Source organism: Callorhinchus milii, unplaced genomic scaffold (genome assembly GCF_018977255.1).
Source record: "Callorhinchus milii isolate IMCB2004 unplaced genomic scaffold, IMCB_Cmil_1.0 Scaffold1, whole genome shotgun sequence".
NCBI classification, from domain to species: Eukaryota; Metazoa; Chordata; class Chondrichthyes; order Chimaeriformes; family Callorhinchidae; genus Callorhinchus; species Callorhinchus milii.
The window spans coordinates 74691591-74835769 of NW_024704742.1; the positions used below are offsets into that span (position 1 = coordinate 74691591).

Below are 144179 nucleotides of genomic sequence, written 5' to 3' on the forward strand. Positions count from 1 at the left end.
CTGCCTTCCCTCACCTCCGTAACATCGCCCGACTCCGTCACTACCTCACCCCTCAGGACGCTGAAACTCTTGTTCATCCTTCATCACCTCCAGGCTCGACTATGTGAACGTCCTGCTTGTCGGCCTTCCAACTCCTCCCTCCACAGGCTGCAGATAATACAGAACTCTGCAGCCCGTGTCCTCTCCCGCACCAAACTCCGTGACCCCATCTCCCCCACTCTCGCTCGACTCCATTGGCTCCCTATCCTTCAGAGGATCCAGTTCAAGATCCTAGTCCTCACATACAAAGCCCTCCATGGCCTCACCCTACCTCTGCGACCTCCTAACCCCCTACCAACCCGCCCACTCCCTCCGCTCAGCCGGCTCTGGCCTGCTCCACATCCCCCGACCGCCCCGCCCCATCATTGGCGGGAGAGCCTTCAGCCACTCTGCCCCCAACCTCTGGAATTCCATCCCCCAGTCACTCCGCCTCACCCTCTCCTTAGCCTCCTTCAAGTCCCGCCTCAAGCCCCTCCTCTTCGACCATGCCATCGGTCACTCCCCCTTCCCCTCCCCTCCATTCTCCCCCCCACCCCCAGCTCGGTTCTGAAATGCTGTACTCTGTCCAACGCCTTGGGACGTCCTCCCAACGTGAAAGGCGCTATACAAATGTAATCTTGTTGCTGTTGCTCCATCATTTGATTGCTCCTCGTTGACTTTCTGCCAGGCAAGCAAGGTACAACCCTTCAGATTTTTATCAATATTCAGACAATTGTGTATGGAAACAAGGTACACACAAGAATATTGTATATCCACATTAAAACAAATACCCACAATAGTATCTGTAAGAAATAAAAATAAATCTCTTCTTGTCCCATCCCTAAGACCCGCTCCTCACACTCCATTCAGCTTCGCACATCATCAAGATATCTCTACTATATGTATTTGTAGACAACCGCAGCAGCCAATATGCACACAGCAGTTGTCCCACAAACAGCCGTGAAAGTGAATGGTCAGTTTTATTTGGGGGATTGGGACATCCTCCCGAGTGAAAGGTGCTGTGCTAATGGAATTTGTTGTTGTTGATTGCTGGCCAGGACACCAGGAGAAATTTCCTTCTCTTTTCAAACAGAGTCATGGGATATTTCTGTTAAATGATTGTTGTGTTTGCCTACAAAAAAAATCACTACAGTTGATTTTTTTTGTGTTGGCAGCAGTTCAAATGCAACAACACAGGCCAGCTGTTTGCAATGCTACTTTTAGCTGCAGGAACCAGATTTTCAACCCAAATTGTTTAAGGTCAGAAAGGAGTGTACCCCACAGCAGATAAGCAACTGAGATATCTCGGGGGACAGCTTGTCTCTGTGTGAAAATGATATCACACATGACATTTTCCCCCAATATATTGTAATACCGACGTGTGTAAGATTAAAGCATCCCCTGGAGGTGTTTGCTGTTGCAAATCTAACAGCTAAAGTAAAAAAAAACCTTTACAGTGCAGGAATATAGTCACACCTACACAATCTTCAGCTGCTTCACAAACTAGGTGTGCATTGTGTGCAGGTTTCTAAACTCTTAGGAATGCAAAGTCACACCAGACCGGTCAGGGAGCTTTTCCTTTGTGCATACCTACATACCAGGTCAAATCTCCATAGAAACCTGCACCGAAACCTCTCAAGGACTCAACTCAACTTAACTCTGGTACACGCAGGAGCCTCGGGAGGAAACGTCGCTGTGCCTCGTTCTTCAGCAACACACTCGCAACTCAAGTTGAAATCGTTGTAGAAACGACGAAAGGCGCTCTCGGTAAAAGCGAGACCTGCGCTTTCTTTGCGGTTTCACACCGGTTTGGTTTGCAGTTGGTAAGTCCCCCCGACTGCGGAGTTTCGGTGTAACCTGACACCCTCTTCCTCTCGCCCAGTGCTCAACACGCACGATGCACTAGTTGAGAGGAGTGAGCGTGTGGAGTGGACTCGCCGGCTCTGTGCTCGGGGAGTGTGTGAGACCTGTGCAGCTTTGTGAAGGGGATCCGGTGAGCGTGAGGGGCTGACACGGTGAGGGTGAGGGGCTGTGAGGGTGAGGGGCTGGCAGTGTGAGGGGCTGGCAGGGTGAGGGTGAGGGGCTGACAGGGTGAGGGTGAGGGGCTGGCAGGGTGAGGGTGAGGGGCTGGCAGGGTGAGGGTGAGGGGCTGGCAGGGTGAGGGTGAGGGGCTGGCAGGGTGAGGGTGTGGGGCTGGCAGGGTGAGGGTGTGGGGCTGGCAGGGTGAGGGGCAGGGGCTGGCAGGGTGAGGGTGTGGGGCTGGCAGGGTGAGGGGCAGGGGCTGGCAGGGTGAGGGTGTGGGGCTGGCAGGGTGAGGGGCAGGGGCTGACAGGGTGAGGGGCAGGGGCTGGCAGGGTGAGGGTGAGGGGCTGGCCGGGTGAGGGGCAGGGGCTGGCAGGGTGAGGGTCAGGGGCTGGCAGTGTGAGGGGCAGGGGCTGGCAGTGTGAGGGGCAGGGGCTGGCAGGGTGAGGGGCAGGGGCTGGCAGGGTGAGGGGCAGGGGCTGGCAGGGTGAGGGGCAGGGGCTGGCAGGGTGAGGGGCAGGGGCTGGCAGGGTGAGGGGCAGGGGCTGGCAGTGTGAGGGTGAGGGGCTGACAGGGTGAGGGTGAGGGGCTGGCAGGGTGAGGGGCTGGCAGTGTGAGGGTGAGGGGCTGGCAGTGTGAGGGTGAGGGGCTGGCAGGGTGAGGGTGAGGGGCTGGCAGGGTGAGGGGCTGGCAGGTGAGGGTGAGGGGCTGGCAGTGTGAGGGTGAGGGGCTGGCAGGGTGAGGGTGAGGGGCTGGCAGGGTGAGGGTGAGGGGCTGACAGGGTGAGGGTGAGGGGCTGGCAGGGTGAGGGTGAGGGGCTGGCAGTGTGAGGGTGAGGGGCTGGCAGGGTGAGGGTGAGGGGCTGGCAGTGTGAGGGTGAGGGGCTGGCAGGGTGAGGGGCAGGGGCTGGCAGGGTGAGGGTGAGGGGCTGGCAGGGTGAGGGTGAGGGGCTGGCAGTGTGAGGGTGAGGGGCTGGCAGTGTGAGGGGCAGGGGCTGGCAGGGTGAGGGTGAGGGGCTGGCAGGGTGAGGGTGAGGGGCTGGCAGTGTGAGGGGCAGGGGCTGGCAGGGTGAGGGTGAGGGGCTGACAGGGTGAGGGGCAGGGGCTGGCAGTGTGAGGGGCAGGGGCTGGCAGTGTGAGGGGCTGGGGCTGGCAGTGTGAGGGGCAGGGGCTGGCAGTGTGAGGGGCAGGGGCTGGCCGGGTGAGGGGCAGGGGCTGGCAGTGTGAGGGGCAGGGGCTGGCAGTGTGAGGGGCAGGGGCTGGCAGGGGGTGCAGGCGGCATGCGGACCCCGCCGGTGATGATCCTGGGGCTGGTGCTGTCCCCCGCCGGGTTCGTGCTGATCCTGGTCTCCACGGTGGCTCCCGCCTGGAGAGACGTGAGCAACATCCCCACCGACGCTCTGGACACGGTGCTGCACCAGGGGCTGTGGGAGATCTGCCGGGAAAAGGAGTCCGTCAGAGAAACCACCTGCGGTGTGGCGGACGTGGCCTATTTTCAGCACCAGGTGCTGGGGCTGTCCAGGGGGCTGATGATCGCGGGGCTGGTGGTCACGGCGCTGGGGGTCCTGCTCTCCTCGCTGGGGGTCCGCTGCTGGACCCAGCACCCCAACCTGGCGGTGTCCGGGGCGGGGGGTGTGGTGCTGGGGGTCGGGGGGGTGCTGACCCTGGTCGCCGTGTCCTGGTACACGGACAAGCTCCAGGCGCTGCCCAACTCCGCGGCCGGACAGTCCCTCAGTGTGGGCTACAGCATCGTCCTGGGCTTCATCGGCGGCTGCCTGGAGATCCTGGGGGGGCTCTCCCTGGCCTTCAGCTTCGGGAAGCTGTGCGAACAGCAGAGGGCGAAGGCCAAACCGTACGTTCAGAAGAAGAAGGAAGCGCAACGCCCCGCGAAGCTCTACCCGCGGGGGATCTCCAACCCCGTCCAGGTGGTGGATATCCCCGCGGAGTCCGCCCCCTCCGCCCCCTGGGACGCGGATCTATAGGGACCAAGAGGATCGATCGGCTGCTCGCGGGGCGACGGTGATCGATACCCCCCCCATTCAATACGTACTTATTGGGAATCGATGCAACGTCTGAATCGTGCACAGAAACCTGCGATTCGCAGTGACCGACTCGCAAATAACTCTTTGTATGTTTTTTTTTCGCTCTCTGCTCGTCTGGAGCCTGGGAAGAGGGGGGTGGGGGGTGGGGGGGGGACCGTGTGGGTTGAAGTCATCGAGGACTGAAATCGTTGCAGGAATGCAATGCAATGCAATGAAATGAAATGAAATGAGATGAAAATAACCTCCTCTGAGAGGGGGAGAGAGAGAGAGAGAGAGAGATCGCCTGGAGAGAAATATTTGACTGTCAAAACTTTTGAAAACTTTCGATTCATAACTTCTGCATTTGCTAAAGTGAAACCGAAGTACAGCATTGATAACTATTGGGCTCAGCCATTCTACCATAACAACTGTTTGTGTTAATATAGCAACTTACACATCAGGAGGGGGTGTCAGAGTGGCTGGACACCCAGCTGGGGAGGGGGAGGGGTTGGGGGGTGGGGAGGGGGTGGGGGTGGGGGGGGAAGCTGAAGTGCAAGAGATAGTTCAGCAGATTTTGAAGGCTGGGAACTGGGAAGGAAGGATTTGGAGATGGAGTTGTGGAGAGTTCAAACCTCACCAATGAAGGGCAGATCTGATGTGGGAACTATTTCACCAGTTCTGGCCAGGCTCCGCCGGCTCTCCATCACCGATCCCATCAACTTCATGATCCTCACACTCGTGTTCAAATCCCTTCACTCTCTGGCACCTCCCTACCTCTCCGACCTCCTCACTCCCCAATCCGCCACTCGGTGCCTGCTCTCGACTGGCACCGGCCTCCCGCTCATCCCTTGCATCCTTCGCTCCACCATTGTAGATCGCGCATTCAGCCACTACGCCCCAAAACTTTGGAACACTCTCCCTCAATCTCTCCGCCTTTCCCCCTCTCTCCCCTTTTCCAAGTCCCGCCTGAAAACCTTCCTTTTCGATCATGCTTACAGTCACCGCCCCCCAATCCCCCACACCCCCACCCCCATCCCCGGCTCAGAGTCAGGCTCCGCCACTGTTAAGCGCTATGAGACGCTACCCGGCGTGGAGGGCACTGTATAAGTGCGAGCTGCTGTTGACGGTGTTTGCTAAGCAGAGGGTTGGAGCCCAGGGTTTGGGTTTTGGGGAAGGTGTGGGGTGGAATATTGCTGTGATGGAATGCTGAACAGTGACATTGTATCTTGTGAATGTTTTTAAGATGTTTTTACATGAAACATTATTCAAATAATCTTAAATTACTCAATACATATGGAAAATGATTGCTGCTAATCAAAGTATATATATATCTACAATAAGTAACTGGTGTACTATTTGCCCTTTGTTTTGTGATGTGAACTGTAAAAGACCTATTTTTTAAAAAATGACAGCTTTCACAGAAATCTTGTTAATGTTAGATTATTTGGGGATCAGATGCCATTAAACTGTAATTAATACATTTGTTGTAACTTTGATGTTGTAATTTATATAGTGCCCTTTAAATGGGGGAACTCTTAACAGTGGCAGAACTTGACAGGTTGGAGCCCTCACTTGGTGGATGGCAGATATCAGGAACTCCCTACGAGCTTCCTGGTGAGTAACACAGCTCAGTATGAAATGAGCATTGCCAACATCTTCCTGACCACATCTCTGACACACATCCCTTCCCATCGAGTTGGAGCAGCAGATGAATTCCAAGGCCTGGATATATGAACATGTGTTCACACATTCAGATTCCAGGTAACACCTTCCATTCCAGCATTGTCATCCCAAACCTCAGTTTCCTCATCAATTATTTGACAGACACCTGGCTTCAACATTGTGAGAGAATCTTCACAGGTCAGCTTGTGATGTGCCAGCTATCTTGATGTTCTCGAGGTCCAAGTCCAATGCCGTGTAGCATTCTTACTCAGTACCAGTTGCTTAATCCAGGTCCTCATGTGAGGGGCCTTCTCAAATAGACATGGCCGCTGTGAAGACAACTGTCTCCAGGGAGTTCAAAAACAGATCAGTTTAGCCAGTATAGCAGCTGTTAGCACTGTTTACTACAAATCCACCTCACTGCTTGATCCTGGATTTCACAGATCACAAGATCATAAGATTTGTGTGGATGAATAAGGCCCTTCAGTCCATCCAATCTCAGCTCTCCAAAACACGTATACTACTGGACCCATCATCAAGCCATACTAAATTAGTTCAATGTCCTGGCCTCAATGACCTTCCTTGCTAACCTGTTCCAGCCATTAAGTACACTGTGTACAAAAAGACTGATATCTATTCTGAAGTTGCAATTTGCAATTCTAAATCTATGTTTTCTTGTCCTAAGGTTTTGATACATCCTAAAATATTGATCTGGCTTTACTTTTTTAATTCCATTTAAAATGTTATGCATTTCTATCAGAGTGTCTGAGTTGCCTTATCTCAAGACTGACGACTCCTAGCTTTTCTAATCAACGTTCATAGCTCATACTCTTAACACTGGGAATCATCCTCGTTGTCATGCTCTGTATTGCCTTTAGGGTCTGGTCACCCAGTTGGTAGCCATCTCGCTTCTGAATCAGAATGTTGTGGATTCAAGCCCCATGTCAGGACTTGGAATCACATAGTCTAAGGTGACAGTCCAATGAAGTGCTGGGATTGTGTGTTACATCATTGGAGGTGCTGTCCATTGAATGAAATATTAAACCGTGGCCTCATCTGCCTGTTCAGGTGGATGTTAAGGATCCGATGGCACTATTCAAAAAGATAAGGGAATTTCTCCTGGTGTTCTGGCCCAAAATCCCCCAAATAAAATTGATCACTCACACCATTACTGTTTGTGGGACATTGCGTAAATTGGCTGCCACGTTCACCCACAAAGCATAGTCATTACACTTCACAGGATACAACCAAGAGAGGATCTGAAGCAAAGGGTCGAGTGTTTCTCTGTGAAAAGCGGCAGTGAGAGTGGGATTCATGAGAGTGATACAGAGAGAGCGGGAAAGAGATGGAGTGAGAAGTAAAAATACAATGGCATGATAGAATCTAACTGTAGAAAAAGATAAAAATAGAGTAATTGCTGTTTGTCCCCATCAGTTTGCAAAAAAATACTTGGATATATTTGTTTGTTTTCACCACTAAGTTACTAGGTTCCACTACTCGCTTCCCTATTTGGTGCTGAACTGGTTCCAAGGTTACGTGCTTGGAAATGGAATATCGGAATTGAGTCAACGCTCTGTGGTGGTCCCACTCTGTTTGTGAAATATTGACATCTTTTGATAGCCTGGCTCAGTTGGTAGCACTCTCGCCACTGAGTCAGAACATTGGGTTTTGGAACACCCAGAGTCCATGCTGACACTCTGATCAATGTTTATAATTGTGTGTGCTGCATTGACAGAAGTGGTGTCCTTTGGATGAGGCGTTAAACCAAAATATGGTCTGTCTGTTCAGGTGGATGTTAAGTATCCCACACTACTGAAAAAGAGAAGGGAGTTTCTCCTGGTGTCCTGACCAACAATCCCCCAAATAAAATTGATCACTTCCTTCATGGCAGTTTGTGGGACATTGCCGTACACAAGGTGGCTACCCTGTTCACCCATAAAATACACACAGCTACATCACTTTATACTATATACTGCGAAAAGCTTTGAGACATCTCGACAACAATAAGGTGCAATATTAAATGCAATAATTCTTATATTATTATCATTGCAATTCTTAGGCGCTCCAAAACATAGAAACAAGTCAAAACATCTGGCACTTTTGAAGTGACATTTGCTGTGGTTGTCCTGGAGACCATATAAAAGCATTTTGTGATTCCCCTCTCCCCCATCAGCCCCCAAGAATGGCAAGATAAAAGTTGTATTAGATAGTTCTAACAGTACTGTAAATCGGCCACTGGAGGATGCTGCAATACAACAACAAACATTTCTGTTCTACCGTCATATAGAATTCTGTATCTGTGACCCATCAGAATACTCAAAGGTTTGACTTCTCACATGCAGGATAAGAAAATCTGAATCAAATGTTGTAATTGATGGTCTGACAACTCCACAATGAAATGTCGCAGATCATTATTCTTCGCATCATTTACATCAGATATACCATAGCCAGATGCACGATAGTTGGGGATGATTTTCCTCTGAGCAAATAAAATGCAGTTCCTTTGCACAAAGGAAACGTATATATAAACATGAAGAATAAAAAAGGAAGGAGCAGGAAAAGATCAACCAAGTCTCCTCCCAGAACTATGCCCATTCCTTCTACCACCCACATTTCTTTCGCAATGCTGCCCTTTCAGTCCCGTTGAGGATCAGAGAATTATGGAATTATACAGCACAGAATGAAGCAATTTGACCCATCATATCTGTGCAGGCTCTTTGAAGCTATCCAAATCAATCCCATTCCCCAGCGCTCTCCCCAGAGCTCTACAAACTTGTCCTCCACAAATAATTATCTACTTCTCTCTTAAAAGTTGTTATCGAATCAGCTTCCGCCACCCTTTCAGGCAATGCATTCCAGATCCGAACAACTCGCTGTGTGAAAAAAATTCTCCTCACCTCACCTCTGTTTCTCTTAGCAACTATTTTAAATCGATGTCCGTGGGTTACTGACCCACCCACCAGTGGAAATAGTTTCTCCTTGTTCAACCTATCGAATCCCCTCATCATTTTGAAAAATTCTATTAAGTCTCCTCTTAACCTTCTCTGCTCCAAGGAGAATAATCCCAGCTTCTCTAGTCTCTCCTGATAACTGAAGTCCCTCATTCCTGGTACCATCCTGGTAAATCTCCTTTGCGCCCTCTCCAATGCCTTGACATCCTTCCTAAAGTGTGGTAAATATTCTTGTAAAATTTCTCCCCAACTTATAAAGGTAAATGAGCAAATTTGCTTTGCGCAACTTTGCAACACAATGTGTTTGAGTAACCATTGAGGCCTGTTCATATTTATAACTCCATTTTTCGGAGCCTATTTACCAATACCTTACTCTGATGTCTTGGTGAAATGTTTTGAATACAGAACTGAAGTTAAAATTTCCTGAGGGATAATTGGTCTTAAACTCATCAAATGTTCCAACTCATGAATCTGTATTTAAATTTGTTAGAATTACATTAATTTGATTATTAAGGATTGTTCTTACTGACAGGAATTTGATTTTGTCTAATTTTCATTGTAATATAGTGGTGTGTGTTTAAAAGGAAGGCTAAGCTTCATCAGGTCTGACTGAATCCAATGTTTCATCTTAGTGTCTATTATGATTATTATTATTTCACTCTAACCTCATAAAGAAGATATTACTATTGTATTAAGTGAAGCATAAAGCAATTTTAATGTGTCAGTTTATAAAGATTATGTATGAAAAGAACGACATAAGCTGAAATGCACTTTGAAACTCAATGGAAAAACAAACAATTACTGAAAGCTGTTCAGTCTGGTTACTGCTTGCACTATGAGGTTAAGATACTTACTGTCAAGACCACATTAATGCATTACAGTACCTCTGACACAATAATAACTTGCATTTTTATCATGGTCTTCATGGCGGGGTTTGATGCTGAGCTGGGGGGAATGGGGAGGTGACTGAATAGGAAGGTCTTCAGGGTGATCTGAAGACAGGAAGGGGTGGGGCAAGGCAGAGGGACTGAGGCAGAGATTTCCAGAGTTTTGGGGCATAGTGTCTGAAAACATAACCACCATTTGCGGAGGGGAGGAGACAGGGGACAAGCAGGAGGCCAGAGCCAACTGAGCAAAGTGGAGTGGGGTGTATACAAGGTGGCCTTCATATGACTGATGATGGCTGAGAGGGAAGAGGCAGTAATAAGATCAAAGGAGTGTAAGATGGGGGCAGCAGGAGAAGCCCTGATGGAAAGTGATGCAGAAGGCTTGGGGGAGGGGGAGGTGCTCGGGGACATGAAGGAGGAAGTCAGCCAAGCAGATGTTGTTTGTCTTTGAGAAGAAGTCCAGGACCTCTTTAAGATCACAAGAGAAGTCCAAATGAAGAAATACTTCAGCCCATTTGATTTCATCTTTCCAGAATACCCACAGGACTATTCTCCAATCACAGCATTACATTTTGTTAAAATGAATCTAATATTCTGGCCTCAATCACCCTTCCTGGTAACTGTTCCAATAGTTAATTATCTTCTTTATTAGCAGGACAATAAACTATTGTTTATTTTGTTGATCCCACTAAAATATTGTATACCTCGATATCATATACCGCGTCTTTTCCAATCATGACCTAAAGGATCTTCTGAAAATGTCTGATGGTGGCATTTACCTTGTATTTTTTTCTTTCTCCCCTGTATCTATTCATGGTGCAGGCTCTTTCACTGTGTATCAACAACAACAACAACAGATTGCATTTATATAGAGCCTTTCATGTCAGGAGGATGTCCCAAGGAGCTGGCCAGTCAATGGTCTGCACCCGATCTGCGGGCAGAGAGAGGACCATAGAACAAGCCAGTACCAACCAAGCAGAGGGAGCAGACAGCTTGGTGGGGTTTTAGGAGGTCATAGAAGTAGAGCTGAGCAAGCCCATGGATAGCTTTACAGGTGTGGACAGCATTTTAAACTTGATCCTCTGGGGATGGGGAACCAGTGATGCCAGGTGAGGATGGGGTGATTGGCTCACAGATCTTAATGCAGGAAAGGACATGAATAATCTGCATAATCTTCATAATAGAGTTCCGAATAATCTGCAGGTGTAGAGGGAAGGGTTGGGAGTTTGCATAGTCAAACCAATCACCCAGCTCCGATCTCAAGATATGCTTTAAACCCAAGCTGTTCTGTAACTTTCTTCCTTAGGCTGACATTTTGATGTGAGGCAGATGATTTTTCTCCACACTTTAATCCCACTCTTATCACACAGCTGCAGTCTGCTCACCAACACAGTCTCCTAATCTCGATAGGCCAAGACAAGGAGGGGAATCTCACTCTGAAAATCACACTGCAACTATAGTATTCACAAACTGAAAGTTGCCATTAATGCAATGATTCTGTTTTGTAAATATTCACATCCTCCCGATGTGAAAGGTGCTATACAAATGTGATTTTGTATTATAGTGTATTTGCATTTTTGACCCCACTGTGAAACTGTGCTTTAAGCAAGGTTTTGACATTAATATAATAACAACAACAACAACAATTTGCATTTATATAGTGCCCTTCACGTGGGATAGTGTCCCGGAATACTTCACAAGAGTTTGACAATGAGCCAAGTGGAGCGGGAGGGGGGAATGTGACCATAAACACTATCAAAAAAGGTCTTTAGGCAGGATTTGAATGTAGGGAGGGAGGGAGTAAGGCAGAGGGATTGAGGGAGAGATTTCCAGAGTTTCGGTGCAAAGTGGCTGAAGGCATGGCAACCAATGGTGGAATAGAGGGCATGAGGGACAAATAGGAGGCCGGAGCCAACTTGTGCTCCTATTTACCACTATGAAGTATGTTTTTGCAACAGTTAGAAACCAAGCCAAGATATTTCCCATGGTGATGAATGTCCAGATTGATACTTTGTGAAATAGAATTTAAAAAGGTTTCACAAGCCGTGAATGGGAAGCATGTTCTCATCATTTATATATGTGGTTATTTTCAGTTCAAGGGCATGAGTCAAAGCATAGACCGATATATTTCTGTAGCTCTGAACAGGAAAAGATGCACTTATATTATCTGCTGCAACATTAAATAAAGGAAACTATAACGGAATCATCAACCCTCTGGAGACAGAAATCCTTTCCTTTGCTGCTGTGGAGCAGTTTCTTTCCTGCTACGTCCTAAGTTGCGTTTGATCCCAATGCTTGGCCTCGGTTCTCGTTCGCTTCATTCTCACAGTCTGATTGTAACAGCTGTACATTATCAAGGGATTCAGGCACTTTCCATGACGAATGAATGAAAACAAGCAACTGAACTTTTGACTTGGAAACTTTGCTTTTCGAATGGAAAATTCTGAACAGTCAGATTTATTGTGGAGGTGACTGTTTACAACAACAATAATTTACATTTATGTAGTGCCATTCACATCTCAAAGCACTTCACACAGCTGACTGGGAGTCCCAGCCAGGGGAGAGGGGAGGAGTGGGGGAGGGGGTTGAAAATGATGCCAAAAAGATAGGAGTTTACAAAATGTTAAGCTGATCAAAACCCAGACAGGGAGAGCACTGGAGATAGCATTTGCTTGAAGCTCGTCAATATCTTACAACTGCTGTATGTACAAGAAACTTCTTACTTTCATTCGGAATCCAGTTTTCCAGAGTTCTTTTTAAGCATCAAGTTTCTAATTTTAAAGGGCTTGCATAAACAGGTGGGATATTTTGAGATTGATAAAACAAATTGTTTAGTGTTCCCTTAACATTCCAAGCCCTCAAAAGCTGATGTTAAATGAAAAATTTGCTTCAGTTTTCACAGTGGAGATAGAGGATTGATACTGCAAGTGTAAAGAAGACTCGACATGCCCCCAACAGTCAGAATTAAAACCAAAAACTAACGGTGATGTCACTTTGGGTAAATTGGTAGCATTATTTTCTCTGGACCAGAAGTGCTGTGGTTTGAGCTCTAACCTGGAGTTTGGGATGGTATTCTAGGCTGACAGACCAGTCAAGTGCTGACAGAGAGATGCTTTGTTTGCGACAATGTCCTTTGGATGAGGTCCAGGTTGACATTAAGATGTCTCTAGCTCTGTGAGGTCGGAGAGTATAAACAGTTATTTCCGATCGTGACTGGATAGCGTTTGTACCACAGCATTGCAGCAACTGGGGCTTTCAGAGTGCTTTTAGACAGCAAACAGCTTCATCTTGTGTTCCTGCCAATTCTGGGGCACATCACTAGAGTTAACTTTCAAACTCCACAAACCAGTGTTGGTGCTCATATGTACCAAGGAAGGTTCAGTCTGCATCTTAAATAGTTTTTCACAAACCTGTAGTCAAACATTTCATCACCTGAGCAGTAATGAAAGTAATTGTCACTAGACTAGGCTCTATAATAAATACTGTGAAGATTTTGAGACATCTCCAGAAGTGAAAGGCTATATCAAATGCAAGGATTATTATTTATTATTTACCACTCATTCAGCACCTTGTGGAAGCATACAATTTCCCTAGCTGTTGTCTCTAACTACTGTCAAATGCATCTTCCATTCAATTACTCTTAGAAATCACTCTGGAGTATTCTTGCAGGCCGCAGCTCTAGCCTTCTCATATCAATAGTTTATTGTTTTCATTTTCCAACTGGCATAATAACCTATTGTGTCAGACTGGTACAGCGGTAACACTCTCACCTCTGAGTCAGAAGGTTGTGGTTTCAAGGCCCACATTGGACTTGGAATCACATCGTCTAAGATGACACTTATGCAGTGCTGGGATACTGAATTCTTGGAGGTGCCATCCTTTGGATGAGACGATAATCTGAGGTCCCGTCTGCCTATTCAGGTGGACGTTAAAGATCCTGTGGCACTATTCAAAAAGGGAAGGGAGTTTCTCTTTCCTGGTGTCCTGGCCAACAATCCCCTAAATGAAATTGGTAACTCACTCCATGGCTGTTTGTGGATCACTGCTGTGCGCCACGTTTCGCTCACAAAATAAACAGTTAATCCACTTTACAGTATATTCTGTGAAGCACTTTGAGATGTCTCAATGACGTGAAGGTGCTGTATCAAATGCAAGGAATATTATTATTAAGCCTACATGCATTCTATCATTCTTCTCCATGTCTGAGTTACTAAATAAAAGCTGTGGGAAAACAAGCATCAGTCATAGAAATGAACCAGTGACCATCCTCTATGGGGAGGCGGGGGGTGGGGGCTATGAAGAGGGAAGGGCGAGAAGCAGGTTCTCCTCCAAGATTACAAGCTTGTCAAAAGAGTGGCAGAATCAAAGCAACTCACTATGGCAGGCTCGGCAGTCCAGCTCCAGAACCAAATGAGTTTACAGAATTCCAGAGCATTGATAACAGATCAGGAATTCACAGCAGGACTCGGAGGGGCAGTCAGTGGGGTGAGGAATCTTCCAACTCCGCTCTAGTTAACCCAGCAAGTCAAAATCATAGTGGGTAGGGTGGTCTTAAATGTACAAGCAGTGCCAAGCTTGCCAGAAAATGCTTTAAATGCCAAGCTATCTGCTTATCTTTCAAACTAATTTATGAACTTTGCCTCAACAGACAATTCCACATTCTAACCAACTCTGTGTATGGATTTTTTTCCTAATCTTCCCTTTATTACATTTTCCATCTATTTTTCTGGTCAGATAAGTCCGCTGCTCTCATTACGTGCGACTAGGATTAGGTTTTGGAAAAAATTGGAGAGAGCCAAATCCAAAATCAACACATTTCCATCAGACCATAAAATTTGGTGACAAGAATCTCAAAGATTATCGAATGGGAAGTGTAATGGCTGAGAGCTATTCTGCACACATTCTGTTGATTCTCGCTGATATGCTGATGTAATTCTCTGGCACAATGTAACCAAAGATGTCTCAGCACGGACCAAGATAAAACACTCATTATAAATTAGGAAACGTGGAAACCTACAACTTTTGTTTTATACTTTAGGAACCACAAAAAATGTACTTAATTAGAGAAAATGTTATGTATCATTATGTTATTATGTCCATTTAGAAGTAACCTTTTCCTTGTTATATTTTTAAACAGCATACAGATATCAATACAGTGATATGTATTTTAGGAAGATGTCTTGTTTATTTAATCTGTTCTCTTTCCCAAAATGCCTTCGCCTTGTCTCCTCTTTCAGCCTTCAAAATCCTCTTAAAAACCTAGCTCTATACAATGGATTTTGGTCAACAAACTTAAATTCTCCCTCCTCTTCTCCCTGCTCCTTACCTTTTCTATCAAATCCTCTGAGATATTCAATGTTCAGATAGATTTTACATTTTATATTTTTGTGATTCTCATTAATGGGGATATTAAACCACATATAATTGTTAATTCATTATTTAATTTATTCAGAAAAGTTTCTCAAATATCTACATTTATGCAGTATTATTCATGGTAAATCATTGCTATTTTTGCAGTAATTTACCACAAAATATGTAGGATAAATAGTCTATTAGCCAGTGTGAATTGCCCTGGAATCCTGCCCTGATGCAATGTGATGTGGATATGGGAAGTTTAAATCAGCCAACTGCTTAAACAGTATAAATGTAGGTAACTTGCTACAAACATCAAATTTACAAATGATTCTTTACAGAATGCAATAGCTATTTTTTTTAGTTTTCTCCTTTGAAAAAACTTCAACTTAGTGCAGTCAACTAAAGACAGCACTTGCATGGCTGTAAGTGAACCTGGTCATACAGTAGATTAGTACATTTACATCTGGGACATTTCTTCGACTCCATTCAAGACTGATGAAATGAATCTGTGAACTGTAAGGACCTTGTAGTTATTACATTTCGAAACTTCCTAACTGGTCCATAGCACAAACTGTGGACCAGTTAGAGATTAATTGCCTATTAATTGATATGAAATTTACAATCTCATTCAGATATACCATAAACATAACCGATGTTGCAAGAGGAAAAAACTTATAGATGGGATGGCTTCATTCAAACATTAATTATTGACACAAATAATCTTTTTGTTTACTCACTGGTGTAGGAGAAAATGTTATTTTGAAGTTGTTGTGATGGGGCATTATTAGACAGTAGAAGGTGAAAGGTTAGTGTGACATTAAAGTACATTACTATACTTTGGACTTTGGGAATGCTGAAAGCTGATACAGGGCATCTGAATTGGAAAAATGTTCAATTTCCCAGCAATTATATGCCTCATCTTGATGAGAATACACTTCTGTGGGTGCACACATGCTGAAATTCAAATAAAAAAGAAAGTGGCAATATATCTTTAATGTTTCTTCCCCACAGTTACTCATAGGCTGAAAGAACTGGACTTCTCACAGGTCCATAAGTGTCCGTGGCAGTTCCCAACACATTAAATAGTTCACAGCCTACTGCCTAAAAACATGAAGTCATACCCCTGACAAAAAAAATCGGGTTAATGTCTTTTCATAATATATTGCTGAAATGGTTGCTAAAGATCCCAGGGCACTATTTTGAGAGAGAAGGGTTTTCTCCCTGTGTCCTGGCCAACAGTTCTCCAAATTAATTGGTAATTACCTCTCCAACCTACTATCCCCCTACGTACCTGCCCATATCCTCCGTTCCTCTGGCTCCGGTCTGCTCCACGTCCCCCGCCCCAATCGCCCTACCATCGGTGGTCGGGCCTTCAGCCTCTCAGCCCCCAGGCTCTGGAACTCTATCCCCAGTGCCTTCGCCGCTTCCTCCCTCTCCTCCTTCAAATAATAATAATAATAATCCTTGCATTTGATATAGCGCTTTTCACGTCGGGAGGACGTCCCAAAGCGCTTCACAGAACACACTGTAAAGTGAATTGACTGTATATTTGTGGGCGAACGCGGCAGCCAATTGCGAACAGCAATGTCCCACAAACAGTCGTAGATTGAAAATGATCAATTTATTATTGTTTTTGGTTTTGGAGGGATTATTATTAGGCTCTGTGTGGAGTAAGGAAACTTGCCCAAGGTTTCGCCCTCTGCCTGGAATTGAACTTAGGTCTCTCGCTTGCAAAGCGAGTGCTCTAACCACTGAGCTACAGGACTCCACAAGGCCGGTCTCAAAACCTTCCTCTTTGACCGAGCCTTCAGCTCCCTTCTCGACTCTCTTCCCCCTCCTCGCTCCCTCCCTTCCCTCCCCTCACCCTGACCATTTCCCCCCTCCTCACTCCCTCCCCTCACCCTGACCATTTCCCCCCTCCTCGCTCCCTCCCTCCCCCTCCCTCCCTTTCCCCTTCCCCTCCCCCCTCACCCTGACCATTTCCCCCCTGCTCGGGTCATGACCCAACTGTGCAGCGCCTTGGGACGTCCTCCTGACGTGAAAGGCGCTTTATAAATGGAATCTTGTAGTTGTTGTAATTCCTCTTGTGCTTATTTGTTTGCAGTTGCTGTGTGCAAACTGACTTTTGTGTTTGCCTACAAGTACACTGTGCTTGACACTAATTATCTGTGAAGTGCTTTGAGTTTCAATGTTAGATTATAACAATCCTTGAATTTTCTGGCACCTTATCACATGTGGAGGACATCTCAAAGCACTTCACAAGATTTTACTATAAATTGTAGCAACTGTGTACCTGTAAACACAGCAGTTAATATCCCATAAACAAACACAAAGTGAACGACAAACTGGCCAGGACAGCGTTTTTTTAAAAAACTCCCTTCTCTGTTTGAATAGTGTTGTGGGATCGTGAACATTTACTAAAGCAGGGAGATGGGACTATGGTTTGACATCTCATCCAAAGGATGTTTTACATTCTGTATCAAATGTAAGAATTGCTTGTTATTGTATATGCTTTAATGCTACCATTTCTTTAATTAGCTATTTTCTGTGTAATTGTTAAGCTTTGATCTGTTGTATGAACATGAAACCCAATCATAATGTCTAAGGAACGCTCATGAAAAATATTCCTGTTCTCTTCTAAATTTTGCTTCTGCATAACGTTAAACCTTTCCAAAATCTGTAAGGTTATTCTATAATTGCATGTTTGTGTCCTGAACATGATGTGTGCTATCACCATCGCGTTAGTTTTGATATTGGCTGTTGTCGCTGCCACTAAAATCCATTTTCCATTCATCTGCTGCCTCCATTGGAAAACAATAGTTGTGAAGACAAGTCCTGAAAACAAATACGTCTCTTTAACTCCAACCAATATATCGAAAATATATATTTCAGGCCAGCCCTGTCAATATGAGAGTAAACATTAGGAGTGAAATAATCCAATCAGTTTTAAAATCTGTGTTTATTTTTAAATCAAAACAAGGTGATACATAATGCAAAATAATTAAAATGAATGAACACAAAGAATAAGCCAATTAAACCAGTTTGTTCAATTTTTCAATTGTTTTGATTGTATTTCAACATAGCTCATACTTGGAAATAATAATAAATTTGCATTTGATATATTACTTTATCACTTCAGCAAGGTGTTTCAAATCAAAATCCATCACAGGTATTTTGCTCTGAAGTGTTGTGACTGTAGTATTTTGTAGGCGAACACGCATAAAAGACCTTGATTTACAGCACTGTCCAACAAAAAGCAATGAAATTAATGAACAATTTTATTTGCGGGATTGTTAACGAGGACACAGGGATTAAAATTAACACAGATTTTAAGAGCTGGTTGGACACTCTTTTCAAGTTTCCCGTGGGATCTTTAAGGTCCAATTGAACAGGCAAACAGGATCTAGATTTAGCATCACAACCAAAGGATAATAATTTGGTCACTCAATCCACGACTGTTTGTGGAACACGTCTGTGCACAATTGGCTGCCGCGTTTCACCCACAAAATATACAGTCAATTCACTTTACAGTATATTCTGTGAAGCGCTTTGAGACGTTGCGAAGATGTGATTAGGGATTATATCAAATGCAAGGATTATTATAACACCTCCCACAATGTCGAGCACCCTCAGCACTGGGAGCGTCATCTTAGTCTGATGATGGGGCTTGAACCCACAACTTCTTATCCAAAGGATGGCACCTCTTACAATGCCACACTCTCCCAGTACTGCTTTCGAGTGTCACCTTGTAAGAGCAAAGCCCTGATGCAGCGCTTCAACTTGCAACCTTGTTTCAGATGTGAAAATGCGAGCAACTGAGTCAGCAGGTGTATGACTATTTATTAGGTATAATAATAATAATCCTTGCATTTGATAGCGTGCCTTATCACGTGGTTTGAGACGTCTCAAAGCGCTTCACAGAATACACTGTAAAGTGAATTGACCGTGTATTTTGTGGGTGAAATCACCCGTTGAAAGAAAAAGTTTAAAAATAACATAGTTTTAAGGTAAGCCGTGTACTTCAGAAGAACAGGCATAACCGAACTGCAATCGCAATCGTGTTTGACTCGAGCGCAAATCCCATTCACGACATTTGCCAATTCTGATGAGGGGGTGACCATCCGGAAACGTTTATCTGCTCCGGGGCTGATGTGATGATAATAATAATATAATAATAATCCTTGCATTTGATATAGCGCTTTTCACGTCGCGAGGACGTCCCAAAGCGCTTTCACAGAACACACTGTAAAGTGAATTGACTGTATATTTGTGGGCGAACGCGGCAGCCAATTGCGCACAGCAATGTCCCGCAAACAGTCGTGGATTGAAAATGACCAATTTATTATTGTTTTGGGGTTTTGGAGGGATTATTATTATGATGACTCCACTGCGAACCCAGTGCACGTCCCTCTCTGCCCACACCCACGCCCTGTGTGTGCTGTGTCGCTGTGTCTGTCCCTCCCTCTCAGCCCCACCTCCTCCTATGCGTCACAATCACCACCACGTGCTCACTGCCCCTCCTCCGCCAGGGTGAGGTGGGTGAGGTGGGTGGGGGGGGAGGTGCGCGAGCTGCGCGCGCTGCTCTCCTGGGAGCGCGCACATATCGCGATCGCCGCGGGAGCGCGCACGCCCTCTCCCCTCGGGAGCGTGCCGCTGACGCTAACGCCGCCGCGTTGCCGCAGTGACGGGGAAGATGGCGGCGCGGCGCGGGCAGCTCTCTCCCGCCGCTCTCGACTCCAACGGCGGCCCGGCCTCCGGCTCCGACAGGCCCGACTCCCCGGGATTCACGGCCGCTATCAGCAGCGCCAGCCCGTCTGGGGCGGGGGGCCCCGGGGGGGACTCGGGCCGCGAGCTGTTCGAGGCCTGCAGGAACGGCGACGTTTCCCGGGTCAAGAGACTCGTCGACTCGGGTAACGTGAACGCCAAGGACATGGCCGGCAGGAAGTCCACGCCGCTCCACTTCGCCGCAGGTTTGTGTGCCGCCTGAGGCCGGGGAGGGGCGGCGGGCGGGCGGGCGGCCATTGTGTGTGTGTGTGTCAGGCCGCGGGCGGGAGGCCCCGGCTCCGGCCTCCTGGGCTCTGTGGCCTCGGCTCAGGGAGCGGCGCCGCTGCTGCTTTAGCAGCTCCCGTTTTCACGTATGTGAATGCGCTCAAAGCTCATCTGTTTCTTCTCTCCCGTCTGTACGCACAAAATGCACCTTGTTTTTTCAGTGCTTTCATTCTCTGTGTGGTTTGTGGGCGCTGCGCTGAACTGCACGACTGGATTTTGTGCACATTTTTGCATTTTAAATATTTTTGTATGGCTAACACAATGCCATCTTTCTAATGAGCGTCAATTCACTCAAATCACGTAGACATGTTTAGGTTGAGAGCGGAATTGAAGGTTGCAGGATACAATGATCAAGTCTTTGTAGGAGAGTAAACCGCATTCTCGCCGAATGTGTACGCAGATGGTTTCCATTTAACTGCCGCTATATTATATCATTGCACCGTTTGCAGGAAGAATAAGCTCTTGTATTGAGAACTTTTGTATTGCTTTTGTATAAGCTTTTGTATTGAGAGTCAGTAGGAGAGACGCCGTGACCTGAGATACTGACTAACAAATCTAGTCTCTTAGAGGATGTAAATCTAAATGTAATGTAAATCTATGAAGATGTCTGCAATCAGGACTGACTTGAAAGAGAGAGAGAGCACAACCTGACTGACTGGAGACACTGCGAGATCCAGTGACATAATAGTCCAGACCCTGCCATATAGACAAAGCTGAATTGTGGCATGTGATCAGCCTCACGAAAAGAAATGGGTGTTTGTGTGTGGTTGCCTACACATGCAAAATATTTTTTTGTTCAGTAATGTATCTCCATTTCCATGAAGCTGAAATGATGTTTTGATCTTGGGCTACACAGAATATCTCACTGATATGATGCTAACAAGTTCTGTAATAAGAAGGTGCGAAACATAATTCCGAGAAAGAACAAAAGGAAAAGAGTGATTAGGATGAGAAATTATAAAACGAGCTAAAGATAAATCAAATGGCAGGGAATAGGGGAAGGCAAAAGCACTCTCTGAGGCAGAACTGAGAAAAGAGATTACTGAAAATAATCGAAATGGCAAAATAGATTTAGGTATAAGCAGTATTTGTGCAAATACAGTAGTTGACAGTAGAGTGAGTAGGTTATAGATATGGTTTCTAGGTGGGGACTTAACAACAATTTGCATTTATATAGTGCCCTTCACACAGGGTAGGTAGCAGCTCAGAGCTTAACTGGGGACTGACTATCACTAATAAAACTACTTAGTGATTTGGATACTCTTGGTAATGTGCTGGGCTCCTGCATGTCTCAGACATCCAGCTGACAAAATATAATAACCCTTGTGGTTGATATCGTGCCTTTTAAATTGGGAGGACAGTTCAAAGCACAGAATTTACTGTAAAGTGTGATCACTGTGTATTTTGTAGCCCTAACATATCAGATAGATTGCTTGTAGAAATGTTCCCTAAACAATCATGAAGTGAATGACCAATCTTATTTGGGGATTTGTTGGCCAGGACATCAGGAGAAACTCCTTTTTCTTTTTGAATAGTGCCATTAGATCTATAACATCCTCCGGAACAGGTAGATGTTTCAACCAAAGGACAACACTTTCAACAATGAGGCAGATGCCCAGAAATTTATTGGAGTGTCAGCCTGGACTTTTTAAGAGTTCAAAGTCTTGACTTGCAATCTGTGACTCAGAGGCACGAGTGCTACTAATTGAGCCGGGTTCCCAGAATTTCTGAAAACTCTTCCACTTTGGACAGGCTACATGAAGCAGGCCGATGTTTGCTCAACAGGGCAGAGGGGTCACAAGGTCATAGATATCAGGTGGAGTGAGGCCATAGAGGCATTTGAAAGAATAAGAATTTTGAATTGAGGTGTGGGCTGCAGGGTTCTGGTTGGCCTACAGCTTACGTGGAAGGAGTTGGGGAGTCTGGCAACTTCTGTATTTGAGAAGGCGATCCTAGTGATTGTCTCCATAGCCTGTGGAGAGAAAGAAGTGTTAGAGACGTGAGATGTTGTGGAGGTGAGGGAAAGCAGAAACAAAATGTAATTAAGTTTTGCCAAATGTAACACTACTTTATAGTATGCCTTGAATTCTTTGAAATCAGTCTCGAGTTCAACAGTATTGTTGGAGTTGCTGTTCTTTGGATGATGCGTCAAAGATCCTATGACACCTCACCTCTTGAAAAGAAAAGTTTTTTTTCTCTGATGCTGGCCAACGGAGAGTGCATCAGAATGTTAGTTATTTACCTCATGCCTGTTTGTGGGACCTTGTTTGTAGGACTCAGCTATTGCATTTGCCTACAGCCGCTACACTTAGAAACAATTACATGTGAAGCATTCAGAAGTGTTTTGACAAAGTATTACAAAGATCCAAGTGCTCCTTGTCCTATGTTGCCCCCTTGACTGAGGTCTTTTACTTCTATGTCAAATTAGTATTGGGTGGCATAAGTGAATACATTACAGTGAAGGGACTAGCATTTATTAAACTAGACCTGGCAATATTATTGTTTGGTGATGTAAATCGATTATCAGAATTAAATAATTTGATTTAGCTATGTTTGTACATATATAATTTCACATATTCATTGTTCTAAGTTGTAAAATATGGATGAAACCAATTCCCGGCCAGTAAAGCTTTAGTAATCAATTATATAGACTTTTGAGAAATTGGATAATAACAGATAAGATAGACTTGATTCCCAAACTGCTGGGATGGGGAAGTGTTATGTATGGAATGCAGCAGACCTGCGGTGAAGAGTTGAAATGAGAAGGCACATAATTAATCTGCAATTTTTATTACTTTGGAGGTCAGGGAATATTTATTCATCATTTCCCCCATGAGATAAATGATTTGCATAGGTTCTATGAATGGATAGATTGTGCAAATCTTGAGGAATAAGCTATCTTGGTGGATTAGAGCAATAGACTTCCCTTTCTTTGCTTTTTTACATTATTGCATACAGCAGCCTTTTGTAGTTTTAATATGTGGACAATATATATATTCCTTAGAAACCTGTACAGCTGTTTTAGGTTAATATGGACACTTAAATCAATATAATTCTCTAGAAGATTTGCGAAATAGAACAACTCACGATGTAATAAAGTAAAAAAAAGGAGGGTTTAAAAAATTATGTGGAGTTCAATCTTAAACTAAGTCTTTTAAAAATTACTTAATTTAATATTTTCAGGACCTATGTACATTTTTCTTTATATGGAATCACGATTTATAGTTCCTGCTATAGAACAGATTGAAATGGCGGAAACTTGGCTATATCGCTACTTTCATGACTAATTTAGTTTCATGGCATTAAAGAACACAGTACAAAGTTCCTATGCTGTGATATGAAACCTAAGAGCTTTTAGCAGAGACTGCAGAATGAGCCCTGTGCAATTTGCCTAGGCACACTTATATTTGGGTGTAAATTGCACTCCACAAGAGCAGGACTCCCAATATGATTCATTTTGTCTGAGCCACCAGTTCTGTTGCTGGATTTGCAAATTGTTGACATAACTGTGACAATTCACTGAAAATGGTGCAGTATACATAATTCCATACAGTGTATACTGCATAAACCCTATGTCATAAAATAGAATTCAAGAACTAAACAGAGGCTTGGCAATATATTTTATATATAATTTTGATAAATTATGCACTAGCTGAAAGGGTGTATTTTTTAAAGTAAAACAAAGCCTATTATTGGGATAAAAGATAAAAAATTAAGATTAATTTTCAGTAGAATACATTTATATGGTGCCTTTCACATCGTGAGGATATCCCAATGTGCTTAATTTCATTATTGCAAGCTTTTAATTATTTGCTTTTGAGTTGTTTGAGATTTTTCAATAATTAGTGTTATATTCAGAGTATAGGGCAGATTTATTTTTGGTTGCACAGTGTCTGACTTGGGGAAAATCCATCACCGTGCTAAAAAGTGTCCAAACCAGTCTGAGGTCCACATATGTATAGAACAGCAACCAATAAATTACACTTATATAGCGCCCTTCATGTCGGAAAGACGTTGGACAATCAGGTTTTGGACCAGAGCTGGGAGTTGGTGTCAGAAGGGGAGGAGGGCGTTGGGAGTGGGAAGGTGGCTGAAGGTACATTAGAACAAGTTGTTGCTTCTCAACTTCGCTCCTTCCTCTCCCGCCACTTCCTTCATGAACCCCCTCTAGTCGGGTTTCCGTGCCGCCCTCAGCATAGAAACAGCCCTGGTCAAAGTGACAAATGACATTCTGTCCATCTGTGACCAGGGCTCCCTCTGCCTCCTGGTTCTCCTTCACTGTTCTGCTGCCTTCGACACCGTCGATCACTCTATCCTCATCCACGGCCTCTCCTCTCACCTCAAGCTTCACGGCTCTGTCCTTGACTGGTTCAGATCATACCTCTCACATCGCCTCCACTTCATCTCCACAAATGGTTTCTCCTCTAGCTCACGCAGCGTCTCATGCTGCGTTCCTCAGGGCTCTGTCCTTGGTCCCCTCCTCTTCAATATCTATATGCTCTCTCTTGGTGACATCATCCGCAGACATGGGGTCAACTTCCACATATATGCAGATGACGCCCAACTGTACCTCTCTGTCTCCACCCTTGGCTCCAGGACCACTGACAGAATGTCTGTCAGGCATCAAGACCTGGTTGAGAGCTAATTTTCTTCGGTTGAACGTCAACAAGACCGAGGCCCTCCTAATTGGCTCCACACCTCAGGCACTGACAGCATCACCATCCATAATAATAATAATAATCCTTGCATTTGATATAGCGCTTTTCACGTCGGGAGGACGTCCCAAAGCGCTTCACAGAACACACTGTAAAGTGAATTGACTGTATATTTGTGGGCGAACGCGGCAGCCAATTGCGCTCAGCAATGTCCCACAAACAGTCGTAGATTGAAAATGACCAATTTAATTATTGTTTTTGGTTTTTGGAGGGATTATTATTAGGCTCTGTGTGGAGTAAGGAAACTTGCCCAAGGTTTCGCGCTGACCTGCCTGGAATTGAACTCGGGTCTCTCGCTTGCAAAGCGAGTGCTCTAACCACTGAGCTACAGGACTCCACATGGTTGCACCCTCCACTTTACTAAGCCAATCCGTAACCTTGGGGTCTTGTTTGACCCACAACTATCCTTTCCAATCCACAGCTGTGCCATGATCCGCTCTGCCTTCCCCCACCTCTGCAACATCGCCCGGCTCTGCCACTGTCTCACTCCGCAGGCCACCAAAACCCTCCTACCTGCTTTCATTACATCAACAAGAACAACAACAACTTGGATTTATATAATGCCCTCCACGCCGGAAGGCGTCTCAGAGCTCAAGGCGTGACTATGCAAACTCTCTGCATGTCGGCCTCCCCAACTCCTCCCTCCATAGACTGCAGATCATCCAGAACTCTACAGCCTGTGTCCTCTCCCGCACCAGGCTCTGTGATCCTATTACCCCCATCCTCGCCCGACTCCACTGGCTTCCCATCACACAGAGGATACAGTGCAAGTTCCTGGTCCTCATCTTCAAAGCCCTCCATGGTCTTGCTACCTCTGCGACCCTAACACCCTATCATCCTGCTCGCTCCCTCCGCTCAGCGGGCTCCAGCCTGCTTTACGTTCCCCTCCTCGCTCGCCCCACTATTGGCGAGCGGGCCTTCTGCCACTCTGCCCCCACCCTCTGGAACTCTACCCCGGAGTCCCTCCGCCTCACACCCTCCCTTGCCTCCTTCAATCTCAAGACCCACCTCTTTGACCGTGCTTTTGGTCTCCCTGCTTCCCCCCACACTTCACCCTCCCCGATCCCGTCTCCCAGCTCGGGTCGAAACTCTGTCCAGCACCTTGGGACGTCCTGCCAACGTGAAAGGCGCTATACAAATGCGCATTCCATTAAATATCTGGGAAATTTCCATGTATAGATGGGATGCATTGAAATCAGTTTGATTTGCATACATGCATGGTGATGGGTTTCAATGTATGTCAAGATACCTGGCTAACCCCCAAAAATACCAGTTAGTATCCAAAATGTTGAATATCCAGTATGAAAACTAAACATTAGACATTCTGCGCTCCATGCAGAAAATTCCAGTCAATTTATTCTGCCTAACTGCAAGTAATGGTAATTAACTGCAAGATCTGAGCAATTTGTAATTTGGAGGTGTTAAGGTTACCAACTTACTGGCAAATTGTGTCTGTGTATTTTTTGGGGGGGGGTGTGGGGGGCAATATATAGAATAGGAGAAAGGTTTACTTTTGCCAAAATTTGTTTTGCTCTATTAATGAACATGATAATCTCAAAGTAGCTATAATACAAAATTCTGTTTTAAAACTATTTGTTTTACTACTCTGAAGGTGATCAGTTGAAAACAATAAAAATGAAGGGTGGAGAAGAATTGTACTGAATTTAAAAATAAAAATTAGAAAATTGTCAGGAGTATGTCTTCAGATCTCAACCCCAGCTGTTTTTTTAAAAGGCCTATTTCCTCCAGAGAAGTTTCATGCTAAATTTGCAACCACTGCACAACTGGGGGAAAAAAAGCTTTGCTTCTGTTTCTAGAACTTTTTTTTCCATTCAATCACTGTACAATGGCCAATTGCAGTCACTGAACTATCAATATGAAGGCCTGGGAACCAACATTTTGGGCTATATTTGAGGGGCCTAGTAAGGGTTGCTGTTACAATTCAAAAATTTGTTCAGAACTTTCATCATATTAAGGCATATAATTTAAATAAGCAGGATCTCATGCTAGCGGTAGCGTAAATATCTTTTAGAAGATGGACCATGGTATTTGTAAAATGGTATTACAAGCTGCTGTCACTGGACTTTTCTAATCAAATAGGTTTATTTGTACAATGGAGCAATTAAATAAACCCAGATGTAGTACACAGAGAATAATGAACTATGGACGAGGAAAGAAAGATTCAAAATTAAAAGCTTCAGCTTATTCAAAGCATGGAATTTTAAGTGTACAGTTTCTTGAAAGTGGATCAAAATGCAGGACTCATTCTATTTATGTCTCAAGTTTAGGAGCCACGTGAATTTTTTCCTAAAGATACAAACTGATGAATGGTTCTTTTACATCAGGCATTTGCTTGTGGAGTGCTATCCACTGAGCCTGGCTAGTTTAATCATGCTGTAAATTTTGCATTGCTGTGGCAGGAGTTGGTTTGATGGGGAGAATGTCTCAGTTGGTAGAAATCCAGTCACTGAGTCAGAACCTTGTGGGTTCAAGCCCCACGTTTGGACTTTGAATTCACGATCTAGGCTGTCACTCCAATGCAATGCTTGGGAAGTATTACATTGTTGGAGGAGCTGTCTTTTGGGTGAAACATTAAACCGAGGTCCTGTCTTCCTGTTCAGGTGGTTGTTAAAGATCCTATGGTACTATTTGAAAAGAGGAGAGAGTTTCTCCTATTGTTTGGTCAACAGTCCCACAGATAAAGTTGGTCATTCACTTCAAAGCTTTCGGGATATTACCGCATACAAATTGGCTGCATGTTCCCCTACAAAATACAGTCACTACACTTTACAATATATCTTGTGATGAGCTTTGAGATGTCATCCTAACTTGAAAGGTGCTTCAGAGGATGATTATTATTATATAAGTAAGCAAATATAAGAAGCAAATGTTGGCCTTTTCAATACAATACAGTAAAGTACACTCTTGGCAGTTGACCTGCTGATTATATTGGTTTGGCAACCACCAAATGATGAGACTGCATTATTGTGGATTCTAGGCTTTCTCCAGTTGCTCCCTGGAAGCAGTATTCAAAATGAATTAATTCCTGGTTTCAGAAGTACCCAGCTTGACTGATTAGGAATAATTGGAGGCTACAATTCCAGTTTTGTTGGAGGTAATGAATTCAGTTTAATGGTCCACTGGAGGGATATCATTACTTAGTTGGGAGACTGAAAAGCATTGCTACCATTAGCATTTTTAAGATGGGCAAATTGTGGTGACCATCCAATTGTTTCATCCAGGAAACACCATTCTTAGCTATTTTAGCAACTGAAGGGAACAATTTGTTTGTTTGGGAACCGAAGAGTAGGCTCTGGTCTAACAGACCAGGGCGTGATTTTATTTAGTATTATCTCTCCCCAAATCAGTGCTTTACAATTTCTTACTCTTAATCCTACTGATTTATAAATTTACAGTACAATGCAAATTCACATTTCTGCTTGTCAAGACAACAGACCAAGAAAATCTCAAAGGAGTTCAAAATATCACTTCAAGTCAAGCAATAAAACTACAGCTTAAAGAATTTTCAACAACATTAAAATGACTACTTCCAATTACCTTCAGAAGGTGCTGATATTTTATTACATAGTAAAGATTGTCCCCTAAATAGCTGTAGTTTGGTCTTATACAATTTTTGTTCACAAAATGTTTCAGTAATTGGTGCATCAATGCCTTATCTATTATTGGGGGGATTGTTTGTCACTGTCTGCTGCGGCAGGAGCTGGTGGTTGTTTGCTAAAGACGTGGTAGGTAAGAGCCGCGCTCGCCTTCCTGACAGACTGCAATAAAGGGTCTGGGTGCTGAGCCTCCCAACCACCAGCTCCTGCTGCTACCCTGGGAAAACATTCACCAGGGAGGGAGGGAAGTTAGAATGATGGAAATGATCGCGGGCCGCATAAAATCACCCGCCCGGCTGTCACCTGGACCACGCTTATGTATACATTTGAATTCCCTTTTTAAATAGATTTCAAAACATCCATTAATTAACTCCTTTGATACTCAGTTTGTGAGCTTTGCTGATCTTTCTGATTCTTTGAGGGTCAGTTGCATCTTTGCTTAGTTTCATTCATTTTTATGTGTTCTTTGATATTTGAGATACAAGGACACCTTGTTTTTATTAATGCTCTGCCTCATTCTAATGATATTTGCTGTAGATAGTCTGTATAGAGAGTTTGTGTTAAAATTAATCGCTTTGCTTTTAAGCGGTCCAGGGACTAAAAGTATAATTCCAAGTGTACTGCCCTGAAATACAGTCTGACATGGGTGAATGTTGCAACAAAATTATTGGGAGGAGGTATAGAGAGATGCATTGAAAAGGGTTACATGGGCCCTAGAGCGGAAACCCAGTGATACATTGGAAGGGGAGGAGTTTAAAAAATGCGTAAAAGGAGGGCTCATTAAACTCTGGGTCGCTCTTCATCTTTAGTGTCATCAAGGAGGTACATGCCTGACCTGGGAGGTTACCACCAGGTCAAGATTGTTTTTCTTTGTCTACTAACTTTAGATAACGCTGCTAGTGTCATAGTTATGGTGTCAGGGTTTTTCTATTTCTTAACCTTGCAACTGTTTATTGTATTATTGGACAGTATATATGAGGCATAGGTTTGTTAGGTCCAACAAAATACTGTTATGTTTTCTAAAAAGTGCTTCTCGAGTCTCTTAAATTCTGGAGAACAAGCAGATTAATGCGGAAGTCAGTTGTCTGGCAATGCGAAGGACACTGATTGATGCATCTCATTGTTACGCTGTAAGGCATTGATTGGGACGTTGTGTTGATTCTCGTATAGTGAAATTTCACATAGAGAGGGAACTTGCATGTCACAGAGAAGCCACTTAGTACGCCGTGCGCTTTACAACTGTGAAATTGTAATGAAATTGTAGTGAAATTGTAGAAAAATCTTTTATACCCAGAAATAATTTTATGTCTTTTTAAATCAAACATTAGCTGAAACATTAAAAAAAACAAGTTTGGGAAAACTCAGACTTGGCAATGCCAACTGCATCCTTATCTGGCTGGACATTCCATAGAAGCAGAGAAGCAGTAACAAGCAGTAACTTCTGCAACTTTGAAATGAATAAGACATTGTCTGACACAAACACCATCTGGAGATAAGCTTATGCCTCTAACGTCCCTGAATCCTCCCCTAACCTGAGCTCCCTTCCCTCATTATTTCTTACTCTGTGCAAGAGTTCATTCTTTTGACTGTCTTAGAGACTGTTGACTGCTCTTGAATCACCTCTTGCAATTGCAATAAATCTTACTTTGGATATATCCACGGTGTATGGTCTGTTTGTAAGACGATGGTTGGGACGAACGGGGAAAAAGTTACAACTCAACACAACAACAACAAGATTTCATTTATAGAGCGCCTTTCACGTCGGGAGGACGTCCCAAGGCGCTGGTCAGTTGGGTCTGGACCCGAGCAGTGGGGAAATGGTCAGGGTGAGGGGAGGGAAGGGAGGGAGCGAGGAGGGGTAGAGAGTCGAGAGGGGAGCTGAAGGTACACATTTAGGGGTGAGAACCTTTGCAGAACCAAATTAATCATTTATAAGATTAAAAGTAGCAGTTTTTCAATTCATGGATCTGAATTGAAATAGTCTGAATTTATTATCTGAGCAAGCTGACTGAATACATTTCCTTATTTTAGTACTAATAATCTATTTAAACTTGGAAGCTGCTTCTGGACTTTAGAGAAAAATGTACTTGTATATTTTAAATGTTTATTGAATACCCCATTCAGTGTACCATTGTTAACTGTATTACATATAACCCAAGACCCTTAAAATAGCTGAAAGTTAATTGTCTAACAATTGAGATTGAATTTAAGAACTTGACTTTTAAAGTAAAAAATTGTTTTATTTTGCAGGCTTTGGCCGAAAGGATGTTGTGGAACATCTCTTACAAAATGGTGCAAATGTTCATGCACGTGATGATGGAGGATTAATTCCACTGCACAATGCTTGCTCATTTGGACACGCCGAGGTGGTCAGTTTGTTGCTGTGTCATGGGGCAGATTCAAATGCCAGGGATAATTGGAATTATACTCCTCTCCACGAGGCAGCAATCAAAGGAAAGATTGATGTTTGCATTGGTAAGTAACTTACATTGTTTGAAAAATTCCTAACAAGAATTCAGACCGAAGATATTTTTGAGCAGTAGTCAAGCAGAGTGATATTTCAGAATTCAGAGATTGAAACTTTAGGGAAAATATCTTAGAGAAACCATGTTCTCCCATTATAAATATTCTTACTTGGTAGCAGATCTCTAAATCAGATGTCTGCCTGCCTAAAGAGCAAGTGAATTTGATGGTCAAGCTGTACTAGCTGGGTGCACAGCACTGTTAAACTTTTTATGCCTTTGGTTTGGGCTTCAGGATGGCACAAAATGCTGTCTCCTATGCAGATAAAATTAAACCACTATGACACAGCTCGCATTGAGTGTTGTGAATAGACAGACACCCAATCTCCTGGTGTACTTGGTACTTTCTAGCTGGGCCCAATGGATTAAGAGTGTGAGCAAGGACTCTACTGCGTTGCTTGTAATGCCTAATTAAGATAACCATAGTTTAGTGTGAACTTTTTATAATTGCAACTGGATACAGTTCATGCTATTTGGGACCAGCATGGATAAATAGTGTGGATAATTGGCCATCACACACTACAAATTGGCTTTTAAAAAAAGTTTAATCATTACTAGTATCCCACACTGTGCCAGGCCTTATTTTGCTCTGTCTCTTTCTTTCCCTTTTTCTCTTTTGGATCATCTGTCTTTATGACTATGTGTGCATGTGCATGCATCTGTGCATCTACCTGCTTGTTTCTTGAGTCACTCTTTGTGTCTCAGTCTCTGAGAGTCTTTCGAAATTCCTATCTCGTTATCTCCACAATATCTCTATCTCTAACCCAAAACAACACTATTAAAAATTCTGAAGCCTCATCTTCTTGACTGGTAAGAAAACCACGTTTGCTGGTTATATGTAAAGTTGGGTACAAGTTTGTGATTTTGTTGAGAGTAATGTTGAGTTTGAGCCGGCAATCTTACAACACTTTACAATCCTACAATACTTTTGCTGGATATGCAGACCACAACTTATGGAAGCCTGGTGTTCTGTTCACTCTGGTTTATCACATTCCTGTTGGTTCACAGCATATTGCAACATGTTATGTTGAAGCTCCTACCCCAAAATTTTAAAACGTTGCTTCTTGCTTTATCATAGCTACCTATATGCATGCCGACTTTCTATATCAGGCTGTGATGAGGAGTAAAGTCAAACTCAATGTAAAAAAATATATAGTTTAGTTGCGCTCGCTCCATCAAAATCACATCATTGGAATTTAATGGCGTGGAAACCAACAGCACAAGGTTGAGAGGTCTGATCAGGCAGATAAGTACAAGAGATAAGTACACACACACTTGTTTTTTTTTCTGTACTGGCTTATGTTATTCACAGCAAATGAGGAACAATATTACCTAATTTTTTTTGGTTTCCATTTTTAATTATTGGGTTTAATTTAACCGTAAAACATAAAAGCCACCCACAACTATGTTCTTTGCACTCTTTGAAACTACTTGGAGCATCCTGGTTTTATTTGTTGCATAATAATAATCCTTGCATTTCATATAGCGTTTTTCACGTCTTCTAGACGTCTCAAAGCGCTTCACAGAATATGCTGTAAGTGAATTGACCGTATATTTGTGAGTGAAACGCCGCAGCCAATTGCACACAGCAGTGTCCCACAAACAGTCGTGGATCGAAAATGACCAATTTATTATTGTTTTGGAGGGATTATTATCAGGCGTGTGGAGTAAGGAAACTTGCCCAAGGTTTTGCCCTGCCTGGAATTGAATCCAGGTGTCTCGCTTGCAAGGCGAGTGCTCTAACCACTGAGCCACAGGACTCCACATCAACTATTGTGGACTTCCAAAATAATTGAGTGGAATAATGGAGAGAACATTATTCTAGGTGGTAAGGTAGCACTGATGCTGATTTTATTTTACCACTTTCAATTTGGAAACTGTATCTGGAGGCAAATGCTAATATAAAAATGATGAATTTCCAGACTCCAAATTGGGCTCTGAGTCAGATCAGCTGTTGAACTTCAAAGGGTCTGGAAGATATGCTGTTGACTTTTGCAGGCTTTTTTTTGTAACCCTCAATCTGATCTCTGGTTTTAAAAAAAAGTAATCTGTATCTTGTTTGCTTGAAGAAAGTGGACAACTTGGTCATTTGATGCTCATCTGATTTGTCATATTTTTCTCCCAGGTGTTCTCAGTCTGTTAGAGTGATGATGAATAGAGGTTGGACATGTATGTGCTAAATGTATTGAAATGTTTGTAGGAGCAACTTGATGGTGAAGTATATTTGGAGGAGATACAGGACAACCTCATAATGTGGTTCCCTGGGTACATTTTCTCAGAGCTGCATTATGAGTGAAGTGCGACAGTATGTCTGACTTCCAGGACATCAGGTGGTTGCTAATATCACTTCCTGCATACTGGAAAAATGGTGCCACTGATCACTTCCTTTGTGACATGATACCAATGACAAGGAGATGGTGTCAGCCAAGCTTTAGTGCGTGAAGGTGGCTTGTCAGCGCAGAAACAATAACAACAAAATTACGTTTATAGAGCGCCTTTCACATCGGGAGGACGTCGCAAAGCGCTGGGTGCACTTGTCTACAGTATGCCAAGCAGCGCTTTAAAAGATGCTTGTTAGTTTCAAAATCTATGTTTGACACTATTGAGCTCCACATTTAGCCTTTAAACACTGGATCTGCTAGCAATTTAAATCTATTGTCTATTTGCACAGCTGCACAGTGATTCATTGTTGTCACCTAAAGGTTCAATGATTTGATATGTTTGTTGGACCTAAATAAAACTGAATTACTAAACCTTTGGAAATTCAAGATGCCGTATGTGATTGACTGAACGTTCAATGGCTTTACATGAAGCACTAATTTAAATCCCTCGAGTGCTTTGTAACTAATTCACTCATGACTGAAAATCGTTTCTTGGGGGAAGACATTTACTGGCTTGTTTTTTAGAGTGCTTTGCTTGCTGAGAAGATTATGTAGTGCAGCTTATGCTTTGGGGGAAACTGGTAGGAGTCTTGCTATTTAAAAAAATATTGTTAAAAAGGTTTAAATGAACATCCTTCTAGATACTAACAAAAATATATCACAATAGTGTTTGTTCAGAACAAGGGGAGTAGTTTGAAACTTTCAGCGCCTTGGGACGTCCTCCCGACGTGAAAGGCGCTCTATAAATTTAATTTTGTTGTTGTTGTAGTTTGTAATTGAGCCCATCAATGTGAGGGTTTACAGTAGTTTGAATTCACTATATGCACAGCACAACCATTCTGAGTTAACGATAGTGTGGACTGGTATTGGTTTCAACTCCTTTACATTTCTATAGTCTAACCAATCCAAATGAATACTGCCTACCATTAAGATTCACTTTTAATAGATTTGCATCATAGAGTCATAGAATTATACAGCACTGAAGGAGGCCATTCAGCCCATCGTGTCTGTGCCAGCTCTTTGAAAAGAGCTATCCAAATCAATCTCATTCCCAGCTTTCTCCCCATAGCCCTGCAAACCCAAATAATTATCAACTCTCTTAAAAGTTGTTATCGAATCGGTTTCCACCACCCTTTCAGGCAATGCATTCCAGATCCGAACAACTCGCTGTGTGAAACAATTTCTCCTCACTGTTTCTTTTAACAACTATTTTAAATCGGTGTCCTCGGGTTACCGACCCACCCACCAGAGGAAATAGTTTCTCCTTGTTCACCCTATTGAATCCCCTCATAATTTTAAAAAGTTCTATTAAGTCTCCTCTTAACCTTCTCTACTCCAAGGAGAATAATCCCACCTTCTGTAGCCTCTCCTGATAACTGAAGTCCTTCCCCATCACATCATTAAACCACCTAAAGCTGTTGTGCAACATTACCTCAGGGTTATGGAATCTGTTTTAGTTTATGTTGCAGAGAACATTCATTGGTAAACAGTAATGAAGGAAGTATGATTATGCAGGTTTTTATAAGTGCATGCTTGAAATTGCCATTTGTGTCTTTTTTGCTTGTGGATACCATATGTTTCCCACTAGCCGGATAAGATAAGATTTTGACCTTTACAAGTGTGCTGTCTGCTTGCTTAACATACTGGTGGCCAAAAGTGTTTGATGCTGAAACTCAATGTTACTTTTTAGCTCTTAGACATCCAAGCATCTCCTCTGAGCCAAATGATCACACTTAGATTGGACTGTTACATTAAAATTTAGGCACATGGGAATGTGTAAGTCCAGAAACAATAATTGTGGTCCTGTCCTAAAATGTGAAATATACAGTATGATAGTCTTACTATTCCCCATCTTTATTAACTCATCTGTTATGTATTAAATCCAAACTGTCTGGTTTGGGTAGATAAATTGTTTGAGATACTTGATATGTATACCTTTTCTACATTCTATTTTTATGAACAGAGCAAAGAATAGACGAGACATTCATATAAAATACAGCTCTCCTTAAATCTAGCTTGAAGAACTGATTTTCCTCTACTATTGGTCAAACATTTGGGCAAATGAATAGTGAGAATATCAGTTTGCTGATTTAAGTGGCTCTGGCAAAAAAATAGTAGTAGTACTTTGAGTTAATACAATAATAATCCTTGTATTTGATATAGCGCCTTATCATGTCTTCTAGATGTCTCAATGCGCTTCACAGAATATACTGTGAAGTGAATTGACTGCATATGTTGTGGGTGAAACATGGCAGTCAATTGCACACAGCAGAGTCCCCCAAACAGTCGTGGAATGAGTGACCAAATTATTATTTTTTTTGAAGGGATTATTATCCCCGGAAAAGCGATCCGCCAATTGACTAACAACTGGGCTCCTACTTACTGCTGGGTAAACAGGCGTGTGGAGTAAGGAAACTTACAAAGAGACAAAGGAAGGAGCGTCAGTCTGCTGCGACTGCATCACAAACTGGGTCATCTTCATCTGTCCCACTTGTAGTAAAACTTGTCTCTTTAGGATTGGTCTGCAAAGCCACCTAATTGCCCACCAAAGACTATGCCAATCATAAAACTCAAATTCCCTTTTTTAAAAAGCGGAGGAACAATCTTATTAGATTTTCGAGGGATTGCCTATTATTGCTCCAAAGTAAAGAGTTACTTTTCTCTTTCTCCGTTTTTTCTCGGAATGTCAGAATTGAGCCAACCCTCTGTGGCGGTCTCAGTAATCCGGTTCCTGAGCCAACCGGATCGGCAGTACTTCATGGCACTGCTGATAACAGCGCAGCCAGCCTGGCTCATCAGCAGGACTTGGAAGGGCAGACCAGTCACTGGGAGCAGGGAGTCCTTTTAACTCTGCAAGCCAAAGCCCTAATGGTTTGGGTGGTCCTAGCTGGACAAGCAATGGAAAAGCTTGCCAGACAGCAAGATCAGCAGCAAGTTATATTGGTTTAGCTGCTTAGACTCCCAACAGCACCTCAACGCACACTCTGGAGACCCCAAGCCTTGGCTCTTGCCAGCTTGTGCCTAATACTTTGCAGAATTATGTAAGCAGGATGCGTCCCTCCAAGGAGAGAGTGCACATTCCATTCCAACAATCTTATCTCTGGGATTTCCAGGCATAGGTGGAATGCATGGAAATCTCAGGCTTGGTTTGACCCGGCTGACCAAAATAAATAAAATAAATTAAAGAAAATATATATATAAAACCTGTTATCTTCATTAATTGAGGCCATTGTGCATATAAAGTCATCAAGTAATATTCACTAACCAAAATTTTCATTAGGAATTATTGTTACGATAGTACCTCTCTCTCTCCCAAAACAAAAAACAATAATAAATTGGTCATTATTATATTATATATCACTCCCTCTCTGCACCTCTGACTATCGCTCGCTCTCTCTCTCTCTCTCTCTCTCTCTCTCTCTCACACACACACTTGCTGACCCCTCTTGCTGACTTTCTAACTCGCTACCCCTAGATTCACTGACTCACTCCTTGATGAATATCTTTGACTCTCTCCCTTCCCATATTTATAACCCTATCAATGTACTTGTAAAAAATTGCTCAGTGAACACTTACTTCACATTGCTTGCTAACAGTTCTACTGGTCTGCTTAAGTCATGTGCCTGTTAATCATGGAACGGTTTTGCTGCCATTGCACTTTGAATCAGAGCTGAATTTGATTAAATTAACACACAGATGCATGATGTTTTACTTTTTTCATTTGAGGAAAAGTTTGTAAGATTAGAAAACCTACACATCAGTTATTGATGCCATCAACATTCAATATAATGTTTGAGATCCTATAGGGTTTGATTTGCTGAACTGTTAATTCAATTTTCATACAAAACCTTGCTTCCAAAACAGTATTTCTCTCTGTGTTTCTCTCACTCGCCCTGAATACCTCTTTTTTCTCATTTGGACTAGTCCTGACTTTCTTTCTCACTCACCCCCTGATTCACTTGATTGAGTGCTTACTCTTCTTTTTCATTTGCACTTATTCATTCTCAATCAATTATCAACATGTATATCAATTATACAAATAATGCGATACAGCCAATGTGCTTGGATGTTTGTTTAAATGTATAAATATGTTGAATGAAATGGAAGATTTGAGCCTTTTGGAATGTTGTTGTGAAGATGGAACATTTTTTCAGTACAAGGTAGCATAACGAAGGTATAATGAACATAGCAAAAATGAGGCCGTTTCACATGACTGTCTCTTGGTGGTTCTGGTATTGCTACCTCTCAATATCACAGTGTGTCCATGGATTTTTTTTTATTTCATCAAGGTCATATCCTGTATGATTGTTGCTTGATTCAGCTTCATAGGCTCTTGCTGTGATGTATTATTATTCATTCACAATACCTAGAAGATTCTCACCATTTAACAGCGTTTGCGACCCTGAAATGATGCACTGCTTCTGTTTTCCATGCACAGTTCTTCTGCAGCATGGAGCTGATCCCAACATTCGGAATACAGATGGGAAGACTGCTCAAGACTTAGCTGATCCTTCTGCAAAAGCTGTGCTTACAGGTAAAACTGGTTTGATGTTAACTATCTTTTTTGCTGAATTATTTATTCTTCTGTCTTTCTCCCTCACAGAAACAACAATTATACTGCTTGATTATATTACTGAATGAAATGTGCAACTATATATCCAATTGGTTATTAATTGCTATGCTGCATTTACATTTCCTTTCCAATTACTAGAGGTAGGCCAGCTTTTCCCACTAGCTGATGACTTGGTAAATTCTAAAGCATTTGTGGTGATGGTTTTAGCAATTGCTGTGACAGGAATCTGCTGCTACTGGATGCAAAATAACTTGCTTTGAGCACTCAGTACCACCTGCTTCCCTGTGCTTTGGAATAAACTGTGAAATGTCATTATAGTTGTTTCAAAAATGGATTATGGATTAGTGATCTCATCAATCATAGAACTGTTGTTAAGGTTGGTTCAATTGACCATGTCAAACAGTACTTTTGAAAACTTTTTGTTATTGTGTTAAACATTGACCTCTGTATAATGTAATTTTCAATGTACAAGCAATTAATGATCTTTGATGGTTTGTAGTGTACAGATTACTAGACATTTACAGCACAGAAGGAGACTTTTTTTTTTGGTCAGCTGGGTGTCCATCACCATGCTTAAGAGTATCCAGACAAACAGAGTTCCATGCATCCCGCCTGTGCATAGAAATTTCAGAGTTTTTTTGGAATGGAATGCACACTCTTTTGTTGGAGGGACGCATCCTGCTTACCTAAATGCAGAAAGTATTAGCTACAGGTTGGCAAGAGCCAAGGCTTGGGAACCCCAGGGTGGACGTTGGGTACTGGATGTACGAAGGTTTGTTCATTAACTTGGTCTCCAGGTAAAGCCTTCCAGCAGCTGTCGCCTTAAACCCGAATTTCCTCATCAGCTATCTGGCGGACATCGGCCTTCAGCGTGGTGGGGGGAATGTTTACACTACAGCTTGTGACATGCCAGCCACCTTGATGTTCTCAATGCTACGTTCTTGGCTTACTCAGCACGAGCTGATTAATCCAGGTCCTCATGTGAGGGGCCTTTGGCGAATAGACGTGTCCACTGTGAAGCTGACTCTGCCTCCAGGATGCTTAGTGACAGGTCAGTGTTGGCCGGAGCCCTCCCTCCCTGCAGTTGCTTCCTATGTTTCCTACAAATTCACCTCACTGCTTGATCCTGAACTTTGCAAATGGACCAGAGGAAACCCCAGGAGCTCAGAACCATAAAGGAGGACTGTTTGCACACTGGTCTTATGTGCCACAAGTATTGAGATCTTGCTGTCCTTGAAGTGCGATGAGTGCCCCTCCCTTCCACAACTTATCATCGTGGTCCTTCAGAATAGTGACCTGGCAAAGGTTGGTGTCTTCCACAACCTTGAGGTGCCGATAAGAATCAACAAGTGGACATTCGACCCATCATTTCTGCAGTTCAAGGTATTAATTCAATCCCACTATCTTAGCCTTATCCCCATACCCCTTCAAGCCTCTATCGTTCACATACATAATGTTATACTTTTTCAGCTGCTTAGAACTTCCATGTTAGTGAGTAACAGTTTCAGGGCACTATTTTCCAAAATAAACTGCTGAGGTTTTGCTCCTCCTGATGGTATCATTGGAGGTCTTGGGACCTGCTGATGTAGGTGGGCATCACAGGCAAGCAGGGCTGGCTCCTTCTGTGGTGAGAATTATTTGAATGGAAGCATACGCTGCCAGGTTAGCATTTCCATCTACTTGAATGGGCCTGTGAAATGGCGAAATACCAGTGTTTGTATTTGAGATTGGGCACGTGCAGGTTTTCTGTTCTAGCTGCTGTGCAATTTACCACATTGTACAAACAGCAATTTCCAGAGCACTAACAACAACAACAAGATTCCATTTATTGAGCGCCTTTCATGTCGGGAGGACGTCCCAAGGCGCTGTAAGCCTTACTAAGTAAGCCTTGAGCATTTCAATGTAATTCTGAGCCATTACACATTTTTTTTGCTGATCTACATATACAAATATATACTCAAATTTTTAATGTACAAGCAATTACAGTTGAATGTGAACAAGACAGGCCCTCCTGATTGGCTCGCGCCAGTGCCTCTGCACCTCAAGCTCTGGCAGCATCAACCTCCATGGTTACACACTACAACTCACCGCCAGTCAGGAACCCAGGTGTCTTGTTTGACCCTCAACTGTCTTTTCTTCCCCACATCCAAGCCATGACCCACTCTGCCTTCCCTCACCTCCGTAACATCGACCGACTCCGCCACTACTTCACCCTCAGGACGCTGAAATTCTTGTTCATGCCTTCATCACTTCCAGGCTTGACTGCGAACATCCTGCTTGTCGGCCTTCCCAACTCCTCCCTCCACAGGCTGCAGATGATCCAGAACTCTGCAGCCCGTGTCCTCTCCCGCACCAAACTCCGTGACCCCATTTCCCCCATTCTCGCCCGACTCCATTGGCTCCCTATCCTTCAGAGGATCCAGTTCAAGATCCTGGTCCTCACCTACAAAGCCCTCCGTGGCCTCTGCGACCTCCTAACCCCCTACCAACCCATCCGTTTCCTCCTTTCAGCCGGCTATGCCTGCTCCACGTCCCCTGATTCATCCGCCTCACCATTGGCAGGAGAGCCTTCAGCCACTCTGCCCCCAAACTCTGGAATTCCATCCCCCATTCACTCCGCCTCGCCCCTTCCTTAGCCTCTTTCAAGTCCCACCTCAAGACCCTCCTCTTCGACCATGCCATCGACCACCCTCCTTCCCTTTCCCTCTCTTCTCCCCCCACCTGACCCCAGCTCGGGTCTGAAATGAGGCACCCTGTCCAGCACTTTGGAACGTTCTCCCGACGTGAAAGATGCTATGCAAATGTAATCTTGTTGTTGTAGGCACGAATATTAATTCAAGCATAATTCTACATTACATTTTTATTTCTAATTTTATTAGTCTGTGACCATTGTTCATCTGGCAGCTTAGGTAGGAAATGTTGGCTGACCACTTGACTGTAGAGGGTGTTGCAGCTGAGTCTGACTTCTTCACACAAACACAGACATGCACATGGCGTGGGCGGGCGTGAGCTGGCAGTCGTGGGTGGGCGCATGCTGGCGGGCATGGGCGGGTGTGCGCTAACACAGACAGACACACACGGAACCAGCTACAGAGCCTCACACCTAGATTAATGCTGCTTTTAACACCTGGCTGGTTTTCCCATTTCAAACCCAAAGCCAATTTAGCCTCCCCATGCACCTCTGGCTGAACCCTCTGGCTGCCTTCATTTCATTTATAATGTGATGCTTTTTGTCTGGAATAGCAACTTAATCTAGTAATAAACATCTGTTAAGTAACTAAATTGATGTCAGTTTGGCTCTATTAGTAGCAATTTTCCCTCTGGATCAAAGAAGATTGATTTCCAACTTCACCAAGATTATACTACAGCTGTTGCATATTGCTTTGAGGCTAAATTGGCAATTGGATATTGACAATGAGAAGCGAGCAGGAAGCATTGAAAGGATTGTGGGAAAGTGACTGGGGGACAGAGTGTTGGAGAGAGTGGAAGTGTAAGGATGAAATGAAGTATTGAACCTAAACTGAGTTGTGGATTGATAAGCTCCACAGGCTTGATATATGGGGCAAAACGTGAAGCGTTGCCTCTGCTGCTTTTCCACAACCTCCAAAATTCTAGAGACACCTTTAAAAAAATATTTTTGTCTCAATTTTTTTCTTGCATTCTCTGCTGCTCAAATAATGGAGGCCCAGAGATGTGCCTGAAGATCTGGTACTTTTCTTCCTGGTGTTTTTCACACTTCTCTCATTAGCAGAGGTAACAAAGAATTCCCAAATTGCGAACCCTGCGCAGGTGGTCATCAAGACATCTGCGCATGTGCATGCCAGTCCATCCTGGTAGATTTTCACAACTCAGGTTTCCTTTGTGTGGAGACAACAGATGAGCTGGCTCCAAGTCAAGGAAAAGTCTATTTTGGTACTACTAGTTGCTTCCTAAGTCGTGGGACAAATTCATAATCTTAAATGTGAATGTAAAAAAGATTATGGAGAGTGAAAGAATGAATGAAAAGATAATGATAGGAGACTAAGGGATAGGTGTGTGTAATTGAATAAGGGGCAAGACCGTGACAAAAATGTGAATGGGTGAGTATGAGAGACAAAACACAAAGTTTGTGAGATTCAATCAGACATACGGAAGTAAAAGGCAGACAAAGGGAAATTAACTCAGTTCTAGGGAAAGGGGGAAATAAGTGCCATTGAATGTGACCGCGCACTTCCATACTCCCTGCTTAGTGTCCAGCACTCTCTTTACAAAACTCTGTGCCACTGTACGTGAAGGGAGTTTCAGAAATTGCAGTTGTTCAGATGGAAAAGACCAAGTAAATATGACAAATCGTGAGGGAAAACATTCAGAGACTGACAGACAAGAAAGAGGCTGTCAGTTACGCTCACCAAGCCAGTGACAGAACAAACCCACAGGTAGAGTGGATCGGGTTGGAGAGGAAGTCAGAAATGGGTAATGATGGAGAGTAAACCACAAAGGAAGTTGGTGACGATCGGAGACTCATTCCTGAAGTATACCTATGATTGCAATCAACAGATTGTTAATGGATAGGGCCTCCTCCCTACTGTCCATCCTGGGTGGGGCCAATTTACTGTTTAAACAATATTTGTCACGTGACAGCCCAGCTTCTCTCTGGATCTCACCCCAAGGCCCCACTGTTGAGATTGTTTGTGTGTGTCTCTCCTGTGTGTGTGTGTATATGTGTCTTCTCTGTCTGTGAGTGTGTCGCTGAGTCTGCGTTTCTCTCTGTCTGAGTGTCTCTGTGCCTGTGAGTATCTCTCGTGTGTCAGTGATTGTGTGTGTCTCTCTCTGTGTCCGTGAGTGTGTCTCTCTGTGAGTGTGTTTCTCTGTGAATGTGTCTCTCTGTGTCTGAATGTTTGTGTCTCTCTCTGAATCTGAGTATGCCTAGCTTTGTGTGTGTGTGTCAGAGTGTATCTCTCTCTGTGTCTGTGTGCGATGGCGGTCCCGAGAGGCAGGAGATGGTGACCTTGGGTGTTTGGCAGATCGCCAGGCTTTCAAATATAGTGCAGAGTGGAAACGGACCATTTGGTTCTTTGGGCCTGGTCTCTTTTCGAATAGTGCCCTAAGATTTTTAACATTCATCACAACTTGTAGTTCATTTGATTGTCTTATCTGAAGGATAGCACTTCTGGCAACACAGGACTTTGTCAGGCTACACTGACTATAAACCGAGTCCTGACTTGGGACCTTCTGACTCGGAATTGAGAGCGCTACGAACTGAGCCAGGTTGAACCATAGGCCCCTTCTTGCACTCCACAGTTTCAATGGTGGTTTGACTGTGTAAATAGAGCACTGCTGCTCCGACTGGTTGCCTGTCCTGGATAAGCTCTAACCTTCTCTGGTTGAATGTCAACAGAAGACTCTTCTCATCTTGGGCAATGACAGCATCAGTCCACATGGATGCACGCCCCACCTCACGGAGCGAGTTCGACTCTGGACCGTTATTTAAATCCCACATCCGTGCTCTGACCCACTCAGCTTTTCTGCATCTCCGTAATATTGCCCGCCTTTACCACAACGTTTTCTCTCATGCCACTGAGGCCAAAATCCGAGTTTATCGCCTACACATAAAGTCGGTTAATTTCATAGTAAATCCTGTGAAGTGCTTTGAGACCACCTTCCGACACGATAAGGCATTATACCAAATACAAGGATGAGGATTATTATTGTTACGTTCAAACATTTCCTCAAATAAAATTGGTCACTCACTTAATGATATTGCCATGTGTAAATTGGCTGCCAGGTTCGTCAACAAAAACACCAAGTTCCTCCACTTTATAGTGTATCTTGTGAAACATTTTGTGAAGTCCTCCAAATGGTGAAAGGCGCTATGCCAAATGTAAGGATTATTATTATTATTGAACCAAAACATTAATGTTACTTCTCTCTTCAGGTGTTAAAATGTTTCATTACCCAATAGGGTGTAACTTTTCAGTATTTTTTCTCTTCCTGTTTTTTTTCAATCAACACTAACATGATTTTTTTTTTGCAATCATGCAGGTGAATACAAGAAAGATGAACTCCTTGAAGCAGCTAGGTATGTGGTACATTTCTGCACAATGTATGATAAAAACTATGGCAGAATTGGATTTTAATGTTTGTGATGCTTGGTTTCACTGGTTATATCTGTTTTTTCAGTCCAATAGAAAAATGAACGAAGGCAATAATATGTTCTCTTTTTTCCCCATTTTTTAGTTCTAGCCTGAAAAGTGATGATCTGTAAATTACATGTGTGAGTACAGTAGAACCTCACTAATCCGATCACTCAAGGAACTGGGTAAAAGTGACCTTGGTGAGGTGACCTGATTACTGAACAGGTCGGGTGATTCAGGTCACTGATGTAATGTTAATGGCATTGGTAATGAGAAAAAGGTGATGAACATTCAACAATCATACTTTGCAATCTCATTAAAATAAAGGCATTGTCGCATTTAAAACAAAAGCTGTCATGTATTCAGTTTACCTTTTGAGAATGCATCCAAATTGTGTTCTGGCAATGCCATAGATCACAGCTAACTGTGACTGTTGCGCTTGCTGTTTTTGATTAAGTCCATTCTCTCACACAAGGACAGCTCCTTCCATGGTGGCGTGTCTACAACACTTGTCAACAGTCACTTAATCAAAACAAACAATGTTCACACAAACCATGTGCTCTGAATACAGCACTTACCAAGAATTGGCCGCAGGAGCTCAGGTTAGGCCGCGGGCGCCGGGTAAAGTAGATTTTCAGCTCGCGCCGCTTCCGCAATCCCAACACTCCCCGCGCCATGTATCCACGACCAGAGCCCAATCCATCCACAGTACCAGCGTCGAGGATACAGCGTGAGAAGCCCGAGGCCTAACGCACTCTGTACAGATTAGTAGCGGAGGAGGGTGTTTGTACTGTGTTTGAAGCAGAAGAGGGAGCTGTAGTGGCCACAATCAATGACCGTTGTCCTGAATAGTGAGATCTCTGGTTTACTGAAGCAGACAGACTATCTTTTAATATTGACAATGAAAGAGACTGAAAATGTGCGCACAATTGTGAGGTGGCTGGACTACTGAGGTGACTGCAAACCGGCTGTAGTTATGGTCACATGTTTCAGCTGTATTTGTTTTTCTGTTCATAATGCATTACTTTCACATTTCCTGATGTTTAATATACCAGCTGAGCACTAATTAGAACATTTACCATGCGATGCATGATCCTTTGTGAGACGGCTGAAGGGTTTAATGGTGATTATTTATGTGGGGGGAGAGAGAAGATTTTGAAAAGTTCCAAGACTCAGGTGTATATGGCAGTGCTCAAATTGTGTCCGGTGTTTAGAACTTTAGAACTATTGTAAGTGGAGTAGATTTGCCGATAACCCAATTTTTATACTTTATCTTCTTGCTCGCCAAATGCAAATGCAAGGAAGACGGACTGTTTTAGTATAACACAAGACTCCATGTGAAATGTGTGAAATATGAAATGAGAGGAGGTGGAAGAGAGGAGATGTAAAGCTTGGAGTAAATGCTATTTCCCCCTGTCATGCGCTTTCTGGTTTTTCTCCCCCCCCCCCCACCCTTTTTCTGGTATAAATCTTCCTAGTATTGTTTTTCACTAAGAAAACTGGCTGAAAATCTGCTTGTGGGGGAAACCACCAGTGCTGTCTGTCTTGTCAGCTTTTCAGATGCATATGGTAATAATCCAGAGGGTTTCCAACAGGGTGTGAAGGGTGCAAAATGCCACTGATGACTCGTTCCAGTACTCATATTTCTTACCCGGTGTCTCTCCAAAGTGCTGCAAGATGTTATCCTATGTGAAAGGTGCTATATGAGTGCATGATGTTAATAGTTAAGATACAAAAGCTAGGAGCTAAGGTCCATCGTACAATTCACCTTCTAGATTGAAACTCAAAATGAGCAAAAGCTAACCATCACTTCCAGAAACAGAACTGTTTCCCAAAAGCTGTGGGAAATCTGTGACCTGCTGAGTAACCCCATTGCATTTTTGTGCTTCACTGTGTAATGTGAGCATACATGGGAAAAGGGAAAAAAGGAGAGAAGTTAGTAGCTTAGTGGTTAGCGGGCTTGTCTCGCAACCGAGAGGACCCATGTTCGAATCCTAGATAGGTGAACCTTAGGCAAATTTCCTTACTCCACATGCCTCTGGTTAACTAGCAGTAAGTAGGATCCAGATTGTTAATTGATTGGCAGATTGTTTTCCGGTAGCAATAATCCCTCAAAAAATAAGGCTTAGTGATTAGGGCACCTTGTAAGCGAGAGGACCTGGGTTTGATTCTTGGGCAGGGCAAAACATTGGGCAAATTTTCCTACTCTACACAACTCTGGTTACCCACCAGTAATTAGGAGCCCGGTTGTCAGCCGATTGGCGGATCGCTTTTACAGAGGGAATAATCGCTTCAAAAATAAATAAATAATAATTTGGTCATTCAATACATGGCTGTTTTGCACAGTTGTTGTGCACAATTGGCTGCTGCTTTTAGCCCACAAATTACAAGGTCAATTTACATTACAATATATTCTGTGAAGTGCTTTGAGACATCGCAACAAAATAATAAAGTGCTATATCAAATGCATGGATTATTATTATCATAACAGCAAAAAAAACTACCAAGCCAGAAAATAAGATGCTATTTTTCCCTTAGCAGTTGTTGCTACTGTTTTGCTGTGGGTAGTTCTGGTGGAAATATTCCCTGCTAACTATTGCATTTTTCTTTGGGGGTGCAGACATCTAAATTAAAATGTTACTTTTCACTCAATTGATGTATTTGGCTGCATGTGAAGTTTGTTAACAGGTATAACTAACCAAATGGCTGCCGTGGTTTGCCCACAAAATACAGTCAATCCACTTTACAATATATTCTGTGAAGCGCTTTGAGTTATCTCAATGACGTGATCAGGCGCCACATCAAATGCAACTTATTATTAATATGTTATGATTCTGGAAGGGAAACGCAAAAATGTGGCTTATGCAGCCCGCGAACGTTTCTCAAATGGGGCATCCAGCCAAAAGGTTGGACCACCCTGACATAATTGATCTGATAATGCAATACATTTTGAGCACGTACATGTAGGACTTTTTGGATAGTTTTATCTTGAATCAACTGTTGCCAAATACCAGGAGTTGAGGCCAGGAGTTGTGCCTGTATATAAGGCAACTTTCTTCACAGTTTTGTTTTTCTTTCTGTTCTGGTACCTTTATTTAAATAGTGACATTTGATATTTAGATAATGGCAATCACAGAATCTCTGTGCATGCAGGAACTGTGCTACGTCATCCTGTTGCTTAGCAATGACATTATGTGGAAAGGAAAGTTGAGACTGACGAATATACAACTGATCCTTCAAACAAAGAGGTTCAACTGTAGTGATTCAAGCAAACGTGAAAAGCGCTATATCAAATGCAAGGATTATTATTATTAAGTTGGTACTTTTCCTTGCCATCAACCCACAACAGTTGCAGATCTGTTGTAGAAAAATGGTATTCATACCATAGAGAAATCAGTAAACTGGCACTATTAGTACAGTGCTATAGACAATTATTTGAGACAGTGAAGGTAACTGGTGCATTGATTGTAGAGCTCACATTTATGCGATAAGTGGTGTTCTGAGCTTAAGGTATATGTTGGATTAGGACAAATAGGGCTTTGTTCTCCATCGGGCATGTTTTATACATATAACAGTGAGAGATTGATTTTAACCCTGAGTGCCCAAAAAAGAATAATATTAATTTTTAAGCCCTCACCAAACGAAATGGTCAGGAATTGAATAGACACTATAGCCAGTTAAGGTCAAGGCCTCAAATTTTTCATTCTTAATTGGGAGCTGTGACTTGTGTTCTTGTGGAAGCACTGGGAGCAATATTTGGATTCTGGAAAAAATAACAGTATCATTGGCATTATTTTCCTCTTCATTCTACTTGGGTTTGTGCCTGCAACTTTCTGTTCCCACACTCACTTCTGAGTCTCCCTATTGCATTGTTTATTGGCTACGGTAAGTAGGAGCGGAGGCTCTCACAGTTCTCAGCAGCATTTTTCTGTGAGAGCTGGAATGAGCAATAGTTACAAATTTTGAGGGAAGACTATAATGGACATCAAACATGAAAGGGGAATTCTGAATCAGAAATGCAATGTGGTTAGGACTTGAATGCTGATTGGGTCAGAAGAAGGTGCTAAGATCTGATTCAAGCTGGGTGTAATATTGAATAAATCATCACAGTTAAAGAAACAAAAGCTAACAAGGAAAAAATGGCTTGCTGTCCTGACTGCTTTGCCACCGTCCTTTAAATTTCACAAAACTTGACTGTATATTTTGTGGCGAAACACGGCAGACAATTGCGCACAGCAGTGTAATAATTCCTTCAAAAAAAAATTGGTCACTCAATCCACAACTGTTTGTCGGACCCTGCTGTGCTCAATTGGCTGTTGCGTTTCGCCCACAAAATATAGTCAATTCACTTTACAGTACATTCTGTGAAGGCCTTTGAGACGTTTTGAAGTCTTGATAAGGCGTTATATCAAATTCAAGGATTATTATTTTAAACCTTAACAGATGGCTTATCAGTCTCATTTCTTTAAAATAGCTTTAAAAACTAAATTTTGTATTGCTGTTTCCGTAGTCTTTACTATCAATTTGTTTTATCTCCAGGAGTGGTAATGAAGAAAAACTCATGGCATTGCTTACTCCACTAAACGTGAACTGTCATGCAAGTGATGGAAGAAAGGTAAGAATATGCATGTTTTTCAGCTATAATTACTTAAAACTGAAATGCAAGGGAAGAAAGCAAATGCAAATCTTAATTAATGGTTGACTCGTTATTTAAATTAAAAGTTTGTTCTGCTATTTGATCAGGCTTTTAACAACATGTAGATCTATTGTAGAAAAATAGCATTCATGCCCTGGAGAAATCAGTAAACTGGCACTGTTAGTACTGTGCTTTAGGCAATTATTTGAGTAAATTGTCAAAAATGCTTTTCCTTTCTCCCTCAAAAAGAGGGATGGACTATTTCAATTTAGTAATGATTCGCTATCCTTACAATAAACATCTCTGCTACTTACAGTAAGAAGATTTACATCAAACAACATAATCCATTCTGAGCATTTTGAAAATTGATTTATCACATGACATACAAAAGTCTAAATGTCACTTCTTGAAAAAATGATGATTTGCATGAGGTTCATTTAGAGTAGTGCATTATTGACATGTCAATTTCTAAGATGAATATCCTAACCACCATTCATTGTTAGAAAAAGCTCCATCTATGATAGATGAAGATTAGGAATACAAATGAAGATCCAATCCCACTAAGTTCCATTATTGATAGTAGCATTGATGTTGGCTGTGGATACAGTACCCCAGATTGCCCTGTCTGAGGAATATGAAAAAGCAAGGGGAGAGAGAAAAGACTATTTAGCCTATCACCCTTGCTCTTTCCACAGACTGACCATTATCGGGGCCTAGCTAGGTCATGTGAGACAGTGTCCTGCAGAAATACTCCCAGATCCTAAAGCAAAACTGCAGAATGTTTAGCCATATGAATACCTTCCTACCCTTTGACCATTTATTTCACTAATCTCTATCATTACGTCCAATGATGTATTTGAGCATCTTAGTTTATACTATTCATTTAACTTCTTATTTTTTAAATTGTTGATTAAAACTACATTTTTCAAGTAAAGTCTAGGGTGAAAGGAGAGTATTGATTAATTTCTAATCTCAAGAATCTTTTCATTTTTAATTTATCCTCTGGTTCTGTGGTGACTGTCCAGTTAAATAGCCTACTTACATCTACATCATCTATGCCTACAAACCCCTCAATCATTTCTCCAATGACTAGTTGATCTCTGCTAGTTTCTAATCAGGAATTAGTACCCTCATTACTATGATCATCCTTGTCTCTTTTCCAATGCATTAAGGTCCCTTCCAACGGTTTACATGCATTATTCCAAATATAACCTGACCAGTAATCTATAAAACATTGGATTTGCATATTAATGCCCTTGAGATATACTCTCATTGATTTTGTTGGTGATGACTTCATGATGACTCAACATTTTGAGTGATTGATCAATAACTACATCCATAGTTTCCTTTTTCTTCTCCTTTTACCTAAAGCACTTAATTATAGCACATATTTGATGATTACTGTTTCAAAATAATATGTATTACTTTACAGTTATAACAAGCTTTTACACCTGAGCATATCTACTTCATTTTTCTAGTGCCCTTTGAATACATTTATTGTCATTGCATTTGGCAGATCGATAACATCAGTAAATTTTGTAACATTTGATGTAGACTCTTTCAAATTGTTAGTGATTTGTGTGAATAGCAGGGGAACCAGAACAGAAATCCGTAGAGGTCTCCTGGTGTCTTCCCTTTTTCCCTGCAGAACTTGTGAAATGAGGAGACAAAAACAAATTAAAGGTTTTTAAAAAAATGTAAATACTACTTTTTTAAAAATGTAGTTGTTCCCCTAAAATTGAAGATGTTTGCAGCAAATGTTACTACTTTTGACTGGAACTTTCTATAACGTAAGCAGATTTGAAGTTAATATTACTGCAGTTTCATTTCAAGATTACAATACATAAATTTCAGAAAATCAATCATTCATTGTGTTAGAATCTACCTGTTCTGATAACTATGGGTCAGCTTGGCTGACGTATATTTCATTTATAAAGTGCTTGCTGAATATGTTGTGTTGCTGTAATATTTTCAGTTGTATTTCATGCACATAACAAAAATTGTGCTGTGTAAGCTTGTCCGCTTTGGAGAAATAATACAAGAATTTAAACATAGTGTAATAAACAGTACAAAGTTAAATCAAACTACTTTGCACAATTTCTTTCTGCTTTGATCGATGCTGCCATTTATCTGATGAATAAACCTGGTAATATGGTTCTGAAGCTTGTATTTTCTGTCAAGTCTTTCACCATAAGTTTCGGCAGGTGGTTGCATGCCACATATTACACGATTACTTAGAGAAGATGTTTTTATTTTGTGCTAATTACTGATGTTATACATCTTTTATTTTACTATCGCGAATGTTTTTGGCAAAACCTAAGCTCAAATTTGCATATAGTCGTTCCTTTTACTAAATAAGCATTTTTTTTCATTTTTAACATTGCAGACTGCAGAACCTCACCCCATCAGTCTACGATGTAGAAATGGAAATATGGTACACTTCTTATGCATTACGGTTGTTTACTGGTATTGCAGTGTCAAATCTATCGTCTGTGACTTGTTTAATTTTATATCGAAACGTAATGGATGTGGCTACAAGAGTAAATGGCTGTTTGCATAGTTTAAGAATTGCAACTTGCCATGTTGCCAGTCCGTTTCTTCCCTTCGTTCTTTCCTTTCTACTCTTGTCTCTTTCCTCTTGCAAAATTTCTCCTGATTTCTGCCAGCAATGCTAAATTTGCAGGGAATATTGACCAATATGTTTGTAAATCAGGCTGCTACTTTAAAAAACAGTATGTTGCTGATATTGCACTGAAGTAACATGATTTCCTAACAAAATATCTTTAGATTTCTGTTATGTATAAAACATTGAATTTCAAGATTCAGGTGACTAAAGCAAAGCTATCTATGAATTCAGTAAAAATGTAAATGGATGCTCAAATAATAGTCAAACTAATACAATTCCAAATACTAAGAGAGGTAATTACTAATTGAGGCTAATTTAATGAGGCTAATTTAACAATAAGCACGTCTTTGTCTTCTGACTCCATGCTGGTGTTTGGTGAAGAGAGATGGCACAGAATCATCAAGGAGTACAGTTTTTAAAACTATCTTTCCCTGTCCACTTCCACTTTCTTTCTCTTTATATCTTTTAAATACAAATTAATAAAGAATCCTTAATAGATTGAAGTTACTAGTAATATTGTGGCCTTTCAGACTACATTGCTTTTTTTCTTTTGGTGCACTTTGCAGGTGCTTCTATAGCTTTAGGTTATCAAATAGAAGTTTAGAAATTGGGATCTAGAAGTAGCAAGGCCTCTATTTTTGTGTGCAGCACAATGTACAGTGCTGAATGGAGAACATAAAACGGTTTTCAATAAAAGTTCTCTATCTTCAATGGCAACCACTAATTGCTTTCAAAAGAGCAAACAACTTCCAGTCATAGAAATATAATTGTTAAAGCATTGGTAGTTTAGCTTTAGAAATCTTAGTGTTTGTGAATCTCTTTGTTTCTCTGTGAGAGAAACAAAGTTCAACTTTTCAATGTGTTTCAATTACCAACAATGCTCCAACCAAAAGAATGAATAAGCCATAGCCAAACCAATTAGTACTTATAGTACAAAATACTGATCTAGTATGTGAAGCATGAAGTATTCACATCTTTATTTGCTGCTTATAAATCTCCTGTGACAAAGAATCAAAAGATAGATGTGCTGTTGAAAATCAAAGGCTTATTATCTGGGTCAGAATGGTGGACTCGGTTTCCTTTATAGCCATAACCACTGCTTGCTTTTTTNCTAATCTTTGGCAACTAATCAGAATTACTGCATGGAGCCTCATTTGAGTATTGATAAAGGAATTTTAAAGGAGAGAAAAAAANGCCATATAAAATACATTGCTAAATTTGCATTTTGTTGGCTGATCTGGAACAAAATTGATAGAAGCTATGAAAAACTCCATGGGTGAGAACATATTTCCCTTGAAGAGGTGCATAAGACATATTTTCCTTGAAGAGGTGCACTCCCTGCTCCTGCAGAACATCGAGCCAGTACCAGGAATGTCTCTCGAACAGTTTAGTGAACAACTTAGCTACATTGGTGCAAATAGGTTGTCACCATCATCCAGTCTAAAGCTGTCAAATTGAGACTCTTCTTGGAGCTGTAAAGCTTTGTGAATAGTTGCTTGGAGTCTACATGCCAACCATAACTGCCAGATGTTGGAATTATAGCAAAGGAGGAAGCTAATTGGTCCTTTGAGCCTAAACTGATGCTGACTGCTCTTAATCCTAATTCCCTGCTCTGTTCCCTTAATCTTTTATATTCTTCCTAGTAAAATGTTTACGTAATACCTTTTTAAATGTGGTTTTGGTCCATGTTTCAATGGCCACTTGGGCTAATGTGTTCCATAACCTTCTGCATGGAAAAAAAAGTTTTCTTCTAACCTCCCCCTTTTAGTAACAATCTTGACCTTATGCCACCTTGCTGATTTACCAAGCAGCAGGAATAATAACTTATGATCTACCTTCACAATACCCTTCTGAATTTTGAAGCCCTCTTAATTTTCTTTGTTCAGCTGTCCTCGTAACTGCAAGTTCTTATCATTGGTAACAACAGAGTGAACCTAAGTCGTACCCTTTCCATGCCTTTCTGTAATGGGACGTCATAGTGGTTCTGCCCCCCATACCATGTACCACACTTAAGCTTGTTAATTTCTGAGCTATGTTTTCTGAATTTGCTTCAACCCCAATTACTGCATTGATCACCTGTCTGCGCACTGAACAGCAGGTACATCTTTGGAAGTTCCTGAATTACTCAGTTTGTTTTCATTTGGTACGAGACAACTATGTCCGTTTCCAAATGATTAATAAAAATGGCAAGTGATGGAAGTCCCAGTATTTTATCCAATAAATACCACCAACGAAATTTAAGAAATCCATTTGCCCTTGCTCTCTCTACCTTCTACCTTTCAACTATTCCATCAATTTACCTATATTATTAAGTATCTTTTTTGTCAACTACTTACAATAAATATGGAGTAGTTTGGAGTCCTGTAGCTCAGCGGTTAGAGCACTCACCTCGCAAGTGAGAGACCTGGATTTGATTCCCGGCAGGGCGAAACCTTGGGCAAGTTTCCTTACTCCATATGCCTGATAATAATCCTTCAAGAAAAAATAAATAAAAATAATAATTTGGTCACTCAATCCACGACTGTTTGTGGGACACTGCTGTGTGCAATTGGCTGTCAATTCACTTCACAGTATATTCTGTGGAGCGCTTTGAAATGTCTAGAAGACATGAAAAGTACTATATTAAATGTAAGGATTATTATTATATTTTATAATGTTTGTCTTTGTTATAGTTTCTGTATTCATTGTATTGTTACTTTTTCTTTGTGTTTGATCAGCCCTCTTTTTGTTTCATATTAACATCGCCCACGATTTTAACTGCCAATTTCTCCTGATGTGGATACCTTATAAAATGCTTTCTGAAGAAAATACAAACATGCAACTTCAATTACATCTCTTCCCATCAACACATCTTTGATGCCCTGAAAAATAAATGAGTAAAACTGATCCTCTTGGATCAATTCCTGATCCATTTTAAGGATTTACAAATTCCATCCCCAATTATGGTCTTGAAGTTCACCACAATTGAGATAAGACTAATTGAACTGTAATTCCATGTTTAATCCCTTTTTGAACATTTATCACCCTCTAGTCCTTTGATACAATAATCTTTTCATCTTCATTTTTTTTAAAAAAAGGATAGTGGCCAATCTCCTCAATTGTCTTTCAGTATCCTGGGCCGCTTACTATCTCTTGGTTTTACTTTTAAGCTCTTTGGCTACTTTTTTGTAGTTTGCATTGCAATCTTTAGCTGCAGTTTGTTAACTTTCATGACTTGCTCTGATTGTCCTACACCAGATTTCACCTTCCTGTGTATCAAGCAACTCTTAAGAGAAGGGAGTTTCTCTTTGTGCCCTGGCCAACAATCCCCCAAATAAAATTAATCATTCTCTTCAAGGCTGCTTTTGGGATATTGCTGTGCACAAATTAGTTGTTGAGTTCGCCAACAAAACACAGTCACCGCACTCTACATTATTATCCCGTGAAGCACTTTAGGATGTCCTCTGGGAGGTATACCAAATTGACGGAATATTATTATCTCCCATTCTTTATTATTTTAGATTGATTGCTTTGGCTCTCAAATGATCCCATCTAATTTATAATAACCGCTTACTTTATAAGTGTTTGTAACATTATAACAACCTGTGCTATTTTTAATGTTGATTACCAATCTTTTTTCATTCCATTTAGGCTTTCTAACTTCCTATTTGCTTCTCTAAATGTTTTACATTTTTCATTATTTTCTTATGTATAATCAACTATCTCTCAAATGTTACCTTTGTAAACTAATTTTTTTCTGTTTTCCCCATTTAATAATTAGACCTTTAATGTACCCATTTAGTCTTAGTAGCATACATTTAACTCGTCCCTTACCCATCTCATTTAAATATCTCCAATTTCAAGTATGCAGTTTCATTCGGTATCTTTCTAACCAGGTTATGTAGGCTAAGTCTCCTTCATCCCTTTGAAATCTGCTTTCTTGATCTATGTTTTTATCTTATCTCACCATGAATGTTGTAGGTTATGATCATTATTTTTATTCTATCCTTTTCAAGCAAACCAATGTAGTTGGTTTGATTGTTCAGCAGTAGATTAAGAATTGAGACTTTGCTTGTGAAAATAATATTTGTGCTAGATGTTGGAGGTAAGCAGGGGTAGCTAATATGAACACACAATTGCTTTGCGTAAATAGAACGCTCTAATTTTTCCAATTTACTGATGACTGTGGTGTGGTTTGCACATTATGGGTATAATTTCACGGATTCATAAATCATGCAGCTTCAACTTTGCTTTTAATCAATTACCTTTAAAATTTGCTTAATCATTGGCTAAAAGCACTGGAATGTTATGCAAGTCCTGAGACTTTAAAATGAATATTGAGCAATCCCTTCAGTAATTTGAAGAAATCAATTTCAAGCAGATCAGTTCAGCAACAGTAACTTGTATTCTTAATAAGTATTAACAAAACACGATGTGGAAGATATCACATGAAAACGACATGATATCTTCATGAATTGCTGATTATGCGTTTTTTAAGAACTTGAGTTGAATGATTTCCTTTCTGGATTTAAAAATGGTGAGGTCGAAGTTCATCAATGCATCCAATTTTCTTTAGATACTTTCCAAGCTAGTACTTCAAATACACTCTTCATTCAACTAAGAGAATGGAAACTTTTTAAAACAATTGTTGGAATATAGAAACAGGAGTCATAATAATAATAATCCTTGCATTTGATATAGCGCTTTTCACGTCTTCTAGACGTCCCAAAGCGCTTCACAGAATATACTGTAAAGTGAATTGACTGTATATTTGTGGGCGAACGCGGCAGCCAATTGCGCATAGCAATGTCGCACAAACAGTCATGGATTGAAAATGACCAATTTATTATTGTTTTGTTTTGGAGGGATTATTATTAGGCGTGTGGAGTAAGAAAACTTGCCCAAGGTTTCGCCCTCTGCCTAGAATTGAACTCAGGTCTCTCGCTTGCAAAGCGAGTGCTCTAACCACTGAGCTACAGGACTCCACAAAATGGAGTAGGCCATTCAGCCGCTTGAATGTTCCCTTGAAAGCTCTGAGACACTAACCCGCGTGGAGGGTGCTATATAAGTGTAAGTTGTTGTTGTTGTCCCGCCATTCTATAAGATCATGGCTGATCTGTACCTCAACTCTAATTACCCGCCCTTGTCTCATATCCATTGGTGCCCTGACCAAACAAATATCTATCCACCTCAGTCTTAAAAATTTGAGTGAATCCGGAATCAACAGCCTTTTGGGGAAGAGAGTTCCAGATTTTCACTACCCATTGGGGGAAAATCTGCCTCCTGTTTTCACTCCTAAATTACACTTTTGTTTGCATGAAAATTAGCCATTTCTCACTGAGATTGGTCATGCATGCTTACCCATGTTTACACACTAGATTGAAGATTCACGTAAGACCTCCACACAATGCATTAGGCTTTTATGCTCAGCCTTTATTTTTGTCCATCCCCTCTTTTATGGTCACCCTGGCTGTGAAATATTGCAAATTTGTAGTCTTTTCTTTCCTCTTCCTTGCTCCCCATTCCTTTTCCCCTACCCAACAGGAACCGTCTATCATCTAAGCCACTTTGGAGACGAGAAGAGGTCACGAGTGAGTCTACTGTACCATTCTATGCAGCTTCCTGAACGTGGTCCTTTTGTGTTATTGGTGCCAACACTTTAACATTGATGTCCGATATTCATTTTATGGGGCAGGATCACTGTTGCTATGATGTCCAGTGATTGTGTATTCCAATTGTTCATAGCAATTAACTTAAGTTTGGTTCAGATCTGTACAGTGTTTCTATCAAGAGTAGGACTATTAATGCTATCGTGCTCAATTATAAGATTAGGTATAAGACAACCAATCTTGTGCTTAATTCCTATATCCACTCCTCTCAATGCCCTTGCTTCCCTCACTTCCTGAACCATCTCCTACTCACGAAAGTCACCACGGTATATCAGTCACCTCTGCTCCCGTAAGGCACAGGTGTGTGACCCTGAATGTACCTACTTTAAATCCAACCTAACGGTCCATTGGCAGATCTGGCTGGACCTTATCAAATCTTACTGCTCCGCCCTCGCCTCATTAAACCCAGGTTCCTCTTCTCCATCACGAACCGGCTCCTCTGCCCACCCGCTCACGCCTTGCCCATCCTCACCTCCAATGCCAACTGGGAGGCAATGCTGGACTTTCTCAAAACCAAAGTTGAGGGGATCCACTCAGCGGTCTCTGCCCTTCCATCTACTACCCTCTCCATTTCTCCCCCTCACACCCTGGCCCCTACAAATCCCTCTTTCCATACCTTCGATCCTGTCTCCCACTACTCTCTCAGCATCACTATAATCTGCATGAAACCAACCACCTGCTCCCTCAACCCCATCCCTGAATGGCCTATTCCTGTTTCTATGTACCAACAATTAGTTTCTAAAAAGTTTCCATTCTCTTAGTTGAATGAAGAGTGAATTTGAAGTACTAGCTTGGAAAGTATCTAAAGAAAGTTGGATGCATTCTGTGCTACCCGCAGCACTGAAACAGCTCTGGTCAAAGTAGCAAATGACATTCTGCCCATCTGCGACCAGGGCTCCCTCTGCCTCCTTGTCCTCGTTGACCTCTCTGCTGCCTTTGATACTGTTGACCACTTTATCCTCCTCCATCGCCTCTCCTCTCACCTCACCTTCATGGTTCTGTTCTTGAATGGTTCAGATCGTACCTCTCACACCGCCTCCACTTCATCTCTACACAGTTTCTCTCTAGCCCCCGCACCATATCGTGCGGCATTCTTCAGGGCTTTGTCCTTGATTCCCTCCTCTTCAATGTCTATATTCACAAACAACAACAACAACAAAATTACATTTATAGAGCACCTTTCATGTCGGGAGTAAGTCCCAAAGCGCTGAACAGTCTAGTATTGGGGCCCGAGCATGGGGGAGGGGTGGTGTAGGGGTCAGGGAAGGCAGAGAGGTGGGAGGGAGACCAAAGGCATGGTTGAAGAGAAGGGTCTTGAGACTGGCCTTGAAGGAGGCAAGGGAGGGAGCGAGGCGAAGGGACCGTGGGATGGAGTTCCAGAGTGTGGGGGCAGAGAGGCTGAAATCCCGGCCACCGGTGGTAGAGCGGCTAGGGAGGGAGACATGGAGCAGGCCGGAGCCCGATGAACGGAGTGAGCAGGCAGGTTGGTAGGGAGTCAGCAGGTCAGAGAGGTAGGAGGGGGCAAGGCCATGGATGGCCTTAAAGGTGAGGATGAGGATCTTGAACTCGATTCTCTGAGGGATGGGGAGCCAGTGGAGTCGGGCGTGGGTGGGAGTCATGGAGTCACGGAGCCTGGTGCGTGAGAGTACACGAGCTGCAGAGTTTTGGATGATCTGCAGCTTGTGAAGGGAAGAGTTGGGAAGGCCGATGAGGAGGGAGTTCCCGTAATCGAGCCTTGATGTGACGAATGAGTGGGAGGTTGTTTCGGCAGCCTGAGGGGTGAGGCAGTGGCGGAGTCTGGCAATGTTGCGGACATCAAGTCCTAGATGAGAGCTAACTTTCTTCAGCGGGACGTCAATCTGCAAGCCCGAGGCCCTCTTGATTGGCTTCCTTCAGCGCTGCCACACCTCAGGAGCTGACAGCATCGCAATCCGTGGATGCACATTCCACCTTACTAAGCCAGTCTGGAACTTGGCATCTTGTTTGACCCTCACTTATCCTTTCCAACCCACATCTGTGCCATGACCTGCTTTGCCTTCCCCCATCTCCACAACATTGCCCGGCTGCTTCACTGTCTCACACCACAGGCCGCCAAGACCCTCATACACGCATTCATAACATCCAGGCTTGACTACGCAAACTCCCTGCTTGTCGGCCACCCCATCTCCTCCCTCTGTAGGCTGCAGAACATCCAGAACTCTGCAGCCCGTATCCTTTCCCGCATCAGGCTCCGTGACCCTATCACCCCCATCCTCGCACGACTCCACTGGCTTCCCATCACTCAAAAAATACAGTTCAAGATCCTGGTCCTCATCTTCAAAGACCTCCGGGACCTTGCTATCCCCTACTTCTGCGACTTCCTAACCCCCTACCATCCTGCTCGCTCCGCTCAGCGTGCTCCAGCCTGCTTAATGTCCCCCGCTCCACCATCAGCCACTCTGCCCCCATCATCTGGAGCTCCATCCCGCAGTCCCTCCGCTTCGCCCCCTCCCTTGTGTCCTTCAAGACCCGTCTCAAGACCCTCCTCTTCGATCGTGCTCTCGATCACCCTTCTTCCCCACCCCCCCCACCCCCACCCTCCATCATCTCCAATTCCGACCCCCAGCTCGGGTCTGAAACACTGACGGTCCAGCGCCTCGGGACGTCCTCCCGACGTGAAAGGCACGATACAAATGTAATTTTGTTATAAATGTTTGCAAGATAGTTTGGGAAAGGTTTTAGAAATATCTTCAGGGGAAATTTATCTCAACACAGAAATACCTTGTCAAAGGCATTTAAAATGTTCCCTCGAGTTCAGAACTGTGTTAAATGAGGTTTATTTTTCACAAGCATCCTGTTTGATCTATCACAACAAGCTGCATTCACTGAAAATATTTTGTGGAACAAGGAAGTCCTGAAGTTTAGTGGTTTGATGTATAATTTCAGCAGTTCTCTATGACTTCAGAATAACTGCAGAATTGACTATTTCCAGGCAGTGACTGCTTATGCAAAGGCAACAAGATGTTCCGTTTTGAATTAGTTTTACCCATTGCAATTCCTGTGGAAATCTCAAGACAGGATTATTCTCTATTTTTAGGAGGTTGTCGTTTGTAGCCAAAAAGTTTCACTGTTCTTGATGGGGAAGAGGAATTTAATTGAGCTTCTGTGAATCGTTCCTCTGATGTATATTTTTAAGATGCTTTATACAGTAAAATATCCACAACCTTAAAAGATAGGTAATCCTTAGGCAACAAAAGAGTCAAGTATTATGAAGTTTAAGGACAGTGCAGGAAATATTTTTCACATAGAATATATTCAACATCTGGAAGGAGTTAAAATAATAGTAAGCCTTGTATTTGATATCGCGCTTATCACATTGGGAGAATGTCTGAAGCGCTTCAAAAGATTTACTGTAAAGTGTAGTGACAGTGTATTTTGTAAGCAAACTAACTATTTTGGAAGATTGCTCAAGCCGTAGACATTGGACTTGAGAAACATTGTGATGCTTTAATTGAAAGCAAGAGTTGATATTCTGGAAGGATGATATCAAATGGATTGGAAAGTTATATAATAGTATCTGATGTATATCTTATAATAGTTGCCTCTATTTATTCATCTGAACTCGTGAAATGGGGAAATGTGCTAACCTAGTTGTGCTACTTTACAAAGATTTTTAATTTTGCAAAGAAGAATACTTGCTCTCGTGGTGCAGGAAGTTGACATGTTTTGTCACTTCCAGCTCGCTGCTCATGTTTTGTGATGCATAGGTAGTGCTGCTGAGATCACTTTGTAAACAAAGCTTTTTTTTGCATTGGCAGTGAGCAGGAAGTGACGTTAATTGTAACCTGATGAGCCAGAACTCTCTTTAAAGTGGGGGTTGGACTCGGAGCAGTGTTTTATATCGGGGTTGTCCGATACCAATTTCTTATATGATTGAACTCAAAAAAACTGCATGTGTTCCTTCTACTAGAAATTAGTGTTAGAGGGGGAGAAGGGGTCCTTTCCTTTCAATCTTCGACTATTATTTTCTTAGTAAAAAAACCCGCTGAGAGGAGGGAGCGGGCAGGTTGGTAGGGGGTTAGAAGGTTGCAGAGGTAGTGGGGGAGCAAGGCCGTGGAGGGCTTTGACGGTGAGGACCAGGATCTTGAACTGTATCCTCTGTGTGATGGGAAGCAGTGGAGTTGGGCAAGGATGGGGGTGATGGGGTCGCAGAACCTGGTGTGGGAGAGGACACAGGCTGCAGAGTTCTGGATGATCTGCAGCCTAAGGAGGGAGGAGTTGGGGAGGCCGATAAGCAGTGAGTTGTCGTAGTCAAGCCTAGATGTTATGAACGTGTATGAGCGTTTCGGCGACCTGCGGTGTGAGTCAGTGGAGGAGCCGGGCGATGTTGCGGAGGCGGGGGAAGGCAGAGCAAGACATGGAAAGATATGGGGTAGAAAGGATAGTTGAGAGTTAATGTACTTTACTGAAAAATGATGTGTGCAAAATTGCCCCGTTATTACTTTAGCAATTGGGTACACACGCAATTTAGCATACCGCCATACAAAAAAGTCTATAACCCGGTCCATCATCTCTTCACTGGTAAAGGGAAAGTGCTAAAATGTGAAAAGAATTTTAGGCTTTATAAATTGGGCCATTACAAGAGCAAAGGAGTGATGTTAATTTGTGGGAAAAAAAGTCAGGAGTATTGAATTCATTTTTGGAAAAGAATCCTTTTATGGAGTCATAATCACAGAGTGAATAATGGGGATTCATGATGAATCAACTAAGGCTAAGAAGTTTCAGTGAGAAGAGATTTGAAAAAATGGATTGTTTTTGCTTGAACAGATAAAATACTAGACAATCGAGTGGAGGCTTTTAAAATTGTGAATAATTTTGGTGGGTTAAATGGAGAAACTATCCCCAATCATTAATGAATCAATAGCAGGTTTATTAGAATCATACAGCACAGAAGGAGGTCACTCGGCCTATCGTGCCGACTCTTTGAAAGAGTTATCCAACTAGTCCGACTCCCCCACTCTTTCTCCATAGCCATGCAAAACATTTTTTATGAAAAGGGATTTTTTTTAACACAAAGAATTATTAAGAATATGGAAACAGAGATAAATGGCTAGTCAAGCTGGATCCACAAAAGCATCAATACGAGAATTGGATAAATGAAGAAAAAATAACTACTACCTACGTAGAAAGAGCAAGGGAATGAGGTTATAGCTTCATTCATGGAGCTGGCATTAATACAGATACAATTTGAATGGTCGCCTTCTGGCTGTAAACATTTGGTTTGATGGTGGTCATATGCAGTGAGAGGAGGCATTTAAAATATATCGTGAAACATTTCAGAATTTTATTGCTACAGTAAAATATTTGATCAATTTTAAGTTTATTTTTAAAGGTATGTTTTGTTTCAGTTCCATTTACCCCAAACCATATTACTGTGCAGATTTTCATTTTATAAGGTAGATCAATAATTTCAGCAATCCTTGGGATAAGCAGATCTTGAAAGTAAAATCTAGTTTAGGATTTATACTGTGGAGATATTACAAGTTGATGCTCTTGAGTGTGCAACATTTCAAACCCTTAGCTTTATAATTCAAAACATCAAAGGTACTGTAATATTCACCACTTAATTGTGTACTGTCTTTCTTTCCAAAGTACATTCAGCTGTATTAAACTCTTATAAAAGATAAAATTAAAGCTCAAGGTACTTTAAAAGGAGTTGACAAAGTAGCTTTACCATTTTAAATCAAGACAACTCCTACGGTACTTTGATGCTGCAACCATTGTTTGTCTGACATTCTGAGATGTGTCCTTCTTTCTCAAAATGTGCATTTTCGGGCCACAAACTGGCAAGTGTTGCTATTCTGCAGTAAGAACCACTGGTCTGTTGATATAATAGAAATAAATTGTTTACTGGATCTTCCACATTATTGAGGTTTGTAAAACATCGTAGACAAAAGGTACTTCTGCAGTTACCTTTCCATTGGTCTGGTTGCAAGCTCATTATTAAATGTGCAGATATTGGTAGTTTTGACCAGGCTTTATTTGCATGTGCATGCACTTATACTTGGCCAAGTTAATTGGAAAAAACCTTAATCTTCTGATTAAGGCATGACATCTAATTCTTGCATAAAATATTATTGAATATTTTATCCTTCAGTGACTGTAAGTAAAATGTTAGAACAAGCAATTATATAAATTTAGGCAAAGTGCACTGCAACAAATTTACCACTTGTTAACTTTCCATTTTCATACTTTCATTTCATACCATTCATTCATATCAATGAAACTAACTGCAGGTGATTTTATAAAGCTAAATGCAGGAATGCAGCACCGGAATTTAAATAATAGAATTATCCAGCATTTCAGGACATTCATGATCATTTAAAATCCTCTAAAATCCTTAATTCTAATATTCAAAACTTGAACTCTTGGAAGAAATGGCAGGGACAAATGTTGATTTATATTTTGGGTTGGTGGAAATCACTAAAATTGGCAAACATCAATATTTTTTTCCAATGTTCTCAAAAATAAATTTTCATTGCCAAACTTTTTTAAATCACTTTTTAATGATAACAACGACCAACTTCAGGAAGTCAGATTGCCACACATGTCACTTCCTATGTGTTGCGCTTGTGTCTGTACATAAGTAGGCCAGCTGCATCCATTGGCCTTTCTTGCTCTTAGTGCTCCTGCGCAGTATGTAGGAATTGATGTCTCTGATGACCTGACAACGTGGAAGGCATCCATTGTGGTCAAAATTTATAATTGAAAAATTAATTTAAAGTAATTGTTAATATCATTGTGAAAATCAGAAAAAATAATCGATTTTTATTAGGCTGATCTCTAACTTAATGGTCTAGATGCTGTTGGCGACATTCTGATGTGTTATCAAACTTTTGTAACTATCCATCATTCATATTTGACTGCTAATTAAAGTTAAATTGGAAGAGAACATCGGAATTGAGCTTACAAGAATTCAAGATTGTGCACAATTTTATGATCACGCTGTGACTAGCTGTTAGGAATTATTTCTTACTGAAAGCATGATTCTCTCTTTAAAATCAACAATGTTCCCTTTGGTCAAATATAGCTTTATTGTTGCACTCATTTGTTTTTATTTTTCGTTGTTTACCTCCAGTCTACTCCTCTTCACCTGGCAGCTGGGTATAACCGTGTCCGGATTGTTCAGCTTCTTCTCCAGCATGGTGCTGATGTACACGCTAAGGACAAAGGGTGAGTAAAGGACATTTTAACCAGTAGTGTACTTGACAACCTCCTTAGTAGTTTTATAGTTGTGATTCAAAACGGTCAAATTAAATGCAATTAATTTGCATTTACAAAGATGTTAACTTGAAGAGTATTTGGATGTGAAAATTGAGTATTTGTTACAACTATTTTATTGGTGATTGGAATGAAGGATCGAGAGAAGTAGTGTAAGTGGAATCGCTTATAAAATAAATTGTAGAAATCAATCTTGATATCTCTTGCGGTATGCTTTGCTTATTCATACCACTCGCTCCTGGATAAATGCTTCTCCAGTAAATGATATTCACCATACATCTTCCCCCAACAGCTCACTTGCAAAAGCTAATGTTCACTATGAAACTGAGCCGCACAGAATGGATCCCACTCTGTGTTTAGTTTAGTAATCTTAGATGGAGTTGCAATCACCTAAACAAAGCGCACAGTTACTATAAAGTAAATCCTTTGAGACTTTTTCCCAATATATAAAACTAGCAAATAAAGGGTTATTATTATTATTATTAGCAAATGCACATTTTAGTCAGAGTGTTCAACCAGTTCACTACAGACAAAAGGGCTTGGTACTGTGTGGGATGGAGGAGAGAATAAGGATTGGCATTGTGTGTATGGAAGAAGTTGTTGTTGTTAGCACTGTTAGCATAAGGAGAAGGGAAAGATGGAAACTGGTTATGATCTGGGAAGAGAAATTAATCCATAATGATCACAATACATGTTTTTGGTCAGTACTCAGATTGTGTTTTTTGGAGAGTTATCCTTGTTTTTATATCCTCATTAATATGATATTAAGTCTCTACTGTATTGACATCTTGCCACAAACCAATCTGTGTATGGGTTGGGTTTCTTTGAACTGATTTTATGCTGTATGCAATAAAGTGTTTGAAATTTGAGATGAAGAACATATCCTATAACCAGTGTTAATACAATAGTAAGCTTAGAAATATTATAAAGGTTAAAATGAGAAAAAGCATTTGGACCATCAACCCCACTGCTTTATTTATGAACCCTTCCAGTTTGACCTTCACCCTATCCCTAGCGCCAAGACCACCTTGGTCAAAGCTACCAATGACATTCTCTCTGTGTGACGAGGGCTCTCTATGCCTTGTTCACCTTGATTCATTCATATCACTTGCAAATTCATTCAAACCATTATTGTTATATATGAATTGATTGATTCCCCCCAAAAAAATTCACTAACCAGCGCCTTGGGACGTCTTTCCAACGTGAAAGGCGCTCTATAAATGTACTTTGTTGTTGTTGATCTTTCTACTGTCTTTGATACCGATTACCATTTCATTCTTTTCACTGCCTCTTCTCTCTGATCCACCTCCAAAGATCTGTCTTGAACTAACTCCTACCTATCCCAGCGTCTCCTTTTTATCTCTTCTAACAGTTTCTCCTCCTGCCTCCACATTGTCACTTGTGGTGTTCCTCAGGACTATATCCTTGGTCCTCTTCTTTTCACGATCTACATACTTTCACTCAGTGACAGCATCTGCAGTCAGTCACGAGGTTCAAATTCACATATATGAGAAGACTCATCTCTCTCTCTCTGCCTTTGCCTCTACCCTCGACCTCAGAACCACTGCTGTTTTGACCGATTGTTTGGCAGACATCAAGTCCTGGATGAACTCAAACTTTCTCCAGTTGAATGTCGACAAGACCAAGGCTCTCTGTGGTTCTCAGCTCAGGCGCTGACTGCATCCACCTTGCAGAGTCGGTGCAGAAACGTGGTGTCTTGTTTAACTGCTCACATCGTGTCTGTGCCGGCTCTTTGCAAAGAGCTATCCAAATCAATCCCACTCTCCCGCGCTCTCCCCATAACCCTGCAAACGTATCCTCCCCAAATAATTATCTATTTCTCTTAAAAGTTGCTATCGAATGCATTCCAGATCCAGACAACTCGCTCTGAAAAAATTTCTCCTCGCCTCCCCTCTGTTTCCTTTAACAACTATTTTAAAACTGTGTCCTCAGGTTACCGACCCACCCGCCAGTGGAAATAGTTTCTCCTTGTTCACTCTGTCGAATCCCCCATAATTTTGAAAACTTCATTAAGTCTCCTCTTAACCTTCTCTGCTCCAAGGAGAATAATCCTTCATCATAAGGTTCATCATAATTTTCTGACTTTTGTATTCTATACTCCTATTCTATACTCCTATTTATAGCATCCCATATACTTTTTTAACAGCTTTAACTACCTGTTCTGCCACCTTCAAAGATTTACTTATATGAACCCCCAGGTCTCCCTGTTCCTTCACCTCCTTTATGATTGAGTCTTGAGGTTCTCAAAGCAAACTGTCCAGTGAATCCCATTGCCCCACTCTTATCCTCATACTCCATCAAGCCTTTATCTTTCATGTACCTGTTTACTTCCATCTTGAAATCCACAATGGAAAAAAGTTCTAATTGTTCACTGTCGCAGATCTATGAGAAAAAATATTTTGTTACATGGTCCTGCTTGAAATTTTATACTTTTACCCTCTAGATTTGTTTTTGTGGTCTTAATTCCACCTCATCCACACCTTCAAAACTGAGGTTGATAGATTTTTGGTAGGTCAGGGTATTAAGGGATATGGGGCAAAAGTGGGAAATTGGAATTGAAAGGATTAGTTGGGGTACAGATCAGCCATGATTTAATTAAATGGCGGAACAGGCTCGAAAGGCTGAGGGGCCTAATCCTATTCCTATGTTCCTATGCCTCATAATTTTGAAGAAATAAATCATACTCTTTCTCCTCAGCTTTGACCTTCATCCGGGATCATTTTATATTCAAACAAATTCCTCCTCAGAGGTTGACCAGTTTATTTGCTCTGTCATCTTCATGGCTTTCTGAATTAAATATTTATTATTTTTGGCTCCTTGCGATGAAGCTCTGCTGCTCTACAAAAGCAATAAACAAAGTACTGCTGTTTGCCAAACATTTTCCCACAGAAGCATTAAGATCACTCTTGACTGCATTTTCTTTTTACCCTTAGAATAATCCAAGAAAAGTGACATACTTAAGGGTCTGTGTGTTATTACAGTAATCTCCTGCTACATGTCATCAAGAACATAAAGGTTATTTATATGGAAGGCTAAGATATTAATGGTCCACTTCTGTCACCTTACTCAGAGATGCATAGCTCTTGTCTTTATGATCTGTATCAGGTGCTAAGAATTGTCATCTGGTTAATTTACAATATGAGGACAGTTCAAGTTACCAACAATAATGCTTGAAGGAGATGTGTGAAAGATCCTAACTATGCTTTAAGCATTTGAGATCTTTATACAACAAAATGTTAAATGTTTTGGTAGACTTCATAGTACATCTGCTTTTTCTAAACGTAGTAAAAATTAAGATTTGCGTCTACATTTGGAATGTTTTTACAATTATAGTCTAAATAGCTTTGAAGTGCTCCTTCAGTGGTACATTCGACTACTTGGTGTAGACCAGATTTGTGGAGTTCCAGACTTGGGCTTAATTAAAAATCCAAATCAAGTCAGAATCGTCTACTTTGCATTACACCAGTCTGATTTTCCACATTTGAGCGAGCTGATTAAGACTTTTCACAACTGGCAGGAAGATGAAAGGCGAATTAGATGGACCTTGGTCTTTTTTTCATCTAGTATTTCTTATGTTATGTTCACAAACCTATTGTGCTTCATCTTGGTTTAGAAGGTAATTGGTGTAAATTATCACTTTGACTGGTGTGATACCAGACTGTGTGTGTGAGGGTGGGAGGGGAAGGGTCGGGATGAATTGATGGTTTCAATTTCTATCTTTGTGCCTAAGATCCCGTTTGGTGGTGATGTACAGTTTGAGGGGGTAATATGCTGATAGGAATTCTCAGATCTTTGCAACAAAGTCCATATGTTTTCAATACCTTTAGGGCACTTGCCCTTCCTTACTTTTCACCATAACCTGGGGTTGGAGGTAATAGGTGGCCTAGTATCTCCACCCCCAGGTTATAGTGAGAAGTAAGGAGAGAAAATTGGAGAAGGAAAAACACTGAAGTATCTTTGGGAAAATCAGCAAACCTATAAGAACTATGTATTTTTTCTTAGATATGAAAAGTACTTACAAATTAACCTTTTTTAATGAATATAGAGTTTGTAGGTTTTGTCATGTAATGTCCTTTAGCTAACTTCACCTTTCTGTTTTTAACTAGTGGTCTTGTGCCTCTTCATAATGCTTGCTCATATGGTCATTACGAGGTCACCGAATTGTTGCTTAAGGTAAGCTCAGTTTGCACTTACTGCTACACCTTCAATCTTGTTCCTCATTGTTTATGAAATGATTTGCTTGCTGAGATGCTGTTATGTTCAAAATATTAATATCCGGATAATATTTGCACTCCGATAAATCGGTTTTACATTATTTATTTGCCAATTATGTCAATATATTTCTGATTTCATTGTAAAAGCACACACTTAGATTGAAAAAAACACAAACTAGTTGACTCAATGTGGGTAAAAGCAATCCTTGCTTGGAGCACATGTCAATACAGTCAAGATAGTCACGGTTCAAATCCTGGTGTCCGCTAAATTCTCAGCCAGGGCTGTATTTGAGACACTATAATTTGCCTCTCTGGGTTTGGATACTAGGGTTCCTGCACCTAATCACTATCAAGAGAGCAATTCAGATTCATTCAAATTAGATTTGAAGAGACAAAAGGGATTGCTTCAGGAGATGAGAATTAATTAAGGTCTGTTCGACTACAAGCACTTGCATTTTTATAGCCCTCTTCACGCTTTATAAATGGGGGGCATCCCAGAGCGCTTGTTCAAAGTTAGAAGAAGAGAAAAGTTGAAGAAGTTCAAAGTAAATAAAAAACAGAATAGGCCAAGAAAAAGGAAAATGTAAAATAATAGCAAGAAGATCTCAGAAAGCCCAATATAGCAAGCCCAGACAATCAGGCAGGTAAGATCGATGTCAGACAGGATATCCAAACTAAAATTATTTAAATATATCATACTAGCTATACCCACCGGTTGCAGCTTTGCTTGCAACCAAAGGATCCAATATGGAATGTAGATTTACAGACAGATAAACACCCAGACAGACATTTCATCTTTATTAGTATAGATAGTTAGATGGATTATAAAATAAAATTATATACATAAGGGGTTAAACTCCAGCGGGGTTGGGGGCTAAACCCCAGCCCCAGGTGAGGCCGCAACTCGAGCCCCAGGCTTCACCTTTCTCTTTCCGAGCCAACCATCACATGCCACTGGCCTAACTCTGACATGGCGCTGCCCAGGAACAACAGGAAAACCAGACAAATGGCTGCCGTCAATGCCACTTGAAGTAACTTTCACCTCACTACCTGGCTTCATCTAAAGTGCGTGCTCGCGTACTGCATTCGTACGTGATCTGTGACGCACGATACCACAGTGTCACTGGAAGTCAGCAAGGCCACCAGGTGTAACTGCAACGTACATGTAGCTGCCATACATGTGTGATGAGATTTTTTAAAATATAGCTCATCAACGATAGGAGATCCCCCCAAAAAAATGCCCATGACACTCCCCGTGCAAAATCTTTCCGATGAAGTAAAATCATGTTTCTACGTCAATTGGTTATTGAGTTCTTAGCGGACACACAGATGCACAGACATTATGTCTTTATTCGTATAGATAACATTTGCTAGAGTGCTCTATTTTTTCGTAGGATGAGTAAAGTCCATAAACACTTTGGGAAGAATGGAAGATTGAAAGAAAAAATTTACAGAAAAAGGAAATGCAAACAGAAATTATATTTTAGATTAGAAACGTTTACTGCTGCAACTCATATTCTTGGATACGTTTATAAAAATTCCATTATAAATTGCAGCTAGCATCCACTTTGTTATTGTACAATTCTCCTAATGTTTTGTTGTTTTTGATTACGGAACAAAAGTAGTCAGTGTTTCAGTCGGCACTGTGTTGTATTAACAATCTTTGTTCATCGTAGCAGCAAAATGTCTAGGATACTATTATATTGTAATGTTTCTCCTTACTTAGCATGGAGCCTGTGTAAATGCAATGGATCTTTGGCAATTCACACCACTTCATGAGGCTGCATCTAAGAATAGAGTCGAAGTCTGTTCACTTTTATTGAGCCATGGTGCAGATCCAACTCTAGTCAACTGCCATGGTAAGAGTGCTGTGGATATGGCACCCACCCCAGAACTAAAAGAAAGACTTGCTTGTAAGTATTGAGAATATCCATGGATATTTAATCTTCAAGAATACGTAACCGAATATTTAAAATTGTAAATGAACAGAGCTGCAAGTTGTTAATGTAATGGTAGGAAGTAGGTTTATGTTCCTGATTCATTAGATTGAATTGAATCCTCTGGAGGCGGTGGGAAGTGCAGTGGCCCACAAAATCCAATCACATTGACAAATAAACATAATGGCCTACAGAACGTCATCACACCAGGATAAGTAAACTATTGTGGAGTCCTGTAACTCAGTGGTTAGAGCACTCACTTCGCAAGCAAGAGACTTGGGTTCGATTCCTGGCAGGGCGAAATGTTGTGCAAGTTTCCTTACTCCACATGCCTCCATTTACCTAGAGGCAAGTAGGTAATCGGTTGTTAGTCGATTGGCGGATTGCTTTTCTGGGGGAAATAATTCCTTCAAAAAAAATAATAAACTAGTCACTTCAATCCGTGACAGTTTGTGGGACACTGCTGTGTGTAATTGGCTGCCGCGTTTTGCCCACAAAATATACAGTCAATTCACATGATAAGGCTCAATATCAAATGGACGGATTATTATCCTATCACATTCACACAAGATTAAAATTATTTAGATTTATTTAAAAAACACGTGATTCAAGAATTTTAGACAAAGGTTAAAAAAAAAGTAACCTTATATTCTGCTTCATTGGTTATTACATCAGGCTATGATACACGAATGGCCACTATAGAAACCTTCACTGCAACAAATGTACAGCCTGTTTGTCATAAATCTGGAGGACACTTTTTATGACCTTCTAAAAATGAAATTATACATCGCAAAGCTATATGTTTTGTTACTGATTTCACGGTTTTTATGTGGGCACTTTTTCTACTCCTTACGTTGGATTAGTTTTTGTTCTTCTTTTGGCATCATTTTAAAGCGTAATCGCTTTATCTACCGTGGGCAAGGTTAGAAGTGTGTTCGGTATTCCATCCTGCAATAGTTCGATTTCACATATGGGGAATTCCCGTATGGGAACTTTTCACACAACATCACATGAATGCAAAATGTCATCAGTATGCTCTTCTGCAGTTGACAGAAGTTGGAGATTTACTCAACTTGATGCTGACACAGGATACACACTGGAAAATCACTAATGTAGTTCTAACTCATTAGTCGTATCAATAATAGGAAAGTAATAGTTAATAATCAAAGCAAAGTGAAATGCATCTGTATGAAATAATTAATGACATCCGATACAGCTTCAAGGAGCAGATCTAGTCTGATTAGCCCTATACGTTTTTTGATTGTCTGTAGAAGGCTAAACGACATAATGTGTCCAGTTTTCTTAAATCCTTTGATGTTCAAAAGTGATTTTAAAAAGCCCGCTTATTCTAAGGGAATGCCAAAATTGGAATCTTGATTGATGTCTTCACAATTTGGCAATGTTAACGTTTAGTAAATGCTGTGCTTTTTTTTAAAAAAACAGATGAGTATAAAGGTCATACTTTACTACAAGCAGCCAGAGAAGCAGATGTGGCAAAAGTGAAGAAGAGCCTTGCTTTAGAGATAATAAATTTCAAGCATCCACAAACGCATGAAACCCCACTGGTAACAAAACTGAATTCCTATGCTTATTCATTGTATGAAATACTTATTTTAAGATATAGTGCATGATTTCAGGAAAATGTAATTATAGCCATTTTTAGCTACTTCTTACAGGACAGAGTAACATTTGAAACTGTAAATGTCAGTACCCCATCCAAAAATTATTTCTCTGGTTCTGATCATAAGCTACCAGATGTGCTAGAGAGCGCACAGAGTATTTAGTTGTAATGGAAGGAACGTTCAATAATTGGGTTAGTTTTATTACCTTTTGGACGGGTATCAAAAATAAGACAGCTTTCGGGGACATCAAAAAAAACCATTTTTATCAATGTCAATATCCGTTTACAAACAGTGTACAGAAAAGAAATTAACTGCACTGTTTATTTTGTAAGTGTAAAAGGGAAATGTTTGAAAAACATTGAGGAAATATAAGGTGAGGGAATTGCATCCCATCACTTCAAAGTTCAACAAAGTATTGGTGCGAATACACTATGGTTATGGTGACTTTGTGCCATCATTAATAATATTGTACTAGTTGGTGAAAGAATACATTTTTCATTAATATCTGGGATTTATATGTGAATTCCTTTACAGCACTGTGCTGTGGCTTCTCAGCACCCTAAACGTAAACAGGTGACAGAACTGCTTTTGAGAAAAGGAGCAAATGTCAATGAAAAGAACAAAGAGTAAGTCTTTCATTTAACAATAAAATGATTTAGTAATTTAAACTATAAAATTATTTATTAGATATACAGAACAAGTCTAGTTTTATAATGTGAAAAAAAGATCAATTATTAAGTGAAGTACCATTGGGAAGGAGGGTTCAATTTATTTTCATGTGAATATGAAGTAAATGGTTATAACTTCTTGCAGTAAACATTCAAATGTCGTTCTAACAGCATCAGTTTACCTAAAGGAAGTATGGGCTAACACTAAATTTCCATTGTAAGTAAATCTTTTACCATAACCTATTGTTTTCTTGGATTCCCATGACATATTCAAGCACAAAAAAACAGAGCAGCATATGATGAATTAAAGTTCATATTGATGTATTGGTTTTGTTGATGAATAACCAATTCAGCGCCCTTCACATGACTACCCCATGTAAAGGGCGCTATATAAATGTAAGTTGTATTAATACGAATGTTGGTAAATATGCTGCAAGTGGTTTTGGTAGCAGATTTCTTGATGTTCACAAACATCACTTAAAAGAAAATTTGTATTCATTTTCAAATATTGTAATGTCTAATTTATGTTACAGTTTTCTCACACCTCTACACACAGCAGCAGAAAGAGCACACAATGATGTTGTAGAAGTTCTTCACAAACATGCAGCTAAGGTAATGTAATTTTTTTTCAAGATGTAAAATAATAGATGAACCAGCTATCTGATCTGTCATGACCAGTGCCTTGGGAGTAGTGTATACCCGCCTGGCTTAGGAACCGGACCACCAAAGGTGGGCTCGATTCTGACATTCTGTTGTCAAGCACGTGACCTTGGAGCCAGTTCAATTCCAAGGAGACCCTGCTTACCTTCCCTCCCCTGTCCCCAAAGTAGCCTGAGAGAAGCCGGCGCTGACTCTAGTCGAGGAGTACAGCCTTGGCCTAGTTTGCATTTAACTGCAGTAAGTTTTCAAATGTATCTGATGCATTAACGCCCCAAATGGTGCATCAATTCCTGAATGAGCCATAACTAGTTATTCCAAGGGCACTGGTAATGATAGACCTTGTGGGTAGGACTGGGAGAGGCAAACCAGTCCAGGATTCTTTTTGGATTTGATCTTTACATTTTGGTGTTAATCCCTAATATGGGACCTTATCAAAGGCTTTCTGGAAGTTCATGTGTACATTAACGACTGCAATATCAGTGATGTTCTCTCTTCCACAGATGAATGCTTTGGACACCCTTGGCCAAACGGCTCTGCACAGAGCATCACATGGTGGTCATCTACAGACATGTCGCCTCTTGTTAAGTTATGGAAGTGACCCCTCCATTGTCTCGCTTCAAGGTTTTACAGCAGCACAAATGGGAAATGAATCTGTTCAGCAGATACTGAATGGTAGGTGTAATGGAAGTACACACATTTCCTTATGTTACTATAATAATTAATTGAAAAGGGAAGATATTTTGGCAGTTTGCTGTAATCTTACGTTGGGACATATATTCATAAAACATAACACAGCTTACAATCAGATAATACCACCCATGAAGATGACAAGATACAGCTGAATAATTGAAGCAGACATGGAAAATGGAGGAACTGCACATCAGGTTATAATCAGGATATGAAAGAGAAAGATTAATATTTCAAAATGAACTATTTTTTATTTGATTCAGAATTACTTGCACTACAATCGAAGTAGAATTAAACAATTTTCTTTAGCATTGTTTTTGTGGATGTAGTGATGTTGAGCAGTCAAATATTGAGTTATGCTGAGCCACATAACTCAGAAACCATGACTAACATTTGTAGTCCAGGCTCAGCATCTATAGCTACAAGAAAGAAGAACCAGCAGTAGTTTTTAAAATCTTTAGGAATCAACAGATTGAAAGAAATTTAACACCATAGGTTTCTTTCTAGTTCTCTACTAGGTAATGTGTGATTTCTGTTGGATTCTACAATTATATAGATGATGACCATCTGACAACACTTATAATGCAATTTATGTTCTCCAGAAGATTGATAACCAGTCTTTAGAAAACAAATTAGAAGGGATGTTGTTATAAAGAAGAAAATATAAACTGACCAGGCCACTAATTTATCCTGTTGAATATTTTTGTTTAGAAAACGTTCCTTTACGCAACTCGGATATTGATTATCGACTTCTGGAGGCAGCAAAAGCTGGTGATCTGGAAACTGTAAAGGTATGCATTTTGTACAATTCTGAAAGTATAATCTCAATGAGATTCAGCCCAACACTGAAATGTTCATATTCAATCCAAATAAAAATTAAACATGAAATACAAACAAAGAATATTAACTGCGTAATTGGCTGCTGTGTTTTGCCCGCAAGATATATCATCAGTTCACTTCACAGTATATTCTGTGAAGCGCTTTGAGAGGTATCAACAATGTGATAAGCCGCTATATCAAATGCATGGATTATTATTATAACATTAACTTTAGTCACTGGCAGGTCATTACAATACAAAATTACATTTGTATAGCGCCTTTCACGTCTGGCAGACATCCCAAGGTGCTACTAACTTAGCACCTAATTCTCAATACTTATGTTAATAATAACCCATCAAATTTTAAATTAGTAGGAATCGTTGATTGTTAACACATCTGAATTTTTCTTTCTGTGGAAAATTAAATGGAATCCATCTTTTATTGCATCAGAATTTAATGTGAAGCAAAAATAATAATCTTTACATTTCGTATAATGCCTTTCATGTCGGGAGGACGCCTTTAAGCACTTCATGTGATATATTGTATATTTTGTGATCAATGTAAGCCATTGAAATACTCATAGAAATATTTCTGACCTTCCAAATTATAATTAGCAAAGCAATTTAGATGCGGTTTAATTACCAGGCTTGAGGATTTTTCCAGTTTATCTAGTCTAGCATATAGCTTAGGAATCGGAAAGCCCATTTCTGCACAGTTTCATCTTTAAGTATTTAATGTCCGCTGATTAGTATACAATATTTTTTCCATTGTAAGGCTCAAAATTGCAAATGATAAAATCAGTATGTTCTGGTGGCCTCTTTATCTTGCTGATGTGAAAGTAATGCTGGCATTATCTTGAGATAATGTGTGAAACACGTTTAGAAAATTATAGTGAAATGAAGCCCATCAAAATAACAGTGGGTATTGAAGATTTTAGACAAACACACTTTTAGAGCTATGGATTTATTATTAATAATAATAATCATTGCATTTGATATAACGACATTCATGTTGGCAGGATATCTTAAAACATATAAGGCGTAAGTGTTCTGATCTTGACTGGCTGGCATATAATATTTATATGGGTCTCCTTACTGACCAACAGCTCCTGTCACTGCCAGATAGTGAGTCACACTGTATGGCTGGAGGAGCCATGCCTACTGCCAGATAATGAGCCGCACGGCTGATTAATGGTAGAGGGAAGAGTGATTGATGGCGTGGGGGGAGAGAGAGAGTAGGATGGGGTGGGGGGAGAGAGAGAGAATATGATGGGGTGGGGGGAGAGAGAGAGTATGATGGGGTGGGGGGAGAGAGAGAGTAATTGAGAGGAGAGTGTGGGTGAGAGAGTGCGTAAGAGAGTGATTGAGGGAGAGCTCGTGGTTCACTGTCTCCCTTGGCCGTCGCAGAGGGGATCGAGGACAGATACCGAATGCCATGCAAGCTCACTCTTTACCTTGTGAGAAACTCCTCTACGACCTTCGTCCCCTCTCTCCACCCTACTTCTGCACCCCATGTCCCTCCACCCCATCGTGGAGTCCTGTAGCTTAATGGTTAGAGCATTTGTCTCACAAGCGAGAGGATCTGGGTTCAAATCCCAGCAGGGTGAAATGTTCGGCAAGTTTCCTTACTCCATACGCCTCTGTTTATCTAGCAGTAAGTAGGAACCTCGTTATTATTCGATTGATCAATCGCTCTTCTATAGATAATAATTCCTTTATTAAAAAAAAGAATAATTTAGTCACTCAATTTTAACTGTTTGTGGAACACTGATGTGCACAATTGGCTGCTGTGTTTTGCCCACAAAATATACAATGAATTGAGTTTACAGTGCATTCTGTGAAGCGCTTTGAGACATTTGGAAGACGTGATCAGGCACTATATCAAATGCAAGGATTATTATTATCTGCCCCACCATCACTATTTTGTCCCCACTTTCTGGAGCTCCAATCCTGGAGTCCCTCCAACCTGGTCCTCCCCTCTTTCAAGGCACATCAAGACTTAATTTTTGACTGTGCTCTCAATCACTTTTCCCTTCCCCACCCCACCTCTCAGCTCCCACCCCCAGCTCATGTGCCCAGCCAGCAGTATCAAGCTCTTTGAGGCTTCCTTCATATGTGAAAAGGTACTGTGTAAATGCTTTATTTCTGGAATGGAAACTTCTTAGTTTGGTTTGGATAGCATGGTGATGGGTTTCCGCATGTGTTAGACACCTGGCTGACCAAAAAAAATTCAGATCCAATGTAATAAGCTTTGGGAAAATAATAGTGACCTTTGTTAATTTAATTATACATTTTTCTTTCAAGCAATTGTGCACAACACAAAATGTGAATTGCAGAGACTTGGAAGGACGTCACTCTACCCCACTGCACTTTGCTGCAGGTTACAATCGAGTGGCTGTGGTAGAGTATCTACTCCATCATGGAGCTGATGTGCATGCCAAAGACAAGGGGTATGTATACATCTGCAAGTGTGGCAACTTGTACTTTCAATATTTTTACTCCTTGCTACCCATTTCCAGAGGGCAAAATAGCACCATTCTACAATCTGTTCTAAGTAACTACAGGGGATTCCACTCTTTTTGATCATCCCCATCCCCCACACTTATGAGAAAAATGATTATTTGAAAGGGCTTATTTACTAAAATGTAGAACAGTCATCCAGTTTAATTCAGATGCTTAACCAGTTTCCAGCTAAGACTAATCTTTCAATTTTTTTTAATACCCAATTTTGCTCGTAACATGTAAGGTGGTAAATAACTATCAATTGTTGTTCTTGGAGAACATTGAATTTGTATTACAATCCCCTCTGACTTGCATGTTGATATGCATCAAGACTGACACCTGTTTCAGATCCCCCTCCAAATTTGACCACAGACTGGATTGTGAACGTCTTTCAGAATACTTACCTTTTGCAGGTTTTGAATGTAGAATTTGCTAATGTGATGATTGTAATATAAAACAAGTCAATATAGTTCTTTATTTTTTTTCACTTCAAGCAGTACTAATCCTGACTTTTAGTCAGCTTGTAGATAAGTAAACAAGTACCTTCTTTAGGGATCGACCCCCTATGCTTTTTTCAAGCTCAATTTGAACTGAATTATGTGATTGTTGCACAGACCCCCTTCTCACTGAAATATTCCTCGCCTATGACATTCTCCTCGCAGTGTTTCTTTAATGCACTCCATTGGCACCTCTTTGTCAATACACTTTATCCTCCCAACTGCGAAGCTTTATATATACATAATCTATATATACACACACATCTATATATATATATACTGAGGAAGGTCTTAAAATATATATATATATATGTATAATATATGTAACAAAAGCAGAGTGTTGGAATTGATTCTGCTGAAAGTTGGAGCTTGAAACAGGTGCTTAATAGTTGAGTTTAGAAGTTAAGTTTGTATGGAGAGCAAGAGCGAATGAATAGTTGTGAGGAGAGCCAGGGTGCCTGATGTATCTTGTGCTTGTGGAGGTGAGTCTAATCGGCTGGTTTGAATCAGGTGGTAATTGAGGTGTTCCACTTTGAAACACCTCATTGGTGACTGAGCTTTCATCTAATATACCCCTAAGCTTTGAACTCCCTTCTTGTACCCTTCCATCTCCCCCTCCTTTAAATGCCACCTTAAAATGTATCTTGTCAGTGAACCTACTCCTTCCCACCTCATCCTCTTCCCTGCTCGATATTCACCCTGGCCTTGTAAACACTCCCAAGATGTTATCTTACACAAAGGACAGTATATAAATGCATGTCACTGTATTAAAAAATGTTTTTGTTTTAAACAAAACGCAGTCAAATTCATGATCATTCAAAAATGAGGAAGGCCATAAAATACTTTTTTTTTAATTCATGGAAATCTTTGTCTGAGCTTTACATCCAACAACATTGCAGTTACTGTATTTTGAGTTGGCTAGGAAACCGGAAGAAACTCCCATCTCTTTTCAAATAGTGCCATGGGATCTTTAACATCCACCTCAACAGGCAGATGGGACTTCGGATAATGTTTCATCTAAAGGACGACATCTCCAGCAATGAAACACATCCTTAGCAGTGTCAGCTTAAACTCTCTGATTCCAGGTCCCGACATGGGTTTGAACCCACAACCTTCAACTCTGGGGCAACAGTGCTGTTTTAAGATAACCAAAACCCTTTTTTTGTTTTTGTTTTAAACAAAGCAAATTAACAGAATTACCCATGGAATACGTCAGAGGGTACAATAGGGGACCACAGGCAAGTACATGATCATTCAAAATTGAGGAAGGCCTTATACAACTTTTTTATTCCATGGAAATTATTTGAGCTTTGCATCTTAGCAATTTAGCTACTGTATTTTGAATTTTAATGGTAATAGAGTAGATATTATTTGAACCTTTTTTTCTTCTCAGAGGCTTGGTGCCCTTGCATAATGCTTGCTCGTATGGACATTATGAAGTGGCAGAACTGTTGGTGAGACATGGTGCCTCAGTAAATGTGGCTGACCTGTGGAAGTTCACTCCACTTCACGAAGCAGCAGCCAAAGGCAAATATGAAATATGCAAATTACTTTTAAAGGTATGTGATGTTCAATCTGATCTACTTGTATACACTCATGAAATGTTTATATAAGTATCCAGTGCATTACATCTAAGGCTTCTGTTTTTTGGGGGTTAAACATTTAATTTTCGGGATTGAATTTTTAGCAGTTTTTGAGTTCTAAAAATTTTGAGGTTTTCGGGGCTTTCACTTTGTTGTAATGAGAAGATTCAGAATCGCTTGCGCACAGGGAGGGGAGAGAGGCATCCTCACTCACGTGCAGTGCCTCCCTCCTCTCACAAACACATCACGATTCACTTGCGCACATGGAAGGGAGAGGGGGAAGCAGACAGCAAGAGTAACACATGTGCAGCTGGTGTTACGACAGGTAAGCAATTATGGTGGTTTATTGGATAAACATCAATTTTGTTTTGTTGCATCGGGGTGTTTAATTTTTTTTATCTGTTAAAATCAAAAATCAGAAGCCAAAATTATATATTGCATCATATTGCTTCTATTGATAGTTAGCATCGGATAAATGATGCTGCTTCCAGTCAGAAATACCAATCGACTATCTCCACTACCGAGGAAAGTAATCAATATACTGAACTTTCTATGAGAACCAACTGATTCAGCATAGATGTGTCTATGCAGTTTGTATCGAGACTTGCATTTACACTCCTTTTCACTTGAAACCTGTACTATTTTATATAATCTGGACAGTACAAAGAAAATGAGCAGAATTTAGCTTTTTTTAAAAAAAGACAATCATTTGCACATAACAACAATGTCATTGGTACCTAAAGTATGACTATCAATGCACTAAACAACTAAAGATTTTTATTTAAAGAAAGATAAAATAAAGGCAAATGTTTTTATGCTGCCGTTACAATACAGACTTGGTCACGTCATGCTCACTAAGTAGATTCCTTAGACTGGCATGAAATTATACCATAAAATATATTTGCTTAAAACATAAGTCAACAAAATTTCAGCTTTCAGTTCATTTATGAGATTTACTCGTCAAACATAATTTTATGTTTTTTTGTTTTGCAATATGCATTTCGTAATTTGAGAGACTAGTGTAAATTATTAGTGCAGTGTTATGTAAAACAAAGTTGTTCTACATGAATAATATGCTTTTATTATAGTCTTAAATAAGAAACTAAATAATAGTCTTCACCTACCATAGCATGGAGCTGACCCAACCAAGAAGAACCGAGATGGGAACACACCTTTGGATCTTGTGAAAGAAGGGGACACAGACATCCAGGACTTGCTGCGTGGAGATGCAGCTCTACTGGATGCTGCTAAGAAAGGCTGTTTAGCGAGAGTCCAGAAGTTATGTACCCCAGAGAATATTAATTGTAGAGATACTCAAGGAAGGAACTCAACACCTCTCCATCTAGCAGGTGAGCAATTGTGGTTGGGCAAGTCTATATGGAGAACAAGGTTGGGAGAGGAGAGTTGAGAAACAAGGAAAGGGCTGGAGGGAGTTATGTTGGAGGTTGAAGTTGCTTATGATGAGAAGGCACTCAGTGAAAAGTGAAGACGATGTCATGAAGAAGGAGATGGGTGGTTTGGGCGATAATAAATTAACAAGATCTTGAAGTAGAGAATGGTGATGCAAGATGTGATGCTTGAAGAAAGGGAAAGAGCTGAAGGAATAAGGGGATAAACTGAGAGGTTAAAGAGATTAGAGAAGTTGCACCACCAGAGAGAATCAAAGAAAATGTTCCCAGACAGGGAGGCCTTGATGAGGCTGAGGGCTCAACTGGAAACAGCCAGGTTTCAGTGAGTCCAGAGGTTGATGTGTTTACTCAGGATGCGGTTGTGGATTGGGAGAGTTTTCTTTCAGAGGGAGCAGACATTTTGTAGAGCGATATGTGTAGATGGGACAGTGGCAGGTGGAGAGCGAGGCAGGGTGATTTAGATGAGGTAGTTTGCTCCTGTGAAGCAGAGGGCAAGTTGTGCAGTGTGAGAGAGAAATGGGGCAGCAAGGTAGTTGCTTCAGGATAGCTGGTGAGGTTTGCCACAGTGAACATGGCAGGGTTAAATAGTTGCTTAACTGGTTAGAAACTAATTTTAGCAAAAGTGGTAGTCTACCATCAACACATATGTTTCTAAGTCAGGAATTTAAAACTCAATAGAAACATTTCTAGAAGTTTAGGAAATAAAATTCTGTGAAATGCATAAAAATGGTAAAGATGCCAAAACTAGCTGAAAAATGTACATACTGTATCTTTTTGAATTAAAATATTTTGCTCAAATAGCTGGCTATAATAACCTTGAAGTGGCTGACTATCTTCTGGAGCATGGTGCAGATGTTAATGCACAGGACAAAGGAGGCCTTATTCCTCTTCATAATGCAGCTTCCTATGGGGTAAGATGAAACATTTGACCAACTTTCAGTGTGGGATTATAATTAGCGACTTAACTGAAGTGGGATTGTACTGAAATATAAATGCGAAAAATCTGCATTCTGGGTTGTCAGATGTGTTAGATCATCTTAGGACAACCTTTTTATTGTTTGCTGGGCCAAATTCAGTTCTCTTATTCAGTTCTCGCACCATTGATATCATCGTTCCTTGTTTTTGCAGAACTGGTAGAAATATAATGAATCTTTGATATTGATTTGATCATTACCATCACTAATGTAACTGTATTTAACGTGGCTTTTCTGTTTTTTCAGCATGTGGATATCGCAGCACTTCTTATTAAGTATAACACTTGTGTGAATGCTACTGATAAATGGGCCTTCACTCCATTGCATGAAGCAGCACAAAAGGGAAGGACCCAGCTCTGTGCACTGCTGCTGGCCCATGGAGCAGATCCTACTATGAAGAATCAGGAAGCCCAAACTCCTTTAGATTTGGCTACTGTAAGATTCACTTTCTAAAATTTTAATCCAATTTCTGAGAAAAATCCCATTCTACAGTTAAAATTTGTTTGAATATATTATTGATAATGTGTAACTGAAGCGAAATAAATGTAAGCATTTAACGATGTTTGTAGAAATTTACAATGCTTCATAAAAATTGATTTAATGAAAATAGCACAAAACTTAATTGTATAATTTTATAAGTGATTCGTTTTTTTCTTGATTTCAGGCTGATGATATCAGGGCCTTGTTAATTGATGCTATGCCACCAGAAGCTCTTCCTACTTGCTATAAACCCCAGGCAACTGTTGTTAGCGCAGCTGTGATCTCTCCTGCTTCAACACCATCCTGTTTGTCAGCTGCGAGCAGTATAGATAACCTGACGGGGCCACTCACAGAGTTAGCTGTTGGTGGTGCCTCAAGTGCAGCTGATGGGGCAACTGGCACTGAGAGAAAAGAAGGGGAAGGTAGGCTAATCGAAACAAGCATGATAAGTTATGTGGAAGGTCTCTTAAAATAGTCTTGTGATTGATTCCAAGAGTGCGCTTGATGATCTTGACCTTGTGCAACATGTTTTGGTGAAGTACATCAACAGGCTACTTTATAGCTTACTATAAGGTAATATTCTTTCAACAATCAACTTCCCTTTGTCAATTTAAGATTTGAATTTTGTTTGTCCCCAGTTGGAATCTCAGAAATTGTGGTTTGGTTACGCTGAATATAGTTGGTTTAAATAGCATAGACAGGTTTGGGGTGTTGGCAGATAAAAGTGTGAGATCAGAAACATTAGGATGTGAAATACATTACAATTCTGTATTGAGGTTTCTGTTATTCTAAGAACATACTTAATAAGGGGAAACCTCATTGTAGTTAACATTGGCTGGATCCAATGTTTCAGCAGCCGTGTTGCATGAAAGGGGTGAAAAAATTGTAACTTTTGGACCATCGAAATGTTACCAAATTCACTTCCTACGTGCATAGGAAGTGAACTTTGAATGCATCACATTGTGGAATATGTAGAGTACAATGTGGAGTACATTTTATGTTTATATATTGATATTGGAAAAATATGAAAAAATATGTTTCCTTCTAGTAACCACACTTGACATGAACATTAATCAATTCCTTAAAAGTCTGGGCTTGGAACACCTGCGAGATATCTTTGAAAGGGAGCAGGTGAGTGAAAATTAAAATTCTCTGATTATAGATTTTAAGAAACTGGATATGTTTTGGCTTTCTTGAATTTACCGACTTTGATAACATTTACAGATTACTTTGGATGTGCTGGCAGACATGGGTCATGAAGAGTTGAAAGAAATTGGAATAAATGCTTATGGGCATCGTCATAAATTAATCAAGGGTGTTGAACGACTACTAGGAGGACAGCAAGGTAATCACTCTTCCTGCCAGTTATTCTGTATTTAAATATGTATCCTGAGGGTAACAACATGGCTCAGATTGCGGGACTCCCACTTCTTAGTCAGAATGCTTTGAGTTCATGCTCCACATTGGAACTTTGAACACAAAGCCTCAGTTGATATTCCAGTTCACTCAACAACAAGACAACAAGATTTCATTTATAGAGCGCCTTTCACGTCGGGAGGACGTCCCAAGGCGCTGGACAGTTGGGTCGGGACCCGAGCAGGAGGGAAATGGTCAGGGTGAGGGGAGGGAGGGGAAGGAAGGGAGGAAGCGAGGAGGGGGTAGAGAGTCGAGAGGGAAGCTGAAGGCACAGTCGAAGAGAGCAGTATATTGTCAGAGATGCCATCCTTTGGATGAGATTAAGTTAAGGTTAGGTGGATGTTGAAGATTTCTTGGCACTATTTGCCAAGGGAAGAAAGTTTCTCTCAGTATCCTGACCAAAAATCTCCCAGTTTAATCAATCAATTTATGGGACAACCGCAAGATCACAATTTTGGTTTGGATGAAGCAGGCCCTTTGGCCCATCTGAACTCGTCACTCGAGAATACCTATCCTAACGTTCTCCCATTACAACATCAAACTGCTTTTTAAAAGTATTCCAATGTCCTGATCTCGACCACCTTTCCTGGCAACATCTTCCAAGTCATGAATTGCCCTCAGAGTAAAGAAAAACTTCCTAGTATCTATCCTGAAATTTCTCTTTACAGCTCTAAACCTTTTCTTTTAGTGTCATGTTACATCCTAAAGTATTGATCGGGATTTACTTTTTCAATCCCATTGAACAAATATACAACGAGGTTTCTTATGGTCCTCTCTGAGTCATCTTCTCTTAAGACTGGCTTGTCTAAAAATTGCTAATAGCTCATTCCTCTAACACTGGGGATCATCCTCGTTGCTGTACTTGGCACTGCCTCTAGGGCTTGGGCAGCTCACTTATTTCACAGTGGCAAGTACTCTAGGTGCAGCATTATAATAATAATAATCATTGCAGTTGATAAGGAGTTGTTTCAAATGCTTATTATGACTTAATTAGCTGATATCTATTATAGAATAAAATATACTGTGTGAGTAGCGTCATGCTTTTAATCCTGCCTACTTATCCAGTCAAAATGGAAATTAAATTTCAATCCGATAAATCTCGCCCTCTTAGGTACAAATCCTTACTTGACCTTTCATTGTGCCAGCCAAGGAACCATTCTGATTGACCTCTCACTGGATGACAAGGAGTATCAATCTGTGGAAGAGGAGGTACTTCAGATGAGTTAATTGTGTTCTTTTACAGGTCTTCAGTTAAACAAGTGCATTTAAAAAAAAAGCTCATATCTTGTAAAGTCTGTGTTTATTATGTCCTCTGCGTGCATCTGCAATGAGCAATGATTTATCATTATTGGGATACCTTGGGCCAATCACTGTCTGGACACAATGCACATTGATGTCTATTTGGATTGCTGGCCCTGTGGACAAGATAACTTTGGCAGTTTTGATGCTGAAAAATAGTCTACAGAGCTCTCTCCTTCATTTATCTGGAAAAGTGAGTTCTGATGTGTACGTCAGCTCTGAAGGCCAGTTGTATTGTTCCCACAGTCAAAATTGACTAGGGAGCCACAGGAGAAAAATGGGAATAAATTATATTTTTGATGAAAACAACAAGTTCAGTTTTTTTTTATTGCTTTTGTTTGTAATCGAGGATAGTAGGGTTAGCATTACAATAATAAAGCTACTTTTAAAGCCATGTCGTTCTATGACTAATATTAGTTTGTCTCAGTGTCAGTGCATTAACTGAAAATGTAAAACATGGCTCTGGAGTTGACCATAGCAGTCTATGATTAAAGTGTTAGACTTGCTCTCATCAAATCTAGCTATTGAGCCAGAAATATTAAGCAGCAAAAAAGGTCTTCCTGATGTGAAAGGCACTATGCAAATGTAATTTGTTGTTGTTGTTGATACATATTAATGTTCATTATTGTGTATTTGTTTGGCTACAGGTCTATTGAATTCCCTCTATAGCCGGCTTACTTCAAGGGGCTACCACTTATAGCTGCATCAATTGTTGCTCCTCTTGAGCTTGTGCAGCATGTATTGTTCCCAGAGATACAAACGTCCAGACAGGCCTGGACTGAACAATTTGTAAACCAGCATTTTGTTTTGCAGGCTCATACTGAGGAGCCAAAAATATCATTTTTGTTTGCTAATTATAATAGATTAATAAATAACTAAAGAGACTATTTACACAACATCACAGAATATAATTTTTTTTTGGTCAGCCGAGTGTCTGTCACATGCAGAAACCCATCACCATTTTTAAGAGTATCCAAACCAAACAGTTCCATGCATCCCACCTACACAAGGAATTTCCAGAGAAGTTTATTGGAATGGAATACACACTCTCCCTGAAGGGATGCATCCTGTTTTCCTAATTCTGGAAAGTATTAGGCACATGTTGGCAGGAGCTAAAGCTTGGGGACCGCACAGTATGTGTTGGGATACTGCTGGAGTCCAACCAGTTAAAAGCACAATGCTTGCCATTCACAGCACTGCCTGGCAAACTTTACCGCTGCTTGTCTAGGTAGGACCACCCCATCCTGTTAGGACTTTGGTTTACAGGGTTAATGGGAGCTGAGTGCGAAGTGTCCTAGCCCCAGTTCCTGATCTGCCCTTTGAAGTCCTGCCAATGAGCCAGACTGTCATCAGCAGTGCCCGAGAGTACTGCGGACCCGCTTGACTCAGAGACTGAACTACCCAGACCACTGCAGAGATTAGATTGGACACCAAAATTGGTCTCTGCACCCTAAGAAGCAGCTTGTGAACTCCTGAACCCTACAGTATGGCCTTTAATATTAACCTGGAAAATACTAAATTCATAAAATGTGACAAGAGCCTCCTTATGTTAAGTGCCATCCCTGTTAAACACAAGCTGAGACCCAAAAGCTAATGCTAAACGGTTAAACTCCCCAAATTACAGCTAAGATGACCCACATTCCTTAACACTCCAAACTAAGCCTAACCTGACCCAAATTTTCTATCCTCAAAATCTTTTAAAATGCTCTGAATCCAGTCTGGACTGCTGAATCTAATCCAGACCAAATTGAAATCTAATTTTTCTAAAAAGAAAATCTCAATGTTACTTCAACACTATTCAGTAGCGATAACCCCAAGGTAAATTACAACTCCAGCACCTGGAGGCACTGGTTACACAAGGAACCACAAGGAACTAACTTCAACTGAAGAACCAACTCTCATAAAACACTGACTTTGTGACCCCACCTAATCCACCGTCGGGGAGGTGTAAGCTTTCAACCAGTATAGCAAATAGCATCATCAAAATAAGCATCATCACAGCTTTGCTCCTGCTCTGCAGACTTCCTGCTTGTGTGGCTCCAGCTGTCTTGTTCCATCACCAATTACGAGTTTCCAGGACATAGGTTTTACACCTGCAGTTTCTACTCATACTTTGATCTCAACAAATCATTCAAATTCAGGAGACCTTTGTCCTTCAAAGGCGAAGCTTATGAACATCAAAAAGCTATTCAATTCATGGGAAGGGAGGTGAATCCCAAGACTTGATATTGTTTTTGAACACAGTCAAAATACTGTAACGACACTAGTCTGGTTCACATCTTATGGAGAAGGGAATTTCAGAGACTGACCATTTACATTAGTAGTCTGAATGAAGCCAATTGATGCCCCCCTTCAGTGTTTTTAAAATAATGAATACGATTTTTTTTTACTGGTTCCTTGTAGCATGAGGCAGTGTGTTACAGGTGTAATGTTAGTGGTCCATGACATGCTACTCTGTTATCCTCAGCAATACCATAGCACATTTTGTAGTTGTGCTCTATTGTGCGAACAGGTTATGTGCTATTATTGAAAAATGGATGCTAATGATGTGTTACTTTAGTTGCAGAGTACAATCCGTGAGCACAGAGATGGTGGGACTGCTGGTGGTGTTTTCAATAGATACAACATTATTAAGGTAAATATTTAATGTATTTGTGCATTTTAATATTAAACTTTAAAGGAGAAAAAATTATATTCCTTGTAAATGGAAAATACAAATAAAGAGCGATTAGTATATAATGAAGTTAATCATAGCGGGGTCCGAACTCGCTCTAAATAATAATCCAGCACCTGGAGGCACTAAAGTGACAAGTTTGGCAACGGAATGTCAAAATTGAGTTAACCCTCTGGTGGTCTTGGTAGTCTGGTTCCTGAGCCAAGTGGATGTTCAATAATCCAAGGCACTACTGATGATAGCCCACCCTGCTGGCTCAAGTAGGATTTGGAAGTATTCCAGAAGTGAGAATATTACCAACTAACCCTGCCTTATTGCTTGATATATAAGATATGGAGTCCTGTAGCTCAGTGGTTAGAGCACTCGCTTTGCAAGCAAGACACCTGAGTTCAATTCCAGGCAGAGGGCGAAACCTTGGGCAAGTTTCCTTACTCCACACGCCTGATAATAATCCCTCCAAAACAAAACAATAATAAAATTGGTCATTTTCAATCCACGACTGTTTGTGGGACACTGCTGTGTGCAATTGGCTGCCGCGTTTCGCCCACAAATATACGGTCAATTCACTTTACATTCTATCCTGTGAAGCACTTTGAGAAGTCAAGAAGATATGAAAAGCGCTACATCAAGTGCAAGGATTATTATTATTATAAAATGGGATTTGTGTGAAGGAGAGCCTCCAAGTGAGACTATTTGTATAGTGAGGGAGGAATGCATTTTGTTAAGGAGTGAACTTCTTGATGTGTTGCTAAATAAATTTAATTCAGTGGGTTAGGGCCGATATCCTATTGTGTAGAGGTGATACTTCAACGATTGAGAAATACCATATGTTACGTATTATTTGAGCATTTTCTGAATTTTAAATTTTATATAAGCTCCATTAGCATTTTTGTTTATGCCCATTTCTCAAACTAACTTCAAACAAAAGAATTACAAATCTACCGTCACCACAGTAGCGGTAAGGCAGCCCTTGCTTTAGTTTTAACAAACTGAGCGGTTTTATTTACACCATTGTTTTTTGCTGAATTCTTTTAAACTTTTTCAGATTCAAAAAGTAGTGAACAAGAAACTTCGGGAGCGATTTATTCATCGACAAAAAGAGGTAGCAGAAGAAAATCATAATCACCACAATGAGCGGATGCTGTTTCATGGTGAGCCAATTGAAGTTGTTTGAAAAAAATAGTCTGGATTCTGACTTGTACCTTCACTAAACTGCAGACCTCTATTGCTATTTCCTTTACTGAACTGTAGTAGAAAGCCTGACATAATAATACTTGGTTTTGATATAGCACCTTATCACATCTTTGAGACATCTCAAGTCTGGAGTCTGGAGTCCTGTAGCTCAGTGGTTAGAGCACTCACTTTGCAAGTGAGAGACCTGAGTTCAATTCCAGGCAGGGCGAAACCTTGGGCAAGTTTCCTTACTCCACACGCCTAATAATAATCCCTCCAAAAAACCAAAACAATAATTAAATTGGTCATTTTCAATCTACGACTGTTTGTGGGACATTGCTGTGCGCAATTGGCTGCCGCGTTCGCCCACAAATATACAGTCAATTCACTTTACAGTGTGTTCTGTGAAGCGCTTTGGGACGTCCTCCCGACGTGAAAAGCGCTATATCAAATGCAAGGATTATTATTATTATTATTATTATTATTATCTCAAAGAGCTTCAGTGAAAAGTGAATTGACTGTATATTTTGTGGGTGATTGATCCCATTGTGGATATATAAACAGTGCAGCTATCAGGTCATCATGCAAAATCAATGCATAGTGTTAATAAAAAGCTACAAAAATTTCTGCACAACTCTTAAATGTGATTTATTTTATTGTTGATTTGTTTCTACTATTAGGAGCTGTTTACTCTTCTTTTCATGTTTTACATTTGTCGTTTGCCCTCTGCCTTATATTCTCTTACAGAGGTTGACTGCTGCAAAGTTAATAGTGCTTCAGCGGCAGGAAGATAAAAACAAACTAAATGGAATCCTCCTTACCTTTGTCCTTGAGGGGTTTGTCACATTGTCACCTAGCACTATGATTAAGGAATCAACAGATTCTTATAATTGAGTTAGTTTGAATAAATTCAACTTTGGGATTCAAAACCCATTTAAACTCTGTAGAACTTAGCTGCTTGAGTAATTTGAATCTTAATGTATATACAATAGAGAGCCAATTATCTGCTTTAAATTGAAATGGCCGATACAAATTGATTGCAGCGCTAACCAAAAAAAATTATACCAACAGAAGTTGTACTGTCACAAAAAGAGAAGGGAGTTTCTCCTGGGTATCCTCCAGATAAAATTAGTCACTCACTCTGTGGCTGTTTGTGGGACATTGCTGTATGCAAATTGACTCCTGTATTCCTCCACAAAATAGACAGTTACACCATTTGACAGTAAATCCTGTGAACTGCCTGGATGATGAGGCGCTATAACAAATGCAAGGATTACTATTGTTATTATCTGTGTGTGTGTCATTCTATCTATATGTGTATGTGTCTCGCTGTCTGTTTGTGTGAGTTTCGCTATCTGTCTTTGTGTGCCTCGTGTCTCTGAATCAAGTTGTTGCCTGCAACTGCACACACCCGCACATACAACAGGTTATTTTTTGCTCATGTCTTGCTACTCTATGGGTGATAGCCTGGCAAATGGTAGCAATCTCGCTTTTAGGTCTAGAAGGTTGTGGGTTCAAGCCCCAGTTCAGGATTTTGAACTCGCAGTGCAGTGCTGGGGGTGTACTGAATTGATAGAGGTGCCATGTTTCGGCTGAAATGTTAAGCCAAGGTGCTTCTGGCTGTTCAGGTGGACATTAAAGATCCTATGGCATTACTCAAAAGAGAATGGAGTTTCTCCTATTAGCCAGGACAACAGTCCCTCATATAAAATTCAGTCAGAGACGGGAGAAGTTGTAATGAGGGATAAGGACATGGCAGAGTCCCTAAATGGGTACTTTGCATCTGTCTTCACCCTAAAAGACACAACAAGTCTGCCAACAATAGAGATGCACCAAGGGGAATAAGGACAGGGAACAACTTAGGGAAATTTTCATCAGTAGAGAATTGGTGCTAGGGAAACTGTTCTATCTTTGACCGTGCCTTCAGCTCCCCTCTCGACTCTCTACCCCCTCCTCACTCCCTTCCCTCCCCTCACCATTTCCCCCCAATGCTCGGGTCCTGACCCAACTGTACAGCGCCTTGGGACGTCCTCCCGACGTGAAAGGCGCTCAATAAATGGAATGTTGTTGTTGTTGTTGTTCGCGCTAAAAAGTGACAAATCCCCTGGTCCAGATGGCTTGCATCCCAGGGTTTTAAAAGAGGTAGCTTATAAGGTAGTGGAGGCCTTATGTCTGATCTTCCAAAATTCCTTGGATTTTGGAACAGTCCCCATGGATTGGAAGATCGCAAATGTCACACCACTATTTAAAAAAGGTGGAAAAGAAAAAATGGGAAACTATAGGCCAGTTAGTCTCACATCAGTGATAGGAAAAAATTTAGAATTATTGATTAAGGATGTGATAGTGCGGTATTTAGGGGAGCACAATATAATTAGGCCAAGTCAACATGGCTTTACAAAAGGGAAGTCATGTTTGACAAATCTCATAGAGTTTTTTGAGGATATTTCGAGTAAACTAGATAAGGATGAATCAGTGGAGGTGGTCTATTTGGACTTCCAGAAGGCATTCGATAAGGTGCCGCATAAAAGGTTAGTCCAAAAGATAAGGGCCCATGGAATTGGGGGGAGCATATTAACGTGGATTGGGGAATGGTTAACGGGTAGGAAACAAAGAGTAGGGATAAATGGGTCCTTTTTAGATTGGAGGTATGTGACTAGTGGAGTGCCACAAGGATCAGTCCTTGGGCCTCAGCTATTTACCATCTACATCAATGATCTTGATGAGGACATCGAAGTTAATATATCTAAATTTGCGGATGACACAAAACTAGGAGGAAGTGTCAACACAGAGGATGACATTAACAAAATGCAGCGAGACATAGATAGGTTAGGTGATTGGGCAGGTAGGTGGCAGATGAAGTATAATGTAGGGAAGTGCGAAGTCATCCACCTAGGTAGCAAAAACAGTAGAGCGGGTTATTTTTTAGAAGGGGAGAGACTGGAATGTGTTAGCGTCCAGAGGGACTTGGGTGTCTTTGGACACCAATCACAGAAAGTTAGTCTGCAGTGCAGCAGCAATTAGGAAGGCGAACGGTATGTTAGCATTCATTATGAAAGGATTAGAGTATAAGAGTAAGGAAGTCTTGCTGCAACTGTATAGGGCCCTGGTGAGACCACACCTGGAATACTGTACAATTTTGGTCTCCTTATTTAAGGAAGGATGTACTTGCCTTGGAGGGGGTGCAGCGTAGATTTACTAGGTTAGTACCAGGGATGAAGGGGATGAGTTACGAGGATAGGCTGACCAATTTGAGCCTATATTCTCTAGAATATAGAAGAATTAGAGGGGATCTTATAGAAACCTATAAGATCATCAAAGGGCATGATAGAGTAGAGAGTGGGAGATTGTTTCCCCTGGTTGGAGAAACTAAAACCAGGGGTCACAACCTTAAAATCAGAGGCCAGCCCTTTCACACTGAGTTGAGGAAGAACTTCTTCACTCAAAGGGTGGTGAATGTATGGAACTCACTACCCCAAAGGGCTGTTGACGCTCAGTCCTTGAACATATTCAAGACTGAGATAGATAGATTTCTTATTGCAAAAAGGAATTAAGGGATATGGGGATAAGGCAGGGTCAGGTTATTAGCTGGAGTTAGATTAGAAGATCATCCATGATTGAATGGCGGGGCAGGCTCGAAGGGCCGTATGGCCTACTCCTGCTCCTACATGTTATGTTAAAATTGGTCACTTACTTCATGTCTGTTTGTGAAACATTGCTGTGTGCAAATTGCCTGCTACTTTTCCTTGCAAAATACACACTCACTGCACTTTACAATAAATCCTGTTAAGTGGTTTGAGACATCCTTCTGACATAAAAGGCGCAATATAAAATGTGAGTAATGTGATTATAATGCAACCAGTGTTCTATGGTTTATATAATAATAATAATAATCCTTGCATTTGATATAGCGCTTTTCACGTCGGGAGGATGTCACAAAGCGCTTCACAGAACACACTGTAAAGTGAATTGACTGTATATATTTGTGGGCGAACGCGGCAGCCAATTGCGCACAGCAATGTCCCACAAACAGTCGTAGATTGAAAATGACCAATTTATTATTGGTTTTGGTTTTGGAGGGATTATTATTAGGCGTGTGGAGTAAGGAAACTTGCCCAAGGTTTCGCCCTGTGCCTGGAATTGAACTCAGGTCTCTCGCTTGCAAAGTGAGTGCTCTAACCACTGAGCTGTAGGACTCCACCTGCATGTAATTTCTGTGACCAGCATCATGTCCAGCACAGACATGATGGGCCGATTGGCATCCTTCTGTGCTGTATAATGCTATGATTCTTTGTAGGAGGTCTATGTGAGTATATTCTACTTGTATAATATTTTCAAAGCGACCGATTAATTGTTCCCACAAGTTTGCTTTTGGAATTAGAAGACTTTAAAATTTAATGGGTAAATGGGGCTAATTCCCCTTTATTCTCTTAAACTAACATTTTGTGTCTTTTTTAGGTTCTCCATTCATCAATGCTATTATTTATAAAGGATTTGATGAAAGACACGCATATATCGGTGGGATGTTTGGTGCAGGAATTTACTTTGCAGAAAATTCCTCGAAAAGTAATCAGTATGTGTATGGCATAGGCGGAGGTACTGGCTGCCCAACACACAAGGACAGGTCTTGCTACATATGTCACAGGTAAGCAAAAAGCTTCCTTTAGAAGCTTTGTATTGTTTCGTGCAAATAAAAGTTTGACATTAACAGATAAACCAATTACAATAGATGTTACAACTGACTTCTTTCTCAAATTCATCTAACCAGTGCACAGTCTGGTTTGATTCCTCAGCTCTCCTCCCTCACATCCAGTCCCTTACAAGACTGATTTTCTTCACCTCTACCTCATTGTCCATCTCTGACCCTGTTTCACTCCACATGCTGCTAGAACCATTACCCACACCTTTGTTGACCCCCCCCGCTTGGAGCTTTAGATGAGCTCCTCGCTGCTCTTAGCTCCACCATTGATAAACTCCCAACTTATCCAAAACTCTGTCATCAGCATTTCAGGGCAGTGTTGTGGCTGCTAAACTGTCCAGGACTTCCAAGCTAGGAATAAGAAAAAACAATCATTCTCCTGATCTTTTTCTATTTCTGACTGGAAACAAAGTACAGATACTGGACAGAGTTATTAGCTGAAGCGGAGAGTGCAAGCAGGCCACACAAATAATAATGATAATAAATGATAATAACAAATAAAAAATAATAATAAACAAATGCTTCGGGTAAATTCATCCAACAATCCCTAGCATAAGGAAAGCAGCATGTAAATTAGACATAAGTTTCAAATATTAAATTACTCCATCTGCCCGGTTGTGAGTTTTTCTTTAAATATTAAGCAATGGTTTCAAAGTACCCTAGCTTCATCATTGCTGTGTGGCTACCAGCAAAAACACCTGGAAAGTAAACAGGGTTTTCTCCAGGGAATTTCTTGTACTACGTATAAACTCGCAAGACTTCATAGTTTGCCCTAATCAGAGATAGTGTCATGAGTCTGTTTGCCACATGGAGAATTTTCTGAGGAAAACATTGTTTGCAGAGCTTTTACCATCCGTCATACTGCTTGTGCATTTTATCATAATCTTTATAATAATTGTTGCATACGATAAAGTGCCTTCAGCTCATGTTTTGTTACATTATCAAGATGTCTTGGAGCACTTCAGCGGATCTTATTATAATGTGAAGGGACTATTTGTAGGCAATTGTTATAGAATCAAATGTCTTATGTATCTCAATTTCTTGTTTAGCTATGACACAATAGTTTGCTCTTCCGTTCTTTAAATTTCTCTGGTTTCTGAGGGTTTTGTGCTGGCTGTACTGCAGAGGGAATAAGAACCACAATGCTGTAGCCCCAATCTCTAGCATAGGAGGAATCTTAAGTATTTTTATATTCTATACCCAGATTAGCATGACATATGGACTGTAAGTGTTCATCTGCAAAATACATGCTCACAATGCTTTACTAACCTTTTATATATTTGCGATCCTGTGAAGCACGTTGAAATGTCATCCTGACATGTGAAGCGCTTTATCAAATGTATCAAATTGTGACTGTCCAGATAATGTTTTTGCAAATGTTTTTAACCTTATCTATTTTAACAAAATACTGAAAAAGTTAGCTCACACGGGTTATGTTTATTTCTGTTGTAGACAAATGCTGTTCTGTAGAGTTACACTTGGAAAATCATTCCTACAATTCAGTGCAATGAAGATGGCTCATGCCCCACCAGGACATCATTCCGTGATTGGGAGACCAAGTGTAAATGGACTTGCTTATGCAGAATATGTCATCTATAGAGGAGAGCAGGTACTGAAATATACTGGAATTATACATCTGTTTAGAATGATGAGATTTATGCAATATTATGAATTGTTTACCAAACACTGATCATAATTGAAGGAACAATACGAGTTAAAATTCTCAAATCCAATCAAATAAAATGATGCTGTCTTAATCCCAGTTTAAATTGTTCTTAACGAAAGAGTGATCTTCCTGTTATGAAGATCCTTTCTATCTTATGAATAGGCACATTTAAAACAGGAAGGGTGTTGTCATGGATTAATCAGAGTCAGGAACAGCTTCTTCATTCATATCCTCAAAAGATTTGTTTTTGTTGTGGTTTTAGGTCTCAAATGTCAAGTTTCTGTGTAATATTTCAAATAATTTTTCTAGGATGGGCGGGGATGGGGGTAGGGTTCCTTGGTTCTGAGCTGGCTTCGAAGTGACGATGGCAGTCTCTGTAGTCCAGTTGCTGAGCCAAGTTTGCAGTACTCTTAACAATAAATTAACAGCCAGCCTGATTAATTGGCAGATCTTGGAGAGGCAGACCAGCCACTGGGGCAGTACTCTTCCCTCTCAGCTCCTGTTAACCCTGCAAGCCAAAGTCCTAATGGGTGTTCCTAGACATGAAGCAAGAAGTATACCAGACAGCTTCTCAATGAAAAGTTGTACAATTTTAGCTGATTAAACTCCAGCAGTACCTTTACATACACTCTGGGGTCCCAAGCCTTGGCTTCTGCCAACCTGATTTGAATACTCTGGTACTGTGCAGGACTATGTAAACAGATTGCATCCTTCCAGGAAAAGAATGTGATTCTATTCCAGATGAGGGAAAATTTCAATGTGTGGGTAACATTCGTAGAACTCTGCCTGGTTTGGATACTCTTGCATGGTGATGGATTTTCCACATGTGTCAGACACTCGGCTGACCAATATAAAGTTTAATAAGATGAAGAAGTAATATCTTAAGTTTAATACATTTAATATTTCACTATGTTTCTCCAGGCGTATCCGGAATACCTCATTACATACCAGATCATGAAACCAGAGAGTCCATCACAGCAGCTAACAACAAGCGAACAAAAGTCCTAGTCCAAGCCAAAGTCAACTTGTATCTGAGGCTGTGTGTGATGAATGACTTTCCATGTGACTGTTACAATATTTATTTATATCACTGAAACTTTAAAAAAAATGCTGGTGTTTAAGTTTATAGCTCTTTTTAAGAAACATGATAACCATTCCCTTTCAAAAAATGCTTATTAAGTGTGGATTAGAATGGATTTTCTTTATTTGCCTTGTTATTGCTGAACCTCATTTTTCATTTGTGCTGGAGCTTTTGAAGTGCTGTTGGTAACATTGTAGAACTGCTGAAAATTCCCCGCACAGCTTCTGAGCTTGATGAGGATGGTTGATCGGCCCTCACCTCTGCAGTAGATTTGAAATCCTGGACAGAGTTGTAATTGGTGTAAGCAATGATTATTTCTCACTGTCCATTATCACTAACCATTGGATCTCACTGCAGTGTTTGCTTCATAACTTGTCTGAACACATGAAAGCATACTTTACAAGGCTTAAGTGCTAATGTGGGTCAATGCATAAAATTATGTAAATCAGCAATTGAGGTACCCAGTATAATGGTGCAAAATAAATTGTTCACAACCATTCAAAACACTATTTATTTGCATGTTAATTAACATCTGAAACACAAGTTAAAAATGAGCCTGAGTCCTAATGGGGCAGATTAATTTGCATGGTTAGTGAGCTTCTTCAGCAAAGTTACTGTTTGCCTGGCTTTGTAGAATAATTTGTTTGTCCTGAAAGTAGTTTTGGGGTTTCCACTCAAATTTTGCACTTTTGTATGATAACATTTGATTTTTGATTGTACAGTTCACATGTAAAGGAAGTCTTGATACTTATCTTAAAAAAAACTCCAGTTCAGAGACTGTTGTGTATCTTCGTGTTACCTTTTTAAAACAGAGTGTCCCATTCCTCTTGCATTGATTGCAACAGCATCTTTAATGGTGTTAAAAAAGCAGTCTCAAGTTGACTAATGTAAAATATCTGATGGAATAGCAAAGCTACTTGTGAGAAAAGCTTCGCCTGAATACAAACAGATGTATTAGCTGATGATTGTCCTCTTTGAAACGGTGATATGAAATAATAGCTGACCTGGACTGTTGGACTTATTTGAGACTTGTTTCGATTTTTACGGTTCAAACATAATATAGTCAGCTAGATCCAGAAACTATTAACGGTATGAATCAAATTCTAGAATATCTGTAATAAGTTGTGAATTATTCAGGAGGTGGAGAATTCAGTTACATAAACCCTGAACTGTAGTAGTTTTTTGATGGTCCTATAACATTGTGAACTTTTAACACTAATTTTCAAAATTATATTCTGCAATCCATAAATTTCATAATAACCTCAAAGTCCTGCTAATAGTGGGGATTTAAAAGTAATGCTAAAACTATGTTCAATATTGAGGCAATTGGGAAGTCGTTACCGCAGAATGTCACGATTCATAGAAAGGTTTATTAAATATTATTTTGCCCTTCTAAAGCCCAAACTACAAGATAACTAAGAGTCCAATATATATAAAAGGAGTATTTTCCTGTTTACTTACTGAACTTGTGATGGTCAGGTGAATTTGAACTTTTGAGGAACTTTTCAGATCTTTCTGTGTGCTCTGGCTGTGTGCCCTTTGTTGCACGTGATGAGATATGTAATATGGCTACATGCACCTCCGACGTTACAGGTTATCGATTTCAAAAATACTCACTCCTTATTTATTTGTTATGAAAATACTATCCAGATTTGTATCCTCTGCTTTCATCTGGATTTTTTGCTGTTTGAATAATTTGTAGCTGCTGTAGTTGTGATAGAAACACCCATTGGAATAACATCTTACTATAAGTGAAATTAGTAAAATCTTAGGGATTTTTTTTCAGTGTTGCCATATCTTTCCCTTTTTGAATAGATAAATGTATGACCAGGTTCCATTGAGAATTCTGGCTGTGTATGTGTAAATGACATCACCTTCTTCTGTGTTGAACTAATGTGATTTGTAAATGTTGGAACACATACAGTTTTCTGATTTGGTAATTCTAGCATCACCAGTAGTTTGTAACTCTAAAATGCAAATGTTTATGCAAATACTGTCTTTGAGAGTGGAGATGTTTGGTCCTAGTTTGAAGCAGCCTGAAATTTTACATTGAATAATTCTTCCATATTTACTGCTTGTGTCTGTCTATAACAAACTGTTCTGGAAGGTTGTGTTGGTGTGAATCAACACTTGTTTCTTTTATTTTTGAAAATTGCCTAACTCAAGAAACATACACTAACCAAATCAACCAAGTCAGGAATAGCATTAACCTCAGTTTGAAACACATGCTTAATATGCAAATTTCACATAAATAGAGCTGGTCTGGAGCAGTGTAAGAAGTTAGAAATGCTAGTGCTGAAGTACCACCACACCACAAGGTCATGTGGGTATTCATGAATGTTTCCAGTAAAACTTATGGGATTTATAACTGTGCTATTCATTAATTATTCTTATGTGATTGACTATTGCTGGCAATAATTATCACAAGGACAACATTTGTGATCTCTCGTGTTTTAACGTTGAACAGATGTTAAGGGCAGAACGCCCCTCATCTTTGGGAGAATGGTTTCTCCTGTTTCTTTTATCAGCACTACCTTGTTTACAAATGAAATAAGATTTCAGTTTTACATTCTAGCCACTGGAAAGGCCTATCAATTAATTTATTTATTTTCCAGCCGTTATCAATGAAACACAAAATCTCTCCAGGCCAGAAGGAGGGCTGACCAATTGGGAAAATCAATTTTTTGGTGGGGAGAATTTAAAAATAATATAACATTACGAATTTCTACATGAGATAATGGCTGGAGAGTGAAAAAAAAGTTAAAACCCACTCTTGTAGCTAGAATCAAATAAAATCTTGTTCCTAGTATGCTGCTGACTAATTTGGGAAATGAGAAACCATCATCTTTTTACAGAATTCACTAATTCTTCCTTTGTGATGATTATTGCTGATGATACTTATCAGGTGATGATAATTATCACATTGAAGGGTTATCAACCCTACAAATTTCAGCCCTTTATTTCAGGGAAAAGCAACTAGGCCTTAAATTTCTTTTGTTAAATATTAGAAGGACTGGATTGCAAAAATAGGCTATTGGACTACGATGACACAAAACCTTTGTGTGTTAAAAGTGTTAGAGGACTTGTGTAACAACCTTCAAGCTCTTTGCTATACATAGGATTTTCTGAAAATGTCTTATTTTTATCTTGTTATCCTCGACTTTGGATCTGGAGCAGTCTGTGCAACTAACAACACTTTTACTTGAATGAGTGGATAGTGGATTTACTAAACTAGAATATATCTGCTCCATTTCAGTAGCTGGAACTGATTTTTAAAATGTTATCCCTATAAACTCCTTACAGGAAAATACTGTTAGGGTTGAATTGACTATACAAAGTTGTACACGTATTATACTAACTTTTAATCTGGAATTTCGTTATTCAAATCTTCCCTCTTCTGTTTTATTTTTTGGCCTTATGCAAGTATTTCCTCTTGGTTTGATGTTTTTCAGACGGTTATGTTTTGTAATTGAGCATACACTAATTAAATTTTTAATCTTGTAAGCAAGCCTTCCGAAAGCTTTAATCAAATTGAAAAGCATGTCTGCAGCGTAACTGAAGGGCGTGTTGAGGAATCATTGTTTTAAAAACAGAACCTGTGTACGTCATCAGAAGTAGAAATATATATCCTTACAGTTGCTTTCATAGCAATACTGCTGCAAAATAACTTTTATGACATGATGAACTTGTTTGCACATTTGTTTTGCTATTGTACTTAACTTTTCACATTGATACCGTACTTGGTATGATTTATTTATCCCTTTTTTTAATCTTGCATGGATAATCACATTTATTAGCACAAAAGAAAATTGTTTTAGCAAATGTTTTGCAGTAGTTTGTGTTAATTACAAAGATGAATAAATCTAGCAGAATTTTTAATTCCTTTAAGGAGTTGGGCTTTAGGCCATTGCAAATGTTGGACTAATATTAAATGTTGCACAAATCATTTTGGTAGTGCAATATTACCATCTGCTGGTTGAGAAATTGAACTTCAGCAGTAATTCTTGCTTTGAACTAAATACAAAGGGAAGGGAATATTATTTATATGAAGGAGTGTTATGGAGCAAGCAAATAACTTAAGCTTGTTTTCTCGATCTTTTTCACCTTCAGAATATAGTGTAGAGCTGTGGATCCAAAGTGGCCAAATTATCTTGAATTTTTGAGAACTTTCTGAAAAGATGGTTTGGGTTTGTACAGTATGAAAGTGTTCATGAAGGTGGTCCCGTGCACAGACTAGATGATATCCAGGCACCCTCTTCCCTACCCCCGAACCAACTGCACACACACATACATACACACATATACAGCTTAGTTTAAAAAAAAGCTTGCAATAATGCATTGGTTCTTTGGTAAATTCACATCTTTTCATCAACATATAATGCAAAAAGGCATTCAGTCCTCAACTAAGAGTATTCCATGCTAAAATGCTTAGTTTTAAGAGCCATTGCATTTGTTATGCTGTTTTGAATAAGCTTTCTTGTGCTTTGCACCACCAGACTAAGTTGTATTTGATCTTATTGGTATATCTTAGATTACCATTTGCAGTATGTTATGGAATGTATTGTGTATTGTACTTGATGAATCAAGTGACCTTCTGTTTTGTATTTTACTTTGTAATTATGGTATTATTTTTAATATGCACATTTGTCAATACAAGGTGCTAATGTTTTGCAGCACACTTGAAATGGGTGTTGACTAATTTAATATAGATGCCATTTACTTTTCCAGTGGCTTGAAATTGTACGTATAAACAATGGAGACTGTACATATGTATTTTAGTTTGTAAATGTATTTGGTAGTAATATCAGCGAAAATAATGTTGGAATGTGAATATGTTTGCACCAACAAGAAGGATGAGGGACTTGTAAACCCACATGGTAAAAATAACTATTTTAATTAGACTTTTGATTTTCTTTCATTTAACTCTGAAAATATTCCTAAATTCAAAGTGTACAGCTGTGTGGAAGGTTTTACTTGTAAAGATGTGCTGAGTCGTGACGTGTGTGGTACTGAAGTAACTGTTAATAAACTGCAGTGATGCCAATCTGATAAACCAGTTTTTGATTTATTTTCAGACACTCCAGTCACTGATTGAGAGTTAGACCATAAGACGTAGGAACAGAAGTAGGCCATTCGGCCCCTTGAGCCTGCCCCGCTGTTTAATAAGATCATGGCTGCGAATGAACATTCTGCCAGTTCCTGTATTACAGATGGAATCAACACGGCACCCAAAATTAAATGCAAGTCACGATGTGCATTGGAACCATAACATGACCAGGTTATAATACAGGTCTATCATCTTCGAAGCTCACATCATTCTGCATATGCCGGGTTAAACAGAACACAAGACTCAGCAGATTTGGGAGATATTGGAGAAACAAATGTTGGTAACCAATATAATCTGGTGAGGAGGAGTGGGCAGCATCACATAACTAGGGCATCACTGAACATGCTCGTGGAAGGGCTGAATTTTCTTGAAAACATGTGGAGTCATTTAGCAGAAAATGGCTGTTTTGACGCATTGATGGCTCTCTCTGCTGCCATGCGTTGGACTCATAGAATGACTGAGCATATCTCAGCTTCGCAGAAGTTAGATCTGTATTGACTGGTCATATAACTATCTATCAGCTTCATATGCTGTGGGTATGATCTTTCTCCAGGAACCCACTTCACTTTAGCTGAAATTTCTAGCTCATCTGCAAAATCATCAAGACTGAACAGCTTGAGCCTGTATCGTTGTTCATAGCTCACAAAAGGTGGAGATTTGGTGATGTAAGATGCAGCATGAGGAGAGTATAATTCAGAATGTAACAGTGCATACCCAATACCTAATAAAATGCTGGTTCTTTGATAGGTTTGATCAATCTAAGATCGAGGCTTGGGAAACTCCACTGCCTTGTGTGGTTGCTTGGTGCCATAGTCCTATTCAGCTCCCAGGCCAAGCTGTGATTGTCTGCCTCATTTCCTACTTGATGGATGGTATTCGTGCTTGATGGACCTGCGCTGGAGTATCTGAGTGTGACTGAACTGATTCAACCCCACATCCCCTGTAAACTAGTAATATCACTTTAAAGTTTGTCTACCGGAGTTTCAAACCTTGCATGTTTAGAAGGAATTGTATTTAATGATACAATCAGTAAAATGTATTGACATATTAAGCTAAATTTAAAAAATCTGCAACTGCAGAGCATGACATTTGCAGGACAGTTGAGTCCTTTTGAAATGAAAAGCTACATTTCCTAGCACAACAATTTCTTTTATACATTTTCTAATCATAAGAAATCATAACCTACATAGATTAACGGATAGCTTTAGATTTATCCATAATCCTTTGTTGGGATTGTGAAGCCAATTGTTGGAATCATCTTTAAATTGACTAAATCCTCAGGAGTTTCAGAAGAAATGACTCACGGAATCAAACATTTTTACAGAAAGCATCAAATTACTTGAATGGTATTGCAATAAGCTCAATTAGCAAAAGCTTTGCTTTATGGAAAACTAACATAAAATGTAATCGATGGTCCTTTTGATCCTCTGTGTACAAGTATGGAAAATACTGTGAAAATCACAAGCTGATGAGGTAGAGTGATTACAACAGCAACAAAATTACATTTGTAAAGCGCCCTTCACATCAGGAGGACGTCCCAAGGTGCTGGACAGACAGAGTTATGGACCAGAGCTGAGGGTTGGGGTGGTGGAAGAAGGGGAAGCAGGGAGATCCAAAGCATGGTTGAAGAGGAGGGTTTTGAGATGGGTCTTGAAGGTGGCAAGGGAGGGCGTGAGGCGGAGGGACTGCGGGATGGAGTTCCAAAGGGTGGGGGCAGAGTGGTGTAAAGGCCATCTGCAATAGTGGGGCGAGCAAGGCGGGGGGACGTGAAGCTGGCCGGAGCCTGCTGAGCAGAGGGAGTGAACAGGGTGGTAGGGGCTTAGGAGGTCGGAGAGGTAGGGAGGAGCAAGACTGCGGAGGGCTTTGAAGGCGAGGACCAGGATCTTGAACTGTGTCCTTTGTGTGATGGGAAGCCAGTGGAGTTGGGAGAGGATGGGGTGATAGGATCATGGAGCCTAGTGTGGGAGAGGACATGGGTTGCAGAGTTCTGGATGATCTGCAGCCTCTGGAGGGAGGAGTTGGGGAGGCCGACAAACAGTGAGTTTGCATAGTCGAGCCACAATGTAATGAAAGCATATACAAGGGTTTTTGTGGCCTGAGGTGTGAGACAGTGGTGGAGCCGGGCGACGTTGCGGAGGTGGGGAAAGGTAGAGCGGGTTATGGCACAGATGTGAGGTAGAAAGGATAGTTGAGGTTCAAACAAGACCCCAAGGTTCCGGACTGACACAGCAAGGATGCAACCATGGATGGTGACGCTGTTAGCACCTGAGGTGAGGAGGTGCTGACGGGAGCCAATCAGGAGAGCCTCGGTCTTGTTGAAGTTCAATTCAAGGAAGTTGTCTCTCATCCAGCACTTGATGTCTGACGACCTTCTGTCAGGACAGCAGTGGTCCTGGAGTCGAGGGTGGAGGCAGAGAGGTAGAGTTGGGTGTCATCCCCACACATGTGGAAGTTGACCCCATGGCTGCAGATGATGTCACCAAGAGGGAGCATATAGAGGATATTGAAGAGAAGGGAACCAATGACAGAGCCCTGAGGAACGCTGCACGAGATCGTCCGGGGGCTAGAGGAGAAGCCGTTTGAGGAGATGAAGTGCAGGCGGTGTGAGAGGTACGATTACCATGCGCATCTCTCCTCAGTCCATAAGACGTAGGAGCAGGAGTAGGCAATTCGGCCCCTCGAGCCTGCCCCGCCATTTAATACGATCACGGCTGATCCTCTAACCTAATTCCATTTACCCGCCATATTCCTTAATCCCTCTATCCTTTAGAAATCTATCAATCTCAGTCTTGAATATGTTCAAAGACTCAGCACCCACAGCCTTCTGGGGTAGAGAATTCCACAAATTCACTATCCTCTGAGTGAAGAAATGTTTCCTCAACTCAGTTCAAAAAGGCTGACCCTTAATCTTAAGATAATGACCCTAGTTTTAGATTCTCCAACGGGGGAAACAGTCTCACGGCATCTACCCTGAAGAATCTTATAGGTTTCTATTAGATCATCTCTAATTCTTCTATACTCTAGAGAATATAGGCCTAGTTTACACAACCTATCCTTATAGTTAATAAGCTACAGGACCCCTATAGTTAACAAAGTTAACTAATGGAGTCCTGTAGCTTAGTGGTTAGAATGCTAGCCTCACAAGCGAGAAGACCTGGATTCAATTCCCAGGCAGGGCTAAACACTGGGCAAGTTTCCTTACTCCACACATCTCTGTTTACCTAGCAGTAAGTAGGAACCCAGTTAGTTGATTGACAGATTGCTTTTCCGGGGTAATAATCGCTTCCAAAAAAAAGTTAAAAAAATATAATAATTTGGTCACTTCATCCATGCCTGTTTGTGGGACACTGCAGTGTGCAATTGGTTGTCGCGTTTCACCCACAAAACATACAATCAATTCACTGTACAGTATATTCTATGAAGTGCTTTGAAACATGTAGAAAATGTTTTAAGGCTCTATATCAAATGTAATGATTATTATTTAAGTGCTTAGATATTCATCCCTTTGTGTATGGAAGTTTTTTTAAAAATACAATGCTTTTCTTTCAGAGTACATGAATTATTCATATATGTTTCTAATAAGTCTCCAATGCTACATTTCTAAAAAAAATTTACTGATGGTGTCTAAAGATACCTGAATAATACTTAGGGTAACACCTTGCATAAGAATTCATACATTGGGCTGAAATTCTGGTAGATTGTCAGTCCTAGAATAAAATGTTGGATTCTCAAATCGTAAGTTAATCATTGAAGAAAATCACTTTCGTATCACAGTCATGCTGCGGTATATCCTATGAAACAATATTGAGACAACCTCCCAAAGTGAAAGGTGCTATATCACATGAGACAGGCTTGACTTTTGGAGCCAGTGTAGAATACTAGTAATCCATGTACTAACACTAATACTTGAATTTGATATAGCGCTTTTCACGTCGGGAGGACGTCCCAAAGCGCTTCACAGAACACACTGTAAAGTGAATTGACTGTATATTTGTGGGCGAACGCGGCAGCCAATTGCGCACAGCAATGTCCCACAAACAGTCGTAGATTGAAAATGACCAACTTTTATTATTGTTTTTGGTTTTGGAGGGATTATTATTAGGCTCTGTGTGGAGTAAGGAAACTTGCCCAAGGTTTCGCCCTGTCTGGAATTGAACTCAAGTGTCTCGCTTGCAAAGCGAGTGCTCTAACCACTGAGCTACAGGACTACACAAATTTGATACAGTGTATTTGATACAGTGCGTATATTGTCAAAAGATCCCAATGCGCTTCACAAATAATTGATGCTGTATCATTTTGTAGGTAAAATTTAGCAGCTGTTTTAAAATCTGAATTGAATCTACCCTTATTATCATCATCAGTACTTGTGATTTATTCTTAATTTTTAGGGATCCTAGACTCAAAGTAGACCTATGCACCAAAGACAACCTAAACCCTGGTTACTTTTGTATGATGACTTCCTATGTACAAGAACTAAATTCTCTATCCACTAGAGGGCGACTCTGAGTCTTATTTTTGTTTAATTTGGTAAACAAACTAAATGTGGATGTTATACAATGACAAGGCAACATTTCTGGCCCTGGATTCAAAGACTGCCAAATGCAATTTTTTTGCACCAAGCCTCAGTGACACAATGACTCAACTGCTATACAAGTCTCCCATAGGTGAGTGCAAACTGCTGATATGTCCACACCAGGCACCCAACACTGTCAAACCAAAGAGGTGGTAAACCTCACAGAATCCCAAATTCGTTGCAGAAGGAAATATTCAGTTGCACCGTGTCTGACTAGATCACCACTGTTTTGGTAGAAATTTAAGGATATTGCATCATCTCACAAAAGGTATTTTCAAAGATTTGCAAAGAATGTACAGCACGGAAACAGGCTACTCGGCCCAACCAGTCCTTGCTGGTGTTTATGCTCCACTTGAGTCTCCACCCATTCTTTACTCCCTCCCAAACCCTTCTATTCCCCTCTCCCTCTTGAATGCATCTATATTATCTGATTGAACCACTGCATCAGGCAGTGAGTTCCACAATCTCACTACCCTCTGTGTGAAGTTCCTCCTAAATTCCCTAAGATCCCCTTCTTGTTATCATATATGTGTGTCCCCTGGTGATATATTTCCCAACCATATTTTTACTTCACTAAGAAACAATTTTTAAAAAATCCAATTAATAAAACTACAAATGCAAAGCAATATACTGATCCCCATAACATACTAGATGCCAAGGACATTATTAAAGAAGCTAGTGCAATTATGACAAGTAATTGTATGCAGTGAGGATAGTATTGTGTTAAATCTGATAACATTTCCAAATAATGAGCAATAAAATATTGTATACACAAGCAATGGCAGTGCCATTAGGTTGTATTTCAATTAATGAAATTGAAGAAACAAACCACAAAAGTTAACAATCTCATTTGAGTTATTTGTGTGATCAATGTGTCTTCATTCGCCACTGAAATAAAACAGAAGTTTACCACAATACTACAACTCAATCCAGAGCGACTTATACAACAACTTGCCCTTATGTAGCGCCCTCCATGCAGGGAAGTGTCTCAGAGAACTTGACAGTGGCAGAGCCTGACTCTGAGCCAGTGGGTGGAGGGAGGAGTGGGTCACAGATAGAATGTCGTTTGTGACTTTGACAAGCGCCGCTTCTGGGCAGTGCAAAAAGGAGACTGCAGGGGCTCGAGGCAGTGAAGGGAGAGGTGTGACCAACGTTGACCTGCAACATTGCGTATTCCAGGACTTTGGCAAGGAAGAGTAGGTTGGAAATGGGATAGTAGGTTGAGAGATTAGACTTATACTCATTTAGATCACCTTGACATCGATCTGTGTAAATATTAAACATTGATTATGTCTCCCAAAGGTTTATTTTATTGCTGAATTATTTGGTATTTGCAAGAACAAAGTTTGTTCGTATGAATTCTGAGTAATGTCCTTGCTCATCTGTAGGAGTAATCAGTTGGGATTTACATTGTCGATGGCTATTGATACATTGATATTAATGGATCATAAAATGTATTATGATGTGCCTTCCTTTGATTATCTCTTGAATACTCCTGAATGATTTCCCTTAGTAACACAATGACTTGTTCTTTACAGGAACAGATGAAAGGATCAAATCTTAGTGCAGGTGTCAAATCATGCTCAATATTACAGAATTGCGAGTGCATTCAATCTACCTGGATCATAGTAGATCTGAGTGAGTTTTTGATGAGACTCATCTTCTCAGACTGTTACTGGTCGGGTTTAGATTGTATGTAGATCAACTGCCCCAGTTGGAAATGTTGATTCCACCAAATGATTCTATTTCATAATCTTAAGCAATTCTCTTGGGAGTTTTCTCACATTTAATATGTGATATGACATCCAGAAAGTGCACAAATTCATCAATATCGTCTACATCAAAACATTTTTTCAGTACCAATAAGATAAGCTCTATTGCTGTTAGACATGGATCCTGCTGCCCACATTGCCTCTTACCTCATATTACCTCCTGGAAGTATGACCCCTCTAACCTCCAGCTCGGCCCCTTTTGCTGTCACTCTCCGCACAGCCTCATAGCGGAGCTATTTACACGGAACTAATGGATCCGAATAGCATGGTGTAGCAACGCCTATTGAATATGGCCACTCAGACAAAACAACAAATTACAGTTGTATAGCACCCTTGATGTCGGAAAGATGTCCCAGGGCGCAAGCATCATCATGTAACAGATCTATTTGTTTGCAAACGCTGCCTGCCCTACAGCTGGTAACATTGTGTGCAATGCTGTGTACTTCATTATCAGCTGACTGTCAACCAAAGATACAACGATAATCCACGACTTGTAGTCAGAGAAAATTAGAAAAAATATAAAATGGAGTTAATATTTTGATTTCCTAAATTTGAAAGTATTCTCTTCACATTTGATTCATATGTCCTGATGACTTTTAGATCATAATCTAGGCTGACAACAACAACAAATTACATTTTATAGAACCTTTCACATTGAGAGGATGTCCCAAGGTGCTGGACAGTGAAGGGTTTGCATCCAAGATGGGGTTTGGAATCAAACGGGGTGGAACAGCAATGGTGGCTAGGGTTAGGAGGATGGCTGAAGGCACATTCAAAGAGGAAGGTCTTCAGACAGGTCTTGAAGGAGGCAAGGGAGTGGGGCGAGGCAAAGTGACTCTGGGATGGAGTTCCGGATGGTTAGGGCAGAAAAAACGCCTGACTGCCAATGGTGGGGCAGGCAGGGCGGGGAACATGGAGCAGGCCAGAGCCCACCAAGCAGAGGCAGCAGATAGCTTCAGATTGGTGAGTACAGTGCAGAGGAGAATGCAATATTGGTGGAGATGCCTTCCTTCAGATGAGATGTCAAACCGAGGTCCCATCTGATCATGCTCAGATGGATGTTAAAGATCCCATGACACTATTTAAAAAGAGAAGGGAGTCTTTCTGGCATTCTGGTCAACAATCCCCCAAACAAAATGAATCATTTACCTCATGGCTGTTTTGGGGACATTGCTGTGTGTCTGATGTGTTCTAGAAATAGTCAATTACACTTTATGTGTATCCTGTGAAGACGTCCTCCTGGAAGTCCTGTATCAAATGCAAATATTTATTTTATGCAATACATATTTTCAAATGTTTTACTGTTTCAGGATATTGCTTCCACCACAGGATTAAAGATAAAAAATTATGATGTGGCAGCACCAATAATTCAGTATTAGGGTAACGTATTCTCGAGTACTAGAGGATTCTTATACAACTTGGGCAGTGGTACTGAACACTTAGACATCAACCCTGGGGTTTGATCCTCTGATTCACAATTATATAAAATGAGTAGTGCAAACTGATACAATTCAAGGCCATTATTTACCACAATGTGTTTCATGATTAAATTATTATTTAAAATGCTGTGTGATATTTGCTTATTTAAAGTCACTGCATGGAATAGCAATGGATGTGCAGTAACAAATGAAAGTTGAAAAGATCTAACTTTAATTTCATATTTTACAAATAACTTTCAGGCAATAACTTTAAATAAATCAGACAGAGATGCTGACATTTCCATTGTCAAATTAGATGACTTATATACAAAATAAAACTAATGCATGATGTCTGCACCGTGCATCAACTTTTTCATCAAACATTTCAAACAGCATTTGCCTTCCCCAATTCATAAGTATGTAAAAGGAATGACGTGCGAATACTCAAGTGTGTCCTCATTGTATTGCATTACTTTCAAAGTGCTCGGCACAATGTGTGCATATTCTTCACTAGTTTTACCAGTAAGATCCTATTAGGTTAATCAAACAGTGATTTACTATATTGACAGGTCATAAAATAAGAAACGTGATTGCACATACAAATGACCCCTCCAGAGGCATTAAATCTACAGAATTCATTTTATACAAGTTGAAATCAAAATTACACAGATTGAATGCTGCCACTTTAAGGAAGAAATCCCTTAACACATAGCATTGCAACACAAAGCGATTGCCTTACATTGGGGCAGAGATTTTAAAATAATAAAAGCACTGAGTGGAGTGACTTCTATGGACCTTTAAACAAAGATATACTGATCAATTAAGTATTTCTACACTTTGAACCCACCATCCTCTGGATCCTGAAAAAAGGATTGACATTATATTTTGTTCTTTCAAAATAAAGTGAGAGCATAAAAANCATGATGTGTAAGGAACAAAAGATTGACCATTCATCAAAACTAATGATCACATCTATCCACTGACTATACAGTACAGACAAAGTCCTATTGAGAAAAAATACCTTAAAAAATTGTGCTTTAACGCCACATTGTTTTGCATTTCAAATCACCCCTCTCTGGCACAATAAGGTGCAATTTTTGCAGCTGGCTTCTCCAGTGCTGTGGTTGACTTCTCTTTGATTTTACAACGCTAGTTGGACACCACAAGGGGTGCCTATAAAGAGCTGACCTTATCCAACATGGATTACACCCAAACCATCAGCTTCTAACTCCAAATAAGCTTGTCTGCAGTTTTAGTATTGCTCTGTCAAGCAGGAACAGCACTTCACTAGTTTTGAAGAAAACCTGGCTTTGACAAGTTTATTTTCTGTATGTGAAATCTAGTGTTTCCAATACAAAGCTGGTAGAATCAGGCAAGGCCATTAGCAAATATTTATTGTAACACTTCACTGTGAATGTAATATGAGGGCTTAAAGTGGCAACCTGTTCACAAAGGAGGAATCCATGGATCAATCAGTGGCTGTAAACACTGAGGTAAATGCAATGGCTCTTCCAGCCGATTATTAAAGCTCCAAATGTTCTCTACTGTAGAACTAATAGTCAGACTTGCAGAAGAGCCTTCCAAATTATTATGCTTGAGAGATGAGGTATGAAACTCAGCAATTTTCTACATTAGTTTTCCAAGCTGAATGTTTGTTTCTTATTGCTTCTTTAATCTCGGAGTTTCAGAGTGAAAACTACTTTACTTGGAAATGAATCGTACACATTTTAAACACGTTTATTGATGCTTCTCTGTTAATAGGTTGGTGAGGTTGTGATTGGACTAGGTAAGTAACCAAGGGTGCTTGGTGTTGAATGGACTCCGACAGACATGGGGAAGCTGAAGACAAATTGAGAGGTGGGAGTTGATGAAGATTTACTTGGGTCTCTCAAGCCCCCTAACGGGCTGATAGCTTCAACAGCACACGAGGAGGTCAGGATCTGAGACTCGAACTGCAAGAGCTGTCCCATGAAGCTGAAATTGGGGGAAATGATACTTCGTCGCTGTTTGACAAACTCAAATGCTTCGTCCAATCGCACCCGCTTAGTCATCATTAAATACGCAAGGCAGATTGTGGCAGATCGTGAAATTCCAGCATGGCAGTGCACAAGGACTCTTCCATTAACTTTCTTCACAGAATCTGTAAATAAAAATAGTAAACTGTGCGTGAGATAAAGAGGGAACTCATCACAATAAGGATTGCAGTCTTAGAACATTCCTTTAATTCATATTTTCGTCTGAATTATCATCATATTTAAAACAGGTAAGAATACAAATGAATCGGGCCGGGCGTTTTGTCCAATTTACCTGGCGTCCGGGTTAACCGGTGTCCGGCAAAAGCAGATTCCACTGTGTATTAAAACATCCCATTTATTAACCTCAAACTTTTTTTTTGAAGGCATTGACTTTTGATGAGCTGCAGTTCTTGGAATTTGCCAACCTCCACTACGCCTCAAGTATGTTCTTATATTACTTTGTAATTGAAATCTGAGGGAAATGGTTCCCTCCCATAACAAAGCCTAAGGTTATACACAAATGTTAGATATTGGGAGGGGAAGAAATTCTCTTAAATCAGATGTTTGCAATGTGTTGGATTTTCTAAATATTTTTACACAAAATTGTATACAATGCTTCAGCTCCCTCTGCTGGCCACAGTTACAAGAATGGCACCAGCAAAATGACACTAAAGCAAAATCAGCATTAGCTTTATCATATTAAACATGTATTAGTAGATTCTAGAGCACATTTTACACACTGTTAACTCCAATGGAGGAGCTCACACCAGCTCCTGTGCTATACCTTCTGGGCATCTATAATTCACACTTGCCATTGCTAATATCTCCTTCTCACTAGTAAGAAAACCCAATTACAAATATAACAACAACTCGCATTGATATAACGCCTTTCAGGTGGGGCAGTGTCTTCGAGAGCTGAAATAGCTCCAAAGTACCAGTTGTTCAAGCAGTACTAAGATAACCACTTGGAAAGACGTGGGATGCTGGAATTAAGGCATTTGGTTTTTTTCTGTGGGAATATAGTACTGCAAACGTGTCTTACCTATGTATTCTATTGCTTCCATGAACCACAAACTAATGTCTGCTTTATGGTTGTCCTCCACTGGAATACATTTATACTGGTAATGATCCTCAAAATGGTTCGGACAGTCAGAGGAGACATTCAGAAGAGCTGTAATCCCCAGAGCATCTAATGTGTCTTTTTTGGATGCATGATACGCACTTCCAAGATAGAGAAAATGAAGGATTTCCACAGGGATCCCCTAATGATCAAAAATGTACAGGAATCAGTACAGCATGAGACGCAATAACAGGAAGATTATTATCTCTAAACGTGATATCAAGAGATTACATTAGAGGCAGACTGCAGCTGAATGAATACAGAGACAAATTCTGCTTCTCCTGTCTATAATCCTGGAGCCTCTGATAACAACTGGATCCTGACTGAGGCCAGGAGTTGAATATTTTCGGTATTTAATGCTTACACATCACAGTTCATCTTTACTCAATGAAAGTGCCTGCAAGCATTGACAATTGCAATCAACACTACTTTTTAAAAGAAAATCAACTTTCTTTCCTTATTTAGTTCCTCCATGCCACTCACCCTTCCTGCCCAAAAAGCCAAGCAGAAAACCTACCCGGAGTCCACTATCAATCCTACTTTTCAGCCAGATGTTGGTAGATCCCCAGGTGAGTCTGCCAGCAGCACAATATCGTCTGCGAACATTTAATTGGCAACATGTTTTGACAAAGATTTCCACACATCCAATTATTGTTTGCGAGTATTAAAAGCAGCCTCCCTGAGCTTAATCACAGGATTGTGCCTGAGCTCAGATCAGCTCAGGTCAGTATCCCGATGATAAGTTCTGAGCAGGTGTCAGCCTGCCTCAGTTGTAGCACTCTCACCTCTACTTTAAATTAAATTTTGTGAAATGCTTTGACACTTTAAGATGCTATATCAAATGCAAGGATTATTATAAGCTTGGAAAGACTGTTTTCGTGTTTGAAAATGATCATAGGAGGGATGGATTTCAGCCAACCAGAGATTTACAGCCAGATTTGTGCCAACAATTATTCAGAAAATGTGGGGGTGGGAAGGAGTTCAAAACAAATTTTAATCTTTTTCTGTAAATAAGGAACATAATTCATTTAGCAACACCACAAATTGTGACCTTCTTAGTTCTAGTGGTTTGTTACATAAAACATCTGGAAAGGCATCATTGCATTATCAAAGCTTCATGTTAAGTCACAAGACCCTAAAAACATAACTTTGAACAGGCAAACAACACTACACCTGCCAGCCAGCTGATGAGTGCAATTTCACAGCAGTTTTTTTTAAACACAAAATTAACAGAGTGCTACAGCATGGAAACTGACCATTTGGCCAAACCAGACTTGCCATGTGCTCCGAGATGCAAGTTGTTGTTGTTTATCTTCCTCTCTGGCTCCTACCCCTCTGAATCCTCTCTCACATAACCCTCTATTGCCGTCTCACTTATGGGTACATCACGTTTCCTGCTTAATAAGTTGATGCTTTCTACTTATTTATGAGACTTCAGCATTTGTCTCCAACTTTACTGTGTGAATATAGTAGGATGCGCGAATGTTATAAGAAGCTGCCTCTACCTGGTCATGAAGAGGCGTGCTGCAGAAACTCCAACTCAACTCAGGTGACTCTGGTTTGGAGGGCGAGAGAACTCCAGGTGGACATTTTGTCTTTACACAGAATTCAGGATATTCGGAAGAAAATGTTTCAAATCCTCCTGTAACAGTAAATGGGAAAAAAAACTTCTTAATGCACACCTTCTTATACACCTCTAGATAATCAATTATCCCATTTGGTATTTCACCTTTCACATCACGAGAACGTCTCAAAGTGATTCACAGGATATACTGTAAAGTGCAATGACCTTGTTCCACAAACAGCCATGAAGGGATTGACCAATTTTATTTGGAGGTGTTGTTGGTTAGGAAACCGGGAGAATCTCGCTTCTCTTTTCAAATAGTGCCATGGGATCTTTAATATCCACTTGATGGCACCTCCAACATTGCAACACACTTGAGGCTTGAACCTACAACCTTCTGACTTAAAGGTGAGGGTGCTATGACCTGGGCCAGACTGACACATCATATGCCTCCTTAATATACACATCCTTAACACAGTTTAAATACCTCCTTAATACACATCTTACTCACACACCTTTGTGAGAGAATAGGCCTTTTCCATGAACGGATTCATGTTCTCACTCTACAGAAAACGTGTGGGATGGTGAGTGATTTTTGTCTGCGTTTTACTGGATACCAGGTAGTTAAGAGGCCTATAGACCCAAAGACCCAAAGACAAATGGTCATTCAAAATTCTGCAGCTCGTGTACTGTCCCGCACCAGGCTTCAGGACCACATCAATCCCACCCTCGCTCGCCTCCACTGGCTCCCCATCCCCCAGAGGATCGATTTCAAGATCCTCATCCTCACCTACAAAGGCCATTCACGGCTTTGCTCCCTCCTACCTCTCCGACCTACTATCCCCCAACCTACCTGCCCGTACCCTCCGTTCCTCTGGCTCTGGTCTCCACATCCCCCGCCCCAACATCGGTGGTCGGCCCTTCAGCCTCTCAGCCCCGAGGCTCTGGAACTCTATCCCCCAGTGCCTTCGCCGTCTCCTCCCTTTCCTCCTTCAAGGCCAGTCTCAAGACCTTTCTCTTTGACCATGCCTTCAGCTCCCCTCTCGACTCTCTACCCCCTCCTCGCTCCCTCCCCTCACCCTGACCATTTCCCCCCTGCTCGGGTCCTGACCCAACTGTACAGCGCCTTGGGACGTCTTCCCGACGTGAAAGGCGCTCTATAAATGGAATCTTGTTGTTGTTGTTGTCCACGTGGTGTGGTTCTGATTAGTGACCAGGACTTGCTGGCAGGGGAAGTCAGAGTGTGCTCAGCTATCCTTGTCTGGGATCTACGCCCTGGCTTGTGGGATCAATATATTTCTCAGAAGCTGCACTGTACCGAGCGCTGAGGAATCATTAACACAGTAACAGTAAATAGGAACTTGGGTACTCTTCGATCCATGCTAATATATTGCCTTTAATTCCATGGGCCCTAATCTTGTGTTGCAGCCTTTTATGTGGCACCTTGTCTAATGCCTTCTGAAAATTTAAATACACTATATCTACTGGTTCCGCCTATCTAACCTGCTAGTTACATCCTCAAAGAACGCTAAAAGAATTGACACATCTGATGAGTCACTTCCTTATAATAATATAACTCATGATGAAATAAGTTTACAGTTAAATTGTAACCAATTAACCACTATTTCCATATCCATAAAGGGGCTGGTCCAGATATCAGGCTCTCTTGTATTATTAACTGTGACTGACAATAAACATTGATGTTATTTAGTTTTCAGATTGCATTTGGCCACTGAAGAGTACAAATACATGCTTCTCTGTTCCAATGTAGTGCTTTCATTTTGAACAGCTACAAGGCAGCTTACTTATTCATCTGATTTTTTTTGTATGTGAAGTGCTTTTTTCCTCTCCTGTAATAGCAATATACAATTAAACTTTGAGCTGAATAATATGCTTTTTTTCATTTTATTTCTCTATACAACTATTACATACCCTGTCACGGTTATACAGGGGCTTTCCTGTTTGTACATTGGTTTATTTTAAGCTCAAATTTTGCATTCAGAGCATTCAAATTGTGATCCTGCAAATGCAAATCTGAAGTCATAACTATGAGTTCATCCCAAGGTTCAATTATCAAAACTAAATTTTAAATAAAGGAAGTTGGGGTGGGGAAGGAAATCTAGCAACCAAGCTCATTACAATCCCGAGAACTTGTAAGCAAATTAATCAGCCAGAACTTGTTCAACCTTCAAAGTTGAATGGAAATATGACTCAATATATATGACAGATACATGGTTAAAAAGGGAGGGTCAACACATTTTAATAAGTAGGTTACAGAACATCAATAGAGGACATAGAAAGTAAGGCATAGGACAAATTGGGGAGGGCATGTGTTATTAGTCAGAGAAGATCTGATGATCATTTAAAGGACAGACATATCTTCAGAGGGAAGATGTCAGAATAAATATGGGTTTAAATCTGTGACAGGAAGCACAGGAAATATAGGAAACTAAGAACAGTGACTGACTATTATATCTGCAGGGCAGAGATTAAACCAACAAGGACTTATTTGAGCAGATTAAAAGGATTGAACAGAATGTACATACTAATGGTTGGTGACTATAATTCTACTGAAATAGGTTTTACATAAAAAGGGGGAAACTTTCAAAAGAATAATGAGAATGTGAGTACGGGAAGCCTTATAGCAGCTGGAAGAGAGAGGATCAGGGAAGAGAATCAAGACAACCTGAAGTTGTATGAAGAAGACAGAAGTTGTGAGAGTCTGTGAAAAGCTTACAAAAGTAGAGAGAAGAGAGAGTGTGAAGGGAGCTTGACAGAAAACATATGAGGCTCAAATCAAGAAGAGCCTCGGAAAAGCTAGGTTAAAAGAGGGAGAGAAAAGAAATGGGATCAGGCTGATTGTATTGTGCGCTTTCAAGCAGTGGGAAATTGCACAATGTGCAAGAAATTATGTATTGTGGCTAGGACACCCCCTCTACTATAATAGTGGGGTACGTGTGCAACAACACGGAGTGATGCCATGGTGTTCTGACAATCCTGAGGTCAAGACATTTTTGTGTTTGTGGTTCAAATTAAAAAAAGAAAAACAAAGATGTTTAATGACAGGAATTCATTTTCCTTGATTTAGAGAATATTAGAAAACCTGAAGAATAGCGAATTGTGACAATTAAAATCTAAAACCAACAAGCCTCACTATTACATCCTTCTGATGAGATATTAAACAAGGTCTCTCTGTCCAAGTGGATATCTCATGGCACTGTTCAAAAGGAGAAGGGATTGACCTGGCCAACAATCTCCCAAATAAAATTGATCATTCACTCCATGGCTGTGAGATACTGCTGAGCACAAATTTGCTGCCACATTCACCCAAAAAATACGCAGTCACTGCACTAATCCTATGAAGCACTTGTGATATCTCAATGATGTGATAAGATGCTAAATCAAATGCAAGGATTATTACTAGCTCATGAGGCATGTTGATACAATCAGATCCTATTATAACATGAAATCAGACCCTGCATTATAATGAAGTGCTGTATGCTGTAAAAATGGCACTTCTGGGCCATCAGGTCATCAACGATGTCACTTCCTTTGTGTTATACAACTGCACTTGCGAGTGATACAGTTGCTGTGTAGCACAAGCTATTAGGAGACCTTGTGGGTCTGTACACGTTGCACAGGAATCTAGACAATCTGCAGCAGAAGCCAGAAATGCACTACTATAAACAGACCTACATCATTGTATGTAACATGTAACATAATGAGGTCCGTCCTTATAAGATAAACTAATGCAAATTCGCAAGAGCATAAGAACAGGAAGCCTTGTAGGAGCTAGGGAGGGAGGATCAGGGACGACAGTCAAGACAACCTGAAGTTGTGTGAAGAAGACAGAAGCTGTGAGAGTCTATGAAAAGCTCAGCAAAGTAGGAGGAAGGCAGAGTGTGAAGGGATTAGGCAGCTTGAGTTGTGAGGCAAAGAAACTGGCAACACAGCTCAAATAAAGAAGAGCCTCAGAAAAGCTAGGTAAAAAAGGGAGAATAAAGAGGTGAATCAGGCTGAGAGAACCTCAATGAGGTACAGAGCAGCAAGACTTTGAGAGCTCTTAGTAGGTGATAGAAAGCTGGAAGAATCTGATAAAACCCCAACAAAAACAAAAGCTTAGTTTAGTTCAAGAAATGAAAATGTGAGGAAGGAGAGAGAGATGATGTAGGCAGTCTGTGACAAGCAAGGAGAATGTGTGGAGAAGTAAAGTAAGAAAAACATAGCAGGTTCATTTGATGGCTCAACTGACAAAACAAATATGTGTTGAGAAGCCAAGTCATACAGACCAGCAAACTCCCGAGTACTCCTCTCCAGATAGACAACCATCAGGAAAGATTCTGGCTTTTTTCATGCATGTTGGCAACTTTCTGAAAAATAAGCTATTCATTTAACAAATATCTGAAATTCGATGGCAAAATGGAAAATACAGTTCATACCAACTCCCCATTTGGTAAATATCACAAATCCATCCCCAATATGGAGAATTTAGCACCAATTTGGTTACTCTGGGCAAATGTTTACTGTTGGTAATTTTACAATCAAATTATTGCCAGAGGAGACATTACAGTCAGGCTGTAAGGAGGATTTAGTATGTAAGTTTAACATAGTAGTACTTTAAATAGAATTATCAATTATTCAAATTACTGGAGACAATGCTAATTAGCTTAACAGCAACAAAACATTGCATTTATATAGTGCCTTTCAGGTTGGAGGACAACCCAAGGAATTCCAGAGGGTGGGGGCAGAAAGGCTGAAAGCCCGACCGCTGATGGTGGCACGGGCAGGGTACATGGAGCAGGGCAGGTGACGTGGAGCAGGCCAGTGCCTGTCGAGGTTAAGGAGCAGACAGATTGACAAGGTAGTTTGGATGTTTTAAAAAGACGTCCGAGATCAGTGCTGTCGTAAAAAGATGTATAAAATATTTTCACAGCGCTAATAGGGACCAGTGAGAAGAAGCCAATACACAACAATATCATTATAGCAGCTTTCACTTTGGGAGGATGGCTCAAACTGCTTGACAATGCCGAGTGGTCACCCGAGCTGAGGAGCCAGGAGAGGGGAGGGGAATGATAACCAAAAGCATGGTCAAAGTATGTTCTGAGAGGGGATAGGAGATAAGATATATCAAAGTTATATAAAACACTAAAATCAGATTTCTCCTAGTTTCTTGGCCAAAATCCCCCAAACAAAATTAATCATTTCATGGGACAAACACATAGTCTGTACATTCACAACAAAACTTTGAGATGTCTCAATGATATGATAAGGGGCTATATTAAATGTCTGCCTATATTTATAAAATCACAAGACAGATTTGGATAATGAAAATTCTTTAGTCCATCTGATCTCATCCTTCCAGAATATCCACCATCCTATCAGAGCTGCTTTTTAAATGAGTCCACTGTCCTGGCCTCAACCAGCCCTGGTAGCCTGTTCCAGTCGTTAATTAGCCTCTGAGTGAAGAGATATGGGGAAATATTTACTATCAAATATTTCACATCTAAAACATTTCTCAAGAGGAAAGAATTACTTCCTGGTTCTCCATTTTGAGGACCAGGAACAATATTTCCTGGTATCTGTCCTGAAATTGTCTTTTGCATCTCTAAACCTGTGCCCTCTGGTTGTGCTGCATTAATGCATCTAAAAGTATCATTCTGGATTTACTTTCTTAATTGCATTGATAATTTTACATATCTTCATAAGGTTCCCTCAGAGACATCTCTTTTCAAAACTGAAGAGCCCCAATTTATCTACTTGTTGTTCATAGCTCATTCCTTTCACTTCAGAGGTGACTGGTCTCCATTCTGAGGACCAGCAGCTTCAAACGTTTTCAAGGTTGCATTCAGAAATGGCTAAATTACTGATCATTGCTGCTTTCTCAGCAGACCCAGTGATAATTCCATTCCAGGCGTAATGAACAAGCTCTGCAAAGCTTGTTTAGCAAAATGGGGCTGCCCAAAGTTTCCCTTGGCCATGAGTTATTATTCAGTGCCTAGTTCTACAGCAAAGCTACAGTACAACCTCAGCCATTCACTCAGGATTGATGATACAAGAACAAATAAGGTGGTGGCTTCTCCACCCACAAATGCTCAAGGTTGGAGCAGCAGTATGTGTCAAAGACTTGTAAAATATTCTATCTGTTCTTCAGCTATTTAAGTATTACTATTCAAAGAACAGCACCAAGTTTTCCTATTTTTTTTGGTGCAGGGTTCAGCTGTCTGTTGACACATGCGGCAACAGCAACAACTCACATTTATACAGCACCTTTCATGCAGGATAGCATCCCGGAGGACTTAGGAGTGCATCACCATGCTTAAGTGAATCCAAACCAAACTGAGATTTCCATGCATCCCTCCTAGATATGGATATCCCAGAGATAGATTGTTGGAATGTGCACTCTCTCCCTGGAGGGATGCATCCTGCTTACCTAATTCGATAAAGCATTAGGCGCAGGTAGGCAAGAGCTAAGGCTTGGGGTAGATGACCAGTTCATTAAGTACAAGCGCTGTTTGGAATTCAACAACAACAAATTGCATTGATATCACACCTTTCACATTGGAAGGATGTTCCAAGAAGTTGGACAGTCAAGGGTTAGCGCCCCAGCTGGGGATTGGAATCAAGAGGGCTGGCGGTTGGAGGATGAACCAAGGCACAATTAAAGACGAAGGTCTTGAGACAGGAGTTCAAGTTCAAAATAAGTGTTTTGAAAATCAATCTGGATTTTTCAGACTGTTACATTAAATATAAACACAAAAGATTGTATATTGTGCTGGTTTGACAACAACTAAGTTGACAATAAATTAAAGACCTTCACAAGTGTTGCAGTTTGAGTGGTTGATAGATCAGTTAGATAGATACCGTCCGGTATGGAGGGCGCTATATAAATGCAAGTTGTTGTTTCTGTCGTCAGTTTGAGGGGTGGAAATGAGATTGATGACAGCCTTACAAACATCCAACAACAACAACGACAAAGGACACATACTGGCGATCCACAACCCACAGCCCCAATACCCACACACTGGGACAGTTCACTAACACAGAAAGGCAGCATGTTAATACACTGACTAAATACAGCTTGAAAAGAGACAGGGGAATCCCAGAGCTCAAATAAACCCATTGTCAGTTTACAAATGATGATTTTTCACACTGCATGTCTCCCACGCCAAAAGAGGTATCTTTCCATTTTGGTTTATTTTCTGAAGAATCTCCCAAATTGTGTATATCTCCTACAAGAGCTCTGAGATGCTGTCCAGTGTGAACGGTGCTATGCAAGTTGTTGTGTATATATATATATGTGTGTATATATGAGTGTGCATATGTGTGTATATATATGGTATCATTACTAAAAGACAATTCTGCACAGACATTAGTAAACATGCCTCGGTGGCTTGTAATGTTTAAACATCAGAGTGTGGTCAGCTCCACATCCAGCCCAGGCTGTCGGCATGCTACCTGCTAATAACACACCTCTGAATTGTGATTTACTGTAATCTGATTTCTCTTTGTGTTTGTACCATTTGTGGCAGTTGTAGAGGTGTGGTTGCAGTGGCTGGTGTGTCAGGGAACTGAGCCTGGCGGGAGGCAGGGGAGGAGGGTTGTGAATGGAGCCTGTTGCCACTGAGGTTGGGACTGACAATGTGTGTGAGAGCAGCTGGTCTACATCAGCCATTCAAAGCAGAGCCACACACATCACCACCCACCGTGGCCAGGCTCCGACCTCTATCAACATCCACCCACAATTGCTCCCTCCACGCCTGACAAGGAGTTATGGCACATTATATGCTCTGCCTACCTCCCCCCATTCACAAATTGCTCAGGAGAGCAGGCAGGCTCTGGCTGGAGCACTCCTCTCCGGTTTAAACATTCCACCAAGGGGATTCACATCCCAATAAGAGGGAAGGAATGTGAAACAAGCTGCAGCATTGCTGCTCCCCTCCCAGACACCGCATAGAATCATAGATTCTTACAGCACAGAAGGAGGCCATTTGTCCCATCGTGTCTGTGCCTACTCTTTGAAAAGAGCTATCCAAATCAATCCCACTCCCCCGCGCTCTCCCCATAGCCCTGCAAACTTGTCCTTCCCAAATAATTATCTAAATTACCTCACTGGGCGCTTTCTGCTCCCACTGCCTCTTTAATTCACTCTGACATTACTCGGTTAAAAATAATATATTTTCTTTTTAAATTCGATTTCCTAAAAGTCACAAATAGATATCTTTTAAACATGACAAATCATCGTTTCATCTTTAAAGATGCCTAAAGCAGGCGGGAGATTAATTCTGGCCATATCTATGTGGATTACGGTGGGACTAACAAAGGTCACACTGTATTTGTAATCTGAATCAAATTATTTCATTTCAGCGCTCAGTAACCAGAGGAAACTTGTAGGTGAAAATGAAGTATCAACTGAATGAATTAACAACCATCAGTGGAATATTGCTAAAAAAATAAACATGTGAATTGCGAAATGATTATCCAGAAACAGATTATTAACCAGAATATTGCAAACATACGAATACTGCTAACAAAAATATCAACTGCAATGAAAGTCAAACATGGCAGGAATATCAGTTACTTGTGGTGATATTAACTCAAATACAGCATCATCAATGTCCAAATGTCATCAGAAAATGTCAAACAGAACAGCACAACTGTGACATGATCAGCAGTGACTTGATAAAACTGCAGCATCTCACCCACACCCATCTGGTTAACAATGTCAGGTTGTCTCCATCTCAGATACAGCTCCTGACTGTGTAGCTCAGCAGCTGAGGAGTGTGTTGTAGCTTCTTGTGCCCGCAACGGTAGCCGACTGCTGCCGATCAATCACACTGATAACCCGCTGATCAATGACTGATAACCTGCTGCTGATCAATGACCGATGACCTGCTGCTGATCAATGACCGATGACCTGCTGCTGATCAATGACCGATGACCTGCTGCTGATCAATGACCGATAACCTGCTGCTGATCAATCACACTGATGACCTGCTGCTGATCAATGACCGATGACCTGCTGCTGATCAATGACCGATGACCTGCTACTGATCAATGACCGATGACCTGCTGCTGATCAATGACTGATGACCTGCTGCTGATCAATCACACTGATGACCTGCTGATCAATGACTGATAACCCGCTGCTGATCAATGACTGATAACCCACTGCTGATCAATGACTGATAACCCGCTGCTGATCAATGACTGATACCCCGCTGCTGATCAATGACTGATGACCTGCTGATCAATGACTGCTAACCCGCTGCTGATCAATGACTGCTAACCCGCTGCTGATCAATGACTGATACCCCGCTGCTGATCAATGACTGCTGCCCCGCCGCTGCCCTTACCCTTGAGGAAGTGGAGGCGGGTGGGCGGGGGGTGCGCGCCTCCCCACAGGGCGCCCAGTGCGGTCCTCACTGTGCTGTCGGGGTGGACGAGCTCGAGCCGCTGACTCCTCTCGTCGTACAGGACGAGAGCGGAGTACAGACCCGCCAGCAGCCGACTCCGCGGCTCCTCGGCCGGGAGGATGTGCTGCAGACTCACTGCGCCTTTGGCTCTGCGCCTGACGATGGTGTTGCAGCGGACGTTGATGGCCCCGGCGATGTGCCGGGCGCTATAAGCCAGGAAGGACCGGCAGTCCAGCAGCAGACACTTGTGGCCATCCTCCCGCAGCAGCCGCTTCACCAGCTTACACTCAGCATCAGACACCTCCATCCTCCCCCCAACCCTCTGCTCCCAGCACTGGGCTGTCCACACACACACACACTCACTCTCTCTCTCTCTCTGATCCGCCTCTTTTTATTCACTCATCTTATGAATGAATCTGCTCCACAGCCATGTATGGCCAATGACGCGTTGTCACCGTGGGGGGTGGTGGGGGGGGGGGAGGGGGGTGGGGGGGTGTGGCAGTCAGTAATCTCCTCCACACACTACACACTACACACACACACACACACCACACACAGCACTGAATGGAAATGGGCCACCAAACGCACAGACACAAGCAGCTGCAACACGCCACGCAGGCACACGCCGTACACAAACACGCGTGCAAAACACACACGCACAATACGCAAACATGCACACGTCATACACACGCCATACACAAACGCACGTGCAAAACACACACACACGCAACGCACACGCAATACGCAAACACGCACACATCATACACACACCATACACATCATACGCAAACACACGTGCAAAACACACACACGTGCGACACACACACAATACGCAAACGCACACACATCATACACAAACGCACACACACCATACACAGACACACGTGCAAAACACACGTAACACACACCATACACAAACACACACATCATAGATACACACATGCAAAACACAACACACATCATACACAAATGCAAAACACGCACGCACACCACATGAGAGTTACAACAGATAATATATGAGTAAACATAATGTGGCTCTTCACTTTGCACTTTAATCAAAAAAATCCTGCTAGTTATTATTCGGTGTTCACAGATAGATAAAGCTGGGAATTGGGCTCTGGAGGTTGTCAGGAATTTGTGCCTCTCTCTCTGGTTATTCCTAGTGAGCACATGCTGACATGAGCAGCCTGGCTTGGCACTGCCTGGCACTCTCACTCTCAGCTCCTGTCAGCACACTCAACCAAAGAACAACACCCCTTATAATGTACCACATCCCCAGCACTGTAGTGGAGTATCGGCTCAGACTATATCAATTCCAAGTTCCAACGTTGGGCTTGGACCCAAAAGCTTTTGACTCAGAGGTGAGGGTGCTCTGTGCCAAACTGCCACAGTTGGTAGCACAAACCTGGTTAATATTATACTAAACGCATTATGTGTGAGTTGGCTGCTCAATGTATTTGCAAAACCATGTGAATGTTTTTCCATTCACAAGAGCACAAGAGAATTAGAAGAAAAAAGCCATTGGGTTCATTTGATTTCATCCTATCAGAATATACAATATTTTTTTTGCATAATCACAGCTATATCTTAAATGAATTCGACCTCTGGCCTTAACTGCTCTTCCTGGTGATCCATTCTAGCTGTGGGTGACCCTCTATGTGAAGAAATACTGCTCTGGTGTCTGTCCTAAAAAATGTCTTGCTGCCTTGGCATAAGTTCAAGGAATCTGTATAAAGAAAACCATAATTTTCTCACCAACCTATGGTGTATCCTCAAGCAGTGGGAAATTGCACAATGTGCAGGAAATGATGGTGGAGGTGTTGCACAGGTGCAGCATGCGGAAATGATGCCATGGTGATCTAACCATCCTGAGATTTTTGTTGGTCAAATTAAAAACAGGAATACAAAGATGTTTAATGACAGGAAGTCATTTTCCTTGATTAAGAAAATATTGGAAAATTGGACGGATAGCAAATTTTCCCATTTAAAATCTAAAATGAACAAGCCTCACTATTACATCCTTCAGATGAGATATTAAACAAGGTCTCTCTGTCCAGGTGAATATCTATGCTTGGAGACCTTCTGGGTCTGTGCACATTGCACAGGAAGCCAGACAATCTGCAGCAGAAGTCAGAAGTATACTATTGTACAACAGGTCTATAAACAGACCTATGTCATAATGCTGAATTGTAACATAATGAGGTCCGACCTTATAAGATAAAATAATGCAAATTCACAAGAGCACAAGAGAGGTATGGATGAAGAAAGCCCTTTGGTCTATAATTTTGTCTGAAAACCCATTTCCATTACATCATCAAACAGTTTCTGAAATGGGTGTAATGTGATGGTTTTGATAAGCTGGAATTGGTTACCAGAAGAGAAGTCTGCTGCTTCTCAACAAATTCACCCACTTTGTCAGGCAGTCAGGCAAATGTGAATTATTCTTAGGTGGTTATCACATTTAGTAACCTTAGTGATTACCGGCATTCGTGGAGTCCTGTAGCTCAGTGGTTAGAGCACTCGCTTTGCAAGCGAGAGACCTGAGTTCAATTCCAGGCAGGGCGAAACCTGGGGCAAGTTTCCTTACTCCACACGCCTAACAATAATCCCTCCAAAACCCAAAACAATAATAAATTGGGCATTTTCAATCTACGACCGTTTGTGGGACATTGCTATGCGCAATTGGCTGCCTCGTTCGCCCACAAATATACAGTCAATTCACTTTACAGTGTGTTGTGTGAAGCATTTGGGACATTTTAGTGACGTGAAAAGCGCTATATCAAATGTAAGGATTATTATTATTATTATTATCAGTAGATTTGTCTATCTGTGGAGGGGAATGAAATTTGACCTGCCATCATTGGGAAATCTACTGACAAGCAAATTTCCAGTCAAAAATGCCTGAGATGCAAAACAATGTGTGAAAAGTTTATTTGGTGAGAGCTTCACATTATTGGAAAACATTCACCCAAATCCTTTTCATTCACAACTTAGGCTTATTGACATGTCACCTTTGTGTACATAGGTTTCATGATCTGAAAATGAGCTCAATCACATTTATCTGCAGAACATTTATCCAGATCAATATTAATATGTCACTTGTATGCTTCACTTAGCCAGGTCTCTTGAATGCTATTTATCTTATATTGTTCCTTTGTGCTGCATCCTACCTATGCTACACATTCCCACTGGAGCCAGTAACTGTATTGGTTCATGCTATTCCTGGAGCTGCTGTTTCTGGTGACACATACCCAGACAAGCCTCATCCATACAGAGGAAAAGGAAAAATATTATTAGAATAAACATCCCCTTAACAATTGTTAGCACTGAGCTAAAGCCAGCTCTCGATATTTGCAAGCAGAGATCAAATTAAAGTACTTTCAAAGTATTTATCTGGGTAGACACACACTTGCCGCATCCACTTTCTCCTCAAGATTTGCTTCACCACCAAAAGGAAGCTGTTTGCTTTCCAGCTAAAATTCTCTTCTGTTATGAACTGCTTATCTGCAGCACTTCATGTTCTGCTGCTACCAGGGGTTGGAAGCCTCATCATCCATGGCCTCAGCACAGCTACAATCTTCGTTAAATTTTTTGAGCCCTAGCTTGATGTTGAGATTTTGGATACGAATGAGTAGAACAATTATTCTGGACACATTTATTTCTGAACAGTCAAGGCACCAGAAGAGTTGTTTCAAGATCTTAATGCTTTGCTTGGTGAAGGTATGTGGCAGGCTTTTGTGCCTGATCAATTCTGCTTGCAGCTTTTGACTGAGAAATGAGGATCATGAGAAATGGATTCAGTACCTTATCCATACTAACTATTGTTTTAGTCCATCAGCATATACAAATGGCACGGGCACACATAACTGATTAAGAATGAAGGAGTAATGTATTGATTCTGGTAATTTATGCACTAATTCTTAGGCTACATTATTGTGCATCACAGAGCACTTGGATATTAATAGTTAAGCCTTCACAGTTCATATAGGCCATGGAATTAACTGTGGACTTCCTCATGGGAAAGGTAGAATTATTGATGCTCTCCATTTGTTTCTCTATAACTCTGGTCTGGCTACCTCTGTGCGATAGAGCATCAGTCCCATCTTGAACATGGTTCTCTGGACAATATCTACAATATCTACCTAAGTGGAATGGCCCAGTGACAAACAAGTTATGGCAATTGGGATTTTCATATCACAAGGAGAGCGACTCTAATCACCGAGGAAACCTCTGCTAACATTCAACAGCGTTCAGCATTTATCCCTTGGAGAGCTTCCTGCTCCTCTGACATTGCTCTTCTATGAATCCTGGGTATTACATTTGGGTCTCTGGGATATATTCCCTTGAGAGTCCTGCACCTGTGTCCTCATCTCCTGTTTGTCCCAATCCTTGTCTGACAGAATGATGATGGAAAATAATCTATATTGTGTGTGCTTGTTATCCTTCAGCAGACAGCTCTGAGCTGCACATAGCTGACAGATCCCCCGATCCTATTAGTAATTAGAAACTATATTGTGACTATAAGGTGGACATTGATAGGATGTTTCCACTTTATGAGTTTAAAATTATGTGGCGTATACCTAAGATATCCAGTGGTAGATCTAAAAGTGAATTTAGGAGGAATCATTTTATACAGAGGGTGGTGAAAATGCCTCACTGTTTTTGCAACATAAATCTATTAGTTAAGAGGAAATGTGATGCACATGAGGGACAAGGGAATAGAGAGTTATAGGAGAGAAGAATAGGTGTGGTGAAGGCAAGTGTTAAGTATAAACTGGTTTGGCCAAATGGGTGTAATGTAAAATACCCCGTGGAGGGATTGTTTGTTAGTGTGCAAACTGTGGTCACAATTCCTGTAACTGAGAGAGTCCCCAGACACTGTCTGCATATATATATGATGCAGTTTACACAAGGGAGCTAGCTCTGTAAACCAAAACACTCCAGAAACATGTGCACCAATGTATATGTGTCCATGTAACAATGTATACATGTCTTTGTCCCACCCATTGGGATGGGGGTGTGGAGTCAGCAGAATGATTCATCGTCCAATAAAGAGAGCAGCCTGTCATCCTAGATAGATGATGGTGGAATAGAACTAGCCCGACAGTGTAAATGCATCCTGTACAGTTGAACTGGCTCCAAGGTGACAAGCTTGACAATGTAATGTCAGAATCGAGCAAACCTTCTGTGGTAGTCTTGGTAGTCCAGTTCCTGAGCCAGGCTGGTTCGCAGTATTCCCCAATGTCTGGATGGACCATCCAGGCTGGTTCATCAGTAGGACTTGCAGGGACATACATTGGGGGCAGGGATTCTTCCGACTCAGCTCCTGGTAACCCTGCAACAATAACAACACCAACAGCAAAATTACAGTTATACTTCGCCTTTCACATTGGGAGGACATCCCAAGGCAGTGGACTGTAGGAGTTTTGGACACGAGCTGGTGGTTGGGACCGGGGAGGGTGGAGGGCAGGGGGAAGCATGGTGATCAAAAGCACAGTCAAAGAGTAGGGTCTTGAGATGGGTCTTGAAGGAAGCTAGGGAGGGGTCGAGGCAGAGGGACTGTGGGATGGAGGGTGGGGCAGAGGGTGGGGCAGAGTGGCAGAAGGCCCACTCGCCAATGGTGGGGCGAGTGAGGCGGGGAATGTAAAGCAGGCCGGAGCCCACTGAGAGGAGGGAGTGGGCAGGATGGTAGGGGGTTAGGAGGTCGCAGAGGTAAGGGGGTGCAAGACCATGGAGGGCTTTGAAGGTGAGGACCAGGATCTTGAACTGTATCCTCTGTGTGATGGGAAGCCAGTGTAGTCGGGCGAGGATGGTGCAGGGGAGAACACAGGCTGCAGAGTTCTGGATAATCTGCAGCCTATGGAGGAAGGAGTTGGGGAGGCTGACAAGCAAGGAGTTTGCATAGTCAAGCCTCATTGTAATGAATGCATGTATGAGGGTTTTGGCGGCCTGCGGTGTGAGACAACGGCGGTGCTGGGCGATGTTGCAGAGGTGGGGCAAGGCAGTGGGGGTCATGGCACGGATGTAGGGTAGAAAGGATAGTTGAGGGTCAAACAAGATGCCAAGGTTGCGGACTGGCTCAGTGAGGTGGAGTGTGTATCCATGGATGGTGATGCTGTCAAACCTGAGGTGTGGAGGCGCTGATGAGAACTAATCAGGAGAGCCTCGGTCTTGCTGACATTCAACTGAAGAAAGTTGGCTCTCATCCAGGACTTGATGTCTGACAGACATTCTGTCAGGACAGCAGTGGTCCTGGAGTCAAGGTTGGAGCAGAGAGGTACAGTTGGGTGTCATCTGCACACGTGGAAGTTGACCCCGTTTCTGCAGATGATATCACCAAGAGGGAGCATATAGATATTGAAAAGGAGGGGACCAAGGACAGTGCCCTGAGGAACATTGCACGAGATGGTGCGGGGGCTAGAGGAGAAACTGTTTGTGGAGATGAAGTAGAGGCGGTGGGAGAGGAATGATCTGAACCATTCAAGGTCAGAGCCATCAAGGTTGAGGCGAGAGGAGAGGCGGTAGATGAAGATAGAGTGTTCAATGGTTCGAAGGCAGCAGAGAGATTAAGGAGGACGAGGAGACAGAGGCAGCCAGAATGTCATTTGTCACTTTGACCAGGGCTGTTTCTGTGCTGTGGGTGGCACGGAAACCCAATTAGAGGGGTTCGTGAAGGGAGTGGCAGGAGAGGAAGGAGCGAAGTTGGGAAGCAACAACTTGTCCCAGGACCTTGGGGAGGAAAGGGAGGTTGGAGATAGGTCAGTAGTTTAAGAGCAGTGATGGGTCCAGGGAGGGCATTTTAAGGATAGGAGTGATGATGGCCATTTTAATCGAGTGGGAACAGTACCAATGGACAGAGAGAAGTTTATGATGTCTGTGAGTAGAGGGGCAAGGAGGTGAAGCTGGGAAGTAAGGAGAGCGGTAGAGATGGGATCAAGGAAGCAGGTGGTCAGTTTCATGCAAATTATAGCAGTGGTGAGAGAGGAGTTTGGATGGATACTCTTACGTATGGTGATGGGTTTTTCCACGTGTCAGACACCCGCTGACCAAAAATGATTTCCACCATTCTGACCTCCAGAACTTATACAGATATCACATTTTGAGGCTGAAGATCTTTGTATTATCTATTTATTCATAGTTCATCCCTCTAAAGTTGGGATAAGCTTGCTGCTATGCTATACTGTAGAGTCCTGTTGCTCAGTGGTTAGAGCACTCGTCTCGCAAATGAAAGACCTGGGTTCGATACCTAGCTTGGGTAAGTTTCCTTACTCCACACGCCTGATAATAATCCCTCAAGAAAAAAAAACACAATCATAAATTAGTCACTTCAATCCACGACTGTTTGTGGGACACTGCTGTGCGCAATTGGCTGCCGAGTTTCACCCAAATAATATACAGTCAATTCACTTTGCATATATTCTGTGAAGCCCTTTGAGACGTCAAGAATACATGAAAAGCGCTGCATCAAATGCAAGGATTATTATTATTATTACTATCTCGATAGGCTGGGTGCTCCCCTTATGGTCACATTGATCAATGGTATTCAGTATTCTGGGTGTGGTCTGAACAGAACACTCTACGTAGATTTCCAATATCATGTGGTCTCCCACTATGCTTCGAAACAGTACACAAGCAACCAAACACCATTAGTTATTAGAAACATCCTCATTGAAACCACCTGATATAATTGGGGCAGCCCTTTTCCACAGTATTCGGCACATTTAACGATTATAGCTTCAATATTATATATGGTGTGTTAATATAACTGAGGCAGTACTTTTTTGATATTTCTCCCTATAAATGAAGGCCAAACATTGCCCTGTTACTCAATAGGAAACAGGGGGTGATATATCGCATATCACACAAGCAATGTAACTTCATTGCCAGTATAAACAAGCAAGAGGATGTCAGACAAGTTGCACACAAACAATACTGTCAGTCTGACACTTTCACTTCTTGGATTCCCTTCAGAAGTTACCCTGGTAATTAGGTGGCTTTGATGCTGGTTTGGTTGACACATGGTCATTTCAGCACTTATTCTTTTCACTAATCAGTGTTCATTAAAGTTAAGCCTTTCAGGTTTTGTTTGTTAAGGATGTCTTGTTTAATGTTTAGGAAATGAGGTTCAAGATCAAAGGATAAGAGCAACACAAATGTGTTTCATCTGTATTCCACTTGCATATGGGTAAAGAGATCATTAGGTTCGTCCATATTAATTTCTTAGAGAGGATTAAAATGTTTCTGTGATCTTTTTTAGCTGGAGTAAACAACAATTTTGCCTCTTATCAATGGACAAAAAGGCAGCATTGTTTGATGCCTTTTTTGACCAGGTAAGAGCACTATATTAAAATGTTTTATTCATTTCACACAAGATGAAAGTAGAATTACATTATTTAGTCTACTAAAAAGGCAGTAAAAGGCAACAAGTTGGACAAGAATAAGAGAAATCCATTGATATCAGTGAGGTCGGGTGTAGATGTGCATGACATATACTATGTTCAAACAGTGACATCTGCTTCTCAGACAGCCATGGTTTGTTCAGCTCTAGCTGTACTGTTTGGTATTCCCAGTGTTTTCCAGGTTTTGTATTTGTGGATTACCACAAATTAATGATAGTGGAGGTTGGGATCTATTTTCCAATTTCAACTACCATCATAGAAGTAATCGCCAGGTGTGGAACCAATTGTCAAACTTCCCATGCCTGTGTGGAACATATGGCATCTATTATGGTTGATGTTTCATGTCATATGTTTGGTGATACATGATTATAGTTGGACTCTACAAAGGCACTACACGTTCCGCCAACCGGAATTGTATCTTACATATGCTGTGTATCCTAAGACGTTAGGCCTCTGAATTATGAGGAAAGAAATAAAATAAAATAAAATAAATCCTAGCATGGGTTTGTCCTGGATGTGCCCTGGTCCTGGACTTTGGAGCTAGATTCAGGTGGAACATTCACAATCTTGTAGACGAACATGAGGAGCAATCTACATTTACACAATCACTGCACTTCATAGTAAATCGCCTTGGGACGTCCTCCCAACGTAAAAGGCACTATACAAATGTAATTTTGTATTTTAAATCCTTTGAAGCGCTTCAAATCATCTCAACATCTCAAAACATATTAATTAGATATTATATCAAATGCAAGGTTTATAATTGTTGAAATTTACACTTTGGTTTAAAGATGTGGAAATTCCCCCTTCATTCAAAGAAAATACCTGAGCATCACCTTTCCTTACTCCACATGAGCCTTCACCCTTCCTAATCTTCCCTCCCTTACCCCCTATTCCCTTCTCCCTCATGTATGCTGAATCAAATAAATGAATCTAAATCAAATGTAGCCTAACTCGTTTTGCATTTGTGCTCACACCATGGCTACTTTTTGTTTTGTGGTTCTCTTAATGCAATTTGTAATGACTGATTTAGAATCTTAGAAATTTGAGCTCAGGAGGCTATGCTATTGCTCGCTCCTCCGAGGGAGCTAACTAATCATTTCCCAATCTGCTGCTTTTACCCTGTACCTTTTGACATTGACTTTCAAATTTTTAATCAGATTCCCTTCTAAGTGGAAGTCTTAGCTTTGTGACAAAATATTCTGTGTTCTAGATAAACCTCTGAGTGAAATTATTTCTCATACCCTTCCTCTTTTCTATTGACTATCCTGAGGTTAAAGCCTCTTGTTACCTTTTTTTCCTTCCCCTTCCCCATTTCTTCCCCTACTATTAAATTTGGATTTTAATTTGTAGGATTTGGAAGGTTGAGGAAGCCTCATGTACTACCGTTCTAACGAAGGGTCGTAAACCCGAAATGTCGACTCACTTTCCTTTCTCCATAGGTGCTGAGTTTTCCCAGCTCTCTCTGTTTCTGTTTCAGATTACAGCATCTGCAGTATTTTGTGTTTTGTACGTACTGCTGGATACCAATTAACCTTCTGCAAACTAAACGCTACCCAGCCACATTGTGGGGTACTGCTGAACACAGACAAGACCAAAGAGTGCAATGTTGTGTTTGACATCCTCCTGTTTGTTTGTAGTGGCAAAGAATTACACTTGCCTGGGGAACTGAACACAGATATGGCAAAAGAGTGAGCCAACCCCGTTTGTTTCCACACTTCCATATCTCCATGCAGCTGGCACAACAGAGGCATTGGCTGAACTCCTGCATCTCCTGCCCTTGTGTGTATGTGCGAGACTAGCTTCCCTTCTAATGAACTACTACTAATAATAATCTTTACATTTGATATGCCATCTTTCATGTCTGGAGGACATCTCAAAGTGCTTCTCGGGATTTACTGAAAAGTATAGTGACCATTTATCTTAGAGGCGAACAAGGTGAACACAAGGCAACCAATTGGTGCACAAAAATGTCCCACATACAGCCATAAAGTGAATAATCAAATCTATTTGGGGGATTATTGCCAGGACACCATGAGAAATTCCCTTCTCTTTTTGAATAGTGCCATGCTATCATAGTGCTACCTGAATAGACAGACAGGCCTCGGTTTAACGTATCATCTGAATGATGGCACCTTCATTGGACGGTCAGCCAAGCTCAAACATCCAATGTGGGGTTTGAACCCACAACCTTCACTTGTGCGGGGTCAGTCCATGTTTGTCAGATTCATATTTTTAAACAAAAGAGGATATTGTTGATTCACTCTGTGTAATGTTCACTTAACACAAACGTTGTTGTAATAGAAGAGGCAAGTATATTAATGCTTAACTTTATACTATATGTGATGATTTGCACAGGGTGGCCAGTTACATTTTACTCTCGAATGATAAGGAAGGTTAAAGACTTTGGGAGAACTGCTGACATTCAAAAAATGGGAAAAGATAGATCAACAGGACTGGTCCTGTGCAGTCTCACATACTCATTTGCAATAGCAGTTTGATCTGTTCTAACACTGGTAATATGTTTTGCAGTCAGACCACTTCACAGCATATCCTGTGAAGCGCTTTGGGACAGCCTCCCAACGTGAAATACACTATGCCAACTGCAAGGATTATCATTAAAGATTAGTATTATTTCAGTTAAATCAAGACAGCTGGTAAATTAAAGAGCTATGTTCACATACTTCAAATGTTTAGTTTACAAAAAGGGATTAATTAGAAATGAAGAGATTGCTATGCAGCCAAAGCAAGTACACAAGGAACCATTAATTAAGAAGAGGCTATTTTGCCCCCTTACACCCATTCCTCCTGTAAGACCATGTGCCCAGATTCTAACCCATCTATACCATTTCCTGATAGATTCTAAGCAGATAGTCCTTGATCCCCTAAAACAGTTGAACAAAACTGCAGAATGTCTACCATTCACACATCTCCACTACACAAATCAGGCCAACTGCACTCCACAGATGCACAGCTCCCCCACGCTACGGCAGCACAGTAATTATCAGGCCTGGGGCTAAAGAGTAGCACAATGATTGCCAGAACTTCTATTTCCCAGCCCTGTGAAAGATTCAGGCTTCTGAGCACCTTATGTATTGAGCAGCTGGGAGCTTTGATCCCCAGCTCTCCATAGTGTTGAAGGCAAGAAACTGGAAGCAGCATTATTCTTCTGCAAACTCAAAAATAATGTTCTTTGTGAAACAAATAATGGTAAACAATGGACCCCAGAGTATGGCTGGGGTACTGCTGGAGTCTAACCAGGTAAAACCGCATAGCTTGCGATTGACATTTCTGTCTGGCAAGCTTTCCCACTGTTCGTCCAGCTAGGACCACCCTACCCATTAGGGCTTGATGACTCCCTGCCCCCAGTGACTGGTCTGTCCTTCCAGGTCCCTTTGTGAAAGGCGCTATATAAATGTAATCTTGTTGTTGTTCTGCCGATGAGCCAGGCAGGCTGTGCTGTCATCAGCAGTGCCCTGGAATACTACAGATCCATCTGGCTTAGGAACCAGACTAGAGACCATCACAGAGGGTTACTGGCTCAATTCCGACATTCCGTTGCCAGGCATTTCACCTTGGAGCCAGTTTAGCTCCAAGGAGACCCCACTTACCTCCCACCCAAGGAGGATAAAGAAGGGAAAGAAGGGAAGGGAGTTTCTCCCAGTGTCCTGGCCAACAATCGCCACATAATCTTATTTTCTTCATGGTGTTTTGTGGGACATTCTGGGCATACACGTGTAGTCCTATTCATCTACAAATATACAGTCACTACACTTTCCAGGAAGTCCTGAGATATTCAAGAACATGATAAGGCACTATTTCAAATGCAAAGAATTACTATTATAATTAATTACTGTAACAAGTTATCAAAAACAGAGGTTGAAGCTGTTCTTGATTCAATTCTGGACTGATCTAAAAANCAGCTTGTGAGAAGATAGTAGGGTGTGCATTCTGGAAGGATGAGATCAAGTGGGAGGAAGGGCCACTTCATCCAAATTTGTGATCCTGTGAGGAAATATAAAGTTCAGAACAGTTTGTTTCCCTTTCAGCTTTTGCAAATTCCTGTGTTTATCATTTGATATGTCTGGTGCATCAGCTTTGTCTCTGTAACTGTTTTAATAATGCTGGGAACAATTCTACACCTTTGTTGAAGTTAGAGCTGTAGAACAACTGAAACACGGGAGGAAGACAATGATTTACTACCATCCCAGCAGTCTGATCTGCTAGCTCCATTCTTGGCTTTTTCTGAAAGGCATTGTCTGAAAATGTTATGGATAAAAGTAGAGATCCTGATCGATCTAAATGAAGAATTGCAGAGTTAGATATAATTACAATCCCTAAATTCAAACCCATTACTTAATATGACAGCACAAATTAACTTCAACTTTTTTGGCACTTAACAGTAATTGTGCAGATCCGAGTCCCTCAACTTTGGTACATTTATTATATTACATTTCACTCTGCACCTCATAGCTACCTTCTTTAAAAGCTTTCTCGCTGCCTGGTCGGTTGAGACCAACCTACTTGTTGGAGTTTTGGCTTGCTGGGTTAACAGGAGCTGCGTGGGAGGATTCTCTGTCGCCAATAACTGTCCTGCCCTTCCAGGTCATGCTGATGAGCCAGGCTGGCTGTGCTGTCCTCAGCAGTGCCCTGGAATACTGCAGACCCGCCTGTTTCAGGAACTGGATTACCGGGTCCGCTACAGAGAGTTAACTCCATCTGACATTCTGGTGCTCAGCAAATCAGCTGCAATGAGGCGCTGCTTACTTCCCCCCATGAGAAGATAGCACTACTTTCCATTTGTTGTTATACTGTCACTATAGTATTACAGTATTCTCAGTTCTATCTCTCTTTGACAGCCAGAGGTATATCTGAAGCAGACAGAGAATTTCTTTGACCTTTGTTTTGCTCAGTTCTCTCTTCCGATCTCTCCTGACTTCTTATCTCCGATTCTTTTTCTATCCTTATCCTACACTGTACCTGTATCAAATTCTTGAATGAATCCTGGGCTGTTGGTTCAAACTCTTGTAAAATTGCTTATCTGGTTACAATGTGCACATGTGAGTAACTAAAGATTTTCACTCACATTTCATTCCAATATCACTTCTGCATCTCAGGCCTGGGATCTGGACATGTGGCTATCTGCAGTGCAGATAAATAATACTCTAATGAAATTCCTTCTCGATATTTTAGAAAATTTCTATAATGAATTAGACCTCAATATTTCCAAGATAGAGTAACTAAATATGTGTATAATATTTCATACATGCAGCAATTGAGAATTTATTGTGGTTAAGTTGACATATTTCACCTTGTAATTAATGCCCTCTGGATACTGGAATAGCTTTGTTGATATCAATCTCCTGGCTGGCACATCACAAATTGAGGTCCTAGAAAAACAAGTATAGGGAAGCTTGCCAGATACTGGCTGCAATTGAAAGCTGTACATTTTCAGCTGGTTGAACTCTAGCAGTACCCCAAGCCTTTAGGGTTCCCAAGCCTTGGCTCTTGCCAGCCTGCTCGTGTACATTCTGGGAATAGGAAAACAGGGTAGGTTCTTTGGGGAGAGGTTGGCCTGTTTTCCTAAGAGCATTTCATTCCAAATATAGGAACATTTCCATCTGGAATTCCCAGTTTGTTTGGATACTCTTAACCAAGGGAAAGGGTTTTACTATGTTTCAGACACGCAGAAGACCACAAAAATAGTGATGTGATTGATAAACATGCACACAATTGGATTTTTTGCTAATTGCCAGACATCCATTCTGTATGTTTAATGTCTCCTGTATTGACATGCATTTCCTCACATTTATTCACATTAAAACCTAATTGTCATTCCTTCCAGTGAAAATCACCTTGTGCCTCAAGACCCTCCTCTTCGACCATGCCATCGGCAACTCCCCTTCCCCTCCCCTCCCTTCCCCCCACCCGACCCCAGCTCGGGTCTGAAATGCTGTACTCTGTCTAGCGCCTTGGGATGTCCTCCCGACGTGAAAGGAGCTATACAAATGTAATCTTGTTGTTGTTGTAATGTAATTGTAATATCCTTTTATTGTGAACATGTCTGGCTATTTGCTTAACTGTCTCCGAGAGCTGATGGTATTGATATAAGGCAGCAGTAATAGGAAATGGATTGCAGCAGCTGGTGGAACTGAACGGAAGAAGCTTTTCTCCGGGTAAATGAATGACACAATGCATTTGATGCTTAGCATTTTGATCTGATAGGATCTGACAGTTACAGCTGTACCTGAAGCAGATAGAGAATCAGATTGCAAATAATGAGGTGAGCGAATACCCCTTCTCATCATATGTTTTGCATATGGAAGGAAAGAGTAATAAAATACTATAAATAAGAAACCTCACTGTGGAGTAGAGATTATCAGACTACAATGATGTGGGCTATGCAATAATAATAATCTTAAATTTGGCCTAGCTTCTGTCACATTAGGTGGATATGCTGAAGCTCTTCACGGGATATACAATTACAACAACCACAACAACAAAATTACGCTTGTATAATGCCTTTCACGTTGGGAGGACGTCCCAGTATGTAAAGTCCCAATATGCTGTAAAGTGCAATGCCTGTGTGTTTTGTGGATGATCACGGCAGCCATTTTACTCACAGGAATGTCCTACTAAGAGTCATGAAGTGAATCACCTATTTTATTTGGGGAATTGTTGGTTGGGACATTGGAAGAAGCTCCTTTCTCTTTTTAAATAGTGCCGTGGGATCTTTAGCAACCACCTGAACAGGCAGATGGGACCTCGGTTTAACGTCTCATCCAAAGGACGGCATCTCTGGCAATGCAGCATACCCCCAGCACTGCAATGGGCTGTGTGATACCAAATTCCAACATTGGGGCTCGAACCCACAATCTTCTGACCCAGAGGTGAGCGTGCTACCACTGAACCAGGCAGAACTAACATATCGAACTGAATAATGCAGCACTAACCATGTCTTCAGTGCAGTACAGACCTCACTCGTGGAGCACAAAGTTAGGACGTCTTTCAGCCCACCGTGCTTGTTCCACCAGGTCAATAGATCATGGCAGATATTGTAATTCCATTTCTGTGCCTTTCTCCATAGTCCTTAATACCCTTACTTCCTTTTCCTTCTTTTAAATCGGCCTTCACAGCCTTCTGTTTCCGAGGACTCCACATTTTAACAACCCTCAGTGTGAAGAAGCAGTTTCTGATTCCACCTCTAAGGATTTTAGTTCTAATTGTTTTGATGATGTTCCCTTTGTTTTGAATCCCTCTACAAGCCGAAAGAGGTGTTTCATAATATTAAACATTTCATTCCGTTTCCAAATGCTGTTAAATAATATTTACATATGCAAGTTCTATCAATCTGCTAATGTTTGTTTTTCCTTTCTGTTGTTTTTACTAATAGAACTACATTATAATATAATATAATTTACATTTATATAGCACCTTTCGCATTTAGGAGGAAGTCTCAAAGTTCTTAACAATCTGCGAAATGGCAATATGTTAGGAGCTCCTCTTCCCTCCTCTGGCTTGACGTGTGATAATATTTATTGTAATTGAGAGTTTGGACCTCTGAGTCTATCACTAAAAATGAAACATGTTTCTGGGATCTATGAGGTCTGAACTTACTTATGGTATTATCCTATTAAGATCATTCTGTTGTAAAATGTAAGACAGCCCAGAATTGTGGAACATTCTTAAGCTCAATTAAATTCAATCTGAATCTGGAAGTTGTTTTTCCTCAATTTTTATAAAAAGAAACAGCTTTCAAATTAAGACTGAATTTCCCATAAATGGATTGATAATAATAATAATTTAAATTCTGAAACAAAATGGTCTTAACTGACTAAAACAAGGAGGCATAGAATCATAGAATCATTGAATCTTACAACACATTGTAAATTGTGCCTGTGCCGGCTGATTGAAAACGCTACCACCTAGTCCCATACCACGGTCTTACCCCATGGCCCTGCAATTATTTTCTTTTTAAATACCTATCCAATTCCCTTTTGAAATCTACTATCGAATCTGCTTAAACCACCATCACCCTTTCAGGCAGTGCATTCCAGATCGTAATAACTCTCTGGGTAAAAAAATGTTTCCCTCGTATCCCCTCTAGTTCTTTTGCCAATTATCTTAAATCTATTATTATTATTATTATTATTATCTGTGTCCTCTGGTTACCGACCCACCCAACTCATCTACTCAATCAAACCTCTCATAATTGTGAATATCTCCATTAAATCTCCCCTCAACCTTCTCTGCTCTAAGACGAATAATCCCAGCCTATCTAGTCTCTCTACATAATTGTATTCCCTCATCCCTGGTATCATCCTTGTAATCTCCTCTGCACGCTCACCCACAATATGTACAGTTAATTCACTTTATATTCTGTGAAGCGCTTTGAGTCGTCTCAAAGACATGATATGGCGTTATATCAAATGCAAAGATTATTATTATTATCAACTGCATTACCTTCATCAATCCTCTTCATTACGTCATCAAAGAACTCAATCAAGTTAGTTAGGCACGATTCGCCTTTAACAAATCTGCGTTGGCTGTCCTTTTTTTCATGTTTTTCGAACTGAAAATCAATTTTGTTCCGGATTATGGTCTCTAGAAGTTTTCCAACAACTGAAGTTAGGATGCCGGGCCTGAAGTTACCAGGTTTATCCCTCTCCCCTTTTTTGGACAGGGGAGTAACATTAGCAACCCTCCAGACCTCTGGCACCACTTTCATATCCAAGAAGGATTGAAAGACTGTAGCCAGAGCCTCCACTATTTGCACTGTTACTTCCCTCAGCAATTTAAGATGCATCCATCCTGACCAGGTGACATATCTACATTTGAGGTAATAAAAAAAAGAACACTTTTTAAATAGAAATCCTTCAGAAAGATTTGGATTCATTAGTTCAAAAGGCATTTACTGCCAAACCGTTTAATTATTATAATTCCTCAAACAAGAGGGTGAAACATATGATTTAAAGTGTCAGGCTGGCTCAATCCAAAGCATTCTTGCCTCTGAGTCAGAAGATTGTGGGTTCAGGCCCCATGTCAGGAATGTGACTTTGTATCGTCTCAGCACTGCATTGTTAGAGGTATAGTCTCCCACCTTCCTCCCCAACATCTCCACCCTCCTATTTTCCCTCTCCTTCTGTTCCGAACGCTTCCTCATCCTAGGCGACTTCAACCTCGACTTCACCCCCTCCTGCTCTACCTCTGCTGACTTTTCCTCTATCCTCTCCTCCCTCAACCTCTCCCTCTACATCCACTCCGCCACCCAGTCCACGGTCACTCCTCGACCTGGTAATCACCCAGGGTCTCACCATCTCGGACATCACCATCACTAATGAAGCCATCTCAGACAACTACTTCATTTACCTTAACATCTCCGTCTCCATTCCCCCTACTTAACCCACTTCTATCACCTACAGCCCATAGAAAAAAATCTCCCCCCACTCCCTCTTCACTGCCCTGGAGTCATCCGAACTCCTGCCCTTCTGGGCCTCCTCTCACAATAACCCAACCTCCTGGCTTTCTCTTCTCCACAACTCCCTCTCATCCACCCTCGACTCTCTTGCTCCCCTCACCTCCCGAACTGCCTCATATTCACTGAAATCCCCCTGGTACATCAGCCATCTCCGATCCCTCAAAGGACAAGTGCGCGCTGCCGAATGCACTTGGACCAAATCAAACCCAACGGTCCATCGGTAGATCTGGCTTGACCACACTAGAACTTACCACTGTGCCCTCGCATCCTTTGACTCCAAAATAATTTTGGAGGCCAAGGACAATCTCAGGCTCCTCTTCTCCACCACGAATCACCTCCACCATCCACCTACCTGCGCCTTGCCCATCCTCTCCTCCAATTCTAACTCCGAGGAGATGTTGGACTTGCTTAAATCCAAAATCGATGGGATTCATTCAGCTACCTCTCCCTCATCTACCACTACGCCCTTGCCACCTCCCACTCCTGTCCTGACCCCAACCCATCCCTCCCTATACACCTTTGACCCTGTCTCCCTCTCGTCCCACACCTCCACCATTTCAAAAATGAATCCCACCACCTGCTCCCTCGACCCTATCCCTACCCCTCTCTACCTCCCAGCTCCACCTTCCGGTCCCTTTTTTATTCAACATTATCAACCTCTCTTTATCCACTGTCACTGTTTTCACTCCCTAAAAATGGCTGTCATCAACCCCATCCTCAAAAAACTTTTCCTGGACCCATCCCTACTCTCCAGCTATCACCCCATCTCTAACCTCAAATTCATCTCCAAGGCCCTAGAATGAGTCGTCACGTACCAGCTTTGCTCTTTCCTCTCCCACCATTTCCTCTGTGAACCCCTCCAATTGGGCTTTCTGTGATGCCCACAGCACAGAAACATCCCTGGTCAAAGTCACTAATGACATTCTGAACATTTGCGATCAGGGCTCTCTCTGCCTCCTTGTCCTCCTAGACCTCTCTGCTGCCTTTGACACTGTCGACCATATCCTCCTACAGCGCCTCTCCTCTAAACTCAACCTTTGCGGACCTGCCGTTGCCTGGTTCGAATCCTACCTCTTGTACCTTCTCTACTTTGTTGCCAGTATCCTGTGAAGCAACACTGAAATATTAATAATAGCACTAGTTTAACCATTGTACTAAAGCCGGGGGCTTCATATTGGTGTAGTTATCAACTCGAAATTGCCATGTCTCTTAATAACAATAATCCTTGCATTTAATATCGCGCCTTATCACGTCTTCGAGACATCTCAAAGTGCTTCAAGGAATATAATGTAAAGTGAATTGACTGTATTTTGTGGGTGAAACGCAGCAGCCAATTGCGCACAGCAGTGTCCTACAAACAGTCGTGGATTGAAGTAACCAATTTGTTTTGAAGCAATTATTACCCCAGGAAAAACAATCCACTAATCAAATAACAATCGGGTTCCTACTTACTTCTAGGTAAACAGATTTGGTAACATTTTCTATTGAGAAACATTGCACTTTTCACCTCATGTTAGTAATCCAAAAAATAGTTTGAAATCATGGATTGGGAGGTGTACAGTAGTCTGCCAATCTATTTATCCTGTAGGAGCACACATTCCTCCACAGTCAAATGGCTTCTCCCTCTCCCTCTACCTGTCCAAAGCCTCTGCTTAGAGTCTAAGGCAAGATTATTATGAGATAGTTCAGTGCTCCCCGACTGATGATGTGTTCTTGTAATTGTAATCCTGCTCTGGTAGTAATCCCCCACGTTCCCAGCTTTTGATTGACTGGAAAACACTGGCATATTAGGTATATTTGTCAACTGGATACTCATCACTAATTAGGACTTATGCTTGTGAATATCAGAAATTCATGGGAGATTTACAAAATGATGAATTGTAAATTCCAAGCCAAACAAATCCAACATAATGCAGATGAAATGGTCAGCATTTTAAAGGACAGACTTGTTTTGGAATTTGCCAGGCTTGGGAATCTTATAATTTAATATTTGCAAACCACAAATTGCAATTGGTGAGTCAAATCCAGTTTGTGACTATTGCAGTGAAACCCCATCGTGGGCTACACGTACATGAGAACAGCATGCAGAGGAAGTGAAGTGGAATTAGTGGAACTGTAAGATCCTATTCAATTTCCACCTTGAAATGCAGTCCTTGTTCCGCTCCATTGAAAGCCACTACATTAATTATTAACCTGGTGTCATCAGATATCTTTGCTTTAAGCATTAATCAGCAAATTTGAATCACATTTCAGTCAAAGCCTTCTCAGGTTCTCCCTACTGTAAAAAGATGTGAAGAGTACTCTGAGGAACACGATCAATATTCAGTTGTGGATGAGTAGGATGTCAAACTGTGGTGTAGATATAATGGACAGGATTTCCTCCTCATGTTCAAAATAAATCTTACATTTTACAGCACTCTCACAATATCTCAGAGATATGTTTCATTCAACCTTGTTCAAGTCAATTACAGTATAAACAACATGAATCAAGATCGATCCCACTTTCATAACACTTTTTATCTTAAACCATGAGGGAGAAGAGGGGTGTGAGAGAAAGGGGGTTAGGAGTCTGGGAGAGAGGGAATCAGGATGAATGGAGGCTTGTGTAGAGTATGAATGCCACCACAGACCAGTTGAGCTGAATGTCCTGTTTCTCCCCTTTAACAATCTATATAATTCCATGAAAAACACTTTCTGTTTAGATTTATCCTCTGTTGCCTGTTTTATTGGGGTGGGAGGTGAGCAATTCATTCCCTTGACAGTCCTCTTTTTCAAGCATCAAACAAATTCCGTTTAAAATAATTTATGGACTCCGCCACAAGCAATGGACTGTGGCTGAGAATAACCAATCTCTGTGTAAAGACATCATTTTCTAACCTTTCTTTCAATTCATGTTTAGAGCCGTGTGGTGCCTCTTAGGCCCTACATCAAGCTCAAGATTTTTTTTCGTTTAACTTTTTTTGTCAGTGATGATCTGTTGAATAGGGCTGAATTAGCCTGCTCCTCAGCCCAAATACTTGCTGTTAATAATTGGCCCAGAAGCTTTGGGCCTAACAACAACAACAACGTGCACTTATATAGTGCCCTCCATGCAGGGTAGCGTCTCAGAGTACTTAGCAATGGTGGAGCCTGACTCCAAGTTGGGTGGGGTGAGGGGGAGGAGGTCACGGTTGAAAAGGAAGGTTTTC

General features: G+C 41.1%; 3 protein-coding genes across 4 annotated transcripts; 2 read left to right on the forward strand and 1 right to left on the reverse strand.

Moving 5' to 3' along the window:
• The first annotated feature begins 3276 nt into the window (after positions 1-3276).
• LOC103177657 (claudin-23-like) lies at positions 3277-4175 on the forward strand. Its single transcript, XM_007891917.2, has one exon. The coding sequence runs from the start codon at positions 3320-3322 to the stop codon at positions 4019-4021; it is 702 nt and encodes a 233-aa protein (XP_007890108.2). The 5' UTR covers positions 3277-3319; the 3' UTR covers positions 4022-4175.
• A 15433-nt stretch (positions 4176-19608) lies between these two features.
• LOC103177658 (poly [ADP-ribose] polymerase tankyrase-1) lies at positions 19609-101181 on the forward strand. The gene is made up of 28 exons (XM_042344781.1): positions 19609-19885; positions 30547-30771; positions 37638-37733; positions 43794-43830; positions 48425-48500; positions 50908-50955; positions 63913-64007; positions 68183-68249; positions 70017-70203; positions 71671-71792; positions 72384-72475; positions 73051-73129; positions 73678-73849; positions 74576-74655; positions 76987-77132; positions 79075-79240; positions 80394-80613; positions 81475-81584; positions 81894-82082; positions 82312-82549; positions 83176-83258; positions 83352-83472; positions 84655-84752; positions 87403-87477; positions 88562-88667; positions 93145-93331; positions 94838-94994; positions 95973-101181. The coding sequence occupies exons 1-28, from the start codon at positions 19609-19611 to the stop codon at positions 96057-96059; spliced, it is 3636 nt and encodes a 1211-aa protein (XP_042200715.1). The 3' UTR covers positions 96060-101181.
• A 9487-nt stretch (positions 101182-110668) lies between these two features.
• dusp4 (dual specificity phosphatase 4) lies at positions 110669-130429 on the reverse strand. 2 transcript variants are annotated; one of them, XM_042337846.1, is made up of 5 exons: positions 130422-130429; positions 123055-123422; positions 113643-113779; positions 112060-112279; positions 110669-111142 (listed from the first exon to the last, which is right to left on the reverse strand). In XM_042337846.1, exons 1-5 carry the CDS (start codon positions 130427-130429, stop codon positions 110757-110759), a joined length of 1119 nt encoding a protein of 372 aa, XP_042193780.1. In that variant the 3' UTR covers positions 110669-110756. The 2 variants fall into 2 exon arrangements, with proteins under 2 accessions (XP_042193780.1, XP_007890110.1); XM_007891919.2 differs by lacking the exon at positions 130422-130429 and having other exon boundaries at positions 123055-123438.
• Positions 130430-144179: the final 13750 nt, after the last annotated feature.

Coding starts and splice junctions, on each gene's coding strand:
- LOC103177657 (XM_007891917.2), top strand. CDS start 3,320: ATGCGGACCCCGCCGGTGATGATCCTGGGGCTGGTGCTGTCCCCCGCC.
- dusp4 (XM_042337846.1), bottom strand. Junction 113,780..123,054: donor CCGCCTCCACTTCCTCAAGG/GTAAGGGCAGCG, acceptor TTACTGTTACAG/GAGGATTTGAAACATTTTCT. Junction 112,280..113,642: donor GCACGCCTCTTCATGACCAG/GTAGAGGCAGCT, acceptor TTTGATCATTAG/GGGATCCCTGTGGAAATCCT.
- LOC103177658 (XM_042344781.1), top strand. CDS start 19,609: ATGGCGGCGCGGCGCGGGCAGCTCTCTCCCGCCGCTCTCGACTCCAAC. Junction 82,083..82,311: donor CTCCTTTAGATTTGGCTACT/GTAAGATTCACT, acceptor TCTTGATTTCAG/GCTGATGATATCAGGGCCTT. Junction 94,995..95,972: donor TCATCTATAGAGGAGAGCAG/GTACTGAAATAT, acceptor ATGTTTCTCCAG/GCGTATCCGGAATACCTCAT.